This window comes from Pseudophryne corroboree, chromosome 8, assembly GCF_028390025.1.
Source record: "Pseudophryne corroboree isolate aPseCor3 chromosome 8, aPseCor3.hap2, whole genome shotgun sequence".
Lineage (NCBI taxonomy): Eukaryota > Metazoa > Chordata > Amphibia > Anura > Myobatrachidae > Pseudophryne > Pseudophryne corroboree.
Window position 1 is genome coordinate 78,429,894 of NC_086451.1, and position 144,179 is coordinate 78,574,072.

General features: G+C 46.6%; 1 protein-coding gene and 1 pseudogene across 2 annotated transcripts; both read right to left on the reverse strand.

The window, feature by feature from the left end:
* Window positions 1–2,215: 2,215 nt before the first annotated feature.
* Window positions 2,216–118,899, reverse strand: FUBP3 (far upstream element binding protein 3). Of its 2 annotated transcripts, XM_063936713.1 has the most exons (19): window positions 118,689–118,899; window positions 111,608–111,713; window positions 69,592–69,630; window positions 61,146–61,179; window positions 60,442–60,491; window positions 60,238–60,309; window positions 51,538–51,595; window positions 49,972–50,134; window positions 48,022–48,120; window positions 40,287–40,391; window positions 36,500–36,602; window positions 34,981–35,081; window positions 33,132–33,273; window positions 19,709–19,869; window positions 13,735–13,808; window positions 7,602–7,678; window positions 5,035–5,106; window positions 4,655–4,782; window positions 2,216–3,953 (listed from the first exon to the last, which is right to left on the reverse strand). In XM_063936713.1, the coding sequence occupies exons 1-19, from the start codon at window positions 118,776–118,778 to the stop codon at window positions 3,945–3,947; spliced, it is 1,683 nt and encodes a 560-aa protein (XP_063792783.1). In that variant the 5' UTR covers window positions 118,779–118,899; the 3' UTR covers window positions 2,216–3,944. The 2 variants fall into 2 exon arrangements, with proteins under 2 accessions (XP_063792783.1, XP_063792784.1); XM_063936714.1 differs by lacking the exon at window positions 69,592–69,630 and having other exon boundaries at window positions 118,689–118,897.
* A 22,049-nt stretch (window positions 118,900–140,948) lies between these two features.
* LOC134953702 (U2 spliceosomal RNA) lies at window positions 140,949–141,072 on the reverse strand (annotated as a pseudogene).
* Window positions 141,073–144,179: the final 3,107 nt, after the last annotated feature.

Below are 144,179 nucleotides of genomic sequence, written 5' to 3' on the forward strand. Positions count from 1 at the left end.
TCACCTCTTGCTTTTTCTCCCCAAACATATAAACCCTCTTGTCAGGGACAGGGTTTTCCTCTGATATATGCAACACATCCTTCATTGCTATAATCAAGTAGCGGATGGCTTTAGCCATTTTAGGCTGCAATTTTGCCTCATCGCCATCGACACTGGAGTCAGAATCCATGTAGATATCTGTGTCAACAATTTGTGATAGTGGGCGCTTTTGAGACCCTGCCGGCCTCTGAGCTGTAGGATCAGGCATGGGTTGAGACCCTGACTGTCCCAAGGCTTCAGCTTTATCCAACCTTTTATGCAAGGAGTTTACATCATCATTTAACACCTTCCACATATCCATCCAATCAGGTGTCGGCGCCGTCGGCGGAGACACCACATTCATCTGCACCTGTTCTGCCTCCACGTCAAACATGTCGACACAATCGTACCGACACACCGCACACACACAGGGGATGCTCTAATTGAGGACAGGACCCCCACAAGGCCTTTTGGGGAGACAGAGAGAGAGTATGCCAGCACACACCCCAGCGCTATATAACCCAGGGATTACACAGTAACTTAGTGTTTACCCAGTAGCTGCTGTATAACTGATTTATGTGCCTAAATTTATGTGCCCCCCCTCTCTTTTTACCCTCTTTCTACCTGGAGACTGCAGGGGAAAGCCTGGGGAGCTTCCTCTCAGCGGAGCTGTGGAGAGAAAATGGCGCTGGTGAGTGCCGAGGAAGAAGCCCCGCCCCCTCAGCGGCAGGCTTCTGTCCCGCTTTCTGTGTAAAAATAATGGCGGGGGCTCATACATATATACAGTGCCCAGCTGTATATATGTGACTTTTGCCAAAAGCATAATTGCTGTCCAGGGCGCCCCCCCCTGCGCCCTACAGTGAACGGAGTGTGTGGGTAGTGTGGGAGCAATGGCGCACAGCTGCAGTGCTGTGCGCTACCTCATGTGAAGACAGGAGTCTTCTGCCGCCGATTTCGATGTCTTCTTGCTTCTGCCGGCTTCTGTCTTCTGGCTCTGCGAGGGGGACGGCGGCGCGGCTCCGGGAACGGACGACCAAGGTTAAGATCCTGTGTTCGAACCCTCTGGAGCTAATGGTGTCCAGTAGCCTAAGAAGCGCAACCTAGCCGCAGTTGTTAGGTTTGCTTCTCTCCCCTCAGTCCCACGTAGCAGAGAGTCTGTTACCAGCAGAAGCTCTCTGAAAAAAAAAAAAAAACCTAACTAAAATACTTTCTTATAAGCAAGCACAGGAGAGCTCACTAAAAGCACCCAGCTCTGTCCGGGCACAGATTCTAACTGAGGTCTGGAGGAGGGGCATAGAGGGAGGAGCCAGTGCACACCATTAGTACTAATTCTTTCTTAGAGTGCCCAGTCTCCTGCGGAGCCCGTCTATTCCCCATGGTCCTTACGGAGTCCCCAGCATCCACTAGGACGTTAGAGAAAAAAGTCTTTACACTGTGCCATATATGGCTGCTTTAAAATGGCAGCCATTTACGGATATATGCAAAGCCAAGTAACCATTAACAGAGAGGCATCATTTTGGTGGTTCGTACAATCTAGGTAGGGGTAATGCTGGACTGCAGAGTTTGGCAGCTGGCAAAGGAGAGCCAAGTTAGCAGACAGCATTGAGCAGGAATTTATAAGCATCAGAACTAATGAGGAAGTAACAGAGGTCCCTCACTGGACAGGAGTTGTTGGTACCCAATCAGATGGTGAAGTCAACCAAAGCCTCTCATCTAAGTAGCCAATCAGCATAACTGACCAGTAACTAGGAGAGCAAGACAGGGGAGCACCCCATTAATGTAATTAGCATTTTCTTTTTTTTGTTTTAAGATAATTATTAAGAGTACAAATCCCAAATTTTGGTTAAGCTTTTTGCACACTAATTATATTGGTGTAATTTTGAAACCCATTGTTAGCAGTAAACCTTTATTGTTGGCCTTAGATTACCGTGACTGCACTTTAATTGCTAAAAAATAAAATAAAAAAAATCTTTTACCTGCACTCAATATTAAGACATTATTTCATTAGCTGGAAGTATGCAATATAAATAAATGTGCATGACATGAACACTAAGTGGTATGGGTCCATTTTTTAACCTTTGGTCACATGCCATTCACTATGTAGCAACCTGAAATATATAAGGGGGGAAAAAAAAAAAGAGGGGTGATCGCTCTCAGATTTTATGAATAACGCAAACACCAAGGAAACAGACGTTGGAACATTTTCATCCACAAGCAGCCTTGTGGCATTTTTATTATATAGAGTGTAAAATGCAATTGTCAGATAAGACATCTCTCTGTAACATACTGAATATCATCCAATTGTGATTTTATTTTAACAGTTAAACATTTTAGGAATAAAAGAAAAAAAGTTAAATTCACCCCCCTCTAAAAGAAAAAAACAAAAACAAAACGGAATGTTCCCAAGGATTAAATTGTAAATTCACACACACACAAATTAGCTTTAATTCCGTTTTCTTTAAAAAAAATTTTTAAAAAAAATTAAATGCGGAATAAAAAAAAAAAAAAAAAAAAGGGAGGAAAAAAATAAAAAGTAATCTGTACAAGAGGGAAAAAAGGACTACAAACATTCAAAATCATATCCCTTTTATTAAATCACAAGTTGATGTTGTTTTAGCACATACTGTGGTTAATACTAGTTTTTATTTATTTTCTATGATAAATTTGACAATTAGATAAGAAAATATTTAAAACAAAAACAAGCAGAAAAAAAAACAGACAAAAAAACCATCAAGAACAAACCCTGGAGTTAAAAAATAGTTATTACGATTCTTTTTTAAACTTTTTCATACTGTTAAATGTTCCACAGTGTTTGCATTAAAGATTCTAACAGCTGAATTTTCATATTAAAAAATAATAGTATTTATTTCTGACAGCACAAAAAGTAATTTCCTGTTATAGCTTGGAAGTCTGATATACAGAGGCAACTGAATAACTGATAAACATTGCTTTATAAAATGTGCCCCTGACCTGCCAGAGAGACTTGAATCACATTGCTCTGCGATGCATTACACTGCCCTCTGGAAGGACGGGGTGTTAACAATCATTTGTTTTTATATTAACCCTTCAAAACCCTAGGTATTATACAAAGCCTACAAAATATGTCCCTGCACCCCCCCCTCCCCCTTTTGTCCCCTAACACACTTGTCTCAAGAAATGGATTCAAATATTCGCTTTTCAGAATGAACAAATCATTTCCAAGTAACACAGATTGATAATTCTCTTTAAAAAAAACGCAATAAAATCAAATACAGTCATAATACCAGAAAATTAGACATAAAACATTTAATGAATTTACAGTTAAGAATATTTAAATACACATTTAAAAAATTTTTAGGAGCTGTGTACATTTTTTTTGTAAATTTTTGTTTTATCTTTGTGATAAGACCTCCAAGCTGCATTGTCCGATAGACAAAATGCTACAAAAAATAAAATATTGAGACAAATATGTTGCAATATCAGCACCAAGGGGGGGGGCAGGGGCTACACAGTGGAGGAATATACATATATATTTTTTTTCTTTTTTATTTGTATCCTTTTTCTTCAATATGTCTGATCGGTTCCAAAAAGAATTCATGTTAACACTTTTTTTTTTCAAGGGTAAGAAACAAAAGTAAAAAGGAAGGGGGGGGGGGGGGGCAGGAAAAAATAAAATAAAAGACAATAAAACATCCAAACCAAAAAAGAAAAGAAAAAAAAATACTCCCAGCACTGTTCTATCTTTAGTATATTATAGAAACCTGATTCTTAGCAAAGTTCAGTATGGATTTAACCCTATCACTAGTGTTTTACAAACAAAAAGAAAAAGTCTTCATCAAAACGTAGGCAAATCTAGAAACTGGTTACAAATTAGGTTCTTCTTCTGCAATGATTCCGAGGGAAAAACGAAAAATAAAATATATATTGCCATCAACGGGACAATTGTTCTACTGCTCCTGTAAGGTAAAGAGAATGAGTAAGTGAGAGAGGCAGAAGGGCAATTCAGCAGTGGTCACATTGTGCTTTTTCCAGTCATGCCTAGACAACATGTAATAGTTTAGTAACAGCCACCAAGGAGTACTAGAAAGCATTCTTATCCTGGTCACAATGGGCCGGATGTAATGACGCCCCGAGTTTGGCGGCCGTGCGGGATGACGGCCGAACTGGGACGTTTTTTAAAAGGGCAATTACATACAATGCAAAACCATAACTTGTACATGATTGCTCCTTTAAAAAAAATGTCCGAGTTCTGCTGGCACCCAACACGGCTGCCGAACTCTGGGCGTCATTACATCTGGACCACTATCCAGACATAGACAACATCCCCTTACCACCTCAAACAATATCCGATTAATTTTCTTTCATACAAAACTAGTTAAGTGAGATTTCCATTAAAGTCAGACTTGCTTTACCAATTACATTAAAATGGACATTCACACAAACTCTTAATTAAAATGACCGGGAAGGGAAGGACATGACCAACGATTTGCTGAAAAAGTGTCTGCTGCATGACAAACTGGACAAACCTGCTCAGGGTTGATAAAAATAAATACCAGCACAACGGTCCTGCTGGTGCTATATTTGCACCGTCCATGCGACAGTCATTGCTGGGATGTACAGACGCTAAACAGGATTAGAATACTTGGGTGCTACCTACCTGGCTGTGGGTTTGCGTCTGTCCCAATGACTGTCCATAATAAGCTGCTTGCTGTCTGTAATACTCTGCCCATGCCATCGTGTAGTCTGGTTGAGAGCTTGGCTGAGAGCTGGCGCTGGCAGCTTGATCTACAGTGACGAAGTGCAGAGAATGAGAGGGGAGGAGATGTATATCTCAACATATGTCTATCTATAGGACCTACCGAGAACTACTAAGATACTATGGACCAAACAGCATGTTGCTGGGGGTGGGTGGGGAGGTATGGAAAAAAACAAAACAAAAAAAAAACCCCAGTCATTGCTTCCACTATTATAGCTAGTCATACAAAATAGACCTCCATACAGAATGAGACTACTGCACAGCGCTAAACAAATACTCACTCTGCTTCTTGTAATACTCCTCCCATGCCTTGCTGTAATCTGGCTGAGCGTTTTGCTGCTGGCTCTGCTGACCTGGAAAAAAATAATAATAATACAACGACGGATAAGAGAAAAGATCCTCCACATTTTTGTTAAATATTGTACGATACCCTATAGCTCTAGCGATGTCTGTACCCCATATCTAGGCCTGTCCTTCACATACTGTACACTCAGCAGATAAAGTTAGCAGTACAAAGTCAAATCGCATACAACCTGCTTGTACAGTACAGATATAAATTACAGCTGTTCCCATTGCAGCTTTTCTTCCTCAGTCCAATTCACAATGCTGAAAACCATGCAATATCACTAATTAGCAGATAGTCATTATCTGCATCCTATGCCTATGATATAATGTACGAGTTCGAAGCCTTGGTCAATGCGGTGTGCATTATTTGGGTACGATTAATATGCGCGGCCCCATGGGCCGAACGTTGCATCCTCTGATCATATGTGCGGAACATATCTGTCGTAATTGTACGCGCATCGCGCCATGTTTTAATGCACATACAATGCATCGTTCGATCTGCGTTATTTTGAGTGGCACTTGCCCATTTGTTTTTTTTGAGAGGCATACGATCGATCATTATAGTACCTGTCATACGCACATTGTGTGTCCTAAAACATCCAATCGCGAGGCTGGGACTGCCAGAGAGTTTAAAGGAAATTATGACACGACTCGCACCTAATACTGGTCGCCCTGATGTATGGCCATTACATTGGCCACCCATTTCAATAAGCTCATTACCGGACTGGTAGGTAGGTGGGGATAGAATATGACGCCATGCCAGGGGCGATCTTTCTTTTTAAATGCTCTGTTAATTAATAAGGCAAGGAGCGTGCCTTAACAATGTGTTCAGTAATTAAATATACGTATCAAATAAATGCAATTAATTGTATTCGTTACGTATGGGAATCATTTTACAGGGGAGCAGAAGAAAGCATTCTGTAGACTGGTGAGGAGCAGAGCTGGACAGATAAGAGGAGGGTTCAGAGTTGACCACTGCCACAAGCCAGGCGCTGTCCCTTAATGAATGACTTCGGGTCACAAAGTGCCCACCTGCTAATTCTCACATAAAGGATCTCTATCAATGGCCTTTCTTTGGGAAGTCATTGAGGGATACGCCAATTAATGGACTGCAAACCGGCGTGTTTTACCTCATTGGACACTTTATGTCTGAGAAAGGGGGGTTGTTAGAGGCAATAAAACTCTGAATGTTTAGATCACTTATTAGGATGGGAAGGGGAGGAGTTCGGACTCGCTGGATTTGTTCACCAGTTGGGATGTGAATGGCTGCTTGCACACAAAACCATGGAACAATAGAGCTGGAAATGGGACTCTTTCAAACAACATAGTGGGAAAAGGATTACACCACGAAGAGCGCATTTCTCCCAGCCTGCTCCCTGTGTCCTTCTCAGCAGGAAACCACTTGCTGTATCAATACTGGATACTATATTCACACAAATGTATAAGTGATTGTTTGCTTGTGCGCAGTAATTCCAGGGGTTGGGCCAATATTTAACCTATCTGTTTCAGGACCTAGCAAGCAACACGGCTGCCTCTACTTTGTGTGAGAGACGGGTCCACTTCACACCATGCACGGCTGAAACGGATCACTGCACAGTGATATGCGCAGGAAGGGGTGGGGTGGGGGGGAACGACACTACCCGCTCTCCTCTAATTAACCCCACGTTTGCCAGCATTACAGAATCAAGTTGCTTAGCAGGGAAGGACTGTGCGCGCTCTTAAGTGCAGTAAGATTCTGTTGCAAGCCAGCATCATTTCCCAAGGAGTGAAAGGTAGGCATATTTCAGTCTGGTCTTGAGAATCGCAGCAACACCTAATTGTGATCTCTCCATTAGAGTGAGCACCACTGTGTAGGAGTAAGGACAGCAAGCATATATGATCATTTCACCTTGAAAATATGAATAGAGAAAAAATAAAAGGAAAAATAGACTAGCGAGGGGATGTATGACAACTAATGTACTAGATTAGGCTATTTCCTAGTGCTCTGGCGGACAGCCACCAGCATTCAGACAACCTACAAGACGAAACAAGCCTTGAGAAAGCCAGAACACTGCAGCAAGGCCAGTTGAGCGTCACAAGCGATAGTTGAATGTTAGTGCGATGGGACAGTGGAACCTCTGGTGCTCAAGCTGGTGCAAAACCAATTTGAGCACTTGTAGGTCTGCACCACTTGGCTACCTCTAGGCCAGGGATGGGGAACATTCATCCCACCATCTAAACTACACATCCCAGCATGCCCCGCAACAGCTTTAGCATGGCCAAATAGCAAAACTGTAGCAAGGCATGCTGGTAAGTGTAATTCAAAAACAGCTGGAGGGCCAAAGGTTCTCCACCCCTGCTCTAAGCTAAGGAATGCTGGGTGTTGCAGAGGAGGTGCTAGAAAGTCATAGGCTGCTGGGAATAACAGAACCTGGGTCTTACGAATCAGATAACTTAATTCAAATCAGATAATTTAATTCAAAGCAAGACCCCTAAGAGGATGTACGGGTTTGTCTCCACTTACCTGGAAGTTGCTGGCCAGGCTGCTGCCACGCCTGGTAAGTGCTACCCCAACCCTGTGTTACAAACGCCTGAGGACCACTGGAAAGGAGAAGAAAATAAGAATTTACTTACCGATAATTCTATTTCTCATAGTCCGTAGTGGATGCTGGGGACTCCGAAAGGACCATGGGGAATAGCGGCTCCGCAGGAGACTGGGCACAAAAGTAAAAAGCTTTAGGACTACCTGGTGTGCACTGGCTCCTCCCCCTATGACCCTCCTCCAAGCCTCAGTTAGGATACTGTGCCCGGACGAGCGTACACAATAAGGAAGGATTTTGAATCCCGGGTAAGACTCTTACCAGCCACACCAATCACACCGTACAACTTGTGATCTGAACCCAGTTAACAGCATGATAACAGAAGGAGCCTCTGAAAAGATGGCTCACAACAACAATAACCCGATTTTTGTAACAATAACTATGTACAAGTAATGCAGACAATCCGCACTTGGGATGGGCGCCCAGCATCCACTACGGACTATGAGAAATAGAATTATCGGTAAGTAAATTCTTATTTTCTCTAACGTCCTAGTGGATGCTGGGGACTCCGAAAGGACCATGGGGATTATACCAAAGCTCCCAAACGGGCGGGAGAGTGCGGATGACTCTGCAGCATCGAATGAGAGAACTCCAGGTCCTCCTCAGCCAGGGTATCAAATTTGTAGAATTTAGCAAACGTGTTTGCCCCTGACCAAGTAGCTGCTCGGCAAAGTTGTAAAGCCGAGACCCCTCGGGCAGCCGCCCAAGATGAGCCCACTTTCCTTGTGGAATGGGCTTTTACAGATTTTGGCTGTGGCAGGCCTGCCACAGAATGTGCAAGCTGAATTGTACTACAAATCCAACGAGCAATAGTCTGCTTAGAAGCAGGAGCACCCAACTTGTTGGGTGCATACAGGATAAACAGCGAGTCAGATTTTCTGACTCCAGCCGTCCTGGAAACATATATTTTCAGGGCCCTGACTACGTCCAGTAACTTGGAATCCTCCAAGTCCCTAGTAGCCGCAGGCACCACAATAGGCTGGTTTAAGTGAAATGCTGAAACCACCTTAGGGAAAAATTGAGGACGAGTCCTCAATTCTGACCTGTCCGTATGAAAAATTAGGTAAGGGCTTTTATAGGATAAAGCCGCCAATTCTGAAACACGCCTGGCTGAAGCCAGGGCTAACAGCATTACCACTTTCCATGTGAGATATTTTAAGTCCACAGTGGTGAGTGGTTCAAACCAATGTGATTTTAGGAACCCCAAAACTACATTGAGATCCCAAGGTGCCACTGGAGGCACAAAAGGAGGCTGTATATGCAGTACTCCCTTGACAAACGTCTGAACTTCAGGAACAGAAGCTAGTTCTTTGTGGAAGAATATTGACAGGGCCGAAATTTGAACCTTAATGGACCCTAATTTTAGGCCCATAGACAGTCCTGTTTGCAGGAAATGCAGGAATCGACCCAGTTGAAATTCCTCTGTAGGGGCCTTCCTGGCCTCGCACCACGCAACATATTTTCGCCAAATACGGTGATAATGTTGTACGGTCACATCCTTCCTGGCTTTGATCAGGGTAGGGATGACTTCATCCGGAATGCCTTTTTCCTTCAGGATCCGGCGTTCAACCGCCATGCCGTCAAACGCAGCCGCGGTAAGTCTTGGAACAGACATGGTCCCTGCTGGAGCAGGTCCTTTCTTAGAGGTAGAGGCCACGGGTCTTCCGTGAGCATCTCTTGAATTTCCGGGTACCAAGTCCTTCTTGGCCAATCCGGAGCCACGAGTATAGTCTTTACTCCTCTCCTTCTTATGATTCTCAGTACTTTTGGTATGAGAGGAAGAGGAGGGAACACATACACTGACTGGTACACCCACGGTGTTACCAGAGCGTCCACAGCTATTGCCTGAGGGTCCCTTGACCTGGCGCAATATCTGTCCAGTTTTTTGTTGAGGCGGGACGCCATCATGTCCACCTTTGGTTTTTCCCAACGGTTCACAATCATGTGGAAGACTTCTGGGTGAAGTCCCCACTCCCCCGGGTGAAGATCGTGTCTGCTGAGGAAGTCTGCTTCCCAGTTGTCCACTCCCGGAATGAACACTGCTGACAGTGCTATCACATAATTTTCCGCCAAGCGAAGAATCCTTGCCACTTCCGTCATTGCCCTCCTGCTTCTTGTGCCGCCCTGTCTGTTTACGTGGGCGACTGCCGTGATGTTGTCCGACTGGATCAACACCGGCTGACCCTGAAGCAGAGGTCTTGCCTGACTTAGGGCATTGTAAATGGCCCTGAGTTCCAGGATATTTATGTGAAGTGACGTTTCCATGCTTGACCACAAGCCCTGGAAATTTCTTCCCTGTTTGACTGCTCCCCAGCCCCTCAGGCTGGCATCCGTGGTCACCAGGACCCAATCCTGAATGCCGAATCTGCGGCCCTCTAGGAGATGAGCACTCTGTAACCACCACAGGAGAGATACCCTTGTCCTTGGAGACAGGGTTATCCGCTGATGCATTTGAAGATGCGATCTGGACCATTTGTCCAGCAGATCCCACTGAAAAGTTCTTGCGTGGAATCTGCCGAATGGAATCGCTTCGTAAGAAGCCACCATCTTTCCCAGGACCCTTGTGCATTGATGTACTGACACTTGGCCTGGTCTTAGGAGGTTCCTGACTAGGTCGGATAACTCCCTGGCTTTCTCTTCCGGGAGAAACACCTTTTTCTGTACTGTGTCCAGAATCATTCCTAGGAACAGCAGACGTGTCGTCGGAATCAGCTGCGATTTTGGAATATTTAGAATCCATCCGTGCTGTCGTAGTACTACTTGAGATAGTGCTACTCCGACCTCTAACTGTTCTCTGGACCTTGCCCTTATCAGGAGATCGTCCAAGTAAGGGATAATTAAGACGCCTTTTCTTCGAAGAAGAATCATCATTTCGGCCATTACCTTGGTAAAGACCCGGGGTGCCGTGGACAATCCAAACGGCAGCGTCTGAAACTGATAGTGACAGTTCTGTACCACAAACCTGAGGTACCCTTGGTGAGAAGGGCAAATTGGGACATGGGAGGTAAGCATCCTTGATGTCCAGAGACACCATATAGTCCCCTTCTTCCAGGTTCGCTATCACTGCTCTGAGTGACTCCATCTTGAACTTGAACCTTTTTATGTAAGTGTTCAAGGATTTCAGATTTAAAATGGGTCTCACCGAGCCGTCCGGCTTCGGTACCACAAACAGCGTGGAATAATACCCCTTTCCCTGTTGTAGGAAGGGTACCTTGATTATCACTTGCTGGGAATACAGCTTGTGAATGGCTTCCAATACCGCCTCCCTGTCGGGGGGAGACGCTGGTAAAGCAGACTTCAGGAACCGGCGAGGGGGAGACGTCTCGAATTCCAATTTGTACCCCTTAGATACTACCTGCAGGATCCAGGGGTCCACTTGCGAGTGAGCCCACTGCGCGCTGAAATTCTTGAGACGGGCCCCCACCGTCTTGCCTGAGTCCGCTTGTAAGGCCCCAGCGTCATGCTGAGGACTTGGCAGAAGCGGGGGAGGGCTTCTGTTCGTGGGAAGAGGCTGTCTGCTGCAGTCTTTTTCCCCTTCCTCTGCCCCGGGGCAGATATGAGTGGCCTTTTGCCCGCTTGCCCTTATGGGGACGAAAGGACTGAGCCTGAAAAGACGGTATCTTTTTCTGCTGTGAGGTGACTTGGGGTAAAAAGGTGGATTTCCCAGCCGTTGCCGTGGCCACCAGGTCCGATAGACCGACCCCAAATAACTCCTCCCCTTTATACGGCAATACTTCCATATGCCGTTTGGAATCCGCATCACCTGACCACTGTCGCGTCCATAACCCTCTTCTGGCAGAAATGGACATCGCACTTACTCTTGATGCCAGAGTGCAAATATCCCTCTGTGCATCACGCATATATAGAAATGCATCCTTTAAATGCTCTATAGTCAATAATATATTGTCCCTGTCCAGGGTATCAATATTTTCGGTCAGGGAATCCGACCAAGCCACCCCAGCACTGCACATCCAGGCTGAGGCGATTGCTGGTCGCAGTATAATACCAGTATGTGTGTATATACTTTTTAGGATATTTTCCAGCTTCCTATCAGCTGGTTCCTTGAGGGCGGCCGTATCAGGAGACGGTAACGCCACTTGTTTTGATAAGCGTGTGAGCGCCTTATCCACTCTAGGGGGTGTTTCCCAACGCGCCCTAACCTCTGGCGGGAAAGGGTATAATGCCAATAATTTTTTTAGAAATTAGCAGTTTTTTATCGGGGGAAACCCACGCTTCATCACACACCTCATTTAATTCATCTGATTCAGGAAAAACTACGGGTAGTTTTTTCACACCCCACATAATACCCTTTTTTGTGGTACTTGTAGTATCAGAAATGTTCAAAACCTCCTTCATTGCCGTGATCATGTAACGTGTGGCCCTACTGGAAAATACGTTTGTTTCCTCACCGTCGACACTGGAGTCAGTGTCCGTGTCAGTGTCTGTATCGACCTGAGGTAACGGGCGTTTTATAGCCCCTGACGGTGTTTGAGACGCATGTACAGGTATTAACTGATTTGCCGGCTGTCTCATGTCGTCAACAGTCTTTTGTAAAGTGCCGACACTATCACGTAATTCTTTCCATAAGACCATCCAGTCAGGTGTCGACTCCCTAGGGGGTGACATCACTAACACAGGCAATTGCTCCGCCTCCACACCATTTTCCTCCTCATACATGTCGACACAGCGTACCGACACACAGCACACACACACACAGGGAATGCTCTGATAGAGGACAGGACCCCACTAGCCCTTTGGGGAGACAGAGGGAGAGTTTGCCAGCACACACCAGAGCGCTATATATATATATATACAGGGATAACCTTATATAAGTGTTTTTCCCTAATATAGCTGCTGTATATATTAATATGCCAATTTAGTGCCCCCCCTCTCTTGTTTTACCCTGTTTCTGTAGTGCAGGACTGCAGGGGAGAGTCAGGGAGCCTTCCTCCAACGGAGCTGTGAGGAAAAAATGGTGCCAGTGTGCTGAGGAGACAGGCTCCGCCCCCTTCACGGCGGCCTTTCTCTCGCTTTTTAATGGAAGTGTGAAATGTGCTGAGAGCAATGGCGCACAGCTGCGGTGCTGTGCGCTACCTTATTGAAGACAGGACGTCTTCTGCCGCCGATTTTCCGGACCTCTTCACTCTTCTGGCTCTGTAAGGGGGCCGGCGGCGCGGCTCCGGGACCCATCCATGGCTGGGCCTGTGATCGTCCCTCTGGAGCTAATGTCCAGTAGCCTAAGAAGCCCAATCCACTCTGCACGCAGGTGAGTTCGCTTCTTCTCCCCTTAGTCCCTCGGTGCAGTGAGCCTGTTGCCAGCAGGTCTCACTGAAAATAAAAAACCTACTTTAAACTTTTACACTAAGCAGCTCAGGAGAGCCCCTTAGCCTGCACCCGTCTCGTTCGGGCACAAAAATCTAACTGAGGCTTGGAGGAGGGTCATAGGGGGAGGAGCCAGTGCACACCAGGTAGTCCTAAAGCTTTTTACTTTTGTGCCCAGTCTCCTGCGGAGCCGCTATTCCCCATGGTCCTTTCGGAGTCCCCAGCATCCACTAGGACGTTAGAGAAAAACAATGTTTATTATTTCAATAACTGATAATGCACCTGCGCTATGGATACCAGAGGCAGCTAGGTATGATGTGCCTATCAGCATTAACAATAATATGAAATACGTAAAGCACAAAAACACATTATGCTACTGTGTGACATTTACCAGCAATAAGCGCATTCTTAGCTGCTGCAGTGATTTTTTCATATATATTTTAGACTCCGACGTCACCAACTCAATGGAGCGGGGTGGTGCGCCATATTGTTTAACTTACTGAATCATTTTATGCTGGTCCTGATTAGGTGTCTAAGGTTCTTTTCAATTTGCACACATTAATGTGGGCAGCAATGTGCCATAATGGTTAGCTTACTGCTTCACTGCCCTCAGATCACAAGTGCAATTCCAGACTAAGGGTGTGGAGTTTGTATGTTCTTTACATATACAGACAACATGAAGTTATTCCACCAATTGTACACTCACATGCGCCAGAATGAAAGTCAGTCACTTACTTTTGATGAGGTGTCGCGTGCGCCTGGTTGAAAGGACTCTGGCCAAAGCTACTTGGAGCGCCTATCGCGGTGCCCTGCATGAGAACAGATGAAACACAAAGGTCAATAATCCCGGGTGATATCTGCAGCACTTTGCGCACAGTAATTAACATTTTGTAAGGGGGATGGGGAAAGAGTTGAGCAAGTAGCAGAAATTCTACACCACAATCTCTGATATCACACACCAACAGGTGGAATAAATAAGAATTTACTTACCGATAATTCTATTTCTCGGAGTCCGTAGTGGATGCTGGGGTTCCTGAAAGGACCATGGGGAATAGCGGCTCCGCAGGAGACAGGGCACAAAAGTAAAGCTTTCCGATCAGGTGGTGTGCACTGGCTCCTCCCCCTATGACCCTCCTCCAAGCCAGTTAGGTACTGTGCCCGGACGAGCGTACACAATAAGGGAGGAATTTTGAATCCCGGGTAAGACTCATACCAGCCACACCAATCACACCGTACAACTTGTGATCTAAACCCAGTTAACAGTATGATAACAGCGGAGCCTCTGAAAAGATGGCTCACAACAATAATAACCCGATTTTTGTAACTATGTACAAGTATTGCAGATAATCCGCACTTGGGATGGGCGCCCAGCATCCACTACGGACTCCGAGAAATAGAATTATCGGTAAGTAAATTCTTATTTTCTCTATCGTCCTAGTGGATGCTGGGGTTCCTGAAAGGACCATGGGGATTATACCAAAGCTCCCAAACGGGCGGGAGAGTGCGGATGACTCTGCAGCACCGAATGAGAGAACTCCAGGTCCTCCTTAGCCAGGGTATCAAATTTGTAGAATTTAGCAAACGTGTTTGCCCCTGACCAAGTAGCTGCTCGGCAAAGTTGTAAAGCCGAGACCCCTCGGGCAGCCGCCCAAGATGAGCCCACCTTCCTTGTGGAATGGGCATTTACATATTTTGGCTGTGGCAGGCCTGCCACAGAATGTGCAAGCTGAATTGTATTACACATCCAACTAGCAATAGTCTGCTTAGAAGCAAGAGCACCCAGTTTGTTGGGTGCATACAGGATAACAGCAAGTCAGTTTTCCTGACTCCAGCCGTCCTGGAACATATTTTCAGGGCCCTGACAACATCTAGCAACTTGGAGTCCTCCAAGTCCCTAGTAGGTGCAAGGCACCACAATAAGCTGGTTCAGGTGAAACACTGACACCACCTTAGGGAGAGAACTGGGGACGCGTCCGCAGCTCTGCCCTGTCCGAATGGACAAACAGATATGGGCTTTTTTGAGAAAAAGCCACCAATTTGACACTCGCCTGGTCCAGGCCAGGGCCAAGAGCATGGTCACTTTTTATGTGAGATGCTTCAAATCCACAGATTTGACTGGTTTTAAACCAATGTGATTTGAGGAATCCCAGAACTACGTTGAGATCCCACAGTGCCACTGGAGGCACAAAAGGGGGTTGTATATGCAATACTCCCTTGACAAACTTCTGGACTTCAGGAACTGAAGCCAATTCTTTCTGGAAGAAAATCGACAGGGCCGAAATTTGAACCTTAATGGACCCCAATTTGAGGCCCATAGACACTTCCTGTTTGCAGGAAACGACCGAGTTGAAATTTCTTTGTGGGGCCTTCCTGGCCTCACACCACGCAACATATTTTCGCCACATGTGGTGATAATGTTGTGCGGTCACCTCCTTTCTGGCTTTGACCAGGGTAGGAATGACCTCTTCCGGAATGCCTTTTTCCCTTAGGATCCGGCTTTCCACCGCCATGCCGACAAACGCAGCTGCGGTAAGTCTTGGAACAGACATGGTACTTGCTGAAGCAAGTCCCTTCTTAGCGGCAGAGGCCATAAGACCTCTGTAAGCATCTCTTGAAGTTCCGGGTACCAAGTCCTTCTTGGCCAATCCGGAGCCATGAGTATAGTTCTTACTCCTCTACGTCTTATAATTCTCAGCACCTTAGGTATGAGAAGCAGAGGAGGGAACACATACACCGACTGGTACACCCACGGTGTTACCAGAACGTCCACAGCTATTGCCTGAGGGTCTCTTGACCTGGCGCAATACCTGTCCCGTTTTTTGTTCAGACGGGACGCCATCATGTCCACCTTTGGTATTTCCCAACGGTTTACAATCATGTGGAAAAAACTTCCCGATGAAGTTTCCACTCTCCCGGGTGGAGGTCGTGCCTGCTGAGGAAGTCTGCTTCCCAGTTTCCATTCCCGGGATGAAACACTGCTGACAGTGCTATCACATGATTTTCCGCCCAGCGAAAAGTCCTTGCAGTTTTTGCCATTGCCCTCCTGCTTCTTGTGTCGCCCTGTCTGTTTACGTGGGCGACTGCCGTGATGTTTTTCCCACTGGATCAATACCGGCTGACCTTGAAGCAGAGGTCTTGCTAAGCTTAGAGCATTATAAATTTACCCTTAGCTCCAGTATATTTATGTGGAGAAAAGTCTCCAGACTTGATCACACTCCCTGGAAATTTTTTCCTTGTGTGACTGCTCCCCAGCCTCTCGGGCTGGGCTCCGTGGTCACCAGCATCCAATCCTGAATGCCGAATCTGCGGCCCTCTAGAAGATGAGCACTCTATAACCACCACAGGAGAGACACCCTTGTCCTTGGATATAGGGTTATCCGCTGATGCATCTGAAGATGCGATCCGGACCATTTGTCCAGCAGATCCCACTGAAAAGTTCTTGCGTGAAATCTGCCGAATGGAATTGCTTCGTAGGAAGCCACCATTTTTACCAGGACCCTTGTGCAATGATGCACTGTTTTTAGGAGGTTCCTGACTAGCTCGGATAACTCCCTGGCTTTCTCTTCCGGGAGAAACACCTTTTTCTGGACTGTGTCCAGAATCATCCCTAGGCACAGCAGACGTGTCGTCGGGATCAGCTGCGATTTTGGAATATTTAGAATCCACCCGTGCTGTTGTAGCAGTATCCTAGATAGTGCTACTCCGACCTCCAACTGTTCCCTGGACTATGCCCTTATCAGGAGATCGTCCAAGTAAGGGATAATTAAGACGCCTTTTCTTCGAAGAAGAATCATCATTTCGGCCATTACCTTGGTAAAGACCCGGGGTGCCGTGGACAATCCAAACGGCAGCGTCTGAAACTGATAGTGACAGTTCTGCACCACGAACCTGAGGTACCCTTAGTGAGAAGGGCAAATTTGGAACATAGAGGTAAGCATCCCTGATGTCCCGGGACACTATATAGTCCCCTTCTTCCTGGTTCGTTATCACTGCTCTGAGTGACTCCATCTTGATTTGAACCTTTGTAAGTGTTCAAAAATTTTTTTAGAATAAGTCTCACCTAGCCTTCTGGCTTCAGTACCACAATATAGTGTGGAATAATACCCCTTTTCTTGTAGTAGGAGGGGTAATTTAATTATCACCTGCTGGGAATACAGCTTGTGAATTTTTTCCCATACTGCCTCCTTGTCGGAGGGAGACCTTGGTAAAGCAGACTTTAGGAGCCTGCGAAGGGGAAACGTCTCGACATTCCAATCTGTACCCCTGGGATACTACTTGTAGGATCCAGGGGTCCTGTACGGTCTCAGCGCCATGCTGAGAACTTGTCAGAAGCGGTGGAACGCTTCTGTTCCTGGGAATGGGCTGCCTGCTGCAGTCTTCTTCCCTTTCCTCTATCCCTGGGCAGATATGATCTTATAGGGACGAAAGGACTGAGGCTGAAAAGACGGTGTCTTTTTCTGCAGAGATGTGACCTAGGGTAAAAACGGTGGATTTTCCAGCAGTTGCCGTGGCCACCAGGTCCGATGGACCGACCCCAAATAACTCCTCTTCTTTTATACGGCAATACACCTTTGTGCCGTTTGGAATCTGCATCACCTGACCACTGTCGTGTCCATAACATCTTCTGGCAGTTATGGACATCGCATTTACTCTTGATGCCAGAGTGCAAATATCCCTCTGTGCATCTCGCATATATAGAAATGCATCCTTTAAATGCTCTATAGTCAATAAAATACTGTCCCTGTCAAGGGTATCAATATTTTTAGTCAGGGAATCCGACCAAGCCACCCCAGCTCTGCACATCCAGGCTGAAGCGATCGCTGGTCGCAGTATAACACCAGTATGTGTGTATATACTTTTTATGATATTTTCCAGCCTCCTGTCAGCTGGTCCTTGAGGACGGCCCTATCTATAGACGGTACCGCCACTTGTTTTGATAAGCGTGTGAGCGCCTTATCCACCCTAAGGGGTGTTTCCCAACGCGCCCTAACTTCTGGCGGGAAAGGGTATACCGCCCATAATTTTCTATCGGGGGGAACCCACGCATCATCACACACTTTATTTAATTTATCTGATTCAGGAAAAACTATGGTAGTTTTTTCACATCCCACATAATACCCTCTTTTGTGGTACTTGTAGTATCAGAAATATGTAACACCTCCTTCATTGCCTTTAACGTGTGGCCCTAATAAGGAATACGTTTGTTTATTCACCGTCGACACTGGATTCAGTGTCCCTGTCTGTGTCTGTGTCGACCGACTAAAGTAAACGGGCGTTTTAAAAACCCCTGACGGTGTTTTTGAGACGTCTGGACCGGTACTATTGTTTGTCGGCCGTCTCATGTCGTCAACCGACCTTGCAGCGTGTTGACATTATCACGTAATTCCCTAAATAAGCCATCCATTCCGGTGTCGACTCCCTAGAGAGTGACATCACCATTACAGGCAATTGCTCCGCCTCCTCACCAACATCGTCCTCCTACATGTCGACACACACGTACCGACACACAGCACACACACAGGGAATGCTCTGATAGAGGACAGGACCCACTAGCCCTTTGGAGAGACAGAGGGAGAGTTTGCCAGCACACACCAAAAACGCTATAATTATATAGGGACAACCTTATATAAGTGTTTTCCCTTATAGCATCTTTTTTATATATTTCTAACGCCAAATTAGTGCCCCCCCCCCTCTCTGTTTTAACCCTGTTTCTGTAGTGCAGTGCAGGGGAGAGTCTGGGAGCCTTCCCTCCAGCCTTTCTGTGAGGGAAAATGGCGCTGTGTGCGGAGGAGATAGGCCCCGCCCCTTTTTCGGCGGCCTCGTCTCCCGCTCTTAACGGATTCTGGCAGGGGTTAAATATCTCCATATAGCCTCCGGAGGCTATATGTGAGGTATTTTTAGCCAAAATAGGTATTCATTTGCCTCCCAGGGCGCCCCCCTCCCAGCGCCCTGCACCCTCAGTGACTGCCGTGTGAAGTGTGCTGAGAGGAAAATGGCGCACAGCTGCAGTGCTGTGCGCTACCTTTAGAAGACTGAGGAGTCTTCTGCCGCCGATTCTGGACCTCTTCTTACTTCAGCATCTGCAAGGGGGCCGGCGGCAAGGCTCCGGTGACCATCCAGGCTGTACCTGTGATCGTCCCTCTGGAGCGGATGTCCAGTAGCCAAGAAGCCAATCCATCCTGCACGCAGGTGAGTTCACTTCTTCTCCCCTAAGTCCCTCGTTGCAGTGATCCTGTTGCCAGCAGGACTCACTGTAAAATAAAAAACCTAAGCTAAACTTTTCTAAGCAGCTCTTTAGGAGAGCCACCTAGATTGCACCCTTCTCGGCCGGGCACAAAAATCTAACTGGCTTGGAGGAGGGTCATAGGGGGAGGAGCCAGTGCACACCACCTGATCGGAAAGCTTTACTTTTGTGCCCTGTCTCCTGCGGAGCCGCTATTCCCCATGGTCCTTTCAGGAACCCCAGCATCCACTAGGACGATAGAGAAATGATGTTTTTAGAATTTAAAAACACAAAACGAGGGAAAATTGGGAATAATCCGTTAGTACAATATGTAATTGTTTCTTCCCAGGAACAAGTGACATAAGTCACGAATGGCCATTTCCACCATGAGCGAGCCTGCCTTTCTGCTGGTTCATTCGGATAACTGCACAGATAAGTATCCCTGTCCTTTACCACTTTTCCCTAGAGACTCCCTTACAAACGTACCCCAACTTTCTCATCAATGAGATGTCTGGCCAGCTCAATTTGTTGTGGGACACCTCGGATGGTGAATATCCGTAGACTTGGGTCTGTGTTGGGTGGCGGGTTCCTCTGGAGCTCCACGTGGGCCCCCGACTGCTGGTTTATGCTTTTGATATTTTCACCTCCTGGGAGGAAGAAAGGGTACCGTTAAAGATTTGCGTTGGCTTATACAACAGACATTACACATTTCTTCTGAACAGATCAATACCACACGTTTATTTCGCTAACTGCAAAAATCCATTATGTGTATTATGGGAAACCGCTTTAGTCACTCCCTACCTCCAGTTCACTGGCCAGTGAGAACCTCCCTTCTGCTCTCACAGGCAGGGCCCTCCACCCCCTTTGGCTCTCACCCTGCCCTGACCCAGCTTCCAGTGAGACTGTCCCTTCCAAAGGTGCAGGGTCATTGAGTGCTACCGTTTTAAACGGTCATTCACTTTTCACCTTTTTTTTTTATTTTTATACTTTGAATCTTTTTGTTTGTTTATGTTTTATTATAGTTTTTGCATGTATGGCGCTACAGACACTTGGCAGCACCACAGGCGTAATAAAAAAAATGTATATTAAAACATAGCCTCCACTGCACCCTTACGCTGCTATTAGTGGCAGGGAGAAAACCAAACCTTTGCATAAATAAGACCCACAAGAAACAGCAGGGGGCGCACTGTATGCAAACTGAATGAGAATCAGTCTATTAATAACTAGCTGTTTTCCACAAGAGAAATGACTTGTAGCTATTTCTATAGCACCTGCTGTATAATGAAATCGAAGTAAAAGCGCTTTTCTAGAAAACACTAACTTTCCCAGCAGCCTGAACACATCTAAAGACAAAATGGTATTTGATATTGTCACGATTAACCGAAGTGTAAGGATCATATCAGCTGAATAACCCGTAGTGAAAAAGTATTCTTCCAAAAATGGCAAACTACACCAGAGTGAAAGGGTTAATGATCTTCCGATAAATGGTAGAATGGCAACGTTTTAAAAACATCCTAAAAAAACAAAACTTGGGCAATTTTTTTTATTTTATTTTATTTAAAAGAATACTTAAAATATCAAATTAGATCAACACAGCAGCTTTATCACCTGACAATGGAATGGAGAAGGATTGTCGGCTGCTTAATCACCCTAGCCATGAGCTTAATATAGAAAAAAACAACAACAAAGATCACTGGTCAGCACATGCAAACAGGGAGCTATATTATATATATATATATATATATATATATATATATATATATATATATATATATAAATATATAAATAAGGGGGGGGGGGGGTTTACAAAAAAAAAATTAGGATGCTCCCACACAGCAACTGGTTTCGCCATGTCACTCACTACATTTAGGGAAAAACCACATTTACTAGTAGGCCTGAAACAGAGTTACTACTTTAATCAATGCAAGATCAAAGCAGAACTCACATAAAAACAGAAAGGCCAACAACATTACAAGTACACAAAAGGCAAACCAACCCCAGATGCAATTTTTCCCTATATAGAAAGACATTTTAACCCTGACTGCATATGCAAGGAGACCCTTGAGGTACAGCATCCCCGTTATTAGTTAATGACAGAGGATAAAAGCACCAGAGACCACTCTCCCAATCAATTAAAGGAGAACATAGCACAGCAGGGGCACCCATGTAATCACCTCTAACCTCCAATTTGTTGAGCCTTTCAGTACATGAGGCCTTATCAGCATTTGAGTGAAAGCTGGTTTAACAAGATTGGGTGATTGAGGATAGGGGAGCGTAATGTAAACTGTTTTATTTGGTTAAAATATTGAAGAACACCAACCCCCCCCCCAAAAAAAAAAACAACACACTGTTCAAATTTGTAAGTTCTGCAATTCTGGTCACAATGTTTCTGATAAATCTTAAACACCATAACTTTGTACAGTCGGCTGCAGTGGCATCACTAATAGATTTAAGGTGGGAGGATGGAGGGTTCAATTATTTTTTAGTGTGGCTCTAACTAATGGCATTCAATAGAGCAATTCAATTATTTCTCCAATGGGGTGCGAGTTCCTCTGGCGCCCATTATTTATGCTTGCACCCTTCTGAGGTGGTGAGCAGAAATTCCGGCTTTTGTACAACCAAACGGTATTTTCCCTGTCACGCCCAATAGTTGGGATTAGCTGCTTTACACATCTAAACCTGATGCATTTGTTAAGACGAGCGTGAAAACCTCAAAGGTTTGAATATATATTGCACCATCACTTTAGACGGGCGTTCATACGCGCCAAAACAATTTAATTCCCCCTAAGGGCCACACAGCCTACAATGCCCCCAGCAACTGCCTGAGTTATCCTGTTTCCAGTGGGGTGTGGTATGGAAGGTCGACAGTAACTAGGTAGACAGGGTGTCTAGGTCGACTGGGTCTTTAGGTCAACTGGGTCTTTAGGTCAACATGTTCTAGGTCGACATGAGTTTTTTATGTTATTTTGGTGTCGTTTTCTTCGTAGTGTGACCGGGAACCCCAATTAGTGCCCCGCTTCGCTCACCATGCTTCGGGCAAGGTGCCTTCGCTTGGCACAGATTACCGTTCCAATCGTAGTCCACGTGGATCGTTAAGTATGAAAAGGTTCAAAGAAAAAAAAAAGTGAAAAACTCATGTCGACCTTTTGACCTGTCGACCTAAAGACCCTGGCAACCTAGTTACTGTCGACCAATAGTGGTCGACCTAGACATTGTCGACCTAGTTTCCGGATCCCTTCCAGTGTCCCCTATTTGCAAATTCATCAGATTTCTATTTGTTTTGGGATAAAAAGACAGCAATGACTCCCTTTACAGCAGGGGTGGGGAACCTTTTTACTACCAAGGGCCATTTAGACATTTATAAAATCCTTCGGGGGCCATACAAAAATTATCAACTTTAAATTAGCCTGCCCCTAGTAGTTATGCCCCAGTAGATATGCCCCCAGTAGTGCACTGCCAGATACACATATGCTGCCACAGTGTCAGATACACATATGCCGCCACAGTGCCAGATACACATATGCCGCCACAGTGCCAGATACACATATGCCGCCAGTAGTGCACCGCCAGATACACATATGCCACCAGTGCCAGATACAGATATGCCACCACAGTGCCAGATACACATATGCCGCCACAGTGCCAGATACACATGCCGCCACAGTGCCAAATACAGATATGCCCCCATAGTGAGGGGTACACACATGTTCCCACAGTGCCAGATACAGATATGCCACCACAGTGCCAGGTACAGATATGCCACCACAGTGCCAGGTACAGATATGCCACCACAGTGCCAGATACAGATATGTCCCCACAGTGCCAGATACAGATATGTCCCCACAGTGCCAGATACAGATATGCCACCACAGTGCCAGATACAGATATGCCCAAATAGTGCCAGGTACACACATGTCCCCACAGTGCCAGATACAGATATGCCACCACAGTGCCAGATACAGATATGCCACCACAGTGCCAAATACAGATATGCCCCCATAGTGAGGGGTACACACATGTCCCCACAGTGCCAGATACAGATATGCCCCCACAGTGCCAGATACAGATATGCCCCCACAGTGCCAGATACAGATATGCCACCACAGTGCCAGATACAGATATGCCACCACAGTGCCAGATACAGATATGCCACCACAGTGCCAGATACAGATATGCCACCACAGTGCCAGGTACACACGTCCCCACAGTGCCAGATACAGATATGCCACCACAGTGCCAGATACAGATATGTCCCCACAGTGCCAGATACAGATATGCCACCACAGTGCCAGATACAGATATGCCACCACAGTGCCAGGTACACACATGTCCCCACAGTGCCCGATACAGATATGTCCCCACAGTGCCCGATACAGATATGCCCCCACAGTGCCCGATACAGATATGCCCCCACAGTGCCCGATACAGATATGCCCCCACAGTGCCCGATACAGATATGCCCCCACAGTGCCCGATACAGATATGTCCCCACAGTGCCAGATACAGATATGCCACCACAGTGCCAGATACAGATATGCCACCACAGTGCCAGATACAGATATGCCACCACAGTGCCAGGTACACACATGTCCCCACAGTGCCCGATACAGCTATGTCCCCACAGTGCCAGATACAGCTATGTCCCCACAGTGCCAGATACAGCTATGTCCCCACAGTGCCAGATACAGCTATGTCCCCACAGTGCCAGATACAGCTATGTCCCCACAGTGCCAGATACAGCTATGTCCCCACAGTGCCAGATACAGCTATGTCCCCACAGTGCCAGATACAGCTATGTCCCCACAGTGCCAGATACAGATATGCCACCACAGTGCCAGATACAGATATGCCACCACAGTGCCAGATACAGATATGCCCAAATAGTGCCAGGTACACACATGTCCCCACAGTGCCAGATACAGATATGTCCCCACAGTGCCAGATACAGATATGTCCCCACAGTGCCAGATACAGACATGTCCCCACAGTGCCAGATACAGATATGTCCCCACAGTGCCAGATACAGATATGTCCCCACAGTGCCAGATACAGATATGTCCCCACAGTGCCAGATACAGATATGTCCCCACAGTGCCAGGTACACACATGTCCCCACAGTGCCAGGTACACACATGTCCCCACAGTGCCAGGTACACACATGTCCCCACAGTGCCAGGTACACACATGTCCCCACAGTGCCAGATACACACATGTCCCCACAGTGCCAGATACAGATATGTCCCCACAGTGCCCGATACAGATATGTCCCCACAGTGCCCGATACAGATATGTCCCCACAGTGCCCGATACAGATATGTCCCCACAGTGCCCGATACAGATATGTCCCCACAGTGCCCGATACAGATATGTCCCCACAGTGCCAGATACAGATATGTCCCCACAGTGCCCGATACAGATATGTCCCCACAGTGCCAGATACAGATATGTCCCCACAGTGCCAGATACAGATATGTCCCCACAGTGCCAGATACAGATATGTCCCCACAGTGCCAGATACAGATATGTCCCCACAGTGCCAGATACATATATGTCCCCACAGTGCCAGATACATATATGTCCCCACAGTGCCAGATACATATATGTCCCCACAGTGCCAGATACAGATATGCCACCACAGTGCCAGATACAGATATGCCACCACAGTGCCAGGTACACACATGTCCCCACAGTGCCAGATACAGATATGTCCCCACAGTGCCAGATACAGATATGTCCCCACAGTGCCCGATACAGATATGCCCCCACAGTGCCCGATACAGATATGTCCCCACAGTGCCAGATACAGATATGCCACCACAGTGCCAGATACAGATATGTCCCCACAGTGCCAGGTACACACATGTCCCCACAGTGCCAGATACAGCTATGTCCCCACAGTGCCAGATACAGCTATGTCCCCACAGTGCCAGATACAGCTATGTCCCCACAGTGCCAGATACAGCTATGTCCCCACAGTGCCAGATACAGCTATGTCCCCACAGTGCCAGATACAGCTATGTCCCCACAGTGCCAGATACAGATATGCCACCACAGTGCCAGATACAGATATGCCACCACAGTGCCAGATACAGATATGCCCAAATAGTGCCAGGTACACACATGTCCCCACAGTGCCAGATACAGATATGTCAGTGCCAGATACAGACATGTCCCCACAGTGCCAGATACAGACATGTCCCCACAGTGCCAGATACAGACATGTCCCCACAGTGCCAGATACAGACATGTCCCCACAGTGCCAGATACAGACATGTCCCCACAGTGCCAGATACAGACATGTCCCCACAGTGCCAGATACAGATATGTCCCCACAGTGCCAGATACAGATATGTCCCCACAGTGCCAGATACAGATATGTCCCCACAGTGCCAGATACAGATATGTCCCCACAGTGCCAGATACAGATATGTCCCCACAGTGCCAGATACAGATATGTCCCCACAGTGCCAGATACAGATATGCCACCACAGTGCCAGGTACACACATGTCCCCACAGTGCCAGATACAGATATGTCCCCACAGTGCCAGATACAGATATGTCCCCACAGTGCCAGATACAGATATGTCCCCACAGTGCCCGATACAGATATGTCCCCACAGTGCCCGATACAGATATGTCCCCACAGTGCCCGATACAGATATGTCCCCACAGTGCCAGATACAGATATGTCCCCACAGTGCCAGATACAGATATGTCCCCACAGTGCCAGATACAGATATGTCCCCACAGTGCCAGGTACACACATGTCCCCACAGTGCCAGATACAGATATGTCCCCACAGTGCCAGGTACACACATGTCCCCACAGTGCCAGATACAGATATGTCCCCACAGTGCCAGATACAGCTATGTCCCCACAGTGCCAGATACAGCTATGTCCCCACAGTGCCAGATACAGATATGCCACCACAGTGCCAGATACACACGTCCCCACAGTGCCAGATACATATATGCCACCACAGTGCCAGGTACACACATGTCCCCACAGTGTCCGATACAGATATGTCCCCACAGTGCCCGATACAGATATGTCCCCACAGTGCCAGATACATATATGTCCCCACAGTGCCAGATACAGCTATGTCCCCACAGTGCCAGATACAGATATGCCACCACAGTGCCAGATACAGATATGCCACCACAGTGCCAGATACAGATATGCCCAAATAGTGCCAGGTACACACATGTCCCCACAGTGCCAGATACAGATATGTCCCCACAGTGCCAGATACAGATATGTCCCCACAGTGCCAGATACAGATATGCCACCACAGTGCCAGATACAGACATGTCCCCACAGTGCCCGATACAGATATGTCCCCACAGTGCCCGATACAGATATGTCCCCACAGTGCCCGATACAGATATGTCCCCACAGTGCCCGATACAGATATGTCCCCACAGTGCCCGATACAGATATGTCCCCACAGTGCCCGATACAGATATGTCCCCACAGTGCCCGATACAGATATGTCCCCACAGTGCCCGATACAGATATGTCCCCACAGTGCCCGATACAGATATGTCCCCACAGTGCCCGATACAGATATGTCCCCACAGTGCCCGATACAGATATGTCCCCACAGTGCCAGATACATATATGCCCCCACAGTGCCCGGTACACACATGTCCCCACAGTGCCCGGTACACACATGTCCCCACAGTGCCAGGTACACACATGTCCCCACAGTGCCAGGTACACACATGTCCCCACAGTGCCAGGTACACACATGTCCCCACAGTGCCAGGTACACACATGTCCCCACAGTGCCAGGTACACACATGCCCCCACAGTGCCAGGTACACACATGCCCCCACAGTGCCAGGTACACACATGCCCCCACAGTGCCAGGTACACACATGCCCCCACAGTGCCAGGTACACACATGCCACCACAGTGCCAGGTACACACATGCCCCCACAGTGCCAGGTACACACATGCCCCCACAGTGCCAGGTACACACATGCCCCCACAGTGCCCGGTACACACATGCCCCCACAGTGCCAGGTACACACATGCCCCCACAGTGCCCGATACAGATATGTCCCCACAGTGCCCGATACAGATATGTCCCCACAGTGCCCGATACAGATATGTCCCCACAGTGCCCGATACAGTATGCCCCCACAGTGCCAGATACAGTATGCCCCCACAGTGCCAGATACAGTATGCCCCCACAGTGCCAGATACAGTATGCCCCCACAGTGCCAGATACAGTATGCCCCCACAGTGCCAGATACAGTATGCCCCCCACAGTGCCAGATACAGATATGCCCCCATAGTGCTAGGCACACACATGTCCCCATAGTGCCAGGTACACACATGCCACCACAGTGCCAGGTACACACATGTCCCCACAGTGCCCGATACAGTATGCCCCCACAGTGCCAGATACAGTATGCCACCACAGTGCCAGATACAGATATGCCACCACAGTGCCAGATACAGATATGTCCCCACAGTGCCAGATACAGATATGCCCCCACAGTGCTAGGTACACACATGTCCCCACAGTGCCAGGTACACACATGCCACCACAGTGCCAGGTACACACATGCCACCACAGTGCCAGGTACACACATGCCACCACAGTGCCAGGTACACACATGCCACCACAGTGCCAGGTACACACATGTCCCCACAGTGCCCGATACAGATATGCCCCCACAGTGCCCGATACAGATATGCCCCCACAGTGCCCGATACAGTATGCCCCCACAGTGCCAGATACAGTATGCCCCCACAGTGCCAGATACAGTATGCCCCCACAGTGCCAGATACAGTATGCCCCCACAGTGCCAGATACAGTATGCCCCCACAGTGCCAGATACAGATATGCCCCCACAGTGCCAGATACAGATATGCCCCCGCCCTGCTCACCGCTGCTGCTGGCCTTCTCCTGCCCCTTTGTGCTGCTGTGTGTGACAGGGAAGGAGAGTGCAGCGTGCACCTCTCCTTGCCCCTTTGAGCTCAGTCCGGCCGCGGCGGCGTGTGTCATCTGTAGGGAGGAGAGCGTAGCTATGTCCACTGTCCAGCGGCGGCGTGTAGGATCTCAAACCAGCCGCCAGTTCGTAAGCCAATAAGAACTCACAGACCGGCAGCGCGGCTCCTGATTGGCTGCCGGTCCGCGAGCTCTGATTGGCTCACGAACTGGCGGCTGGTTTGAGATCCTACACGCCGCCGCTGGACAGTGGACATACTGTAGCTGCGCTCTCCTCCCTGCAGATGACACACGCCGCCACGGCCGGACTGAGCTCAAAGGGGCAGGAGAGGCGCACGCTGCGCTCTCCTCCCCTGTCACACACAGCAGCGGGTGGCCGGGCCGGATCAGTTGGCTTTGCGGGCCTTATACGGCCCGCGGGCCGGAGGTTCCCCACCCCTGCTTTACAGGCATGCTATAATTGTACGCCATCTGTACGTATTATGATAGCTCGGATAATACGTTGGCACTTAATAAATAAGTCCATATTGGACCCTTTATTCACTCATCTACTGCACCCAAATACCAAGGGAGGCAATACCTGCACAGGTAGCTACTCCACAACACTCTCATAACTAGAGTAGGAATGGGTGAGAGAATCCATCCAAAAAACATACTACTAATGCAATCTTCTCCCAACAAAGTCCTCTTGATCTATTATTACACCATTATTAGACACCAGGCACACACAATGTGCTGTGGAACGCAACAAATCCGTTTCATACAAAACTGAACTGAAACTTCATAGATATTAGATCATTTACTAACATTGGTTCTCTGTACTCCTGGCTGGATTTTTCCCTATTAGACCGCTCATGGTAGACTTTCCATACTTGTAAATACATTCTGTTGTTCCTATGTGGCCTGTTACCCCAATTCCATGATAGTCAGCAGTTGTCCCAATTTGTCCCTGCAGACTGCAGAGTCTTTGAGTCCCATTCCCCCTCCCCTTCTATTTACAGGGAGGTGAGAGGGGGACAATCAGGGGGCCCCCCAGCTGGGTGGCAAATTGTAAAGCAATTAATCATGGCAGTTAAAAGGCAGAGTGGACAGGCTGGGACTGCGAGAGGCCTGAATGCCGGTGACAGTGTTTATCATGGAAATGGGCCTGGGCCGGGGAAGGAGATGGAGGGCGTGTTTCCTGCTTGCTTCTATGCCGACATTTCACGGCAAGGACTTCCGCGCACACACACACAGAGCGCAGGCAGCTAAAGAAGTACAGTATACCTTCAAGGTGTCTAGTGGGAACGTGTACTGCTTTATCTAGCGTATACGTAGATTGAGCTTGGACGCACATGCAGCAAGAATGGGCCTGCGTGTCTTGGACGCCTGCATCACACACGCACGGCAAAAAGGCCAAACTCAAATGAGACTTGTGGGAATTGCGATTGGCTGCATTCGTATTACCAAGGGGAGGAAGACCTGCTGTTTTACATCTGAAAGGCTGGTAATTGGTAAATGAGAACCCAATCCATTGCCTAGGATGACTGATCAGTCAAGACGGCATCTCTGGCTAAAAAGCATGATAAAATGCAGATACAAGACTGGTAAGACAAAAAGGTGGCCAGCGTCATAAAACAAAACATTTAAAAACAAAAAAACAACACACGACAGGATTCTATTGACAAACCAGCGTTTGGCCGCGGCTTCGCTTATGTGGATGTCTGTTATTGCTCAGCAGAACTAATTTTACAAAGACAGTAGTGCCATCTAATATGGTGTTGTATATTTTATATTGTACGTATTGATCACAATTTCTTTCGGAGATTAACACAAAAAGATAATTGGGGCTACTAACTCGTGAGCAAGCCATGTAAAGCTTCCCATGGGAGAAGCAGCTGGTCCTGAGATCTATGCTTGAGTGTTTGCCCCTGCGACTTGTTGATCATCATAGCGAAGCAGACGCTTACAGGGAACTGCATGGGGATTGCACTGAAAAGGAAAATTGTTGGGGATAAGGGGTGTACATCTGCCTCAATTAGTTCCCATGCAGAGCAGTCACTTTTAAGTCGGGTTCAGTTGCATAACATGGGCAGAGCAAAGTTCCGCAGAAGCATGAGCGGGGACACCAACTTTCAGCACAATGCTGTGCACTGGAAGTCATCTTTTTTTCCTTTATCACTCCTCTCCCTGATGTCACATTGAGATAATATGCACCTCTGTTTCTTTCAAGGTCACTAATTATACAACAGTGAAAACGCAATCTAAATTCATTCAGTAGTTTTCGCGTGAGGTTTAACGAGCAGTCACACACATTTTCCCAAATTTCCCCCCCCGTCTCCATAGTTCATCAACAGTCCCTCGAAGTATATTTCTCAAAAATACCCTTACAGGTTTTATTATATGTTATCATATTATCATGTGATGAAGTCACCTGGCCGCGGTACACGGGCCTGCATATTTGTGCAAATTTGTGCTAAGAACTTCAATAATACTCCATGTTAATTGTGAGGGTTTATTTTATTTTTTACTATCAGTGTTCTTAGTGCTAAGAGTGTGCATCTGCATCTCTCTTCCTCCAGGTTTTCTTATATGTATATATTTACAAACAAAAACAGCTTTGTCCCAAATAATACTGTTCTCTTATAGCGTGCACTACATGCCATGACACTAAAAAAAAAACAAAAAAAAAAAAACCTAGATCAAACTTAATTTTGGAAATACTGTCTTTATGCCAAAAGCTTTTACTCGTATGGCCACAAGCCTGGTGCCTGGAACGGTTTCCAGTGCTGTATTAAGGAGCACCCCTACGATGAGCCATGCCCAGCTAGCCTGAACACTGTAATAACGGATATCCATGGAATAGCGCAAGTTTACGGCAGCCTGGGTAAACAAATTGCTTCTAAATATACTCCAGTGTCCAAGCTGCTAAACACTGTGTGATAACTGAATGACACATCCATGCTTCGCCAGGCAATAGAAGCAAAAGGTATACGGATGCTAGGGTGCTTGCAGAACACACAACAGAAAGCGCCAAATAAACTGAATCACTATGGTGTAATAACCCACAGCAAGGGCACATACAGTAGAGATGGGAAAAAAAAGCTTACAAGACACTTTTTGCATGATCTTACTGCAATTGCATGCTAAAATAGGATGCAATATGTTGATGAGAATTAAAATGCAGTGCAAGACATTTCATAAGAGAAAGAATAGACAAACTTAAAATGGAAATAGTTTTTGTTTAGACTGCATTTCCGTTCCACATTGCATTCTGAAGAACGAAGCTGCAGCTGTGAGGACCCTCTGGACATCCTGAAGGTTAGATAGAACATCCCAGGGTCTCCCAACATTTTAGTGACCTCTCAAACAATTAGAAATTGGCTATTAAACAAAAGGTTCTAACTCCTCCTACTGTACCTTTCAGGAGTCTGTTATAGCAGAATGGAAAGGAGCACATTAATGGGTGTGGCTTATCCAAGCCCAGGCGTATAATAGGAGGGGTTTCTTTATGTTCCTATTTTGCTTCTTGAAATGATGGCAGATATGGCTAAGAGGTGACCTTTAACCCCTTCGCTGCCAAGGGCTCTCTCAATCCGTTTGCGTTAAAAATAGTTTTGTATTGAGTTTTGAAGCGTGAACTGAAAGCAAATCGGTAATTTGTAGTTTTCAATGCAGTTTTAATTCAGTGTTTCTGCAAATGATCGCTTTCTCAAATTAAACGCTAACCACATGTAGGAATGCAGCCAAATGAGGCCTAGAATTTTTTTAATTTTTTTTTACCCCCCCCCCCCCCCCTTTTTTTTAGGGAGATGTGGACTATAGCACCCCCAAAAGCTGTACAGTTTTTTTGTTTTTTGTTTTTACATATGATAGCTGTTTAAGTCATTGTCTGGTGATCCCCAGACAATAACTACGAAGGTGGCACATGGTTTGAAAGAGGAGACTATCCTCTTTCAAACAATGGTGCCCCCAATGTGTAAGCAGGCTAATATGGGAGAGTTACGGTACAAAGTGTCCTTCCCCCACCTATGGAAAAAACATTTCTGAAGCATTGGGTGATGTGGTCTGGTGATCACCTGACAACAGATGCTAAAGGAGCTACATCTTCTGAAAGAGGACACTCAGCGCTTTCAAACAGGGTGCCCTCATATGCATAGGTGCAATTGTGGACGCAAGACGGTACCTAAGGCCCTCTTGCCCGTATACCGTAAACTTTGTTTAAATTCCCCTGTATGTCTAAGTAGTACTCATCCTCCACGGCTAAGGTACATCCAAAGGATAAGTCTGACTCTTTCTTAGCATCGAAGGAGTTAACAGATGTTTCTAATTGAATACATACATGTGACTGTGGGTAAAAAAGGGACAGATTAGATGGGCCAAGCGGTTCTTATCTGCCGTCAAATTCTATGTTTTTATGGCAGATGGTTGGGGGAGCAGACAGCGGCGTGCCGATGGTCAGGGGGGCCGACAGCAGCTTGATACCTGTGTACTAGGAGGAAAGCTCATGAGGTGCACTGTATCCTATGCTGCAGGGAAGCATTGATGACCCAGCTTCTAACTCTTACAGAGAGAGACATTAACCAGCGCTATTTAACACCCATGTGAAGAAAGTATCCCAGTGGTTTATTTCCACAGCCCTTGGATAGAACAGATCTCCTTATCCCTCTGCATATGATACAATTGGAACCAAGCAACTTTGCAATATTACAAACCCATCTCCCATTCACGTCACCTGTACAGCACTTTTCAACTTCTTCGAGATCTAGGTTCTGATCTATACAGTGCTGGATAGGCTTTCTTACTGATCTAATAAGCGCTCCATACAAAGGATTATTATACATCCAGCTGTGATGTCCTGTGTGTGACCAGAGCATGCAGTTGACTCCAATTTGGCAGGATCAAGGTTCCAAATATAATAAGCTTCATGTACAGCTATCCAGTATTTATCTGTTGTGACAGTCTACCTTTGCCGATAACCAGTCCGCATTTATCTGCTGGCACAGTGCATGTGATCTCTTGCATTCCTCCTGGAGTACCAATGTTCCAATCACCACGACTGCGCCCTCTGCCCCGGGTCAATGCAAGGCTTCCAAAACCATCCCTTTCCTGTAGAGGAGAGGAAGGAGATGCTAAATCATGCACATACACCTGAAGAAATCAAACAACCTGTAGCTGCGAAAGAAGGGAAAACTCCAGGGATAATCCACAAATCCCGTATAAACAGACAGACATAAAGAGGAGCATTCCCTTTACCGATGCTACCAATGAAAAACAATGAACAATACGTCCCTTATAGCAATGGTACTCTGCTTCTTCAAAAGTAATATGGTCCAACTCCAATTCCTCCACACCGTATCTTAATGGATATTCCTTAGTTCTCTCCCAATCAGTTTTAAAAAGAACTAGCAATGGTCAGTTCTTAAACAAGCATATAGGATACATCACCAGGTGTCCCAGGTAGGCTCCCTAAGTACTTCACTCTGGCTGGCACTGGTCCTCCCCACCAACGCATTTCAACCCCTACCGGGGTCTTTCTTTTTTTGAGGCCTTCTGGTGTTATATCCTTTATGCTCATTTAAAAACGGATCTTGCCAGTTCTTTATTTTAAAAATTAGGAGAGAACGAAGATATCTTTACGAGAGCCATCCATTAAGATAACGTGTGGAGGAATTGGAGATTTTTTAACGGACCTTTCTGTTTTGGACCATATTACTCTTGAAGAAGCGGATTGCCATTGCTATAAGGGATGTATTGTTCATTGTTTTTGCATTGGTTGCACCGGTAATGGGAATACTTACTTTCTTTACCACTTTAGTCACCAATGGGAGATTCAATTTGGAGTGACAATGTAGCAATTTTCATGATGTGCTGCCGAAACGGCGTTTGTGTGTGATGTTGGAATACCAGAGGTATGGGTAATGTGTGAACTGCACATAGTATGACATTCAGCAATGTAACATCACTCTGAACTGAATCGCTACAAAGACTAAGATGTCCTGAATGGTCACCCATTCTTGCTCTTCTGGCTTTTGACTGAACTAGCCATTCCTAGCAGCTGGTAGTACTCCTGTTAAGTTGATATGGAAAATTCAGAAGCCATTCCATATAAATCCCGTACCTCCTGACGGCATACTTAGTAGTAACATCTAAATCAACTAGCGGGTTGCAATAAAATTAAATTGATGAGCATATGTCATAACTTCCAAAACTTCAACCTAGTACCTCTAACCTTCAGTGAGGTTTCCATTCTTGGAGAGGCCCCATGGAAGGAATTGTGAATTGTTTATGTGATACCAGGACCATCCATGTACAATACTCTGACCAGAGAGGGTGACAAGTGGTGTAACTCTGATAGGGATGGACTAAAACCCTTCTGTCTGTCTTATTCTTGTGTGGTCACCTCTTGAAAATACAATGACATGGGCTGTTGTCCAGGACAAGAGGGTGGCTATAAAAGAGCACATAGGACGTGGTTGTACAGAAACTATGAGAAATCCACCCCTAGGTTGGCCGTGGCCAATGCAGAAGGACAGCAATACTACGCCTGGCACATACATTTCCCTGTACAAAACAAAATGAAACATTTTTGAGGAAAGTCCCTTTAAGCCAAGCCTACGATTAGGCGTAGTGTAATCTCAATATTTCCACAACAGGAAAGTATAAAACTAGTCACCCATTCCAGATACGGTAAACATTATAATCACGTTCTAGGATTACCATCTACAGTGAGCCATGATTTCTCCTAGAGAGGTGTGGATTAGCCCTCAGTGGGACATGCCTGCTTAAAGTCCACTGCGTTTCAGAATCTCTCACCTGTGCCGTCAGAATGAGCTCATTGATGATGTGTGCGGCATGCTGACACCGGTCAGGAAGGCCCATTATTTGCGCCACTCGCTCAGGGCTAATTCCATCATCTGCAGGAGGCAAACACAACGAAAGCAAACCATTTAGCCACATGTACGGGGGGAAACCAGCTGCCGTGCCGCTTCATGCAGAAACAGACTAGCATATGCAAGATTGACTTAAGTATGACACACCGCGGCTCTCTGCCTGGAGGATAAAGGATGTATAAAAACAAGGTATTCTCCCAAAGACCGACAGCCATCAAAACTAGCCATCAAAACTAAACAGGGCAGCAGAACAAGTCAGCAGCACTGGCGAGTACACAGTTTAACCCCTTCCACAATGGCGAGTAATTACCCCAGCCACCTAACGGGCACCAGAGGAGAAGAAAATTACATGAAGGTGACGCAGAGTTCTCCAAATAACAGAGTCTGGTTATTCTGCAGCCAGCATGAGCTCAGCCGTTCAGAGATTACTGGACCACCAGAGTGTCCACTTTGCCGTGCTAACATTTGGCATTGTGATTCCTTTTGTTAGCCGTGTAAAATGAATTCTCTGCTATAGGTGTGTCGATGGCAAAACTACTTCTTTTGCGCAGCAGAAATCCTGATGAGAACATAAAGACTGCTTCACCATGGAACACAACAATGTGAGTGATGCACTCTGAAGTGTTCAGTTACCTAAACCCCTGTGAAGATCGCTAGTGACTTTCCAATAAAGCAACCTAGACTTACACTGAAAATAAACCCAACCAAACCCCACACATTGCAAAATGTGGTATACAGCAGATATGGGCAAAGTCGTTTCTCAGGGACCACAAACAGTTAATTTTTTTTGGACCACCTGTGGGTCTTTCAAAATATATCCAGCAGCAATAGAAATAGCAGCGCACCACCTAGGAGATCTGGAAAACATGAACTGTTAGGGGTCCTAGGGGACCAGGTTTAGGAAGACCTGGTACAGCAGGTGAACCATCTAAGCCTTACTTGTCTGTAGTTTGCTTCCTTTATTCATGATTCCAAAGTTACTCCCCTCATGCTGCAATATTTCAGAGAAAGCTCATGGCACAACCCAAGTTACTAATACCCCTTTCACACCGCACAAATAACCCGGTATCGACCCGGCATATTGCCGGGTCAACATGGGTCAGCATGTGGCGTGAAAGCGCCATAGCAGAAATCCCGGGTTGCCTGACCAGGCAATTAAACCCGGGAATAAAGCAATGTTATAACCGGGTTGAATACCAGGTCAATGGCAGCGTAAACGGGCTCCCGGGTCGATGCGACACGGGACCCGTTCACTACAACAGGGATTATCAGTAGCTAGCAAAGAAAGAGACTAATGGCAGCATTAGTAAAGGGCGAGAATGTAGAAGTGATGTACGCCATAACAGTCACATGCATGAACAAGGGCCTCCGGTGTTATAACCAAATGAAGAGGAGGTTCTAGTTCCTAGAAGGTGGTTGCAGCTGAACTACACTGAACAAACCTGGTTTGAACTGAATTCTTACGCCGGCATCATTCTGAATTCTTTTGATCATCTCCCCGTTTCGTCCTATTACAATTCCCACTGCACACCTTGGTACAGATACCTAGACAGGAGGAAAGAGGGACATACATGAGGAACACTCACCAGCATGGCATTCGTCCGGAACACAATTATTTATCTGAATGAATGCTATGTCTTCCTGACTAATGCAAAAGTATGGAACTACGGCCAAAGGGTAGACCAGATTCCCTACTACCCTCACGCAGTAAGTGACGATGAGGTAGAGCTGCCCAGTAGAGAGCATGTGGCCGTTGTAACACCACCAATATGCTGCACTGGATCGCAAAGGAATACACCCAGGGGAAAAAAAGGAGGTGCACAAGTCTTCAGATAACTTGGGCAAATTTATAATGAAAGTATAAGCTTTCCAGTGTCTGGACAGGGCACTCAAGGTGTTGGGTGTCCAGGTACCTACCCCAGGTCTATACTGAAAAGTCACAGGTTTTAAGGATGTGCACCTGCAGAGTTTTGTAGACATGCAGTGCTAGATACAGTAGCTATGTAATATCGTATAAAATAAGCTGGGATCATAAACTGTAAAGGTATAACAGATCATATAGTGTGTGCAGATTTACCGTAATGTGGTCTAAAACACACCAAGCTGCTATAATACATGCTTTAACCAAGATTCTGTATAGTTTAGGTATTGGATTCTAGTGGTTATGTTACTTTACTGCTTGTACATGCATACATAGATATAGCACAGGCATTACATGCCTAGAAGTACTGTATATGGATAACTGAACATCACACCCTTTTGTGCTTGCTGAACACGTAGGGGTACATTTAGTAAAGCTTATAAAACAGAATTGGTGATATTGCCTAGAGCAACCAATCCGATGCGGTCTATCATTTCTCTATTGCCTTTTAGAAAATGGTCGCGTAGCTGCACCCTAACCACACCCCTAATCCAACTCTAACCCCTTACCCTAATAACCGCACCCTAGATAGGCAAAATGGTTCTTATCTGCGGTCAAATGCCATGGTTCCTAAACTGAGCTTTCACCAGCATACTGCTGTATAGACAGAATGATCAAGAACTACTAGTGACACCATGACTGCAGCCCAGTGTCAGGACCTCCGGAAAAGAGCCATAAAGCCGGTGACAGACTAACACTGGAAGCACGCGCCCCTAGAACGCAAAACATGCAGTAGCTCTCCCAGTTGTGGAAGTTGAAGACAGTCTATCTACTACACATGCCGGGAATTCCAGTTTGCCATATGCACAATGATTGAGTGGAGTGCTGCCATTACAAATTGCTACCATTGAGGAGTTTAAGGTCTCATATTAAAAGTAAAAAATGGAGGTGCATTTATCATTCATCTTTTCCACTAGTAAGAGACTGGAATAAAATACCTGCCCCCTTTAATGACTTGGAATGGGATGAATGGCTTCTGCATTCCAACAGTCCGGATATCCATTCCTGAATAATAGAATGGAAAGAGCTACTGCACTCAAAGTCTGTGGAAACTCAGGACAGCAATATCAGAGGAGGATTTCTGCTTCTTATGGATGACCCTAGAAAGCATCTGGGGGTTGTAGCTAGGGAGGCCAATCCCGGGATCGGCGGGATCCCGGGATTTAGGCCCAAAAACGTCCGGGATTCAATCCCGGGATTGGAAGGTCCAATCCCGGGGATTGAGGGATCAACGTTGAGCATCCTCAGGACGCTCAGACGCTGCCCGGCTCCCTCCTCCTGTCTCCCCCTGCGCAGCGTGACCTGTGACGTCATGCTGCGCTTTCAGTAGCCGCCGAGCCGGAAAGTACGGCGGTCTTCACCTGCCGCCTCCTCCCAGCTCACCCTGCACTCACCCGCTGCCTCCTCCCAGCTCCCCTAAACTCACCCGCCGGCTCCGCTGCACTCACCCGCCAGCTCCTTCTCACCCGCTATTTGGCTGTGCAGGTTTGTACGGGTTTTTTTATGTCTGCAGGGCGGGCGGGAGGGGCGGGGCGACCGCACACAGTCTAAAGCCAATCCCGGGTATCCCGGGATTGACCATTTTTCAATCCCGATACCCGGGATTGAAAAGATGGCCCGGGATTGGCTTCCCTAGTTGTAGCCCTCAAGGCTCAGTCTTCAGTAAGGAAGATTTGCTGGGCTGGGTAGAATTAGAATCTGGCCATCATGATTGCTACAGGGGTTTCTAGGACTGCCTGCTCCAACAGGACCTCACCAGTTGCTTTGGAGGCACGAGAGTCCCTCTAGCACTGGAAATTGCCCTGTTCTGTGGAAGGAAGGTAATTTTCCTCCCCATGGTATCCTTGACGATCTTTAAAAGCTCAGATGTAAGAAGAAAAGAAAAAAATAGAATTTTTTTTTTTTTTTAAAAAGCACAAAATACATCTTTTGGACTTTCTTCTTATATGCTTTGCTAAGTTTTTTTTATATAGCTCCTAAATATTACATATCACTTTATAGAAAAAAAATGATTTGCTACAGTCCATACCCCAGTAGAGACAACCATCTATATTCCATACTGCGCAAGCACAATTACACCTAGTAATGTGTCTTGGGTATGTTGGAGGAGTCTGAAGAACCCAAAGAAAAACAACCAGCCATGAGGCAAACATACAAACTCCACAGATAGTCAGAACCAAACACATGACACGACCATGGTGCGGCAGCATTGCCAAGCACAGTCCCAATGCTACACAATTCTCCTTCTTTGAGGAGCTTTCTTCAGATGATTTTTAGCCACAGAACCCTGCAAGCCACCAGTCAAGTGAACTGAGGGTCTTGGTGCTAGTCAGTTGAGTCCAAGATCTTGTGTGTAGCTCGCATGTTAGATATAAGAACCCAGGTGTATAAGACCACTTTGGTGTTTGCAATTCTGCAAATGTTCTGGGAGTTTATTCGCCTGATTGAAGCTTACACCTCAGCTACCCAAGCTGTACAATTATCAGACCTTGTGCTGGAAGGCTTTTAAGAAGGCACCTGAAACCACTTGTCCAAGAAAGTCCACAAAGCATACTACATACGGGAGATGTGGAGGAATAAGATAGCAGAAAGACCATTACTCTGAGTCACTCACATCTGTCTATTTGGCAGTTGTTCAGCTAACTGAGGAAGACTGCCTGTTTAAGCTATGGCCTCCTATAATGGTGGCCAATCCCAGGATCGGGAGAATTCTGGGATTTTGGCCAAAAAATGGCTGGCATTCAATCCCAGTATTGGGGCTTCCAATCCCTGGATTTCAGGATTAGGAAGACCCTTTGTGTTTTCTATGCCAGGAAGCGTTGAGCGTCCTAGGGAGGCTCAGACGCTGCCCGGCTTCCCCTGCTCACCTCCCCCTACCCCTGATGTGAAGTCAGAGGTCATGCTGCGCAGCCAGTCGCCGCCGCCCAGACCTCAGCACTGCACCTCACCTCCTCCCACCCATCTGGATGAGGGTAAATTATGTGGACTGGGCAGGGAGGGGGAGGACACTGAAAAGGAACCAATCCTGGGATTGATCATGTTTCAATTCCGATTCCCGGGATTGAATAAAAATGGCCCGGGATTGGCCACCCTACCTCCTATGTCACCTAGTAGGACCTCAATAGTCCCATTGGTACTGGTCTTCACAGCAATCACAGAAGGAGAAACACGCCCTATACATGCACACTACAATATCCCAAGTAACATTAGCAGCAGCCTTTATAGTAACCAACAAACAAACTTCCAGGTATGTGCCTGGAATGATCACAGGACTGAAGTAACACAAATGCAACTATAATTCTACTTACCTCTACACTGCCGCCCCCCATCCTGGAGCTGAAGTCACTGCGTACCCCTCTGAAATCTGCCTGGTCCTTTTCTCTTATGATCTCTAGGACCATATCTCTTGCTTGCTAAAACCCAATAAGGAAAGTCAAAATTAATGACACAAGCACCTGTAATCACACACAAAGGCTATACACATTAATAGGATGGATATTTAGGTCTGCAACGCCTCCACCTGCCTGTACTTGTGATGGAGCTATCCCGGTAGTCTATAGCCACTTTCCACACCCACCCACCCTCCTATTACACTATCTTCCCTTTCACTTTTAAATCTTTTTTGTTTCTTCTTTCCCATTAACTGATAGTTTTGAAGATTGGATGCTGTATTTTAACTTTTTACTGCTTTGTTCTATAATACTATGCATTATTTCTGACTTTTTTCCTCCAAAAACAAATTGTCTAAAGTTGGGTACACACTACGCAATATTGTAAACGATATCGCTCAATTTCACCCTTTTGAGCAATATAATTTGAAATATCGACCAGGGTGTACGCACTATATTGTTAACGAGGCATGCTCCCATGATTCGATAACGATATTGTTGTAGCCTGTGCATGCAGCTTAATTTTGACTATGTCGGGCAAAACGGCATGTTCAGGCCGGAAGGGTGGAAGGGGGTGACGTCAACTTATATCGTTAGGCATATCGTTTGATGTGCACGCACTATATCGGCTGTCCGGGAGGGTAGGGAAAACACTAGGCTATATCACTAATGGAGCATGTAGGTAAATGTATGAAGCAGTGATAACAGCGGAGAAGTGAACCAGTGGAGAAGTTGCCCATGGCGATCAGCATTGAAGTAACATTTAAAATTTGCATATTATACAATTGTACAGAGCAGCTGATTGGTTGCCATAGGCAACTTCTCCATAGGCTCACTTCTCCACTCTTATCAGTGCTTCATACATTTACCCCATAGCGCCTAGTGTGTACCTGGCTTTAATATATAAGTTGAATGCCCAAAATGTATTTAAACTTGGCAAGGGGTTGGGAATGCGTGACTGGCGGTCAGCATACCTCCGCCGGTTTCCTGGCAGTGGAATGTTGACGGTGGCGAGGGGAGGGATCGAGCGCAACAAGCCCCTTGCAGGCTCGGTGGCGACTCGCGGACATCCACGAGTAGGAATAGTCCCAAGTGGGCGAGATGTAGAGGGAAGTGTGAATGGCGGTCTTCTGACCGCTGGTCACATAAATACATTCCGTAGCAAGCTTTCAGGGACAGTACCTAAACAGAGATTTGTTTTAATAGATCATAAAACAACGAAAGCGTTCCTTGTGTCATTCATTTTTACCAGTTATTAGGTCTACAAGTTGTACCCAAATTTTAAATTTTTATTTATTTATTTTTTTATAGTAAAGTATTCCAGAAAAAAGTATTAATGGAGGGGGTATTGGAGAAAAAAAATCGGATTTTAAATTACCTACCGGTAAATCCTTTTTTCGTTGTCCGTAGAGGATACTGGGAATCCATTTAGTACCATGGGGTATAGACTGGTCCACTAGGAGCCATGGGCACTTTAAGAATTTGATAGTGTGCGCTGGCTTCTCCCTCTATGCCCCTCCTACCAGACTGTCTAGGAAACTGTGCCCGAGGAGACAGACATACTTTTAGAGAAGAATAGATAAGGAAAGTGGTGAGATTCCGAACCAGCACAAAGAACAATAGGAAAGCCATGCTAACCAAACTTGAAACACGAACAGCAACAGCTGAACAAACCACAATACTTAACCAAGTAACAGTGCAGGAAGAACGAAGCACTGGGCGGGCGCCCAGTATCCTCTACGGACTACGAGTAAAGGATTTACCAGTAGGTAAATAAAATCCTATTTTCTCTTATGTCCTAGAGGATACTGGGAATCCATTTAGTACCATGGGGAAGTACCAAGGCTCCCAAACCGGGTGGGAGAGTGCTGAGGTTCCTGCAGAACTGACTGACCAAACTGAAGGTCCTCAGAGGCCAAGTTATAGAATCTGTAAAACTTTGCAAACGTGTTTGAACCTGACCAAGTAGCTGCTCGGCATTGCTGTAATGCCGAGACCCCCCGGGCAGCCGCCCAAGAAGAACCCACAGACCTAGTAGAGTGGGCTTGTACAGATTTTGGAACCGGCAAGCCTGCCGTGGAATGAGCATGCTGGATTGTAAGCCTGATCCAGCATGCAATAGACTGCTTTGAAGTAGGACATCCAATTTTAATGGGATCATACAGAACGAACAGCGAGTTGGATTTCCTGTGACGAGCTGTTCTCTTTACATAAACGTTCAAAGCCCTCACAACATCCAAAGACTTTGAAGTAGCAGAGGTGTCCATCACAGCTGGAACCACAATAGGTTGGTTGATGTGAAAAGCAGACACCACCTAAGGAAGAAATTGCTGACGAGTTCCGAGTTCAGCTCTATCCTCATGGAAAATTAAATAGGGACTCTTGTGAAACAACGCCCCTAGCTCCGACATGTCTTGCTGAGGCCAAGGCCAACAGTGTGACGGTCTTCCACGCAAGGTACTTTACGTCAACCTCCTGTAACGGTTCAAACCAGTCTGATTAGAGGAACTGCAGCACCAAATTAAAATCCCAAGGTGCCATGGGAGGCACACTGGGAGGTTGGATGTGCATAACACCTTTCAAAAACGTCTGGACCTCAGGGAGAGACGCCAATTGTTTCTGAAAGTAAATAGACAAGGCTAAAATTTGGAGTTTAATGGAGCCTAGGCGTAAGCCCACATCCACTCCCGACCGGAGAAAAAGCAAGAGACGTCCCAGATGAAATTCCACCACAGAATATTGTCTGGTTTCACACCAAGAGACATATTTCTTCCATATACGGTGGTAATGTTTAGATGCTACCCCCTTCCTGGCTTGGATCATAGTCGGGATGACCTTGTCAGGAATCCCTCTTCTGTCTAGAATCAGCCGTTCAACTTCCATGCCGTTAAATGTAGCCGCGGTAAGTCTTGAAAGACGAACGGCCCTGTTACAGAAGATCCTCGCGAAGAGGCCACGGATCTTCGATCAGCATCTCGAGTAGATCCGCATACCAGGCCCTTCGAGTCTAGTCCAGAGCAATGAGGATTGCTTGAACCTTTTCCCTTATTATTCTCTTTAGAATTCTTGGGATCAGAGAAAGTGGAGGAAACACGTACACCAGCTGGTAGATCCACGGAGTTGTCAGAGGGTCTACCGCCACTGCTTGTGGGTCTCTCAACCTGGAACAAAACCGCTTGAGCTTCCAACGTGTCAACCACCGGAACACCTCCGGGTGGAGGGCCCACTCGAAGACCGCTGACAACGCCACCGTGTGTTTTTCCGCCCAGAAGAGAATTCTTGACACCTCTGACATTGCTGCTCTGCTTTTCGTTCCGCCCTGTCGGTTTATGTACGTTACCCCCATTATATTATCTGACTGTACTTGAGTGGCCCGATTAAGTAGAGAAGTAGAGATGAGGCCTGCAGAAGGGCGTTGTAGATTGCCCTGTGTTCCAAGATGTTTATTGGAAGGACGACTTCCCGACTTGACCATCTTCCCTGAAACTGCACCCCCTGGGTGACTGCTCCCCAACCTCGGAGACTTGCGTCTGTGGTTAGTAAAATCCAATTCTGAATCCCGAACCTTCGACGAGGTGAGAAGTCTGTAGCAACCACAGAAGGGAGACCCTGGCTCTCGGCGACAGACAGATCCTCCGGTGCATGTGAAGATGTGATCCAGACCATTTGTCCTACAGATCCAGCTGGAAGGACCTCGCATGAAATCTTCCGTACTGAAGCGCCTCGTACGAGGTCACCATTTTCCCCAGAAGGCGAATGCACAGATGCACAGAGATCCGGGTTGGCTTCAGGACAGCCCGAACCATCAACTGGATTTCCATAGCCTTCTCCAAGGGAAGGAACACTCTCCGAGACTCTGTGTCTAGTATCATTCCCAGGAAAGGAAGCTCCTACGTCGGTTCCAGGTGAAATTTTATAAGTTCAGAATCCACCCGTGATCCAGGAGTAGTCTGGTTGAGAGGCCAATGCTGACCAACAACCGCTCCCTGGATAGAGCCTTTATCAGAAGATCGTCCAGGTACGGAATTATGTTCACTCCCTGTTTGCGGAGTAGAAACATCATCTCTGCCATCACCTTGGTGAACCCTCTCTGTGCCGTCAAGAGACCAAATGGCAGGGTCTGGAACTGGTAGTAACAGTCCTCCAGTGCAAACCGTAGATAATTAATTTTAGATAAGCATATGTGCGTATCAATATCAATCTAGAAACCAGTGGTGTGAAGCTGTATTCTGTTTGTATATTATTTGTGCATGTCTACTTACCCACCTTGTATATCTCTACATCTCAGACAATATCTCCAACTAGTCGTAGTGAGATACTTAACTATTTGAATAATTCATTAAAAGTTACGCTTTAAAATTTACATATAGCATACGGTATTTACCGATTGTGAAGAGTGCGCCCACAAAAAGGTCTTCTTTTCTTTCTCTGTATAGGTTTGCAAACCGTAGATAAGCCTGATGAGGCGGCCAGATCGGAATGTGAAGGTACGCATCCTTGATATCCAGAGACACTAGGAATTCACCCTCCTCCAGACCGGAGATCACCGCTCTCAGAAACTCCATCTTGAATTTGAACACCCGTAAGTACGGGTTCAACGACTTCAGGTTCAAAATCGGTCTTACCGAACCGTCCGGTTTCGGTACTACAAACCGAACAAACCGTTCTGCAGATGAGGTGGAACTGGAACAATGACCTGAGTCTGTACCAGTTTTTGAATGGCGTCCTATAAGGTTATACTTGCTTCCTGTGAAACTGGTAAGCCTGATTTGAAGAATCTGTGAGGTGGGAGCTACTGAAACTCCAGTCTGTAGCACTGGGAAATAAGATCTATGACCCAAGGATCCTGGAATGATGTTATTCAGATGTGACTGAAAAATTTTAGTCGGGCTCCCACCTGCCAGTCTTCCAGGCATCGCGGTCCACCGTCATGCTGAAGGCTTTGAGGAAGCAGAGCTTGTGCTCTGTTCCTGAGAACCGGCAGCTGCTGGTTTTCGTGGTTTACCTGTAAAAGAACCTCTGGTCTTGCCCTTAAACTTGGCAGTCCGAAAGGACTGTAGAGTAGGTCCTGAGTAGGACTTCTTGGCTGAGGGAGCTGCAGAAGGAAGAAACGTGGACTTAACCGCAGTAGCTTTAGAGATCCATTTATCTAGTTCATCTCCAAATAAGGCCTCTCCTGTGAAGGGTAGGCCTTCCACGCCTTTCCTGGAGTCCGCGTCAGCAGTCCATTGGCATAGCCATAATCCTCTGCGTGCTGACACTGCCATAGCAGTGGTGCGTGCATTAAGCAAGCCTTTTTGCTTCCACCATAAAGTCCTGTATAAGTTGCAGGAGTAAAACAATCTCCCCTGAGGCAAGGTACCTAACCCCTCAATTAGGTTACCCAACCATTTGGCGATGGCCTTCGTAATCCACCCACATGCTATAGTGGGTCTCTGAGCCACACCAGCAGCTGTATACAAAGAATTGAGTGTATTCTCAATTGTACGATCAGCCGTGTCTTTTAGGGAGGCTGCACCCGGGACAGGTAATACAATTTTTCGTGATAGTGGATGCATCAGTATCCAGGCTATCGGTGGGGTTTCCAATTTTTTCCAATCCTCAGGAGGAAAAGAAAGAGGATATCAACCTTTTAGGTATTTGAAATTTCCTATCAGGATTAACCCACGGTTCTTCAAACAGTGTATTTAGTTCCTTTGACACACAAAAAGTGGCTGAGGATTTCATTTTCATATTAAAATAAGATTCCTCAGTCTCCTCTGTCACCTTATCAGGAATATGCAGAACTTCTCTAATAGCTTCTATGAGAGCCTCTATACCCCGCGACAGAGTAGCCTCCCCCATCTCTGAGTCCAACTCCCTTCCTCCATGTCTGACCCGTCATCAGAGTCAGACTGCAGGATATGGGCCAAAGGACATTTTTGCTGACAAATGGCAGGGGACTGAGACACTGGTTTGGGTACTGAGTCTCTGTTCATAAACTCAGTCATCGATTGTCTTAAGTATTGCGTCTCTTTCTCATTGCGGAACAATTTAGAAGAAATATTGGAAATCATTCCGCTAACAGAATCCAGCCAAGTTGGCTCTGCCCCGCTAGCCTGGGAGGGTACACTGCAGTGAACCCCCTGGAGAAGAGGAACACAGTGCCTTACATGAAACACACACTCTTTGTCTGACATACTGCAACAGTGACAGCACACACACAGGAACAGGTTAAATGCACAATTAACCCACAAAGAGCCCTTCCAGAGAGACACAGCTAGGGTGCTGTGTGCTGGCTCCATTACTTAGTGCTAATGCCAAGCTTAGCCGGGTCACAGACTAAGTACCTAGATTGGGAACTTAATACACTAGTAAGTGCTCCCCACCTGCAATGACACCCTGGTACCGCTGAGGTAATCTGGAATCTCTCCGGAGGAGCTGCGCGTCCCTGTTAGTCAGCGTCTGTGTCCACTGCAGGGGAAAAATGGCGCTGGTGAGCTGCGCCCCTTCAATGGCGCGCGGTCTTCCCTTTTTTATACTGACTGAGGTAATTTTAGTGCTTAAAATGGAGTCAGCCGCCTTTTTAAGTCTGCAATGTGAACACCCGTAGTGAATCTAGACTCCATTCTCTTCCTCAGAAGCGTTGCGTCCGCACTATGTACTGAGTCTGGAGACCCAGCCGCCCCACGTAGAAGCCGTGCGTCTCCGTACCCTCATGCCGCCATAATGGCCAGCGACCTGCTAACCAGGACACCGGCTTAGTACTCACCACTCTTCTATCTTCTGGCTCTGTTAGGGGTGGCGGGGTGCTGCGGAAATGTACGCTCACTGTGGTGGGGCATGCGTATAGTTCCCTCAGGATCTTAGTGTCCTGTCAGTGGGGAACGGGACCATTAACCCTTCAAGAGGTTGGGCCGCTCCCCCCCTAAGTCCCCTGAAGCAGGCAGGCTGGTGCCATCCAATCCTGCCTGAAAATAACAAACAGATAAAATAAATGCAGGACACTCTTCTGGAGCTTCCAGCGACGTGACCAGCTCCTCCGGGCAAATTTTCTAAACTGAGTTTGGTAGGCGGGGCATAGAGGGAGGAGCCAACGCACACTATCAAATTCTTAAAGTGCCCAAGGCTCCTAGTGGACCCATTTATACCCCATGGTGCTAAATGGATTCCCAGTATCCTCTAGGACGTAAGAGAAACTAAATAAATCACAGAAAAGACGACGACTTAAGAGCTTGTGTCACTATATCAAAATTATGCTTAAAGATAGACTGAAGCAAAGAAGCTTTGGGCTCACACATAGATGGAAGGCAAATCCGCATACGGAAACTCACACATGTAAATGCACCACTCAACAAGTTTATTTACATCTTTAGTACTAATTTCAGCACATTATGCTTCATAACAGCTAAAGCTCCTACCCAGAAGTATTAAGTGTTTACAGCACCAAACACAATTCAATATCCCACCAACCCCCTTTATCTTAGTGGGGGCTGCAAACCTAGCCTGAACGGCAAACATTCGCCAACATCTGCTGCACTTTCCTCAAAGTGGTTTTTACGGTGTACCTGAACAGAGTATATATGAAGTGCACTTTCCTGACTGAGGTTCAGTAATTCACAACAGACACCCGACCCGCACAGTGGCTACTAACGCTTTGCTATTTGTTCTATACCTGCACTTTGAATGGGTCTCCTGTGAGCCGAAGAGGCTTGTCTGCGCCAGTTGGCAATGGGCCGTCTTGAATCATGATCATTTTAACACCAGTTCTCTCCTGGCAAACAAACAGCAACTTTAGTTTTTTATTATTTGAGAAAATGATAAAAAAAGAAAAAGAAAGCGTGCATCAGTTTTTAAGTGAACGATTAGGCAAATCTTAACAGGAAGGTGCATATAAATGAGCCAATCAAGTCATCTGATAATCTATATTAACTAAATACAGATACCCTTCTGACTTTTCATCTAAGTACAGGACAGTTGTGTCCAAGTGGTAATCCTTTATGTGAACCTCTGTTGTGTACAGGAGCTTGAGCGAAAAGTCCAATCAGACACCCCAAATGTCTGATTTGTGGTTGAAGCTACTGATTGGTCTTCTCACTCAGCCTCCTTCCTCTCCACATCCAGTATCAAATTAAACACATGGTAAAATCATAACAGGCCTCCGGGGGGATTGGTGCTGGGATCCCGGCGCTCGGGATCCCGGCAGCAGAATGCGAGGGGGGACGGGGAAGGGGGGGCACAATGGAGCCTCTTGCGGGCTCGGTGGCTTGCTGCGCTCGCCACAAGTTCTATTCCCACTCTATGGGTGTCGTGAACACCCACGAGTGGGAATAGTCCCCGCAGGTTGACATTGTTTGTCGGTGTTTTGATTGCCCGGGATCCCGGCGTCAGCATGGTGACCACCGGGATCACGAGCGGCGGTCACATGACCGCATCCCCTCCGGGGAATGGGGGCATATTTTCCAGGTTGTATTTTAGCTTTAAGTGTCATTTTTAGGAGCAATTAGAATTACAAGTCTTCCCAAGTGACTTGTAGACTTTTGGGGACACATTTAGCGATCTTGTTTTTTGGACCCGGCATACTTTACTTAAAACCGGGCAGGAGTGAGCCATCAGCCGGGAAGCAACTGTTTTTGGATCCTGTTACTCATAGTTGTCAGTAACAGGCCTAAATGCTGAACTGCCGACGGTTGCAGTAATGTTCCAAACAAAATTCAACTGAACATAACTGTAGTGTTTGGTGGGCAAAAGTATCGTACAGCAAAATATCCTTCCAGCCTGCCGCACAAAGGCAGACATTACACCTTACACATGTACTACTTTTACTGATGGACTGAACGCTGCCAACGTTCCATCATATCACCAGTAAGTCAGAATTAGGCAGCACTAGGTGTATTTAATACAGGCGAGAGATGTGATCCATTACAGGAACTTGCCACCAGTTACTGAACCTACTAGCCAAAGACCATCCTTGCAGACTCCCCTGTATTCACGCTGAAGAAGCCGATGCGTCTCTTGCGCACTCTAGCTAAAAAATGAATCTACTAAACGCTTCACAGCAATAACATTGCTGTGATCAACAATTCCGTACACTCCCTGATGCACCATATGCTGCTGGCATTAATAATGAAAGCAGTGACATTTCCAGTACTTGTCAAATATGCATCTAGGAGTGAGTACTGCGGGCTTATTTTCCACATTGCTCATTAAGTAACTGCAACCAGCCATTAACATCAGTCACTGTCTCGCACAGAAATCTCTTTTAAAAGTGTAAAATGGCATTTTATATTTTTTTTTTCCAGATAAAACTAAAAGAAACTAAAATAGAATTTAAGAATTAAGGTTTATATATATTTTTTATTTTTTTTTAAAAAGGTACCAGAGTACCAGGAATTAAGTGCCAATTAGCAGCAGACTGCACTCTTCAAAATTAACATCCTACAAAGCATGTTCCACACTGGGCATAATTACACATTTATACCTGCTGCCGTGCAAAACTATTAGCAAAATGGTGTGGATGGAAAAGAACAAAATATATAGTAGTGGGGGGATAATGAGGATGATGATGGGGCCTAAGGAGGTTAACTCCTGCAGTGCCAGAGTAGCTCAGGGCAAGGACATTTACCTGCAGCTGTTTGATGGTCTCCCCTCCCTTGCCAATGACCAAGCCAACTTTGGACGCTGGAATGAGGATCTCCTGGACGGTGCTATTCCCATCCATGTCATTATGAAAACCAGGCCCATTCCGACAGCGATCCACGATTTGACCTAGGAGGCGCTTTGCTTGCCTGTAGGGATGAGGTCACAAAAAAGGAACACAAATTCCGTTAATCACGTTAACATTTAGCTTTAATAGGGACATCGTTTAGTCTCATTTTTTGTTATTGTTTTAGATACACATTTTGTATTAATGAATGTACCTCCAGGACACACTGAAACAATTTGTAATGTTGTACTCTTTCTTATTTCTTCCTCCATGTACAGATGTGCCCTTCACCAGGTACAGTGCGACTCAGCATGCTCCATACGTGGTATTTGCGTGAAGATGCGTCTTCGGTGCAAAGGGATGCAACAAGTCACTTCTTGAGACTGCGCTGATTCATTTGATATGCGACACTTGTATATCTGTGTGTGACTGAGTCTGAATCTGTATACACAGTGCTACGATGCAGCAGCCACTGATTTTTTTACCACGCCAGGTTCCGCTGTGCTTCGTGTACAGACCCAGACGTACGCATACATACAAGTGTCATATTAATCAGTGCCCAGGACCCAGTTGCTCACTCGCGCCAGGTGTTTCACGCCAAAGCCGTTATTGGAGGCTGGTGCCTTAATAAACTGTACCAAGGGCGGGAACAAACCCTTCAGCCATCTGATATTCCCATAGGTAAAGCATATCCAAAACGGCACTTTCCAGGAATCATAATGTAACAATGGGGAGTTTACACATCTTAGGTCACATACTATAGTTGTCCACTTCTACTTAAAGTTAAGAGACTAACTTTTATTATCAGCATCCCACTGGCCACGAAGGGGTGAAACAGACACTAGATCAATGAGACAACCTGTCCTATGACAGCCGTGGTGATTTCACTGCATACAGACAGCGACCGTGCGATCGGCATATTATATAAAAAAAGGAAAACCACAAAACAAAGCAGAAACTCTAGCGCTTGCTGTGTAATATGCAGTTGCCAATAACACTTATTCCAGTTCAGCGGTCACAGCAGCCTGGCACAAATGAGGGGGCTTTTGAAACGCCTTTAGAACTCCTGAGACTTGCTGGGGTGCAGTGAAACCAGTTATCTTTGCAGAGTCTGGGAGCAGGGGAGGCTGGCTGCCTAATGCAAGCTCTGAGCTAAGAGCTCGTGATGGGGTGTGAGAGGAGGGAAAAGAAAAAAAAAACCCTAAAAATAAAACACATACCGCATCACCTCGGCCTGCTGTGATACCTTTAAGGACTTTTGTGCTGGCTCGCCAAGCGCAAACAAAAAAGCACAGCAATTGTGGAAGGGAGATTGTAGAGATTGGGAATGTAAAAGGAGGGGAGGATAAGGAAAGAGATTATGCTTCACAACATGAGTTTGTATCAAGCCTCCACTAACACAAAGGGAGAGACTACTTGTACCGGTTACCGCTGCAGCTATTACGGAACCTGGGGGAGGGACAGTGCGTTACACTCAGCACTCACTCTATGCTTTCCGGTGCTCCCGTTAGAACGCAGGGTCTCTCGGGCATTCCACCACTATCTGTAAGACAATAAGAGCTTGTTAGAAGTGCTGCCCATCACCGTATATATTAAAAGCATTTATACTTTTTACAAACACTTTGTTCGGTCAACATCCGCTGGATAATGTAAATGTAAGGGCTTCCCATTATTAAAACGACAGTGCCTCTTGCTGTCAAAGAGGGAAATCCACCTCCAGGTGACTTGTACATTTCCTTTCCTGTAAGTTTAATCAAACATGTTTTTCTCAAGCAGCTCTCTGGTCTATTGAACAATACGATATACTTAAATAATTATCCACTTTTTGTTGCCACGAGAAAGAACACAAACCTGCTCTTGACACAAGAGTATCAAAAGGCACAGCAAAACCACGTAGGGACAAAAACACTCTTCGGCTGATATAAATACATTGCTGGGTGACAGAAGCGAATAGCAAAAAATAATGACCTCTGCTAAAGCGTTAAGAGTTATCGGATGGTGCAGAGGCTTTTTTTTAAATTAGTGCCGCACATGTGTAGGCTGAAGTATATTCCTGTGAGGATACAATCCTGTAACCTACCCCTCTACTGTCAGCCAGAGCCCAGATTAGGAGAGGGCAACTAATCAAATCTACAAAATTAAATGCACAGTAGCGCACAGGACCACTAATCCCACAACTGGCATTATCAGAACTGAACTAGGATAGTGAAAATACACTGGGGCTCAGAGTTCAATTGGATATTCTCCACCATTGCAGTAAAAGTACAACTACTCCATTAGACTGCTATAACCACGCTCCGTCCTTAGGAAGCCACCCTGATGCCATCTCATAGGGGTCAAAAAGCTAATTTCTCTTTCATCCGTGGGGCACGCTGTAGCAACAATGGGGTATAGCAAGCGCGAGAGCTCAATCTACATACTGAATTCAGCCAATAAGGCTTTACACCATACTGTACTATAATGATCACTGTAGTGAACTCCCAGTACACACTAGACTGGGCATAATTAAAAAAATATGAAACTTACATGTTCATAACCTGGGGTACGCTGTACCTTTCCCCCTTAAATAGAGTTTGTCAATGACATTTCTCTTGTACAATATACATTGATCTATCACTCGATTTGAAAAATACCATGGTACAACTAGTCACATATTGTATAGAGGAAAAGGTCTTTGGATGACAAATAGTTAGAAAGGTAATTACTTTGCTGGTATGTACTCAAACAGCAGACCCCATAGCCAAAATGCTAATGACCCTGTATTCTATGTGGAACAGTGATCGGAGACTGGAGGTTTGTTTACAACACCGCAGGGGTCAAACCTACAACCCAGATAAAGACACAAGGCCTACGAAGGTGTGAAACTTTCTTCCTGGCCTGCTGTAGAACATAGCTAAAGTTGTTGATACAAGCTTGGTCTACGAGCTTCAAACAGTTATAAAGATAAGAAAAACCGCCCTTGTTCAGGTGACCGAAGGACCCCTTAGCACAATCAATTCATTCTGGTTTTGGAAGGGTTTAAATAATCCAAAGGCGGGGGCTACGAGTAACTGCGAGTTGGGTTTAAGTATGGGAATCACTCAATGAAAAAGGGCTCACTCTAGTGAGGAAGATCAAGAAAGACGACAAGAGTTTTCCCTAGCTTCAGGAAGAGCTCTCACTTCCATACCATCATTCAACACTACAGGTAATCTGAACTTATATTTTCTCCCATTTATCTTTGTCTTTGGAAACTTATTACTTGTGCGATCTTTTACAACTATTACAACCTTGTAACCTTTTTGTAACTATAAGCTTTGAAGATATTCTTGAATTAAATACTTAAACTCTAGTTCTGGTTCTGCGTTTAAAAGACCCAAGGCCTCAAGTGGCCCAGGTTACCTATTTTTCTAGAATAAATAATGGAGTGTGCAGGTGAGAGCTGAAGCTTGCCCTGGGCGTTGGCTCAAAAAGTCACTTCAGCTGGTGGCAGTAACTGCGTTAAAAAACCACACGCTGAGGTAACCAGTAAATATCACGGGCAGCGATTCTCAGTTTGGCGTATCTAGAGAGTTGTCCCACAGGATCGTGACAGTCACTTCACCCAAAGAGTTATAAATTCGTTTAGGGCAGAGTTACAATATAATACAGAATATTGCTGACCAAGGGGCTGATTCTGAGTCACACAGATCACTCTTCACAGATGCAAATGTCAAGTTCCTCCATACAGCGCCTGCGCAGAAGCAGACTTTACGCATGTTCGTCCTATTCTGAGTTGGACACAACTTGGCTGGATCAATCTTTTAGTGACAGTGCGTTTCTGAGTGGGAATAGGGGGCTTGCAAAGGGATAGCACTGAAGCACCGAAACTTGTGGGAGCATTCAGGATGGGAATCAAATTCTCAGTGATTATGAATCCTGCATACGGGGAAAGGAAACCTATATCAGACGGATGGGGCTGGTGCAAGTGAGACACTAATGATAATGATGATTGTGGCGACCGGTACAAGAATTCACACGGACAAGCCCCCAGCATTAGCTGTACTCGCATTAACAAAGTAGTAAAAACAGGCTTCTCTAAAAAGGGGGGTGGGGGGTTAAAAGTTAGAAAAAATAAAATTTGCAGCTAGAAGTACAAAACTCACTGCAGGCGTTAACTACAGCCCTGAGACAGTACATTCTGCTCTGCACCCAGAACCCATATAACAGTGTGCTACCAGACAGGAAAGGTACACATCTCGTAGCTAAAGGGACAGCACACTGGTGTCTGTGTACAAGATGCACAAGCACACAAGCCCATAGTGCCAGACGCAAAACAACACTTTTGCACAGTCTCTGGGAGCCAAGTTGAAAGCTCCTAAGATTCCGGGCTGCACAATTAGCACCTACTCAGTTTCATCTTCCTGGTGCAGGTCTACAAGGCCCTGTCTAAACAAAGGGCATACATGTGGCAAGCACTTTGCGGTTTAATCAATACTTTCATATGCATTAAGTCCCGTAAGAAAGATATCTTACATCATTCACAACCTGTTGCTTAGTGACCAGTTTCTTAAAAATAGTATAAAAGTGTAAATCTTCTAAACAAAAACATGTTTCTACAACGCAAAATGCTTTTTGCAAGCCTAAGGGAATCTTAAACTAAGCAGCGGCTTTCACAAGCTGAAGCTTTATTGGAGGGTTTCACCTCAAAATTAAAAGCCGCAAGAATGTAAAAATAAGATTTTACTTACCGGTAAATCTATTTCTCGTAGTCCGTAGAGGATGCTGGGACTCCGTAAGGACCATGGGGAATAGACGGGCTTCGCAGGAGATAGGGCACTTTAAGAAAGCTTTGGACTCTGGGTGTGCACTGGCTCCTCCCTCTATGCCCCTCCTCCAGACCTCAGTTAGGGAAACTGTGCCCAGAGGAGATGGACAGTACGAGGAAGGATTTTTGTAAATCTAAGGGCGAGATCCATACCAGCCACACCAATCACACCGTATAACTTGTGATACACTACCCAGTCAACAGTATGAACAACAACATAGCCTCGGCTCAACCGATAAACTATAACATAACCCTTATGTAAGCAACAACTATATACAAGTCTTGCAGAAGAAGTCCGCACTTGGGACGGGCGCCCAGCATCCTCTACGGACTACGAGAAATAGATTTACCGGTAAGTAAAATCTTATTTTCTCTAACGTCCTTGAGGATGCTGGGACTCCGTAAGGACCATGGGGATTATACCAAAGCTCCCAAACGGGCGGGAGAGTGCGGATGACTCTGCAGCACCGATTGAGCAAACACAAGGTCCTCCTCAGCCAGTGTATCAAACTTATAGAACTTTGCAAAGGTGTTAAACCCCGACCAAGTAGCTGCTCGGCACAACTGTAATGCCGAGACCCCTCGGGCAGCCGCCCAAGAAGAGCCCACTTTCCTAGTGGAATGGGCCTTAACCGATTAAGGCAATGGCAAACCTGCCGTAGAATGCGCCTGCTGACTCGGAATCCTCCAAGTCCCGTGTAGCCACAGGCACGACATAGGTTGGTTCACATGAAAAGATGAGACCACTTTTGGCAGAAAGTGAGGACGAGTCCTCAACTCTGCCCTATCCACGTGAAAAACCAAGTATGGGCTTTTATGTGATAAAGCCACCAATTCTGAAACACGTCTTGCCGAAGCCAATGCCAACAACATGACCACTTTCCACGTGAGGTATTTCAACTCCAGAGTTTTGAGTGGTTCAAACCAAGGTGACTTGAGGAAACGTAACACCACGTTAAGATCCCAAGGCGCCACCGGAGGCACAAAGGGAGGCTGAATATGCAGCACACCCTTCACAAAAGTCTGTACTTCAGGAAGCGAGGCTAATTCTCTTTGAAAGAAAATGGATAAGGCCGAAATTTGGACCTTTATGGACCCTAATTTTAGGCCCAAAGTCACTCCTGTTTGAAGGAAGTGAAGTAGACGGCCCAAATGGAACTCCTCCGTAGGAGCCGCTCTGGCCTCACACCAAGAAACATATTTTCGCCATATACGGTGATAATGTTTTAACGTCACGTCTTTCCTAGCCTTGATCAGGGTAGGAATGACCTCCTCCGGAATCCCTTTTTCCGCTAGGATCCGGCGTTCAACCGCCATGCCGTCAAACGCAGCCGCGGTAAGTCTTGGAACAGACAGGGCCCCTGCCGCAGCAGGTCCTGCCTTAGAGGAAGAGGCCACGGATCTTCGGTGAGCAACTCTTGCAGCTCCGGATACCAAGTCCTCCGTAGCCAATCTGGAACAATGAGGATTGTTCTGACCCTGCTTATTCTTATTATTCTCAACACTTTGGGTATGAGAGGAAAAGGAGGAAACACATAGACCGATCTGAACACCCAAGGTGTCACCAGAGCGTCTACCGCTACCGTCTGAGGGTCCCTTGACCTGGCGCAATACCGCTTTAGCTTTTTGTTGAGACGGGATGCCATCATGTCTATTTGAGGCAGTCCCCACCGACCCGTGATCTGTGCGAAGACTTATTGATGAAGTCCCCACTCTCCCGGATGCAGGTCGTGCCTGCTGAGATAGTCCGCCTCCCAGTTGTCCACCCCCGGGATGAACACTGCTGATAGCGCGCTTACATGGCCTTCCGCCCAGCGTAGAATCCTGGTCGCTTCTGCCATGGCCACTCTGCTCATTGTTCCGCCGTGACATTGTCTGACTGAATCAGAACCGGTTTTTCCCGAAGCAATTCTTCCGCTTGACGCAGGGCGTTTATATGGCCCTCAACTCCAGGACCTTGATGTGGAGACAAGTCTCTAGATTTGACCAGAGACCTTGGAAATTTCTTCCCAGTGTGACTGCTCCCCAGCCTCGGAGGCTTGCGTCTGTGGTCACCAGGACCCAGTCCTGAATGCCGAACCTGCGACCCTCTAGTAGGTGAGCACTGTGCAGCCACCACAGGAGAGATACCCTGGTCCTGGGAGACAGGGTGATCCTTCGATGCATTTGTAAATGGGACCCGGACCACTTGTTCAAGAGGTCCCATTGAAAAGTCCTCGCATGGAACCTGCCAAAAGGGATGGCCTCGTATGAAGCCACCATCTTCCCCAGGACCCGCGTGCAATGATGCACTGAAACCTGTTTTGGTTTTAATAGGTCCTGACCAGGGCTATGGGCTCCTGAACCTTTTCGACCGGAAGAAAAACCTTTTTCTGGTCGGTGTCTAGAATCAGGCCCAAAAAAGTTAGACGCGTTGTAGGGACTAGCTGGGACTTCGGTATATTGAGAATCCAGCCGTGTAACTGCAACGTCTTCATGGACAGAGACACGCTGTCCAGCAACTTCTCCCGAGATCTCGCCTTTATGATGAGATCGTCCAAGTATGGGATAATTGTGACCCCCTGCCTGCGCAGGAGCACCATCATTTCCGCCATAACCTTGGTGAAAATTCTCGGGGCCGTGGAAAGCCCAAACGGCAACGTCTGAAATTGGTAGTGACAGTCCTGCACTGCAAATCTCAGGAACGCCTGATATGGGGGGAATACCGGAAACATGAAGGTAAGCATCCTTTATGTCCAGGGACACCATCCAATCCCCCCCCCTCCAGGCTGGCGATGACCGCCCTGAGTGATTCCATTTTGAACTTGAACCTCTTCAATTACAGGTTCAGGGATTTTAGGTTTAAAATGGGTCTGACCGAACCGTCCGGTTTCGGGACCACAAACATGGTTGAGTAATGTCCCTCTCCTCGCTGGAGATGAGGAACTGTGACAATCACCTGTTGAATATACAATTTTTGGATTGCTGCCAACACTAGCTCCCTCTCTGACGGGGAAGCCGGCAGAGCAGACTTGAAAAACCGGCGAGGAGGCAAGTCTTCGAATTCCAGCCTGTATCCTTAAGAAACAATCTCTAATGCCCAGGGATCCACCTGCGAGTGAACCCAGACGTGGCTGAAAAACCGAAGACGAGCCCCCACTAGATCTGCCTCCCCCAGGGAAGCCCCAGCGTCATGCGGTGGACTTTGCAGACCCAGGGGAGGACTTCTGCTCTTGGGAACTAGCTGTGTGCAGCTTCTTCCCCTGCCTTTCCCTCTGGCAACAAAGGACGATCCCCGTACCTTTTTGTTTTTATTGGAACGAAAGGATTGCATTTGATAATGAGGTGCCTTTTTTGTATGCTGCGGGGGGACATAAGGTAAGAAATTCGACTTACCAGCCGTAGCAGTAGAGACAAGGTCCGAGAGGCCATCTCCAAACAACTCCTCCCCTTTGTAAGGCAAGGACTCCATATGCCACTTTGAATCGGCGTCTCCCGTCCACTGTCGGGTCCACAAGAGCCGCCTAGCAGAAATAGACATAGCATTTATTCTGGAGCTTAATAAACAAATGTCTCTCATCTCTCATATACAAGGCAGCATCTCTGATATGCTCTATGGTCATTTGAATGGCATCCCTATCTAAGGTGTCAATCTCCGTAGATAAGAAATCTGCCCATGCCACAACCGCACTACAAACCCAGGCCGACGCCATAGCCGGTCTAACAATAGTATCTGAATGAGTGTAAATGTGCTTCATGGTAATTTCCTGCCTTCAAATGAGGACGGAAAGGTGACTTCAGGCTTTTTCCCTTTATACATGTGTACCCTCGTGTCAGGGACAGGGGGTTCCTCAGTAATATGCAAAACCTCTAATGGCAATAATCATGTACCGAATACCTTTTGCCACACTCGGCTGTAATTTTGCATCTTCATAGTCGACACTAGAGTCAGTATCCATGTCGGTATCTGTGTCATCGATCTGGGATATGGTGCGCTTCTGAGACCCCGAAGGGCCTGGCACCACAGGGACAGGAATGGACTGGCTACCAACCTGATCCCTAGCTTCAGCCTTGTCTAACATTTTATGCAATAGATTGACATTTGCATTCAAGACATTCAGCATATCCACCCATTCCGGTGTCGGTGTTGCCGACGGCGACATGACATTCAAGCACTCCCCCTCCACATTAAGCGAGCCTTCCTCGTTAAACATGTCGACACACGCGTACCGACACACTTCACACACACAGGGAACCTCTTTTCTGAAGACCGTATCCCCTTCAAGGCCCTTTGGAGAGACAGAGAGAGAGTATGCCAGCACACACCCCAGCGCAATGACCCTGGAGACCAACACAAAATGTTTTTCCCCCAGCCGCGCTGTATAATGTTATCCGCCAATTATGTGCCCCCCCACCCCCTCTCTTTTAAACACCCCTTCACCGTGTGTAAGCAGGGGAGAGTCCGGGGAGCTTCCCCTCAGCGGTGCTGTGGAGAGAATATGGCGCTGGTGAGTGCTGAGGGAGAAGCCCCGCCCCCTCGGCGGCGGGCTTCTGTCCCGCTCAAACTTACTAAAATATGGCGGGGGCTCTTTTATATACATGTACAGTGCCCACCTGTACATGTATATTGTCTTTTGCCATAATAGAGGTGTTATATTGCTGCCCAGGGCGCCCTGCACCCTTACAGTGACCGGAGTATGTGAGGTGTATGGGAGCAATGACGCACAGCTGCAGTGCTGTGCGTTACCTCAGTGAAGCTGAAGGCTTCTGCCGCCTGACGTCTTCTGACTTCGGTTCTTCTGGCTCTGTGAGGAGAACGGCGGCGCGGCTCTGGGGGTGGACGCCCAGTAAGAACCTGTGTTCACCCCCTCTGGAGCTAATGGTGTCCAGTAGCCGAGGAAGCAGAGCCTATCTTAGACAAGAAGGTCTGCCCCTCTCTCCTCAGACCCTCGATGCAGGGAGCCTGTTGCCAGCAGTGCTCCCTGTAAAAAAGTAGAAAAAAAATCCAAACAAAAATGCTTCTAGGCAGAGAACTCAGGAGAGCTCTCTGCAGTACACCCATCCTGCTCTGGGCACAGTGTAAAACTGAGGTCTGGAGGAGGGGCATAGAGGGAGGAGCCAGTGCACACCCAGAGTCCAAAGCTTTCTTAAAGTGCCCTATCTCCTGCGGAGCCCGTCTAATCCCCATGGTCCTTAGAGTCCCAGCATCCTCAAGGACGTTAGAGAAAAGTAGTAAGCCCCGCGGGATTTGCTCTTAATATTAGTGCAGGGCTTAAATGTAGAGGCCAAAGCTGCCACTTTTTTAATAACCACCATTGTCTAAGGGTCCTTAATAAAAAAACATCCGGCAGAATGGAGTAGAGGGAACATTATACACCATGACACAAGCAACAGAAGACTGCATGTGACAGACTATTTACCAGGAGCAATCTGAATCTTGCATCCGGATTCCGTTTGAATTCGTGAAATCTGTTCCCCTCCCCGTCCGATTACTAAAAGCAGAAAAAGAAAATTGCTGAAGCTGGTTGCAACATATGATACAACACCGCAGAGTGTGATACGAAATGTAGCACAAACCAGGTTATTAAAAAAAAAAAAAAAAAGGGGGGGCACAGCGGACTTACTGAATCCCACCATCTTGTCAGGCACTTTAAACTCTTCTGTCATCACAGTCCTGAAGAAAACACAAAAATGCACAGTTTATTAAAGGAAGATGAAAAGACTGATCTAACCCATTCGGAACAATTACTAGTTTCCAAAAAATATTAAATGGACATTAGTCATAATTTTTTATTAAATGTTATCCTTTTAGGGTGAATTACACAGTGAAGATACTGTGCAACTTCTGTCATTGGGAAGTCATAGTTAAATGAAGCTATGACCGTACAAAAAATAAAAAAATAATATATGTTTCCCTTCCAGAATACACTACATCTGGATTTGGTACCACTTTAATCTAGAACACCATTTATATAGATTAGAAATATAATATATGTAGACCAGTCCAACACGCATCAGAAGGGAAGTTATTTCCCATCATTTGTTTTGGTTTTTTAAGAGAAGTTTATTTTTTTAAAAACTGTTACATCATCACTTATGGCCTCTCACTCTTACAGGGCCTTGCTGGGTGAAATGAACCCTGATTCATAAATCAAAATGTTATTGACCGTTCCCCATTTCTCCAAGTGCTAAACATTAGCTGTGCAAAATCCTCCTATTTGCCCCCTACGTCTCAATCCGCTGCCTGTCTCATAGTGGAGTACAGATGGCAGATCAATAAACAATTAGATTCTGATCAATAAATAATAAAACTGAGCCTACAGCTTACCTTTGATGTACTAGGGCCCCTAGCTGGTTGCCAACTGTGGTAGAGAAGGGAAAGTAAAAGACAAAAACAAGAAAGAAAAAGAAAAAAGTTATTTTAGAAAAGACCACTTGATTTTGCTATAAAATAATTCACTGTCCATCAGGAAAGGGAGGAGAGGAGGTGCAGACATTTAGACTGTGTGTCTGACATGAATGTAATATGAAATATGTCACAGAAAAGGGGGGGGGGGGGGGGGAGGCATTATGGAATAGACATTCTATAAATTGCACGGACCAGCTGGGAGAGAGCTGTGACATTGATCGCATGCTCTCATGCGGGGGGAATCGGGAAAACATACTGGTAGCCCCCCTCCTGTCCCATACTGCTTGGGAATATAAAACACACACAAAAAAAAAATCTTTAAATCCTTCCCACTGGCCACCAAATTAAACATGATGTAAAGATTAGGCAGATTGGTGTACACATTAATAATGGCCAACAGAGGATCTCAAGACATATGTCTGGTCTCATAAACGCAGATCAATAGCCAAAATAACAGGAACAAATTTTGCTCTCTATACATAAACGCGTCCGCTGGGAGTTAGTTTGGTTGGAGGGCTCCTGATCATCCGGATGCCCTGTTTATAGCGTGGTCTACTCAGAAAGGGATTTGCTGGGCAGCCACTATCTGCACTAGTATACAACCCAACAGGTGGTGTAGTTAGGAGTAACATACAGAAGACTATCAGAACGCAGAGTGTTCATGCCACCAAGCAAACACCTGCCGATCTATAGTACACTGGGCTAGTGTCTGTACTGTGTGATAGAAAGGGAGGAAACTCACACTGCTTTCCGTGTCTTTGCCATGTTACAGATGCAATACACAAACTACAGGTCTGCAGCAATACCTGCTCAGATACATTGCAAGAGGTTGTAAAAGGTACTGTAGTAGGTGCCGTCGCATGGTAGCTGGTCTGTGTCATAGAACAGGGAGCCGTCAGTCAAGTGAGGGTCTAACACTGCACTCTCCCTATTGGCTGGTATGCAACACTCAGGAACATCTTTCTGCAGCAGAGGTGTCTGCACTGTGCCTTTTGGGGTTGTGTGCGCACTCCAGTGACTTAAGAGCAGTGAGCGCTGCAAGGCTTCCCCATTTTTATTATTATGGGGTCATTGCTGGCAGTGGTGAATGGGTCTGGATAGCCACATCCATAGGAAACAGAAGCTAAATGAAGGTTTCTTATACACCTGCCTGATACAGAAAGGAAATGCCATTTGCTGCACATAGCTGTTATATGGCTGGACAGCTGCTGGCTTTGCTTCATCGCAGCACTGGCGTTATGTTCGAATGCAACAAGGGTGTCTTCTGTAAAGTTAGTACATTCTACCCATATTTACAGTAGGTGTCCTGGTTTTCACCCAAAGTCCAAAAACATAGCGGTAACTCCACAGCACAGAAACTAATTTTATGTGTAGAGCACGGACTGTAAGCCAGACTCGGCGGAATGAACACTGCAGTACATAAAGTCATAACACTATGTAAAATGACTCCCAATTATCTACTGTTTGAGGGGGAGAGAGGCGACCATAAGTCATGACGAGATCCCATCACCCACACAGTGGACGCAGTCACTTTGTGATTCAATCAAGCTACCAATTATGGAACATTTCCAATAATCCTAGTAATCTTCTAAACCAAACTGTTTTATTAAAACTACATGAAAGACAAAATACAATGGGTATAGAAGAACAAATCTCTCTCAATAACTTGTGTCGGGGGGGGGAATGTATCAAAGCAGTGAAAAGAGTGGAGAAGTTGCCTAATCAGCTTCTGTCATTTTATAGAATGTACTTGATAAATGCTACCTCAAAACTCATTCACTTGCTCTAGGCAACGTCCACTTTTTACTGCTTGATATATCTCCCCCACATTTTTATCCAATATAGAGGGCATGTTCTGTTGCATTACTATGGGGTCGATTCTATTCGGCAACTAATGAATAGCGCCGGGAATAAGCTCCCGACGCTATTCAATTCAGCAACTAATTACCTGCAATTGTCGGGAATTCTTCTCTCATCCCCGGGGGATGAGAAGAGAAACCCGACAAAAGTGCTGCCTCGCGGCCGGCGCGAGGCTGATTCTCTCGGGAATCAGCCTCGCGCCGGGGAGTTAAGTCGGAGAATGCCCGTTCTCCCGACAATTCAACCTGTTTTGTCGGCGAGAACGGGCCATCGCCGACGTAACTAGTTGCTGAATTGAATAGCGTCGGGAGCTAATTCCCGGCGCTATTCATTAGTTGCCGAATAGAATCGACCCCAATATGACAATGTTGTATACAGACAACACAATCACCCATGACAGGAATACTTATCACACAATATATACATTGAATAGAGCGGTTAGAATAGATTTCTATAGGCTTGGTGACAAAAGTGGACTTAACGGCAATCCAGAAGCAAACATGTAATGATATGGTAATATGGAAAGTACTTCTAATTCTACGTCCCCAGCACCCAACCAATGGTGCCATTTTCCAAGCAGGAGATAAGAATTGGGTTTGCATGAACATGCACATAAGTACCAGCTATTGTTAACTTAGCCATACAGGTTCAGAAGTCTAAGTTACTGGCATGGGGTTAGAACCAGAGGAGAGTCCATGGCTTAAACGAACAACACGGTGATATTGGCCATTTGGCGCCATACTGCAACACGTGTGGTCCCGGAATAAGCTGGATGCGCCACAGTGCAAGGATCTAAATCAGTTGGATAATTAAGGGGTCATGTCAAGAAATACAGATGGAATGCACCAGCTCTTTGCTGCGTTTGGAGTATTTCCATGGAGTATTTTGGAGTATTTTAGTGTCGAACTCCCAATTCCGACCAAAGGTACAGCCTCATCTGAAAGGCCCTGATGCTCAGACTAGTCCTGTGCACAGATCGGATTACGGATACAGGTTGAGTATCCCTTATCCAAAATACTTGGGACCGTATTTTGGAATAATGGCATACCATAATGAGATATCATGGTAATGGGACCCAAGTCTAAGCACAGAATGCATTTATGTTACATATACATCTTATACACACAGCCTGAAGATCATTTAATACAATATGTTTAATAACTTTTTGTATTAAACAAAGTTTGTGTACATTGAGCCATCAGAAAACAAAGGTTTCACTATCTCACACTCGCTCAAAAAATCCGTATTTTGGAATATTTGGGTATGGGATACTCAACCTGTACTATCAAATTTGTGAATTACTGCTATGATAATTATGAAAGACTACATCTATGAAAGGAATTTCATTTAGAAACCAACTAAAATGCTAAGATTCGATAGGACAAGTCAAGATGCAAAAAAGTTTACCATATTCAAACTATATTAAAATGTCCTTTATATGGAAATGTAATTTCCTTAGGATAGATGATAAATTACCAACAAACAACTTTATAACCAAAATCATAAAGCACATAATACACTAAGGGGGAGAGGTAGCAAGCCTTTTAAAGAGTAAAGTGCAGAGATTGCCCGTAGCAACAAGCTTATCATTTATATACTGTAGAATGTACTTTATAAATGAGAGCTAGAAGCAACTTCTCCACTTTTTAGAAGGCTTAATACAGATCCAGCTAAACCGGATTTGGGGCCAGATGTAATTGCTTGTGAGACGGCAGGAGCTCCAAGACTCACATCGTCTTGCAAACCATTACAACCATTACATAGTTGGTAAGCCGAGCATGTTCAGATGGCTCATTACCTTCACTGAACACATGTGGACAATCCTATTGGAGCAGGAATGTTCTACTGGCACCTTTATAGATCATTTGTGTACTGCACAAGATTAGTAAGATCCCAAATAACAACAACTGTAGCTGCCTCACTGGAGACTGTAGGTGCATACGCGTTTTCTAGGTGTGTGGTAGAAGCCATAAAAATGACTCTACGTGCCCATAATACTTTGTATGTCCAATGCACTTCCTATGAGATGCAGTGTAAAAATGATCTCTTTACAGAGGTTAAGCCCGCACCCACACATCAATGTGCCCAATGGCAGCAGTTTTTGTGAATTTCAGAAAAGCAGCGATGCAGACAGTGGACCCAAGATGAGATGAAGTGTTGTGCAATTGTTTTGCGTTAGGGACTGGAGACCTTCTTCAAACATTTCCAAGCAATGCTATGGAAGTCTATCTGGGCATGGACTATTATACACTATGTAGATAAAAGTGATTGGACATCCCTGCGCTAGTGAAATGGTGTGCTTTCGCAGCAGACGTGTGTTTGTGATGCTATAAAAACAGGTAGTGGGGCACTAATTAGATCACTGGCTAACGAAACGGCTTGTCGGAAGGTGCTGAGAGTTTGATTAGTGGATCATCGTAGGCTGCTCGATCGAGGTATGAGTGTGAGATGCATTGTTAGGAAGGTTCCTAAATACACTGTCCTTTGTCATTAATGCGTGGAAGATGAGCGGCCACTGCAGGAATGCACCTCACCCCAGAAGACCCCCGAAACGGCAACCCAGGAACCGGTGAGTGCTAACTAGGGAACTGTGAAGGAACAGGGTTCATTCCATGCATACCATTGCACAAAAGTTCCAAATGACCACTAATGTGCCTGTTTCGGCAAGAACACTTCGTAGGGAGGCCCATGTACTTGGATATTATGGGCGAGCAGCTGATCATAGACCTCTAATCACAAAGAATGCATCCCAGTGATTAGGATGGCGTAAAGAGGAAAAACTGGACAGTGGAACAATGGCGGCGAGTGTTATGGAATGATGAATCCCATATTACACTTTTCAGATCAGATGGACGTGCTTGGGTTTGCAGATTGTCAGGAGAACGTCTGATGCCTACATACAATGCCTACAGTAAAGCATGGAGGTGGTGGCGTAATGCTGTGGGGCTGGTTTGGCATGGGTCTAGTTAATGTGACCATGCATTTTAACTCTGAGAACTACAGAGATGTTCTCGATTGCTCTGCGCTCCCTACATTGTGGCAGTTCTGTGGAAACGACAAATGTTTTTATTAGGACGACAATGACACCTGCCATGTTTCCGGGGCAACGCTGGACTGGTATACAGAAAATGTGGTAACCTGGATGAACTGACAGCTCAGAGTCCAGATCTTAAACCCATCGAAAACCTTTGGGGTGAATTGGAGCAACTGATGCATTCTAGGCCGACTCAACCTTCTTCAGTGTCACTGCACTTACGGCGGAATGGCAAAACATACCGCCTGCTGTTGTCCGGGAACTTGTGGATAGTTTGCCAAGGAGGCTGTCTGCAGTAATCACTGCACGAGAGTGACCTACAAAGCACAGGGGTCAATAAAATCTTGTTGATGTATTTGCTTTCAGTCTCCAATCACTTCTGTCCTCATAGTGCATATACACAAGTCTGAGTAAATACAAAAAGATGTCTCCTCAAAGCTTTGCATCAAATAAAAAAAAACAAAAAAACAAGACAAAAAGATAAACTTTCAACTTGCCACATTCTGCACATCTATTTACCAGTATAACCATGAAGGGGAAAGACCTCCTGCACCCCCCACCCCCAGCATGCCATGTGTTCCACAGAAGTAGGCTTTAAGTACACGGCTAATCAGAACTACTATAATATACTGCAATTTGACATGGAATAAAATTAAGGTACTTGAGGCAAAAGTTTGGCCAAAAATATGGGGCCATAAATGCATATCATCATGTAGTGCTAGCACCACCATAGCAGAGACACTGAAGTGGCTGGTGACTTAAACATATCTTTGAGAGTACATATAATGGAAACCTCTGCATTTCTACTTTCAAATAGGATATAAATGTAATTTATATACAGTACTTGTCAATTATAGTGTGCTGGGGGATCTTTTTTTTCTTGTCTAGATTACCCCCCACCCCCACAGGACTACAATTCATTTAAGCAACTTGACATTTTTGAGTATTACGGTTCTGAGCGGCTTGCATGGTCCCCATAGTGCCATTATGAGGTTCTTGGGGTGCCTCCAGGTGAGTTAGCTCTCAATTTAGAAATATATAAAAATGTATGTACTATCATAATGTAGCAACAGCAACAATGTATGACCCAAAGTGGGTACTATTAACACGTAGTGTAAGGACCACTATATCAGAGACACCATGACGTGGCTTAAACATATCTTTGCAAATATATGTAACGGAGATCTCTACATTACTCCTATCATATAGGATCTGAATCTCATTTATAGTGTGCTGGGGGAATTCTGTGGCGGGTTTATAAATTTAGCTATCAGTAATGGATTCTCTTAACAACCACATTGCATTAGCAGGGTAAACAGGCAGTTTCTGAGGAGCGTATCTGGTTACGGTGTGTCACACTACTGCAGAGGACTCAATGCCCACTCCCACTCTGAATAAAGTAGAAGTGAAGCAGTGGGTGAATCTCAGTTATTCTTATCCGACAAACGTCTCTGATGAAGGCTAAACAATGGTTTATAAAGCAACTTATGGCAAACATTTAACACCCACAATCATTTTCCTAAGACCATGTCATTTCAAATAAACACAAGTTAGTTTTCATAAAATGATTCAATTAAAGCCACACAAGCCCTACATTTGTCTATAGTTGTATTTACAGAACACAAACTACAATAATATCATGCTACAGTACTTTACCTACCAATTACTTGACTCGCATGCAGACCTTAACATGCAATAAAGAGCCATGGCTAACTACACTTTCCCATAATTCCTGTATCCCCGTCCCAAACGTTCCTGTCATTGTAATCCATGTGCTATAATCTTTGCAAGCATAACAGCTAGGGAAATGGGTCTTGCCAGCTCTGGGATGCAGCCATTTCCAGGCAGACGTATTGGGGTTGATTCAACTCTGCGCAATGTGCCATTCCAGAACACAGGTTGCGACCAACAACATTGCCAATTGTGCCTCGCGCCCCATAGAGGCACGTAGGAAAACTGGCTGTGTTGGGCTACTGTATTATATGGCAATGTGTGTATCCACACATCACACTGAGCTGAGTTAGACCCCACAATGACGGAGCAGGCACAAAACCTCTACATTTGCTTGCAGGCCAAACAGATACCTAATTATAGTATAACCCTTCCCCTGCATTATACACAATTGAAGAGAGACATATTGTGAGGTTAGAATGCAACTGAAAGACAGAAAGACATAGAAGGACATGTAGTACCGAAACATGGGACGTCATCTTGGCAAGACATGCAAAGGCTTGGAACAGAACAGAATAAAAGTTTATGCTTAAAACAGGACCCATTAACTTATAGTAGAAGCCTTATATAACTAGAGCTACTCATAACATTGGTGGGCTCATAACACTGCAGATAAAGGGTCCCCCCCCCCCCCCCCTCAAGATACATATTATAGCATCCAGAGTGGGAAAGCAACCCTTAGATGCTGCATGAGTGGGCAAGGGTATAAAAGCCTTACCCACTCCTGCAACATCTAAGTGTCCCGTGTGGGGCACCAGGCACGGCTGCAGAGGTTACCAGGCAAGAACACATTTGCCTACTATACCTTGCATATGAGGCTACAAGAGTCTGAAGCCAGGGCGAACAGACCAGTGTTTTCCAAAACGGGTTCTCAAGCGCAGCTCATGTTTTCAGGATGCCTTTAACCGTGCACAGGTGTCTTAGGGGTAAATTTACTAAAGCTTCTAAAATTGGTGGTGATCTTGCCCATAGCAACCAATCAGATGCTATCAACTGGTTGCTATTGGCAACATCCCCAATTCTGATTTAGAAGCTTTAGCAAATATACCCCCGAGTCTACACGGCTGGGTCAGCAATTATCCTTTCCGGTCTCCTTAGTCAGAAGTTCTGGTAACATTAGGTGTTGGGAGGGGGGTAAGCCCCAGATTATAGAAACATTTTCCATGTGCGTGTGTGTGTTTGTGGGGGGGAGGAAGACAGCCGTGCAGGGGCAAATAGGAGTTGAGGTGCAGGAACAGATTAGGTGAAAAGTAACAAACACTAGGCTACTGCATATTATATAGCTGCAGTCTAACAATGGTAAATGACGTACTTTATGTGAGAGACCCCTATAATGAATCAGACATGCAGTCAGTCCCTTAGCAGACCAGCGCTGATACTCCAGTGCACAGCAAGTGCAACTACAATATCACATAGGTGAGGTTCTGGGATCACAGGCACGTGGGAATGTTATTAGTAGCTCTTGAATATAAAACAACTTTAACAATAACAACTACAACCCATGTCGTACCTCCCGGAAATGTGCCTCGCCAAACATGTTTGCTAATGAGATATAGAAGATCTTCATCCGCCACATGCAAAAAACAAGAAGGTGTAAGTGCAAGGAGGGGGAGTGAAGAATAATCCGGTCATAAAAACGGGCTGGGGTCTGTTCCTTTGTAGCTCCAGACAGTGCTGCAACATGCAGAGAGTTCAGACAGCAGACAGACAACCTGCGCAGGCCAGGAGGGGGCTACTTACGATCATTCACAGGTGCCAGTTTTTTACAATCCGGCTGTTCTGTCACACAGAGAAGAGACGGAGGGGGAAGAAAAGAAGGAACACACAGGACTCTTATTGAAAGATAAATTAGTGAGGCATGCAAAAAGCACTACAGGTAATAAGAAAGTCAGGTTAGGGTGTTTATGGTGGAGATCACAAATGAAACCAGTAGAGCAAATATCCCTCTCTCATTGGTTGAAAGTAAAAACACTCCCCAGTGGTTTGAATTTCGCTGCGGCCTAAAAAAGCACCTAGGGGGTAATTCAAACCTGATCGCTGGGCGATTTTTGCAGCCCTGCGATCAGATAGTTGCCGCCTACAAGGGGAGTGTATTTTTCAGCTGTGCAAGTGTGCGATCACGTGTGTAGCAGAGCTGCAAAAACTGATTTTGTGCAGTCTCTGCGCAGCCCAGGACTTAATCAGCCCCTGCAAAAACATCAGCCTGTTCAGGACTGGATTTGACGTCAGACACCCTCCCTGCAAACGCCTGCGTTTTTTCCAAACACTCCTTGAAAACAGTCAGTTGACACCCACAAACGCCTTCTTCCTGTCAAAGCTCCTTGAGAACAGATCTGTCGCATAAACCCGCGATCCGCTTTGCAGCCATCCATCGCGACTGCGCATTGTGGTGCATACGCATGCGCAGTTTGGATCCGATCGCCCGCTGTGTGAAAACGCACAGCAGCAATCAGGTCTAAATTACCCCCCAAAACTGTACAGGGAACCAGCATTCATGAGAATGCAGCCTTTCAATGCAAGAGAAACCAGTGACATTAATAAAGCATGATGTCAATAACAAGTATTCAGAGCTATCTGTATGCTGCACTCTATTGGTTCACAACACAAAACCGCTGCCTGCACTGTGTGCAAATGAGGGATGCACTACAGCTCCCAGCTAGATAGGATGATTGCTTTGGTATAGAAGTAATGAGTAAAGTTTACAACAACAATATATTATATATACACAGACACAACGATTTGTTGCTTGAATAAGTATAACCAATTTAGTACATATAAAGACGTGTGTGTGTGTGTATGTGTGTATGTGTGTGTGTGTGTATATATATATATATATATATATATATATATATATATCAGCCGATATTAAGTATTGTCGCAGCACGTTAAGCCACTAAAATGAGCGGCACGGTGACCCTAACCATCCACAGGATCATTGTCAGGCATGTTGGGAAATGCTCTGTGCTTGCCGTCACTACATACGCAGTACTGGCTCGCAGTGACGCTGCCGCTCAATCAGAATGGCTGTCTCTAGTCCAATCTGGTCACATAAAAGGTCTCGATGAATGACGATCCTGTCACTCTCTGCTTTAGGTCCGGCTGCAAGATTACCCCATGCGTGCTCAGCTTTATTCTAAACCGCAACCTTTGCTGACATATAGTGGCTGTCATTAGGATCCTGCTTAAAAAGTAGAGTGGTGAGCAGCCATGTACATTTAATTTGCTTCAAATGACTTCTGTAACATGGCTGTGACACACAAACATAGCAGCGTATACATATGACCTGAGTCAGCGGCACAGACTTTCTCTGAGGTGACATGCGTGAGCGCTAACGAGTTTGTCTCGGTTCATCTCTAACAGCTAGAGAACAAGACCCACTGACTGTACCTGTACTGAGTGCAAAATGACCCAGGGCGAGGAGACCATGAGCAAGCAGCACCAGAAACACACACAGAATGGCGGCATCTCAGATATTCTCCAGCCATTCTGTAACCACAAAAGCAGCAGCTAGCACACTGCAGAGCAAGTTGAAGGTCCTTCAGCCTCGCCAAGGCCTCATTTGGAAGATAGTGAGATTTGCAGAGCAATCACTTTGCTTCTGATAAACGTCTTATTTATATTACAAGTACCAGCTGTTTGGTAGACACATGCACCCGCCGGGCTCAGGCCTCAGAGCTGCATGAGACTTTCCTGCTGCCACACGGCTGTGTAAACCCACAGCTCAAAAAAAATTAAAAAAATCTGCATAAAAATATAATAGGATCGAATGACAGAGCAGATGTTATTTATACACACTGCAAGCCGCAGGCAGGGGCCAAAAGGTGAGTAAACAGCAGCACAGGCACACAGTGTGACGGAAATGCTTCAAACTCATCCGAGGCAGGAAACCTGTAGCTACACACCAGCCTAGCTCATCGCTGGCTCTCCAGCTGTTTCACTACAGCCTATGGTTGGCAGGCCATACTTTGCCTTGTGGTTCAAGATTGCCCTATTATCGCTCATTTGCAAGGTGTCACGGAGCTCCAAGGTGTCGGGCAGGCACAGAGCTCCGGAGCGTTAGACAGCAGGGAAGAAAACAGCATACATAAAACAGGACGACACAGGTAGACAATAAAAAAAAAAAAAAACAAACAAAAAAAAAAAAAAAAAACAGAAAGAGCCCTGTTCACAAAGAGCTTACATTCTAATAGTATACGGACACAGCCGAAACAAAGAGGAGAGACTGTGGCTCAGCTAGGAACTTAGGGACAGTTGTGAGGGTACATTGTTGTGGGCTGTACAGTTTATAGTATAAACGACTTGTGTCTGCATGTTCTCTTTATTACATATCATTAAAAAGAACTGTCCTGTTTAGTGATGTTTGGGAAAAGGAGGAGTACATACTAAGACATCTGGACCGGGAGAAGGTACAAACATGTAACTCTGCCCAAACACAAAAATATTCCACAATAAACTGCTGTGTTTTGTCCCTCACCACAATAGCAGCTTGTAGAATTAGCCCCATCCAGCTGTTCCAAGTTACATCCCATAATCCTTTGAGAACCACTGACCATAGTTACAGCTAGCAAGCTTACTTAGTGTCTCTGCGCACACCAGCAAATGCACATAAACTACCAAATGCATGCAAGTGCCTAGTTGTCTGTGCACAGCCATTTTGTTGGCTTTCAAGTTCCTAGGAACACCACCGAGGCAAGTGACGCAAAGTGCTTGGAGCACGGACATTAAACTCTGGCTGTATGTGATTTCATTATTACTCACCAAACCACTATGTAGGGAAATGGAGAACAGGACATCTCTCGGCATTGGCTTTATCTGCACTTATGCCTAAAATCAGGAATGATATCCTTTAAAGCAAAAACTGTTGGGGGGCGGGCCACACACAAAGTAGTTTGGGCCCTGTCACACGAAGGGTATTGGTCGTTGGGTTGACTCAACTTAGGTCGACAGTCGTTGGGTCGACATGCATTAGGCCGAACATGGAAGGTCGACATGTACTAGGTCGACATGGGTTTTTGGACTTTTTTTCATGTTGTTTTCTTCATAAAAGTGAGGGGGAACCCCAATTAGTGCACAGTGTCCTCTCACTTGGCTTACGTCAAGGTGCCTCGCTGCGCTCGGCACAGGTTACCGTTCCCAATTGTAGTCCACATGGATCGTCAAGTATGAAAAAGTCCAAACAATGAAAAAGAAAAAAAAATTGGTGAAAAACTCTGGTCGACCTAGTACATGTCAACCTATTGACCATGTCGACCTATTGACCATGTCGACCTTGAGTGGTCGACCTAACGACCGTATCCTCACACGAACAGGTCATTTGGGGGCAATGAATTCATACACCACACTCCTGCAGCAAGTAATTCCATATTTTGCCATGCATACCTTCTAGATATTTGTCTAATCTCTCAAGGCAAACATCACGACTTGCCATGGTTTTATTAGCAGAAGAGTCCCACCCATACAAGTAGATTACCTGGTCTATCTCCATGTTGGAAGAAATCCATTCATAATTTAATAAAAAGCGAAAAAACAATCAATTCGTTGAATTTAAAAAAATAAAATAAAAAATAAAAAAGTATAAAATATTAGTAAATACTGACAATTAAAATTAAAGAAGGCATATGCGACAATTAAACAGCTCCAATTTTTTTTTAAAGAAATAGCTCATACCTAACTGAAAGTTACTGCAACGTATGTGGGAAGCATCAATGGCACAATAATGTAGGATTTACTGCATGATAACACAGGCTAACAGCAACAGAAAATAAGATTTTAAACCTACCGGTAAATCTTTTTCTCCTAGTCCGTAGAGGATGCTGGGGACTCCGTAAGGACCATGGGGTATAGACGGACTCTGCAGGAGACATGGGCACTCTAAAGACTTTAGATGGGTGTGCACTGGCTCCTCCCTCTATGCCCCTCCTCCAGACCTCAGTTAGAGAAACTGTGCCCAGAGGAGACGGATAGTACGAGGAAAGGATTTTTGTTAATCTAAGGGCAAGATTCATACCAGCCCACACCATCCACACCGTATAACCTGGAATATACGCAACCAGTTAACAGTATGAACAAAACAGCATCAGCCAAGACTGACCTTAACTGTAACATAACCCTTATGTAAGCAACAACTATATACAAGCCTTGCAGAAATATTTCCGCACTGGGACGGGCGCCCAGCATCCGCTACGGACTAGGAGAAAAAGATTTACCGGTAGGTTTAAAATCTTATTTTCTCTTACGTCCTAGAGGATGCTGGGGACTCCGTAAGGACCATGGGGATTATACCAAAGCTCCAGACCGGGCGGGAGAGTGCGGATGACTCTGCAGCACCGATTGAGCAAACAGGAGGTCCTCATCAGCCAGGGTATCAAACTTGTAGAATTTAGCAAAAGTGTTTGAACCCGACCAAGTAGCCGCTCGGCAAAGTTGCAATGCCGAGACACCTCGGGCGGCCGCCCAAGAAGAGCCCACCTTCCTAGTGGAATGGGCCTTTACCGAATTTGGTACCGTCAATCCAGCCGTAGAATGAGCCTGCTGAATCGTGTTACAGATCCAGCGATCAATAGTCTGCTTAGAAGCAGGAGCGCCAACTTTGTTGGCCGCATACAGGACAAACAGTGCCTCTGTTTTCCGAACTCGAGCCGTCCTGGCTACATAAATTTTCAAGGCCCTGACTACATCAAGGGACTTGGAATCCTCCAAGTCCCCCGTAGCCACAGGCACCACAATACGTTGGTTCATATGAAATGACGAAACCACCTTAGGCAAAAATTGAGGAAGAGTTCTCAACTCTGCTCGAACCACATGGAAAATCAGAGAGGGGCTCTTGTGAGACAAAGCCGCCAATTCGGACACCCGCCTTGCAGATGCCAAGGCCAGCAACATGACCACTTTCCAAGTGAGAAATTGGTATGCCGCGAAGAAGATTCACCGCTTGTCGTAGGCCCTCAATTCCAGTACGTTGATGTGTAGACAAGCCTCCTGGCTTGACCATAGTCCCTGAAAATTTCTTCCTTGTGTGACTGCTCCCCACCCTCGGAGGCTCGCTTCTGTGGTCACCAGAACCCAGTCTTGAATGCCGAACCTGCGACCCTCGAGAAGGTGAGTACTCTGCAGCCACCACAGGAGGGACACCCTGGCCCTGGGGGACAGGCTTATTTTCTGATGTATTTGTAGATGGGACCCCGACCACTTGTCCAGAAGGTCCCACTGAAACGTCCTCGCATGGAACCTGCCGAATGCGATGGCCTCGTAGGTCGCCACAATTTTTCCCAGTACACGAGTGCATTGATGGACTGACACTCTTTTTGGTTTTAGCAGGTCCCTGACCATGTTCTGGAGTTCCTGGGCTTTTTCCCTTGGGAGAAAAACCCTCTTCTGTTCCGTGTCCAGAATCATGCCTAAGAAAGATAGCCGAGTCGTTGGAATCAACTGTGACTTTGGTAGATTTAGAATCTAGCCATGCTGCTGCAGCACTCTCAGGGAGAGCGACACGCTTTTCAGCAACTGATCTCTCGATCTCGCTTTTATCAGGAGATCGTCCAAGTACGGGATAATTGTGACTCCCTTCCTGCGCAGGAGCACCATCATTTCCGCCATTACCTTGGTGAAAATCCTCGGGGCCGTGGAAAGCCCAAACGGCAACGTCTGAAACTGGTAATGACAGTCCTGTACGCCTGATGAGGGGGATATATGGGGACATGAAGGTATGCATCCTTTATGTCTAGAGACACCATAAAATCCCCCCCTTCCAGGCTGGAGATAACTGCCCGGAGCGATTCCATCTTGAATTTGAACTTTTTCAAGTACAGGTTTAGGGATTTTAGATTCAGAATGGGTCTGACCGAGCCATTCGGTTTCGGGACCACAAACAGAGTTAAATAGTACCCCTTCCCCGACTAGGGGAACTTTGATAACCACTTGCTGTTAACACAGTTTTTAAATTGCAGCTAAAACTAATTTCCCTCTCTGGGGGAGAAGCTGGTAAAGCCGATTTGAAAAATCGGCGAGGAGGCACCTCTTCGAATTCCAGCTTGTAGCCTTGGGATACAATTTCCATCGCCCAAGGATCCACGTCTCACAGAACCCAGACGTGGCTGAAGAGTCGAAGACGTGCCCCCATCGGCGCGGACTCCGGCAGCAGAGCCCCAGCGTCATGCGGTGGATTTAGTAGAAGCCGGGGAGGACTTCTGCTCCTGGGAACTAGCCGTAGCAGGCATTCTTTTCCCTCTACACCTTTACCTCTGGCGAGGAAGGAAGAGCCCCGACCTATTCTGGACTTATGCGACCGAAAGGACTGCATCTGATATTGTGGTGTTTTCTTTTGCTGTGGGGGAACATAAGGTAAAAAAGTAGATTTACCCGCGGTAGCTGTGGAAACCAGGTCCGCGAGACCCTCACCCTTGTAAGGCAAAACTTCCATATGTCTCTTTGAGTCGGCATCACCCGTCCATTGGCAGGTCCACAGGGCTCGCCTAGAAGAAATTGCCATGGCGTTGGCTCTTGAACCTAACAGCCCGTCGTCTCTCGCAGTGTCTCTCATATATAAGGCTGCGTCTTTAATGTGACCCAAGGTCAATAAAATGCTATCCCTATCTAGGGTATCAATGTCAGATGACAAGTTATCTGCCCATGCTGCTACTGCGCAGCATACCCAAGCCGACGCTATTGCCAGTCTGAGCAAGGCATCCGTATGTGCATAAATTGATTTTAAGGTAGTTTCCTGTCTGCGATCAGCAGGATCCTTGAGGGCTGCCGTGTCTGGAGACGGCAGCGCCACCTTTTTGGACAAGCGCGTCAAAGCCTTGTCCACCCTGGGCGAGGATTCCCACCGTAACCTGTCCTGTGCGGGGAAAGGATACGCCATAAGAATTCTCTTGGGAATCTGCAGTTTCTTGTCTGGAGTTTTCCAAGCCTTACCAAATAACGCGTTCAGCTCATGAGATGGGGGAAAGGTTACCTTAGGCTTCTTTTCCTTAAACATGCATACCCTCGTGTCAGGTACAGAGGGGTCATCTGTGATATGCAAAACATCTTTTATTGCAATAATCATATAATGAATACTTTTGGACACCCTTGGGTGTAATCTTGCATCATCGTAGTCGACACTGGAGTCAGAATCCGTGTCGGTATCAGTGTCTGCTACTTGGGACAGGGGACGTTTCTGAGACCCTGGAGGGTCCTGTGATACAGCCAAAGCCATGGATTGACTCCCTGTTTTTTCTCTGGACTCCGCTTTGTCCATTCTCTTATGTAATAAAGACACATTTGCATTTAAAACATTCCACATATCCAACCAATCAGTATATATATATATATATATAAAAAAAAAAAAAAAGAGAAAGAAAGAGAGAGAGAGAGAGAGAGAGAGAGAGAGAGAGAGAGAGAGAGAGAGAGAGAGAGAGAGAGAGAGAGAGAGAGAGAGAGAGAGAGAGAGAGAGAGAGAGAGTCCCCCAATAAGGCCTTTTGGAGAAACAGAGAGAGAGTATGCCTGCACACACCCAGCGCCACCGGACACTGCAATAATATCCCAGCCAGTACAGCGCTTTTATATACATATACTCACTGCGCCAAATAAATGTGCCCCCCCCCCCCCCCCCTCTTTTTTGCCTTCTGTACATGTGTTCAGCAGGGGAGAGTCCGGGGAGCCAGCTTCCCTGCAGCGTGCTGTGGAGAAAATGGCGCTGGTTAGTGCTGAGGGATCAAGCTCCGCCCCCTCAACGGCGGGCTTCGGTCCCGCTCAAATCCTTATACTGGCGGGTTTTTTGCAATATACAGCCTCCGCAGTATATATCTATGCCAGTTCCCTAGAGGTTTCATAATTGCTGCCCAGGGCGCCCCCCCCCCCTGCGCCCTGCACCCATACAGTGCCACCAGTGTGTGTGTAAATGCGGGAGCAATGGCATGCAGCGTTACCTCATTGAAGATCTGAAGTCTTCAGCCGCCTTTGAAGTCTTCTTTCTTCTCATACTCACCCGGCTTCTATCTTCCGGCTCTGTGAGGACGACGGCGGCGCGGCTCCGGGACGAATGGCGAGGGTGAGACCTGCGTTCCGACCCACTGGAGCTAATGATGTCCAGTAGCCTAAGAAGCAGAGCCTATCATTTAAGTAGGTCTGCTTCTCTCTCCTCAGTCCCACGATGCAGGGAGCCTGTTGCCAGCAGTGCTCCCTGAAAATAAAAAACCTAACAAAAGACTTTCAGAGAAACTCAGTAGAGCTCCCCTGCAGTGCACCCAGTCTCCTCTGGGCACAGGATCCAACTGAGGTCTGGAGGAGGGGCATAGAGGGAGGAGCCAGTGCACACCCATCTAAAGTCTTTAGAGTGCCCATGTCTCCTGCGGAGCCCGTCTATATCCCATGGTCCTTACGGAGTCCCCAGCATCCTCTAGGACGTAAGAGAAATTTATTTATCAATTATTTATATAGCGCACACATATTCCGCATCGCTTTCCAGAGAATATTTTTTGGCCATTCAGATGAGTCCCTGCCCCAGTGGAGCTTACCATCTATTTTCCCTACCACAGGTACACGCACACATTAACGCTAGGGTTAATTTTGTTGGGATCCAATTAACCTACGAGTATATTTTTGGATTGCGGAAGGAAACCAGAGTACCCGGAGGAAACCCACGCAAGTACGGAGAGAATAAGGAGATTTATAGTAAGACTTAACATGGTTTAATCTCTTTCTGCGAGGTACACTGGATTCCACAGGGAAAAACATTGGGGTGTAGAGCTGGATCTTGATCCAAGGCACCAACAGGCTAAAGCTTTGACTGTTCCCAGGATGCACTGCACCACCTCCTCTATATCCCCACCTCTAGGCGCTGGAGTTCAGTTTTGTTAACCAGTCCAATGCAGTAGCAGGTAAAAGAGGCGATAGTAGTTAGCCACATAGAACCACATTCTTACGACAGGAGAAGGTACCAGCGGCTAATGCCATACAAAAACAAGGAAGCTAAGTGCATCAGGGTGGGCACCCTGTGGAATCCAGTGTACCTCGCAGAAAGACTTAACCATGGTAAGTCTTACCATAAATCTCCTTTTCTGCAGCGGTGTACACTGGTATTCCACGGAGAACAACATCGGGGATGTCCTAAAGCAGTTCCTCATGGGAGGGGACGCACTGTAGCGGGTACAAGAACCCGGCGTCTAAAGGAAGCATCCTGCAAGGCGGAAGTATCAAAGGCATAGAACCTAATGAACGTGTTCACTGAGGACAATGTAGCCGCCTTGCACAATTGTTCTAGGGACGCGCCACGGCAGGCCGTCTAAGAAGGTCCAACAGACCGAGTAGAATGGGCTTTAATAGCAGCAGGAGCTGGAAGACCAGCCTGTGCATAAGCTTGTGCAATCACCATTCTAATCCATCTGGCCAAGGTCTGCTTATTCGCAGGCCAGCCACGCTTGTGAAAACCAAAAAGTACAAAGAGAGAATCGGATCTCCTAAGAGAGGCTGTTCTCTTCACATAGATACGGAGAGCCTGAACCACATCCAAAGACCGCTCTTTGGGGGACAACCCAGGAAAGATAAAGGCCGGAACCACAATCTCTTGGTTAAGGTGAAAAGACGACACCACCTTAGGAAGATAACCAGGGCGAGTTCCAAGAACCGCACGGTCGCGGTGAAAAATCAGAAAGGGTGAGAGACAGGATAAGGCACCCAAGTCTGAAACCAGTCTAGCAGGGGCAATAGCCAGCAAACGTAAGCCATTTAAGGTCCACAGACTCAAGAGGTTCAAATGGAGACTCTTGTAGGGCATTCAGAACGGACAAATTCCAAGGAGCCACAGGAAGGACATAGGGAGGCTGAATCCATAAAACACCCTGAGTGAAAGTATGAACGTCAGGCAGAGACGCAATTTTTCTCTGAAACCACACCGACCAGGCTGAAATATGAAATTTGAGGGAGGCCAGACGAAGGCCTAAGTCCAGGCCCTGTTGCAGAAAAGCCAAAAGTTTGGCAGTACTGAACTTGTATTCCTCATAATTCTTAGCCACACACCAGGTGAAGTAAGAATTCCAGACCCTATAATAAATCCAAGCCGAAGCTGGTTTACGGGCTTTCAACATAGTTTGATATACTCCCTCAGAAAATCCTTTGGCCCTCAGGAGTGAAGCTTCAAGAGCCACGCCGTCAATGCCAGTCAGGCCAAATCCTGGTAGACACAAGGGCACTGAACGAGGAGGTCTGGGCGTTGCGGAAGTAGAAGAGGACGCTCTATCGAGAGACCCTGCAGGTCGGAGAACCAATGCAGTCTGGGCCACGCTGGAGTGATTAGAAGTAGTATTCCTCCTTCTTGCTTGAACTTCCTTATTACCCTGGGCAGGGGTGACACCGGAGGGAACACGTACGGCAGCCGAAAGTTCCATGGAATTGCCAGTGCGTCCACGAACGCTGCTTGAGGATTCCTTCTCCTTGCTCCGAAGACCGGAACCTTGTGATTGTGTCGAGACGCCATCAGGTCTACATCTGGTAGGCCCCACTTGTCCACTATGAGTTGAAAGACTTCTGGATGAATGCTCCACTCTCTGGCATTTACGTCCTGACAACTGAGGAAGTCCGCTTCCCAGTTGAGGACCCCCGGAATGAACAATGCTGATATGGCTGGCAGATAGCGTTCCGCCCATTGAAGAATCTTTGACACTTACAACATTGCTATGCGGCTTTGAGTGCCACCTTGATGATTTATGTACGCCACCGTGGTGGCATTGTCCGACTGTACTTGAACAGGCCTGTTCTGTACCAGAGGCAGGGCAAGATTCAGAGCACTGAACACTGCCCGCAACTCCAGAATATTTATCGGGAGGAGAGATTCCTCCCTGGTCCACCGACCCTGAAGAGAGTGTTGCTCCAACACCACGCCCCAACCCCGCAGACTGGCATCTGTCGTTAGGAGGACACAGGTGGAGATCCAGAATGAACGACACCTGCTCAATTATTGGTCCTGTAGCCACCAGCTCAGTGACAGACGCACCTCCGGAGTCCAGGAGAACATGTGTGATCGGACTCGGTGAGGCAGGCCGTCCCACTTGGAAAGGATTAACCTCTGCAGAGGGCAGGAATGATGTTGAGCGTACTCCACCATGTCGAAAGCAGACACCATGAGGCCTAGCACTTTCATCGCCGAGTGTATCGACACTCTTGGGCGAGAGAGGAAGCATCTTATACTGTCCTGGAGTTTCAGGACCTTCTCTGGAGATAAGAACAAACGTTGATTGTGTGTGTCCAGGAATGCCCCCAGGTGACCATGTTCTGAGCAGGGACCAGCGAGGATTTCTTCCAATTGATGAGCCATCCGTGAGCTTGTAGGAATTGGACTGTCCGTTCTAGATGACGGATGAGAACCTCTGGGGAGTTCACCAGGATCAACAAGTCGTCCAGATACGGCAGGATCCTGATGCCTTAACGACAGAGAACGGCCGTCATGACAGCCATAACCTTGGAGAAGATCTGAGGAGCTGTGGTCAGTACAAAAGCCAAGGCTTGGAATTGCAAACCGCAGATACCGCTGATGCGACATGGCAATAGGTATGTGTAGGTAAGCATACTATATGTCCAGGGATACCACATAGTCCCTAGGTTCCAAAGCCAGAACAATAGAGCAAAGAGTTTCCATACGAAATTTGGATACCTTCACAAATTTGTTCAAAGAGCTGTCTCTTTGACGAGCTGGCAACGGCACTACCACTCCTGTGTGAAGGAGGGATTGTACTACCAAATTTAGAGTTTTTGCTTTTAACGGATCTGAAGGGATAATTGTCGAGCACAACTGGTGAGGGGGACGTGTCTTGAAAGAGATGGCGTATCCGTGAGTGACGACTTCCCTCATCCAGGCGTCTCAAGTGGTCTGTAACCATACCTGGGCGAACCGCAGAAGTCGGCCTTCCAACCTGGAGTCCCCCACCAGGGGGAGGCCGCCCCGTCATGCAGCAGGCTTGTCTGGTTTGGAAGCAGGCTGACGGGCAGCCCAAGAACGTTTAGGTTTGGGCTTAGAGGTTTTGGAAGTGCGAGTCTGTTTCGGGTACGCCTGACCCTTTGCTTTACTTGGAGGTCGAAAGGAACGAAAGGAGGTACTTTTAGCCGTCGGAGCCGAAGGATTAGTACTTGGCAGACATGCAGTCTTAGCAGACGCTAAGTCAGCAACAATCTTGTTCAAAACTTCCCAAAACAGTACGTCTCCCTAAAAAGGGATCACCTCCAAGGTCTTTTTAGAGTCCAGGTCCACAGACCAGGACAGCAACGACAGAATACGGCGAGCCAGAATGGACGTAGTAGACGCTTTGGCCGCCAGAACACCGGCATCAGAGGCCGCCTCCTGAATGTTATGAGAGGCTGTGGTAATATATGAAAGACACGGTCTGGCATTATCAGACAGCTTGAACCCAGACTTCAATACCTTTTGCAGGCCAAGAAGCTGCTATAGTGGGTCTATGTACGGCACCTGCAAGAGTGTAAATAGACTTCAAGCATCCCTCCGCGCGCTTATCCGTCGGTTCCTTCAGAGAGGTGACGGTAGGGACAGGCAGAGTAGAAGACACCACAAGACAAGCTACATGTGAGTCCACCGGTGGTGGTGTTTCCCAGTTCTTACTTAACTCTGCAGAGAGGGGATAACGAGCTAGTATCTTTTTAGACAGGGAGAATTTCTTTCCTGGAGACTCCCAGGATTCCTGACGTATGTCAACTAAATGGTCAGAATGTGGCAAAACTTATTTAGTAACCTTCGGACGTTGGAAGTTATCAGGTTTCTTAGACGTATCTGGAGGGTCAGTTTAGTTGTCAATCTGAAGAATCAGTTTGATAACCTTCAATAGGTCAGGAACATCAACCTGTGTTGTAGATTCCTCATCAGAAGCATCTGCATCAGTGTCTGATGGATCAGTATATACCCCACCTTCATTGGATGAAGTGTCCGAAACATGAGTGTATTGTGAGGAAGAAATGGTCATATAAGCAGGCCCTTTGGTCCTAGGAGGGCGAGGGTTAGGCTTTTGGTTAACCAAAGAATGATTTAACTGCTGTAACCGAGTCGACAGAGCATCCGCCCATGGCGGATTTACCACAGGGACAATATGTGACTGAAATGGCACAGGAAATCCCACAGGGGAACGCAAGTCTCGTTATTAGCGTAGTCAGTAAATTAGAAAAAGCAGCCCAAGGTGGGTCTTGGTGTGCCACCGGTGCTGCAGACTGACTGATGGGTACAGAACCCCCCCCGGTACCTGGAATAGTTTCCTCAGATAAATCTACGGTGTCAGCACTGCATGATGCAGGATCAGCCACGGATCTCCCGCCCTGAGTAACAGACACTATTTAGACATTTAACCTTAGGGTGTAACAGTACAATATAGCCAGACACAGTGCCTGACAAAAACCCACTATGGAGTGTGATTGCAAATGCAGAACACAGACAGAGGATTTAAATGGTATATGGTGACTGAAATACACAGACAAAAAATAAGATTTTAAACCTACCGGTAAATCTTTTTCTCCTAGTCCGTAGAGGATGCTGGGACTCCGTAAGGACCATGGGGAATAGACGGACTCCGCAGGAGACATGGGCACTAAAAAGAACTTTAGATATGGGTGTGCACTGACTCCTCCCTCTATGCCCCTCCACCAGACCTCAGTTAGAGAAACTGTACCCAGAGGAGACGGACAGTACGAGGAAAGGATTTTTGTTAATCCAAGTGCAAGATTCATACCAGCCCACACCATCCACACCGTACAACCATGGAATATACGAACCAGTTAACAGTATGAAACAAAACAGCATCAGCCAGAGACTGATCAAAACTGTAACATAACCCTTAAGTAAGCAAAAACTATATACAAGTCTTGCAGATGTAGTCCGCACTGGGTCGGGCGCCCAGCATCCTCTACGGACTAGGAGAAAAAGATTTACCGGTAGGTTTAAAATCTTATTTTCTCTTACGTCCTAGAGGATGCTGGGTACTCTGTAAGGACCATGGGGATTATACCAAAGCTCCAAAACGGGCGGGAGACTGCGGATGACTCTGCAGCACAGATTGAGCAAACAGGGAGGTCCTCATCAGCCAGGGTATCAAACTTGTAGAACTTCGCAAAGGTGTTTGAACCCGACCAAGTAGCCGCTCGGCACAGCTGTAATGCCGAGACACCTCGGGCAGCCGCCCAAGAAGAGCCCACCTTCCTAGTGGAATGGGCCTTTACAGAATTCGGTAACGGCAATCCAGCTGTAGAATGAGCCTGCTGAATCATGTTACAGACCCAGCGAGCAATAGTCTGCTTCGAAGCAGGATCGCCAACCTTGTCGGCCGCATACAGGACAACAGTGCCTCTGTTTTCCTAACCCGAGCCGTGCTGGCCACATAAATTTTCAATGCCCTGACCACATCCAGGGACTCGGAATCCTCCACGTCCCGCGTAGCCACTGGCACCACAATAGGTTGGTTCATATGAAAAGAAGAAACCACCTTGGGCAAAAATTGAGGACGAGTCCGCAATTCTGCTCTATCCACATGGAATATCAGATAGGGGCTCTTGTGAGATAAAGCCGCCAACTCCGACACTCGCCTTGCCGATGCCAAGGCCAACAACATGACCACTTTCCAAGTGAGATAATTTAATTCCACAGTTTTAAGTGGTTCAAACCAGTGAGACTTAAGGAACCGAACACCACGTTAAGGTCCCAGGGTGCCACTGGGGGCACAAAAGGAGGCTGGATATGCAGCACTCGCTTCACAAAAGTCTGGACTTCTGGGAGAGAAGCCAATTCCTTCTGAAAGAAAATGGATATGGCCGAAATCTGAACCTTAATGGAACCTAATTTTAGGCCCAAATTCACTCCCGTCTGTAGGAAGTGAAGGAAATGGCCCAAATGGAATTCTTCCGGAGGAGCATTCCTGGACTCACACCACGATATATACTTTCGCCATATACGGTGATAATGTTTCGCTGTCACGTCGTTCCTAGCCTTTATCAGAGTAGGAATGACCTCATCTGGAGTGCCCTTTTCCGCTAGGATCCGGCGTTCAACCGCCATGCCATCAAACGCAGCAGCGGTAAGTCTTGGAACAGACAGGGCCCCTGTTGTAACAGGTCGTCTCTGAGAGGAAGAGGCCATGGATCTTCTGTGAGCACCTCCTGCAGAACCGGATACCAGGCCCTTCGCGGCCAATCTGGAACAATGAGAATTTTCTGTACTCCTTTTCGTCTTATGATTCTCAATATATTTGAGATGAGCGGAAGAAGAGGAAACACATAGACCGACTGGAACACCCACGGTGTCACCAGGGCGTCCACCGCCAATGCCTGAGGGTCCCTTGACCTGGCGCAATACTTCGGTAGTTTCTTGTTGAGGCGTAACGCCATCATGTCTATCTGAGGCAGTCCCCACCGACTTGCAATCTCTGCGAAGACTTCCTGATGAAGTCCCCACTCTCCTGGATGTAGATCGTGTCTGCTGAGGAAGTCTGCTTCCCAGTTGTCCAGTCCCGGAATGAAGACTGCCGTCATGGCAGTAACATGATTTTCCACCCAGCGAAGAATCCTGGTGGCTTCTGCCATTGCCACCCTCTTTGTTCCGCCTTGGCGGTTTACATGCGCCACTGCGGTGATGTTGTCTGACTGGATCAGAACTGGTAGGTCGCGAAGCAAATTTTCGGCTTGTCGAAGGGCGTTGTATATGGCCCTCAACTCCAGTATGTTGATGTGAAGATAAGCCTCCTGGCTTGACAAGAGACCCTGGAAGTTTCTTCCCTTTGTGACTGCTCTCCAGCCTCGGAGGCTCGCGTCCGTGGTTACCAGAACCCAGTCCTGAAAGCCGAACCTGCGACCCTCCAGAAGGTGAGTACTCTGCAGCCACCACAGGAGAGATACCCTGGCCCTGGGGGACAGGGTGATCATCTGATGAATCTGTAGATGAGACCCGGACCACTTGTCCAGAAGGTCCCATTGAAAAGTTCTCGCATGGAACCTGCCGAATGGAATGGCCTCGTAAATCGCCACCATCTTTCCCAGAACTCGAGTGCAGTGATGCACAGACACCCTCTTTGGCTTCAATAGGTCCTTGACCAAAGACATGAGTTCTTGGGCCTTTTCCGTCGGAAGATAAACCCTTTTCTGGTCCGTATCCAGAATCATGCCTAAGAAAGGCAACCGAGTCGTTGGAATCAACTGTGACTTTGGGAAATTGAGAACACAGCCGTGCTGTTGCAACACCCTCAGGGAGAGTGACACGCTGTTCAGTAACTGTTCTCTCGATCTCGCTTTTATCAGGAGATCGTCCAAGTACGGGATAATTGTGACACCCTGCTTGCGCAGGAGCACCATCATTTCCGCCATTACCTTGGTGAAAATCCTCGGGGCCGTGGAAAGCCCAAACGGCAACGTCTGAAATTGGTAATGACAATCCTGTACAGTAAACCTCAGGAACGCCTGATGAGGCGGATATATGGGGACATGAAGGTATGCATCCTTTATGTCCAGGGACACCATATAATCCCCCCTTTCCAGGCTGGCGATGACCACTCTGAGCGACTCAATCTTGAACTTGAACCGTTTTAAGTATAGGTTTAAGGATTTTAAATTCAAAATGGGCCTGACCGAACCGTCCGGTTTCGGGACTACAAACAGGGTTGAGTAATACCCCATCCCCTGCTGCAGCAGGGGGACTTTGACCACCACTTGTTGAAGACACAATTTTTGAATCGCATTTAACACTATCTCCCTCTCTATGAGAGAAGCCGGTAGGGCCGATTTGAAAAACCGGCGAGGAGGCACCTCTTCGAATTCTAGCTTGTAACCCTGGGAAACAATTTCTATTGCCCAGGGATCCACCTGTGAGTGAACCCAAACGTGGCTGAAAAGTCGAAGACGTGCCCCCACTGGGGCAGACTCCCTCAGCGGAGCCCCAGCGTCATGCGGTGGATTTTGTAGAGGCCGGGGAGGACTTCTGCTCCTGGGAACTAGCTGTGGTTGGCAGCTTTTTCCCCTTACCTCTGGCAAGAAAGGAAGATCCTCGCACTCTCTTGGGTTTATGCGACCGAAAGGACTGCATCTGATAATGTGGTGCTTTCTTAGGCTGTGAGGAAACATAAGGCAAAAAAGTTGATTTACCTGCCGTAGCAACAAGGCCAGTGAGACCTTCCCCAAACAATTCCTCACCCTTGTAAGGTAAAACCTCCATATGCCTCTTTGAGTCGGCATCGCCCGTCCATTGTCGGTTCCATAGGGCTCGTCTAGCCGAAATCGCCATAGCGTTGGCTCTGAAACCCAGTAGGCCAATGTCTCTCTGAGCATCTCTCATATATAGGACAGCATCTTTAATATGACCCAGGGTTAATAAAATGTTTTCCTTATCCAGCGTATCTATATCAGCAGATAAGGTATCTGTCCACGCTACTACCGCGCTACAAACCCAAGCCGACGCTATCGCCGGTCTGAGTAAGGTACCAGTATGTGTGTAAATAGACTTCAAGGTAGTCTCCTGCCTGCGATCCGCAGGATCCTTGAGGGTTGCCGTATCTTGAGATGGCATCGCTACCTTTTTGGATAAGCGTGTCAATGCTTTATCCACCCTCGGGGAGGATTCCCACCGTATCCTGTCCTTAGTCGGGAAAGGATACGCCATAAGAATCCTTTTGGGAATCTGCAGTTTTTTGTCTGGAGATCCCCAAGCCTTTTCAAATAATACGTTCAGTTCATGAGATGTGGGAAAGGTTACCTCAGGTTTTTTCTCCTTATACATGCGCACCTTTGTGTCAGGGACCGAGGGTTCATCCGCGATATGCAACACCTCTTTTATAGCAATAATCATATAAATGAATACTTTTAGCCAATTTTGTCTGCAACTTTGCATCATCGTAGTCGACACTGGAGTCAGAATCTGTGTCAGTATCAGTGTCTACTATTTGGGATAGTGGGCGCTTTTGAGACCCAGAAGGTCCCTGCGACATAGTGAAATGCAGGGTTTGACTCCCTGTACACTCCCTGGACTCAGCTTTGTCCAACCTTTTGTGCAATAAATTCACATTTGCGTTTAAAACATTCCACATATCCAACCAGTCAGGTGTCGGCGTTACCGACGGAGACACCACACATTTGCTCCACCTCCTCCCTAGAAGAGCCTTCCGCTTCAGACATGCCGACACACGCGTACCAACACACCACACACTCAGGGAATTCTCTTATCTGGGGACAGTTCCCCCACAAGGCCCTTTGGAGAGACAGAGAGAGAGTATGCCAGCACACACCCAGCGCCAATGACCCAGGGAAAAAAATTACCCAGATAGCGCTTTTAATACATAGAGATAAAATTATGCGCCAAATTATGTGCCCCCCCTTCTTTCAAACCCTCTGTCACCGTGTTCAGCAGGGGAGAGTCCGGGGAGCCAGCTTCTCAGCGTGTGCTGTGGAGAAAAATGGCGCTGGTGAGTGCTGAGGATCAAGCTCCGCCCCCTCAGCAGCGGGCTTCGGTCCCGCTTGATTTCTTTCAAAAACTGGCGGAGGATCTCTTATATTTAGTGCAGAGCCCATATATGTCCTGATTTGACAGACCAGAGGTTTAATTGCTGCCAGGGCGCCCCCCCCTGCGTCCTGCACCCTTACAGTTCCTGCCGTGTGTGTGTTGTGACCTCAGTGAAGATCTAAAGTCTTCTGCCACCTCTGAAGTCTTCTTTCTTCTCATACTCACCCGGCTTCTATCTTCCGGCTCTGTGAGGAGGACGGCGGCGCGGCTTCGGGACGAACAGCTAGGAGAGACCTGCGTTCCGACTCCCTCTGGAGCTAATGGTGTCCAGTAGCCTAAAAAGCAGAGCCTAGCAGTTAAGTAGGTCTGCTTCTCACTCCTCAGTCCCTCGATGCAGGGAGCCTGTTGCCAGCAGGCTCCCTGAAAATAAAAAACCTAACAAAATTTCTTTCAGGAAACTCAGGAGAGCTCCCTGTAATGCACCCAGTCTTCTCTGGGCACAGTATCAAACTGAGGTCTGGAGGAGGGGCATAGAGGGAGGAGCCAGTACACACCCATATCTAAATAGTGCCCATGTCTCCTGCGGAGCCTGTCTATTCCCCATGGTCCTTACGGAGTCCCCAGCATCCTCCAGGACATAAGAGAAATACAAAATAGTATATCCTGTGGAACACTAATATATATATATATATATATATATATATATATATATATTTTTTATATATAACCCTGACACACTTACCCCCTACAGAGTACAGAATATAGGGATTTTTGTTTACTTACCGTAAAATCTCTTTCTCTGATTCCATCTGGGGGACGCTGCGCAGTTACTTGTGGGTTAGAGGTGTGTGGTTGTGGAGTTTGGCACAGAACTATTAAGAACTGACCCCTCCCCCCTCTAACCCCTCCCATCTCCTTCCTGCCCAGCCAGCCCCTCAGTTAACGTTTAGCCAAGCCAAAGGAGATAGACCGAAAAAAATTTACTGGTTAAACCAGACAACCATATGGGAGGGATCGCAGCGTCCCCCAGATGGAATCAGAGAAAGAGATTTTACGGTAAGTAAACAAAAATCCCTATTTCTCTTTCATCCATCTGGGGGACGCTGCGCAGTTACTTGTGGGATTTCCCAAAGCAAGCTAATGAGAGGAGGGAGAAGTAGACGGCATAGCCGTCTGTAAAATTTGACGCCCAACAGAGGCAGTTTCCAAATTGAAAATATGAAAAAAACGGTAAACCCTTTTTGAACCGTATGCACAGGCGACCAAGTCGCCGCCCTACATAGCTGCTCAATAGATGCATTCCCGCGAGCAGCCCAAGAAGCTCCAACTCGAATGAGCTGGAATCGATTCAGAAATTGAAATATCAGAAAACTGTTTTTATGGCGAAATCACCCAACGAGCCAATGTGTTCTTGGAAGCCGGCCAATCTCGTTTGGGCGCATCAATTAAAAACTAACAATGCAGCCGTACGACAGACAGGATTTGGACAAGATAAATAAATCCGTAAGGCCCTGAGCATATCTAAGAGAGCCAAATGGGAATCCTCCCCGGAAGGAGAAGGAGTAAACGCTGGACCTAATTTAGATGAAACGCTGACACAACTTTCGTAAGGAAGGAAGGTTTTTGTTCGCAGAATCACCCGGCTATCATGAAACCTCAACAAGGGTGGTCTGCAAGAAAGAGCTGTCCATGCAGACACTCGCCCTGCGGAGGCAATTGTCAATAGGAAGACAACTTTTGAACGTTAGATACCGCAATTTTACAGATTCCAAATAGCTCAAATGGAGAATACTGAAGAGCCGTAAAGACTAAGTTACAGTCCCAATGGGGAACCAGAGGAACAAAAGGTGGCTGAATCCGAAGAACTCCCTGAAGGAACGTCTGAACTTCTGGAAAGATAGCCAGTCTCTTTTGAAAGAAAGAACCGATAAGTCAGAAACTTGACCCTTCAGTGAAGAAGTCTCAGACCCTTATTGAGACCCTCCTGAAGGAAGTATAAACCGATGAGGAATACGAAACAAATCCGGTGTTAAACCACGCTTTTGACACCAATCAATGTAAATACGCTATACTCGGTGGTATACTCTAGAAGTCACCGGTTTTTTTTTTGGTTTTTCTTTTTTTAGCCTGAGACATCGTTTACACAACAAGACGAGAAAAAAAAACCCCTTTTCCCTTAAAAGGTTGGGTTCAAGAACCAAATCGTCAAAGCCAGCCGACCCAATCTGGGCGGTGACCTGGTCCTTGAATCAGAAGATCCGGACACAGAGGGAGTCGGAATGGTTCCTTGACGACCATATTGTGACGCAGAATGTACCACTGTCAGCGTGGCCAAGCTGAGGCTACCCAAATGATTGGGAGACCTTCTTACTGAATGCGTTTAAGCAGACGTGGAATCAGTGGAAATGGTGGAAACACATATCCCAGTTGAAAGTGCCACGGTGCTGTCAGTGCATCGATTAGAATTGCTTGAGGGTCCTGAGTACGCGACCCGTAGAGAGGAAGATTATTATTGAGACGAGACGCCATCAGATCTACATCGGGCAACCCCCACCGGGCTACTAGAGTCAGAAACACCTCCTGGTGAAACTCCCACTCTCCCGGATGCATCGTGTGACGGCTTAAGAAATCCGCTTCCCAGTTCTCGATTTCTGGAATATGAATCGCGAATATGGCCAGGAACCAATGTTCCGCCCATGTGAGAGTCTGAGCGACTTCTTTCATTGCGGATCAGCTTCGAGTACCTACTTCCTTGTTTATGTAAGCAACTGCTGAGGCGCTGTCAGACTGAATCCGCACTGGATGACCTTGAACCATGGTTTGAATCCGAAGTAGTGCATACCGGATTGTCCGTAACTCCAAGATGCTGATCTGCAACTTTAACTCTTGACTGGTCCAGAGTCCCTGAAAGTGATGAGTCTGAAACACCGCCCCCCAACCTCTGAGGCCGGTGTTTGTGGTGACCATCACCCAAGACCAAATTGTGAACGGAACTACTTTGGTCAAATTGTATCTGTGAAACCCCCAGCGAAGCGACTGAGAGTCTGTACAGACACGCGGACCAACAGTAATTCAAGATGAGGCCCTGTCCGAGTCCAACAGTTGAGAATCTGAGTCTGAAAAGGGTCGAGTCTGAAACGTGGCATATGGAACTGCCTTGAAGGTTGCCACCATCTTGTCTCACTTGCATGCAACGGAGAACCGAAACCACCGGTAAATGTAGCCGTGTTCGAATTCTGGACTGTATGTCCTGAATCTTGTCCTGAGGAAGAACCACTTTTCTGGTTGTTGGTGTCGAATAAAAGTCCCAGAAACATCATCTTCCGGGAAGGAAGCAAAGATGACTTCAGACAATAAATTATTCATCCGAATGACCGCAGAGACTCCATAGCGAGACGCAAGTTCTGATGAAGAATCCACCCTGCCTTGATCAACAGATTACCCAAATACAGAATAATGTTGATTCCCTGCCTGAAACTGAAAATGTCAAGGCCGACCGCGAATCTCAGAAGAGATTGATGACCCGTCCAAATAGAAACAAGCAGATAGGCGTCTTACGTCCAATTAGGCCAAATATCCCCGTTTCCTTGGCGACAATAACCGAGAGGATGGATTCCATTTTGAACTTTTGGGTTGAAATGAACCCTCCAGTTTGTCCACGAGTAAAATCCCGACCTCTCTGCCGAGCGGGACCTAGAAGAATTACTTCATTTCGTAAGCAAAATGGCTGTTGCATGATGAAGAGCTCGACGTCCGAAGGAACCATTTGAAAGAGGTGTGATGAACACCCGATATGGGACTGGGTCCTCGTTTCGATAGGAACCACCCTTCTTTGAACTGTAGTAACCGAGTCTCAACCGTCACTGACTCCTCCGAGGATCGTGAACCGTCATGCAGTAGGTTTGTTGGCAGGTTTACGTCTACCTCTGAATGCCTCCCTTCGTGGGTATCCCCTGTATATGAAAGTACCGGAACCTTGTAGAATTCGGTTTCGGAGGAGCAACTGGAAGAAAGGGGTTCCTTCTGTAGAATGTGAGATAATCTTCTTTGATTCCGACCTAAAGAGTACTAACCTTCAAATGGTACCGCCGACCAGGTCTGTTTGGGGTCAAAATCGGCCTTCCAAACCCGAGACCAAAGAGACCGTCTTGTTGTCACGGTCAAGGCAGAAATACGGAATTGTAGTGCAGCAGTATCAACCAAGGCCTCACCCACATAAGTAAGAACCTTCTGAAATCTGTTCTGTTAATTGAATGGCTTCCGATGGATCGTCAGACTACCTTCCAGAGATGACCTGTGCTAGTCAGTCATCCGCGGCCTTGAGGACCCAAGCGCCAGCTAAAAGTGGTTGAAGAGAAACACCTGATAAAGAAAACAGATTTAGGCATTGCTTCCATCTGATCTTTCAACGTCACAGACTGTACAGAAGGAATAACCGTAGTTCCTGCTAAATTTGAAATGGGAACGTCTACCTTTTGGCCTGTTTCCCAAAATCTGATATCCTCTCTGTAAAAGGATATAGAAATTTTTTATGCCGTAGGGGATTGGAAACGAGAATCCGGCTTAAGTCAGGCTCCTTTAAAATATCCCTGTTATTAAGGTGACGGATGGAGTCTATCAGCTGAGCTAGTAGAAAAGTCATCTTCCCAGACCGAAATCTCGCCCCACTCTGGGTCTACTTCCCCTTTTTATAAAAACTACACCTGAACATTGTTCTAGGTGCATGAAGACAGCACATGCGCTGTGTCAATCAGAACCCCCCAGAAAGTTATAGCGGCAACGGCTATGGCCGTTTTGTAGCAGAAGAACTGCCGGCAGAGTTTACAAACTTGTTTTGGGATTGAATTAAATTAGCAAGACATCTGCCCATATTTTAAGCCCACACCAGATGTCTCTGATCCAAGCAGACATAGACTGATCCGCGGAAACTCCCTGTTGGATCACCACAGATGCACCAGAGCATGAAGCACAGAGGGTATCAGCATCCGCTTTACCCTTAGCTAGCCTTGACTCACATTGAAAGCAGAAAAATAACCACCGAGGATGTCTTTCCTCTTTGTAGATCCTTCTGACGTATTGACATAGTTAAACTTTATTTTATTTATTTATTTTCTTTAAACAAGTGCACTACAAACGAACTATAAGCTCAGTAGAGTAATTTGTGCAAAAATTAAATCTGTTAACTCTCATTACAAGTGTAGAGTAACACTATGCCCCCAAAGTATACTTGCTGTTAGGTGTGTGCTGCACAGCGCCCCTTGTACTGTCTCCGTAGAAGATGGCGCCCGGTGCTTTGCAGACGCTGGCCTGGGAGGGCGCGCAAGGCAGTGCAGGGCGGGAATCCGTCCTTTTGAAGTAAGCGCCGCGTCCCCCTGCTATAGCCGGAAGCCTGCGTCTCCTGCTCACTGCTACATCCAGCGGCTCCCCAGCGGCTCTGATCGGGCAGTGGCACCCGCACACCGCTATATACAGCGGCTCTGATCGGGCAGTGGCACCCGCACACCGCTATATACAGCGGCTGTGTTCGGGTAGCGGCTTTGTTCGGGCAGCTGCTCCCGCGCACCGCTACATACAGCGGCTCTGTGCGGGCAGCCTCTAGCGATCCCCCGGAGAGTGACTCACCACTCTCTTCCCCTTTCCTTCAGTTAAATGTAACATTGCCCAGACTTTGTGAACCAGCAGTTACAGCCAGTGACAGTCTACTTATAGCTAGGGAAGGAGCACTGGCCCTCTAGTCTATAGAATGTCTGGTCAAAACACAGTGGAATATGGTACTGCACTCCAACGCTCACCTCCGGAGAGAGAGCGGAGGGGGGGGGGGGGGGGGGGGGGGGAAGAGGCACACAAGTATAAATACAAATATTCTATATTATATATTCTATATTATATAGGGAAGGATAGACCAATACTGTCAGAGACAGATTGTGTCTATCCTGTACCTCCTAACTGCCGACTTCTTAGGAACAGGAATCCAGCCTCAGTGGCCGAAGTGTGGTGGCTTTCAGCGGCAGAACAGAGTGGGAATCTCTAGCTAACCCCACTCTAGTAGCACCTGCCACCTGTATACAGGGACTAGGCACTCCAAGTGATAAAATAATAAAATACCTAACTAAAATCTTCATGAGAGAAAAATCTGTGTCTGTACTCCACAGGCACAAAACTAAAACTGAGGGGCTGGCTGGGCAGGAAGGAGATGGGAGGGGTTAGAGGGGGGAGGGGTCAGTTCTTAATAGTTCTGTGCCAAACTCCACAACCACACACCTCTAACCCACAAGTAACTGTGCAGCGTCCCCCAGATGGATGAAAGAGAAAATAAGAATTTACTTACCGATAATTCTATTTCTCGGAGTCCGTAGTGGATGCTGGGGTTCCTGAAAGGACCATGGGGAATAGCGGCTCCGCAGGAGACAGGGCACAAAAGTAAAGCTTTCCGATCAGGTGGTGTGCACTGGCTCCTCCCCCTATGACCCTCCTCCAAGCCAGTTAGGTACTGTGCCCGGACGAGCGTACACAATAAGGGAGGAATTTTGAATCCCGGGTAAGACTCATACCAGCCACACCAATCACACCGTACAACTTGTGATCTAAACCCAGTTAACAGTATGATAACAGCGGAGCCTCTGAAAAGATGGCTCACAACAATAATAACCCGATTTTTGTAACTATGTACAAGTATTGCAGATAATCCGCACTTGGGATGGGCGCCCAGCATCCACTACGGACTCCGAGAAATAGAATTATCGGTAAGTAAATTCTTATTTTCTCTATCGTCCTAGTGGATGCTGGGGTTCCTGAAAGGACCATGGGGATTATACCAAAGCTCCCAAACGGGCGGGAGAGTGCGGATGACTCTGCAGCACCGAATGAGAGAACTCCAGGTCCTCCTTAGCCAGGGTATCAAATTTGTAGAATTTAGCAAACGTGTTTGCCCCTGACCAAGTAGCTGCTCGGCAAAGTTGTAAAGCCGAGACCCCTCGGGCAGCCGCCCAAGATGAGCCCACCTTCCTTGTGGAATGGGCATTTACATATTTTGGCTGTGGCAGGCCTGCCACAGAATGTGCAAGCTGAATTGTACTACACATCCAACTAGCAATAGTCTGCTTAGAAGCAAGAGCACCCAGTTTGTTGGGTGCATACAGGATAACAGCAAGTCAGTTTTCCTGACTCCAGCCGTCCTGGAACATATTTTCAGGGCCCTGACAACATCTAGCAACTTGGAGTCCTCCAAGTCCCTAGTAGGTGCAAGGCACCACAATAAGCTGGTTCAGGTGAAACACTGACACCACCTTAGGGAGAGAACTGGGGACGAGTCCGCAGCTCTGCCCTGTCCGAATGGACAAACAGATATGGGCTTTTTTGAGAAAAAAACCACCAATTTGACACTCGCCTGGTCCAGGCCAGGGCCAAGAGCATGGTCACTTTTCATGTGAGATGCTTCAAATCCACAGATTTGACTGGTTTTAAACCAATGTGATTTGAGGAATCCCAGAACTACGTTGAGATCCCACAGTGCCACTGGAGGCACAAAAGGGGGTTGTATATGCAATACTCCCTTGACAAACTTCTGGACTTCAGGAACTGAAGCCAATTCTTTCTGGAAGAAAATCGACAGGGCCGAAATTTGAACCTTAATGGACCCCAATTTGAGGCCCATAGACACTCCTGTTTGCAGGAAATGCAGGAAACGACAGAGTTGAAATTTCTTTGTGGGGCCTTCCTGGCCTCACACCACGCAACATATTTTCGCCACATGTGGTGATAATGTTGTGCGGTTACCTCCTTTCTGGCTTTGACCAGGGTAGGAATGACCTCTTCCGGAATGCCTTTTTCCCTTAGGATCCGGCTTTCCACCGCCATGCCGACAAACACAGCTGCGGTAAGTCTTGGAACAGACATGTTACTTGCTGAAGCAAGTCCCTTCTTAGCGGCAGAGGCCATAAGACCTCTGTAAGCATCTCTTGAAGTTCCGGGTACCAAGTCCTTCTTGGCCAATCCGGAGCCATGAGTATAGTTCTTACTCCTCTACGTCTTATAATTCTCAGCACCTTAGGTATGAGAAGCAGAGGAGGGAACACATACACCGACTGGTACACCCACGGTGTTACCAGAACGTCCACAGCTATTGCCTGAGGGTCTCTTGACCTGGCGCAATACCTGTCCCGTTTTTTGTTCAGACGGGACGCCATCATGTCCACCTTTGGTATTTCCCAACGGTTTACAATCATGTGGAAAAAACTTCCCGATGAAGTTTCCACTCTCCCGGGTGGAGGTCGTGCCTGCTGAGGAAGTCTGCTTCCCAGTTTCCATTCCCGGGATGAAACACTGCTGACAGTGCTATCACATGATTTTCCGCCCAGCGAAAAGTCCTTGCAGTTTTTGCCATTGCCCTCCTGCTTCTTGTGTCGCCCTGTCTGTTTACGTGGGCGACTGCCGTGATGTTTTTCCCACTGGATCAATACCGGCTGACCTTGAAGCAGAGGTCTTGCTAAGCTTAGAGCATTATAAATTTACCCTTAGCTCCAGTATATTTATGTGGAGAAAAGTCTCCAGACTTGATCACACTCCCTGGAAATTTTTTCCTTGTGTGACTGCTCCCCAGCCTCTCGGGCTGGGCTCCGTGGTCACCAGCATCCAATCCCGAATGCCGAATCTGCGGCCCTCTAGAAGATGAGCACTCTATAACCACCACAGGAGAGACACCCTTGTCCTTGGATATAGGGTTATCCGCTGATGCATCTGAAGATGCGATCCGGACCATTTGTCCAGCAGATCCCACTGAAAAGTTCTTGCGTGAAATCTGCCGAATGGAATTGCTTCGTAGGAAGCCACCATTTTTACCAGGACCCTTGTGCAATGATGCACTGTTTTTAGGAGGTTCCTGACTAGCTCGGATAACTCCCTGGCTTTCTCTTCCGGGAGAAACACCTTTTTCTGGACTGTGTCCAGAATCATCCCTAGGCACAGCAGACGTGTCGTCGGGATCAGCTGCGATTTTGGAATATTTAGAATCCACCCGTGCTGTTGTAGCAGTATCCGAGATAGTGCTACTCCGACCTCCAACTGTTCCCTGGACTATGCCCTTATCAGGAGATCGTCCAAGTAAGGGATAATTAAGACGCCTTTTCTTCGAAGAAGAATCATCATTTCGGCCATTACCTTGGTAAAGACCCGGGGTGCCATGGACAATCCAAACGGCAGCGTCTGAAACCGATAGTGACAGTTCTGCACCACGAACCTGAGGTACCCTTAGTGAGAAGGGCAAATTTGGGACATAGAGGTAAGCATCCCTGATGTCCCGGGACACTATATAGTCCCCTTCTTCCTGGTTCGTTATCACTGCTCTGAGTGACTCCATCTTAATTTGAACCTTTGTAAGTGTTCAAAAAATTTTTTAGAATAAGTCTCACCTAGCCTTCTGGCTTCAGTACCACAATATAGTGTGGAATAATACCCCTTTTCTTGTAGTAGGAGGGGTAATTTAATTATCACCTGCTGGGAATACAGCTTGTGAATTTTTTTCCATACTGCCTCCTTGTCGGAGGGAGACCTTGGTAAAGCAGACTTCAGGAGCCTGCGAAGGGGAAACGTCTCGACATTCCAATCTGTACCCCTGGGATACTACTTGTAGGATCCAGGGGTCCTGTACGGTCTCAGCGCCATGCTGAGAACTTGTCAGAAGCGGTGGAACGCTTCTGTTCCTGGGAATGGGCTGCCTGCTGCAGTCTTCTTCCCTTTCCTCTATCCCTGGGCAGATATGATCTTATAGGGACGAAAGGACTGAGGCTGAAAAGACGGTGTCTTTTTCTGCAGAGATGTGACTTAGGGTAAAAACGGCGGATTTTCCAGCAGTTGCCGTGGCCACCAGGTCCGATGGACCGACCCCAAATAACTCCTCTTCCTTTATACGGCAATACACCTTTGTGCCGTTTGGAATCTGCATCACCTGACCACTGTCGTGTCCATAACATCTTCTGGCAGATATGGACATCGCATTTACTCTTGATGCCAGAGTGCAAATATCCCTCTGTGCATCTCGCATATATAGAAATGCATCCTTTAAATGCTGTCCCTGTCAAGGGTATCAATATTTTTAGTCAGGGAATCCGACCAAGCCACCCCAGCTCTGCACATCCAGGCTGAGGCGATCGCTGGTCGCAGTATAACACCAGTATGTGTGTATATACTTTTTATGATATTTTCCAGCCTCCTGTCAGCTGGTCCTTGAGGACGGCCCTATCTATAGACGGTACCGCCACTTGTTTTGATAAGCGTGTGAGCGCCTTATCCACCCTAAGGGGTGTTTCCCAACGCGCCCTAACTTCTGGCGGGAAAGGGTATACCGCCCATAATTTTCTATCGGGGGGAACCCACGCATCATCACACACTTTATTTAATTTATCTGATTCAGGAAAAACTACGGTAGTTTTTCACATCCCACATAATACCCTCTTTTGTGGTACTTGTAGTATCAGAAATATGTAACACCTCCTTCATTGCCTTTAACGTGTGGCCCTAATAAGGAATACGTTTGTTTATTCACCGTCGACACTGGATTCAGTGTCCCTGTGTCAGGTCCGGGTGTTTTTGTGAATCCGTTAACCTGGAACCAACCACAGGGGTAGGTGCTGGGGTATGAAGAAAACAGGGAGGACGAAGGAAGTTCCGTTTCATATATTTATTAAAGTAACAATTCAGTAAGGAGTTAAATGACTAGTTGTTAATCATCATTATACTGAAGTATTGCAGGAATGACAGAAATAATATGCAAGAGAAAACTCAGAAATAAATAAAAGAAATGTTCATGGAAACATATGCAAAAACAAGCTGAAGAATAAATGTTGAATTGTCCAAATATAAACAGGCTTTGATGCTGAACTGCAGATTGTGTTTAACTGGTTAATGCAGACATGGAGAATTAACTGTAAGAATTTGCAATGGAGTTTTAAGAGTTAACTGAGAGACTGTGAAGAATTATCCTTGTAATGACAACATAGAAAAAGTACTGAATTGGGTTACTTGCGGGTTCCGGAGATCACTGTGAAACTGTAGTAGATGGCGAGGTGATGAATGGGTTAAATGCAGAGTTGAACAAACGAACAGCTGAGGGAATTGGAATCCTCCAGACTTTGTATGATAGGCAGACAGACAAGGTAACCTCATGCAGGACACTGGGAATCCAAGTGTTTCCAATAGGTGTGCAATTGACCGATAGCACAATGGAGAGCCGGTAGATCTTTGGCAGTGAAGGCTGCAAAACGGACCTCTGGGAACGGAGGCGATATCTGGACCACGGGAATCACACAGGAATGCACGGAGAGAGTTCAGAGCTAGAGCACAGCTTTGATACAACAAAGCACTGGCCCAGAGTGACATAATCCCAGCCTACTTAAAGGCAGCACAAGCACGGGATTGGCTTACACCTGCCCACAGGTGTTTTCACAAGTGCTCAGTATTAGCTATTTGGTCTCCAACATGGCCACCTCCTATACAGCAGACACACCGCAGTGCCTTAGGCCATTTGGTCCCCGCACTCACAGTTCCCAGACTCTGCATTACCTGTGCCATTGATCACGCCGTGTCCCCACACGGGCGCACAGCACCGCGAGCAACCGCACTGGCAACGGATGAACCCCAGAACCCGCAAAGGTGAGAGACCGGTTCGTGACAGTACCCCCTCTTCTACGGGTGGTCTCCGAACACCTTTGAACCTTGTCAGGATTTTTGGAGAAGTATTTCTGTACCAGTCTTGGAGCATGAACATCTTCAGAGAAAACCCAGGATCTCTCCTCCGGGCCGTAACCCTTCCAGTCGACCAGAAACTGTAAACGTCCATATCGGGAACGTGAGTCCACAATCTCTTTAACTTCAAATTCCTCATTCTGCAAAGAGTGAACTTTAGGAGATTTGGACTGGGTAGTACGGAACTTATTGAGAATCAAAGGCTTCAGTAAAGATGTATGAAAGGCGTTAGGAATTCTCAAAGACGGTGGCAGCTTGACTTTGTATGACACAGGGTTGAGTACCTTTACAATGGGAAATGGACCAATAAACCTGGGAGCAAATTTCTTAGAAGGAACTTTGAACTTGAGATTGCGCGTAGAAATCCAAACTTGGTCTCCCACTTTGTAATTCGGTACAGCTTTACGTTTTTTATCTGCAAAAGATTTATAACGAGCGGAAGTTTTGACCAAGGACTTACGTACACAACTCCAGATGCTAGATAGACGTTGAAGCTCTTGATCTGCCGCTGGGACCTCTAGGGCTGGCAATGGATGAAACTCTGGCACACGAGGATGAAAGCCGAAGTTAATATAAAAGGGCGTAGATTCTGAAGATGAATGGAAGAGATTATTATGAGCAAATTCTGCCAATGGAAGGTAGTCAACCCAGTCATCCTGTGAGGACGATATATATAGCCGGAGAAATGTTTCAAGGTCTTGGTTGACTCTCTCAGTTTGTCCATCTGTCTGAGGATGATATGCAGAAGAAAAGTTCAACTTGACATTTAAAGATGAACAAAGCGACCTCCAAAACTTGGCCACAAACTGTGTTCCCCGATCAGAAACAATTTCTCGAGGAAGGCCATGCAACTTGAAGATTTCAGAGATGAACAATCTGGCTAGTAAAGGGGCTGATGGTAACCCAGTTAATGGAATGAAATGTGCCATTTTCGAAAATCGATCCACTATCACCCAAATGGTATTTCGCCCTTTTGATGGAGGTAGATCGGTCACGAAATCCATTGAGATATGAGTCCATGGTTGTTTGGGTATGGATAGTGGATGTAACAAACCTGGTGGAGAACTTCTTGGACTCTTATGTTGGGCACATTTAGGACATGCTGCTATAAACTCTTGGACATCGGCTTTGAGACGTGGCCACCAATAAGACTGTTGAATAAACTTGAGAGTCTTTAGAACCCCAGGATGACCCATGAAGGAAGAGGAGTGAGCCCAGGTAAGCAGCCGTTTTCGAAGACTTGTGGCGACAAAGGTCTTGCCAGGCGGAGGAACTGGAGAGGTTCGAGTCATTAAAAAGGACCTAGGATTCACAATGGCTTGATTCGTGGTAGCATCATTTAATTCAGAAGAAGCAAAGGACCGGGAAAGGGCATCTGCCTTTTTGTTCTGAGACCCTGGACGATAGGTGAGTTTGAAATCAAATCGTGAGAAGAAAAGCGCCCATCGGGCTTGTCGTGGATTTAAACACTGAGCTGACTGCAGATACAGAAGATTCTTATGATCAGTATAAACTGTAATGCGATGTTGAGCTCCTTCTAGAAGGTATCTCCACTCCTCAAATGCCAACTTGATGGCAAGTAACTCTTGCTCACCGATTGCATAATTACGTTCTGCCGGGAGGAACTTACGGGAGAAATATCCGCAGGGATGGACCTTTTTATCTTCAAAGACTTGTGACAACACAGCTCCTACTGCTTCTGTAGATGCATCTACCTCTAGTAGAAAGGGACGATTCAGATCAGGCTGTCGAAGAATGGGGGCTGACACAAAGGCTTGCTTTAAATCAGAGAAGGCTTTGATTGCTTCTGAAGACCAGTTCGTAGGATTTGCTCCCTTACGAGTTAGGGCTGTGATGGGAGCAGCTAACGTAGAATAATTCTTAATGAATCTCCTATAGAAATTAGCAAAGCCGAGAAATCGCTGAATCCCCTTGAGAGTTGTAGGAGTGGACCAATCTCGGATAGCTTGTACCTTACCGGGATCCATACATAGCTCTGATCCAGAAATGATGTAACCAAGGAACGGTATGGAAGATACTTCAAAAGTGCACTTCTCTAACTTACAATAAAGTTGATTTTTCCTCAGACGTGTCAGTACCTCTTTAACTTGGTGACGGTGAGACTTTATATCCCTAGAGAATATTAGGATATCATCCAGGTACACTACTAGACACTTGTAGAGAAGATCACGAAAAAGTTCATTCACATAGCTTTGAAAAACTGCAGGTGCATTACAAAGACCGAAAGGCATTACAAGGTATTCGTAATGCCCATCCCGGGTATTAAAAGCAGTCTTCCACTCGTCCCCTTCTCGGATGCGGATTAAATTGTAGGCCCCTCGGAGATCCAGTTTTGTAAACACAGTAGCTCCTTTTACCCGGTCAAATAATTCTGGAATTAAGGGTAATGGATACTTGTTTTTCACAGTGATCTCATTGAGTCCACGGTAATCTATGCATGGTCGTAACCCACCGTCCTTCTTCTTAACAAAAAAGAATCCGGCTCCTGCAGGTGAAGAAGATGGTCTGATAAATCCTTTGGTTAGATTTTCTTGTATATAATCAGACATAGCTTGCGTCTCTGGGATGGATAGCGGATAAATTCGTCCCCTAGGAGGTGTTTTACCCGGAACCAGGACAATTGGGCAGTCCCATTCGCGATGAGGAGGTAGAGAGTCTGCTGCTTGTTTACTGAAAACATCCGCAAAGGATTGATACACCGGAGGTAGGTCGGGAAGGCTGATTGACCGGAGAGGTACAATTGAGGCTAAACAGTTCTTGGTACAAGATTTACCCCATGAAAGGACTTCCATGGTTTGCCAATTAAGTTGAGGGTTATGTTTCTGCAGCCAAGGTAAACCAAGTATCACATCTTGAGAGGCTTTGGGAATCACGTAGAAGGAGAGGTATTCGGAATGGAGCACACCAACTTTCATCTTGAGACATACGGTTCGATGAGTAATTATACCATCTGGAATTCGACTTCCATCCACTGCTGTAACGGCAACTGCTGCTTCCAGAGGCATGGTTTGAACTTTAGACCGCATGACAAAGGCTGAGGAGATGAAGTTCTCGGCTGCCCCAGAATCTAGGAGAGCTGAAACTTTCACTGTAGAACTTGGCACTTCTAATTGAATAGACAAGGTCGGCTCTTTCCCAGAACGTGATTCTAGAGTAACTCCTAGCTTAACCTCTCTTGAATAAGCTAGGAGCGAGAGTTTCCCGGTCGGAGTTTGCAGAATTTAACTAAGTGTTCAGAGGACCCACAGTACATGCAGAGGTTACCCTGTCGACGACGAAGTCGTTCCTCTTCTGTGAGGCGAGAGCGCCCAATCTGCATTGGTTCGTTTGTCGTTACCGGAGACTGTGATGAAGAATCTTGTCGAGGCCTAGGATGATAACGTGGACTGGATCGCTCTGCCCTGGATTTCTCTAAACATCGCTCCCTGTAGCGTAGGTCAAGTTTGTTACAGAGAGAAATCAATTCATCCAGTTTAGTTGGCACATCCCGGATAGTTAAATCGTCCTTGATTCTCTCAGAAAGTCCATTCCAAAACGCGGCGATCAGGGCCTCCTCATTCCAGTTTAACTCTGAAGACAACGTGCGAAACTGAACAATATATTGATTGACAGGATGTAAACCTTGACGTAGACGGAGAATCTCCAAAGATGCTGAGGTGGTCCTGCCGGGTTCGTCAAAGATTCTCCGGAAAGAAGATACAAACTCTTTGTAATTAGAGAGGATAGGATCACCTCTCTCCCATAATGGTGATGCCCACTCCAGAGCCTGACCGGAGAGGATGGCAATAATATATGCGACCTTAGAACGAGCTGATGGGAAACTGGCGGACATCAGTTCGAACTGGATCTCGCATTGATTCAGGAATCCCCTGCAAAGTTTTGGAGTTCCGTCAAACTTACTCGGAGAGGGTAACTGCAAGCGGGACGTAGGCAGCATCACAGGAGAAGCTGTAGTGGTAACTGGGACAACCGGAGTTGGAATCTGGACTTGAGACGTTTTAATTGCTGTATGAAGAGTCTCTAAACGGTCTGCCATAGTTTGCATAAACTGCACTATTTGTGTCTGTATAGACTCCTGGTTTTCCAGACGGGAAAGGATATTTGACGTAGCACCGCCTCCTGCGAATTGGTCACTTGACGGATCCATGTGGCCCAGTGCTTACTGTCAGGTCCGGGTGTTTTTGTGAATCCGTTAACCTGGAACCAACCACAGGGGTAGGTGCTGGGGTATGAAGAAAACAGGGAGGACGAAGGAAGTTCCGTTTCATATATTTATTAAAGTAACAATTCAGTAAGGAGTTAAATGACTAGTTGTTAATCATCATTATACTGAAGTATTGCAGGAATGACAGAAATAATATGCAAGAGAAAACTCAGAAATAAATAAAAGAAATGTTCATGGAAACATATGCAAAAACAAGCTGAAGAATAAATGTTGAATTGTCCAAATATAAACAGGCTTTGATGCTGAACTGCAGATTGTGTTTAACTGGTTAATGCAGACATGGAGAATTAACTGTAAGAATTTGCAATGGAGTTTTAAGAGTTAACTGAGAGACTGTGAAGAATTATCCTTGTAATGACAACATAGAAAAAGTACTGAATTGGGTTACTTGCGGGTTCCGGAGATCACTGTGAAACTGTAGTAGATGGCGAGGTGATGAATGGGTTAAATGCAGAGTTGAACAAACGAACAGCTGAGGGAATTGGAATCCTCCAGACTTTGTATGATAGGCAGACAGACAAGGTAACCTCATGCAGGACACTGGGAATCCAAGTGTTTCCAATAGCTGTGCAATTGACTGATAGCACAATGGAGAGCCGGTAGATCTTTGGCAGTGAAGGCTGCAAAACGGACCTCTGGGAACGGAGGCGATATCTGGACCACGGGAATCACACAGGAATGCACGGAGAGAGTTCAGAGCTAGAGCACAGCTTTGATACAACAAAGCACTGGCCCAGAGTGACATAATCCCAGCCTACTTAAAGGCAGCACAAGCACGGGATTGGCTTACACCTGCCCACAGGTGTTTTCACAAGTGCTCAGTATTAGCTATTTGGTCTCCAACATGGCCACCTCCTATACAGCAGACACACCGCAGTGCCTTAGGCCATTTGGTCCACGCACTCACAGTTCCCAGACTCTGCATTACCTGTGCCATTGATCACGCCGTGTCCCCACACGGGCGCACAGCACCGCGAGCAACCGCACTGGCAACGGATGAACCCCAGAACCCGCAAAGGTGAGAGACCGGTTCGTGACACCCTGTCTGTGTCTGTGTCGACCGACTAAAGTAAACGGGCGTTTTAAAACCCCTGACGGTGTTTTTGAGACGTCTGGACCGGTACTAATTGTTTGTCGGCCGTCTCATGTCGTCAACCGACCTTGCAGCGTGTTGACATTATCACGTAATTCCCTAAATAAGCCATCCATTCCGGTGTCGACTCCCTAGAGAGTGACATCACCATTACAGGCAATTGCTCCGCCTCCTCACCAACATCGTCCTCATACATGTCGACACACACGTACCGACACACAGCACACACACAGGGAATGCTCTGATAGAGGACAGGACCCACTAGCCCTTTGGAGAGACAGAGGGAGAGTTTACCAGCACACACCAAAAACGCTATAATTATATAGGGACAACCTTATATAAGTGTTTTCCCTTATAGCATCTTTTTTATATATTTCTAACGCCAAATTAGTGCCCCCCCTCTCTGTTTTAACCCTGTTTCTGTAGTGCAGTGCAGGGGAGAGCCTGGGAGCCTTCCCTCCAGCCTTTCTGTGAGGGAAAATGGCGCTGTGTGCTGAGGAGATAGGCCCCGCCCCTTTTTCGGCGGCCTCGTCTCCCGCTCTTAACGGATTCTGGCAGGGGTTAAATATCTCCATATAGCCTCCGGAGGCTATATGTGAGGTATTTTTAGCCAAAATAGGTATTCATTTGCCTCCCAGGGCGCCCCCCTCCCAGCGCCCTGCACCCTCAGTGACTGCCGTGTGAAGTGTGCTGAGAGGAAAATGGCGCACAGCTGCAGTGCTGTGCGCTACCTTTAGAAGACTGAGGAGTCTTCTGCCGCCGATTCTGGACCTCTTCTTACTTCAGCATCTGCAAGGGGGCCAGCGGCAAGGCTCCGGTGACCATCCAGGCTGTACCTGTGATCGTCCCTCTGGAGCTGATGTCCAGTAGCCAAGAAGCCAATCCATCCTGCACGCAGGTGAGTTCACTTCTTCTCCCCTAAGTCCCTCGTTGCAGTGATCCTGTTGCCAGCAGGACTCACTGTAAAATAAAAAACCTAAGCTAAACTTTTCTAAGCAGCTCTTTAGGAGAGCCACCTAGATTGCACCCTTCTCGGCCGGGCACAAAAATCTAACTGGCTTGGAGGAGGGTCATAGGGGGAGGAGCCAGTGCACACCACCTGATCGGAAAGCTTTACTTTTGTGCCCTGTCTCCTGCGGAGCCGCTATTCCCCATGGTCCTTTCAGGAACCCCAGCATCCACTAGGACGATAGAGAAATAGGGATAGCAATGTGTGTGAGATACACGGAATAGGAACCAGCTATATGCAGCTATAGGCACACAGTCACATGTACAATGCAGAAATTATTACAAACAATAAAACGGCACTGGACTAGTAATACTACATAAAACTATGTCTGTATACAGATATAACAATGCATAGTATACACTGGATGTATATCACAGAATACTTGTACTAAATATTCCTCTAGTTATGCACTTGTTCTTAACCAACACGTAGAATACTTAAGTGTCCTGTAAACGCACAGCGCTGATGAGGCAGGCGGCTTTACAGAGGAGACCGTGTCCAGCAGTCCCAGAATCAGCGCAGCTCTGTGTAATGGCGCCCAAACGCTGACAGGGAGTGAGGGAGGTGCAGCTCCAGGGCAGGAACATCTGCTGTAGATGGCGCCTGGGGCTGGGGGAGGGGCTATAGGTCAGCGCCTTATCCCCTCTGCTAGACTTCACCACAGAGTACTATGGAGCCTGTAATAAATGGATTTTGGTAAATCCAACCTGTGCTCCTTGCCCTGGTGGATATAGTGTGGTTCCTGCACGGCCACAGTGTCCACGCCAGCGGCGCAGTCCATCTCCGGAGACCGTGTACCGGATCGCGATTTCAGCTGGTCCCGCCGGGGGGACCCTCTTACCTCCTCCCTATCATGCGGCCACGCGATACCGGAGAGCAGCGGCGGTGTGTGTGCCTGAGAAAACCGAAGCACCTCCGATGTAAGTACCCGGCAACCAGGGCGCGGGAGTATACAGCACCACTGGGGGAGGTGAGGGAGCCGCAGCACTGCAGGCACCAACTTACAAACTGAGCTCCAGTGCATGGAGGCGGAGATATAGAGGAGGCGGCGCAGTGCATCCTGGGAACAGTCAAAGCTTTTAGCCTGTTGGTGCATCGGATCAAGATTCAACTCTACACCCCAATGTTATTCCCTGTGGAATACCAGTGTACCCCGCTGCAGAAATACAAACTCCACACAGATAGGGCCATGGAGGGGATCAAACCCATGACCTCAGTGCTGTGAGGCAGTAATGTGAACCATTACACCATCCGTACTGCCCAATAGTCAGTCAAGATTGACTTGCCTGCACAGTCTATCCACCCTTGCGATACCGACCCCACGGGAGTGTGCATCGGAATCAAATCTGTATCGCAAGCTGCGTAACACCTTGAAATGTGCACTAACTATCCTTAAGATTTTGACTATATAGTCTAAACCTTACAGAGTTATCTCACTGTGTGTACACACCTTAACTCTGACTATAACCACATAGCATCAAAAGGAGTCTTGAATACTGGCAAAATGCAGCACTTACATCAAGGTCAAAAACACGTGGCGGAGTCACAAAATGAATACATGAGACATGCAGTGAATAAAACACAAGGTTTTTTTGTTTGTTTGTTTTTAAGCTTTTTAGGTGTAGACTGTAACATGCAAAAGAAAAAAAAAAGCTCTGGTCTTTAAACAAAACCAGATGCCTTTGTGAAAAAAACAATGTACTCCACAAGAGACAGTGCAGTAATATGTTAGCAGATCAGTCACTGTACATTCTACTTTCATTATGCCCAACTCACTCAATCTACACTTGCCAAGTACTGGACTAGGCGCTGCAGAGCCTGTTGCACCGTTACAGAGACGTTATGTGACGATGCAGCTGCAGTAAGGCCAGAAATGACCTTTGAGCGAGTACACATCCACAGCTCCAGACTGCGTATACACCTGTCCCTTATTCTTCACAAAAGTGGCAGTCACAGTAACTAACCAAGACTCCTTTCCTGAAGCAGGGATCGCTGTGGCTTGTAATTGGCTTACCCTGAATGGTGTGGAATCAGTTACAGGAGCGGATGGGTATTAAACCCGATGGTTAAATAATCTAAGTGCCCAGAGGAGGATTGTCTGCAAAAGCAAAAAGATCTGACAAACTTTTAACTCAATATAGATCTTATTACTTGTTCTAGCTCAACACTATTATACTACTAAGCTGCAGAGAGGAATTTTAGTATGAGGGATGAACATTTGTTCAGTAGTTATATTTCACACCTGCCGCTTTTAGTGGGTACATACCAAAGTTGTACCTCTGAAAAGCACCACAGGATTCACCACTTACAGCCAGTCATGACCAGACCATTTTTATTTATTTGTACTACTGTTTGTAGTTTTAATAAATGATCATTATTGAGGGAATTTTTTCCTTTTTACTTACAGCAAAATTACTTAAGTTTAAATCCGTGCACTTTATTGGAGGTCTGGCATCCTGAGCCATAATACAGTTATATGTAAAACATGCGCGTGTCTGCACCTCATACTTATTTGTAGCTTTCCTTATAAACCCATGCTCCAGCACTGTGGCAGAGGTGACCAGGGTCATGTAACCTGGGTCATCCATGTCATTTCTTTGATACAGGAAATACCAGGGATCAGTCACTTCCTGCAGTCTCTGCTCTCACTTTCCCCATGTGAGTAATTAACAGACTTGCAGGATGACCTCCGATCGCTGTGTACAGGTAAGACTGTGCCTGCTGGCTAAATGAAGAAAGGGCAGGTACCATACGTTGTGGGATTGCATCATTAAATTCTAGAGCAGTGGTTCCCAAACTCGATCCTCAAGGCACCTTAACAATCCAGGTTTTAAGGATATCCATGCTTAGACACAGATGACTTATGGCCTAATTCAGACCTGATCGCAGCGAACAACATTTGTTAGCTAATGGGCAAAACCATGTGCACCGCAGGTGTGGCAGATATAACATGTGCAGAGAGAGTTATATTTGGGTGGGTTATATTGTCTCTGTGCAGGGTAAATACTGGCTGCTTTATTTTTACACTGCAATTTAGATTTCAGTTTGAACACACCCCACCCAAATCTAAAGGGGGGTACACACGGAGAGATCTGTGCTTAAAATCTAAGCAATCTTGCTAGATTGCTTATATTTTAAGCACGGATCTGCCGTGTGTATGCCCTCCAGCGACAGCGATGCGCGGCCCCCAATCGCCGGTGCTAGATTGAGCCTGCATGCAGGCTCAATCTAGCGGGTCGCTCACTTCACCGTTGTGTGAAGTGAGCGGCCCCCCGTCGGCTTTACCCCTCGCTCAGCACATCGCGCTGTGCTGAGCGGGGTGAGAGATGTGTGCTGAGCGGTCTGTGTTAAGATCGCTCAGCACACATCTGTCCCGTGAGTACCCCCCCTAACTCTCTGTACACGTTATATCTGCCTCCGCCTCCCCCCCCCCCCCCCCATGCGCTGCACATGGTTTTGCCCATAAACTAATACATTTGCTGCTGCGATCAGGTCTGAATTAGGCCCTTAATTAGTACTTCGATCAGTTTGATTATACCATCTGTGCACAAGTATCCTTAAAGCCTGGTCTGTAAAGGCATATACACGGTGCGATATGAACTATATAGCCCATATCGGTAGAAAACACAGTACATATCGCACTGTGTGTAAACAACTTGCAATGCCGATGTGCCCTCTCTCTTGGTATCGCAAGAAAAAAAAAAATAGACTGTGCAGGCAGCTCAAGTTTGACTAGAAAGTGTACAATATACAATAAGCTATTTGCAGCATAGCCAAAATCGCACCGTGTGCATAGTCAGTATCGGTGGTTCTGGTTTCCGGGGACTTCAAGGGAAATAGAGTCAAAATCAGCCATAGCCAGAATCGCACTGTGTGTATGTGCCTTTAGGGTGCCTTGAGGACAGAGGGGCAGATGTATTAACCTGGAGAAGGCATAAGGAAGTGATAAATGCAAGGTGATAAACACACCAGCCAATCAGCTCCTGTCAATTTACATATTGGAGCTGATTGGCTGGTGTGTTTATCACCTTGCACTTATCACTTCCTTATGCCTTCTCCAGGTTAATACATCTGCCCCAGTGTTTGAAAAACCCGGGACTAGAGCGTTGGATAGGCATCGATGTGAAATCTACACCAATGGCACCAAATCAGTTAAGGCCATTTTCGAAAAACTCCATTTGTGCATCCACAACAATTTTCTAAAATACACAGGAAAATTATCAAACCATAATTATAGAATCCCTAAAAAAACAGTACACTTTCTACATCCCTCCGGAAAATAAGCAATATGCTGCAAGTGGCAGAAACATGACATGATGAAACCTAGTTGCATAAAATTATTTAGAGTACATCAGAAAATTATATATATAGCTTACCCTCACTTTTAGATAGGACATAGCAAAGGAAAATACAGAGGTTAAAAAAAACAATTCTAGAATATGGGTACGGAAAACTTAGTTAAAATGCCGGCTGTCTGATACCGACGCCGAAATCCCGTCAGACGACAATGCCGGTAGCCGGAATCCCGGCGCACCAGGGCAATTCCCACTCGTGAATGTCCACGTATACCCATATAGTGTACACTCTAGGATCCGGGCAGGGCGCCGGACTGTGAGGGGCACAAGTGTGTGCGCTCCAAAAAGGGGCATGGTCATGCAAAATAGGGGGTGGTCATGCAAAATAGGGGGCGTGGTCAGTACATGAAATAAAAGTGGGTGGTTCAGCCCACAGACGGGGGCGTGGGCAGCATCACTGTTGGGGGCGTGCCCAGCACCTACAGAGGTGTTGGGCTTCCCCCAAGTTCTCTCACAGCGTGAATGGATGCCGCGCATACATGCTGGGAGGGCAGAAAGCGGCCGGCTGTTCTAGCAGGGTGCCACAGAAAGGGCAGGGTGGATTTTGCCCTTAAAAAAAAACTTTTAAAAAAAATTTAAAAAAATAATCGGGTAGGGCACGGGCGCCCTGCTAAAACAGCCTAGCGTGAACACTACCACAGAGTGGGAATAGATCCTGTGGCGAGCACAGCGAGCCCGCAAGGGGACTCTTAGCGTTTGCCCCGCTGTCGGCATTCTGGTGGGTGGGATGCCGCTGTCGGGATATTGACACACGGCATCCCGTCTGTCGGGATATCGTATGTGATCCGAAAACAATAGCGGTAGAAAAGACATTTTAAACAAAGGCGCATCTATCAAAGAATAAAGAACAGCAGACAGATTTACCTCCATCATCAAGCGGTCTTTTCTGGACTCCATAGCCATACACTGTAGGGTCCACGAGAGATCCGGAATTATTCAAGTGTGGGATTCCATCAATCTTAGCAGCTATCTGTAAAAGATCAAAGGAAGAATTGCATTGGCCCAACAGTTGCCAAATTGAAGCAATCTGGAAACAGAGTAAAGATATGTGCCTCTGGTTTACGTCAAGTCCCTAATAGAATGGCCTTTTTACTGACCCCGTCAAAACGAACATGCTTGTAAAGAAGATCCAAAAGGCGGATTTTACGCCATTGTCCCAGCACCGCTCCATTGCAACCACTACATAGAGCTTACTGTATTTCAGGATGCAGCTCACTGACTACTGCCAGAGTAACAGCTGCTAATATCATTACTGTGGTGATGGCAGAGGGGATCTTATTCTGACTGACAAGTTGCAGTGGTCATTCCAGCTGGAATCACAGCACCACAAGAACCCGGACAGAGCTAACAAAGTGTGGTGATCGGAAGTACAGGTAGACGAAAGTCAATGTGACACCAGGGGATCTAAGCAACACTAGTCCGCTCTCCAAGTTAATCTTATTGGGTGACCTTCAAGCCAGATACTAGGTACTCTGTCAGATCATTCCAACAGGGAACAGACAACCACGGCAGCAAGAATACACAACTAGATATGAGCTGTGTACTGTGAAACGTATAAAAGCACATCATTTTGGCACAGCATTTATGATGCAGGTATTGTTCAAGTATACATGTGTAGAAAACACCTCTACATGTATTATACAGCGATATCACACCCCAGGGAAAAATAAATAAAGATGGAGGAATAAAAAAAAAAAAACACATATGCATATTTTAGGGGCTGTGCATTGAAAGTATCAATTTTTTTTTTTTATTTTTTTTTTTTTAACTGTCTGAAAACTATCTGGCAGCATTAAGGAATCTAGTTATCAACTGTTCCCTACTTACGGTGATAAGGCTTCTTTATTTATTTATTACAGCGATATAAAACCCTCTATCACCACACTATATCAAAAACAATGCTGCAGCAGCTGAATAATAGTCAGTTCCCCTGACGATAAATAGGCCTAGACTGGTAAGGGTTCACACACTGCCTCGCCAGGGCTGTCTCTGCATGTGCGGTCCAGCTAGCTCATTGCAGCTGTATTAAGCCTGGAGAAGTGATAAAGCAGTGATAAGTGCAAGGTGATAATGTACCAGCCAATCAGCTCCAATATGTAAATTGACAGTTAGGAGCTGATTGTCTGGTGCATTATCACCTTGCGCTTATCACTGCTTTATCACTTCTCCAGGCTTAATACATCTGCCCCTATGAGTGGCAACAGAGAATTTTGCCTTTTCATAAATCGGCTTCTAATACCCCTTTCACACCGCCAATGCCAGATCCCACTTGGGAATTGGAAACGGGTCCTTCCCGGGTGTGATCCAGCATTGCCCACTGCCTGGCTTCCCCGACACGGCAATATGCCGGGCGGGTTGCCATAGCAGCGGGGGGCGGAGCCAGCAGCGGGGGCGTAGGTGGAGGCGACGCTGGGCTCTCCCTGCTGTTGTAAACGGGTCAAGAGTTGCATCGTACCGGGAGCCCGTTTACGCTTCCATTGACGCGGTATTCAACCCGGGTATAACACTGCTTTATTCCCGGGTTGAATTGCCGGGTCAGGCGACCCAGGATTTTGGCTATGCCCCTTTCACACTGCACGCTGACCCGTGTCAACCTAGCAATATGCCTGGTCGATACCGGGTTATTTGTGCTGTGTGAAAGGGGTATAAGGCAGTGTCAATGAGAGTGTATACAACATGCAGACCGGGTAATCCTTCGATGGGTATGTTTATTCCTTCCAGGCAGCCTAAGCAGAGCACTTTCCTCCTGGGTTCAGGATCACTGCTCCCAACGTTGGGAATCATTGTAAAATTAGGTACACACTACCCCATTCTTTTGACTGGGATGACAATCAGGCAGATTACTTGGCTTGAGGAAGGTCCCAATATCTGTTCTACACACTTTTGTTGTTTATGAAAATTTTGACTGACCGGATAATCATAGGTGTGTTTGTGGGCACGATTTACCCGATTTATAGGCGAAACGATTGGTCATATACACTATACAAAAAATCAGACCGATCATCCAATTATTGGCAAATTTGCCTAATAATGGTATAATGTGTATCTATCTGAAGTAATCTATGTTAATAGATATCAGTAATGATGCCTATTCATTTAATGACACGTGTCGTGAGCATAAGCGAAGTAAAACTCACATATACCAACGACACCTATTTATACAATACTCCAGGCTAACCTTAAAAGTGCCATCTTTCATGTATTTCATCTAGACTACAGTTGTAGGACTGCAGAAAGACATACTGTGAATAATGAATGACACAAGCAAAACAAAATGACATTCTGCAGAAAAATGTGGAGGACTTTTGCAACTATGAACTAAATCAATCACAGTATTAAAGTGATATTTAGAAGACTGTGCGCTAAGGTGTAAAGTGTCAGCAGTACCTGCTCCTGACTTCATTATATGATAAGAAGAACACTATGGAGAGAGAGAGAGAGAGAGAGAGAGAGAGAGAGAGAGGGGGGGGGGGTCAAGGAATTTGGAGCAATAAGAACAATACAAAGGGTGCACTAAACCCGTACATACGATAGTCTGTGCTTTATAGTAAGCACACCTCCTATTGGGCTGCAGTTAAATGCACAACAGGGGTAATGTACAGGTGAATTAGGGGTGCAGCTGCTGGTGTGCAAACACCCCAGCGTCATTCGTGCTTCGCTTCTAGCTGAATTCATCCCTGCGTGTTTAAGAGGCTTATCTTTCCTCTGATGCAATGCAACAATTAAAGTTAAGAGTCTAATCAATATTTTTTTGCCTTCCCTGATTATACAGGGGGTGGGGGGGTGGGGAACAACAACTCTCAAACATACTACACGTCTATGCCAGCAACTCTGAACCTGGTACAATATCACAAAACAGCCCTCGTTCTGCTATACATTTAAAGACAGGCCTGGCCAACCTGTGGCTCTCCAGCTGTTGTGCAACTACATATCCCAGCATGCCCTGCCACAGTTTTAGCATTCCTTAAAAGCAAAACTGTGGCAGGGCATGCTGGGATGTGTAGTTGCACAACAGCTGGAGAGCCACAGGTTGGCCAGGCCTAAATTAAGACAGCAGCTGATGCACGGAACGGTAAGGTGAATTAATAGGAGATGGCTTCAGCACAAACATGGCGACTACCTAAAGGCCTGCCATCCACTAGCAAGTTTTATATCAATGAGTTGGATCCCTTTTTCATGCAATCTGGCCGGCAGCTTCCCCGAAGCCCTGCGATTGCGATTTGCTACTTGAATTTATTTTTTACATGGGAATTATCTCATGCGATCTAACGTTATTAAACCTATTTATGTGCGATTGAAATAAATATGATTAAGCCGTGTGACGTTAAACAATCAAAAAGTATGAGGCTACTACTTTAGTTATTTATCAATGGTGTTTGATCAAATCATCGAGTGTGCCATCCAGGCCCAGCGACAGGGGGACGGGACAAAGGTGACAACTGCACCGGACCCTGAGGATCAGGCAGTGGTCGAAGTGGATCAAGAGAAAACATTGCTGAATGACTATGACCTGCTGAGTCAAGAAGGCAGACAGTTTGTTAAGGTATCTAGAGTCTGTTCCTGTCTTGTGGGGTCTTCCTCTAGGTTCTGTTACCGGGTTGGGGGTGTTTTTCGCAGTGCCTGCTGTCTCACTTCTCCAGCAGCAGAGTAGGCTGCTGCTTGAAAGAAATGTCAGGGAGATCTTCCACTAGTGTATCCACTTCTGCCACATCCTCTGTGCTACTTTGTCTTCCCCATGGTCCCCGCTCCGATGACTCCTTTCCAGGAGGTCAGTTCCAGGTACGACTGGGTGTTGAAAGGGGTCCTTTCCGCGTCATCAGCACCTGCTCTTCAGGGTTTCGTCTCCTAGCGTCTTTCCTGGGGCTGTGACTAGGATCCGTCCACTATCTGTTAATGCTGCTATGCTCCTCAGTCCCTCATCCTGGTAAGGGATAGTCTTTCAGCACCCAGAGTCCCCATCGGTTCCTCTGCCTCCTCTAAGCAGATAAGAGCCCTTCAGCAGTTCTCTCCTCCCCGGGTCTCAACAACCTCTATCCCACTACCACAGCTGTTCTTATATACCACTTTGCTGATTCTGGTCCATGCAAGCAGGGAGTCTAATGTGGGGGTGAGAGGTGCAGAGGCCGAGTGATGGAAGCAGGGGGTGAGAAATGCAGGAGGTGAGAGGGAAGCAGACACTAAGGGGTGTATTCAATAACTGTCGGAAGCTTACGTCTTGTCTTGTGGTGGGGCGCAAGAATTCTATCGACTGCCTTGGTGCTGCCAGGCATCACCATGATGCCCAACTGGCTCATATTGGCCATATACGGTAGTGCCAACATAGCAAATTTTCCCACGCACATCTATGTGCTGCGAGGGAATATCTGCTATAACGGCAGGTGCCATGTGCCGTTCTGGAGCGCAGACTGCGGTGAATTGAATTCCTCTCAATGATTAATACTACTGCATCAAAAACTTACTGAAGTTTGACAGTACAGCTTGAAAAGTCCAGCCAGCTGATAATGATCAGGTACACACCATAGTGCCAAGGGGCGGCAATAAGAATAACTGGGCATTCATCATGACCAGAACATGGAAAGCATGGCAAACTGTATTTTGAGTGGGCCACATCTGCTGGTTCAGGGATCAGATTAAACAAAGAGCACCCTACAATGTAACAAGTACTGTATATGATCGATGGGAGGTCTTCATTTTTGTATGGGTTTTGTAAAGGATTATGGAAAGGAAAGTTAAACACCAGATCTAATATTTTTATTTTTTTTTGGTTTTGGTTAAGATTATATTTCGGGGCACGGAAAATAGAAACAAAATGCTTTAGTATGCCATAGGAACTAGGGGATCATGCTCGGTGATGTTGTAGGTTCTAGTTTAACCTAAGAATTTGCAATATAATAGCCTTTTTTTTTCTAAAAGGTAAACGTGAATGTATTGTAAGCAACCGGTACAATGGGAATTATTGCTGTGCACATAAACTGAGAATCTGGTGTTATTCTGCAATTCAGAAACATTGTTACGTTTCATTGCCTACTGTTTACGGTAAAAAAAAAAATGGCTAGCCAAGATGACGCAATGGAAGGTGTCAACAGTAATGGTAGATACTGGAAATGAGATTTAAGATTTTCAAATGAATGTGCCTATCAGAAAACATCTGTGCCTCAGTTGGTACATAAGGAATTCACGAATATTTATTATTTTCTTTTTTTTAAGAGAATCCATTATAGCTTTGTACAACAGAACAGGTACGACCTCCACTGTCAATTGTATCAGTTTGTAAGTTTAGATTGGTTTCCCTGGGTTTAAACACTAGACTTCCCTAGAATGCACTATCCCATCGAAGACAACATGTGCAGAATCAATTAGGAGCAAAGTGCATTTATCAGTCCATTATGGTAGTCCAATTCTGAGTGCACATCCATAGGTGGGGGGCGGAGGGAGGGAAGAGACGGAATTCAATTCCATGCAATGTGCCGTTCCAGAACAGCACATCGCATCTCTCAACAAAGCATATTTCTACTGGGTACGAGGGAAAACTTGTAATGCGCACAGTCGGCCATCTTGGCTATGTCCATAGGAACAACACCAGGAACTGAATCCCCCACCACCCACTCTGACATCACTGAAACAGAAAGAGTAAAGCAAGCCAGCAGCAAATGTGCAATGCCCCATACACACAGGGCGGCATGTCCTGTGTGCTAAGCGATCTAGGTTAGCACAGATCACTCGGCACACATCGCTATACACACAGGGATGTGTGCTGAGCGATCTGTGCTAACCAGTGTTCTTTATGCACACGCTAGGCGATCTAACTAGATCTTGCATGCATGTGCAAAAGATCTGAGCGGGCGGTGGCGACGCGCAGGACCGCACATCGCCATTGCTATGGGGTGTACACACAGAGCGATCTGTGCTTAATTTGTAAGCGATCTGGACAGATTGCATAGAAAATAGGCAAAATTTGCCCCGTGTGTATGGGGCATAAGAATGCAGACTGCCATAATATACCCCCACTATTTCCCTATTCGGGGATAGACCTGTGTGTGAGCAGGCTGCACTACTGACCAAACAGATGGCCATTACTCATGCAGAGGCAGCCGAAAGCTGAACAGACATTCACATGGACACATTTCTTTATTTCTTAATGAGCTACAATATTAGAATAACCAGTATGAAAACCAAAAAAGATTTCTATATAAATAAAATGTAAAGAGTGGAACATATTAATGACGGAGAAACATTCCCACCAGGACCTTATCTGTGCAGGGTTTGTATGTATTTCCCATGTATTGAGGAGTTTTGCTCCCACAATACAAAAATGTACTGGTAGCTCAAGCGGATCATGACAAAAATAATTAACCGATGTGTGTCCATGTGATCGAGAATACAGATTGCAAGCTCCCCCAGGGCAGGGACTGGAAGATTCCCTGTAATACGTGTGTCAAATACATAGCTGTTAATCAGTGTGATATACCAGAGAAAGAAAAGGGTAAGTGCAGAGGTGAGTGTTTAAAATCATGGTAGGGCTAGTAAACAGCTGCTGCAGAAGAACTGTAAGTCCCAGCATGCCATGGCAGTCTCTAACTTGGAGGCATGCTGGGCCATGTAGTTCCCCACCACCCTTGTGGCTAGGGTTGGAACGCAGGGGGGCAAACAGATAGCACGGGGTAAGAGGTGTGAGGGGCCAGGGGAGGGGTAAGAGAGGGGTAGATGGGGAGTGTGTGAGCTCTGCGGGTCAGCCACTAGCCATGATGTGGGGGATGGGGCCCAGGATGAGGCCTCAGGCCTGGCTCTCCCCATAGCAGAGTGGGGATGGGACGAGGGTGTACGGAGGCCACAGGTCGGCTCTCCTCAGCACACAGCTTGGCCTCCCTGCGGTGATCCCCCCACCCCCCGCCCTCCCAGGCCGGGATGCGGCCTGCTCCCCTCCCGGACACGGGCCTGGCCTCACCTGCCGGACCCGGTGGTGCAGCGCGTCCGCGAAGCCCTCAGACTTCATCCCCACGGGGACCGCGCCCTGTCCCTGCACCAGCTCCGCCATGGCACCCACAGGAGGAGGCCGCCGCTTCCCCGACCTCACTCACTGCGCCCGGGGACCCAGAAACGGAAGCTCGGAGCGACGACAGCGCGGACTGCTTCCGCCGGAACACGGGCCGGCAGCAGGCGTGATAGGGCGATCTCACGATGACGTCACCGGGCCTCAGAGCGAGGCTGCTGCTCTGCCGGAAGTAGCCGGTGGAAACATGTGAGTGAGGAGCGTCAATGTATACCCCAGCTCTGCTGCTGCTCCGTGTGAGGAGAGGGGGGACTTATCCTCCGCTGTGCGGCGGCCTCCTCTCTCCTAGTGCCCGGCGTCAGTGCTGCACAGTCCGGCCTGTCCCCCCGGCATAGTCATCCAGTGCTGTCCTGCAGCCAACATATTGCCTGCGCACGACACTCACAGGGGTCCACATGCTGCCCTGCCACGTGTACCACCAGTGCGCCCTACGCCTGCTTATATAGCACCACTGCCTTCTCTATATATAACAAATACACATACAATTTAATACGTGTGTATGTGTGTGTATCTCTCTCTTTATACATAAACATTTCAGAGACAATTTTGTTAGTTAGATGTGGGGGATTATTCCCTAAATATGGAGAATACCACTAATTCCATCTAGGGACATATTTTGCATAAAAATGCAGCTATAGCACATTACTGAGTTGCACGCAAATGCAGTTACATCTTGCGATTTTTATCGCATCAAAAGTACGCGACTAGCCATTTTTTTTTGTCACTGATGGCTGAACTGATGCTACTGGGTGGTAACATAAGCGTCGCTCTTGTGGGTGTTTAGCCAGAGCTGCAGCCTATTCTGAGCTGTGCACATACAGTGCATCCGGAAAGTATTCACAGCGCTTCACTTTTTCCACATTTTGTTATGTTACATCCTTATTCCAGATTGGAATAAATTCATTTTTTTCCCTCAAAACTCTACACACAATACCCAATAATGACTGTGAAAAAAGTTTAGTTTTTTTTTGCAAAGTTACTAAAAATAAAAAACTAAGAAATCACGTACATAAATATTCACAGCCTTTGCTCAGTACTTTGGTGATGCAACTTTGGCAGCAATTACAGCCTTTGATTATGATGCCACAAGCTTGGCACACCCATCTTTGGCCAGTTTCGCCCATTCCTCTTTGCAGCACCTCTCAAACACCATCAGGTTGGATGGGAAGCGTTGGTGCACAGCCATTTTCAGATCTCTCGAGAGATGTTCAATCTGATTCAAGTCTGGGCTCTGGCTTAGCCACTAAAGGAAATTCACAGAGTTGTCCTGAAGCCACGTCTTTGATATGTTGCCTGTGTGCTTAGGGTTGTCCTGCTGAATGATGAACTGCCTCCCCAGTCTAAGGTCAAGAGCGCTCTGGAGCAGGTTTTCATCCAGGATGTTGTTAGGGTCTCCTGCCCTGTGCTGCCACGTCGTCATGGCAACCGGGAGACAAGTGCTAGTGGAGTAACCTGAGCGCAGCTGATACTCCGGTTCGGGTCTTTTGCTGTGCAGTGGTTATAGGCTCTGTGCACGGCAGGGGATCCGGTGCTGGTTTTTGTGCTCACAGTCTGTGAGGTCTGAGTGGGGCGTGGACAGCACCTGCTTTATAAGGCCTCTTTTCAGAGTAAGCAGATGCTGCTGAATCTTTGTGGTTAGTCAGTTCATGAAAGTTAGCCAGTACTGTGTAGCTTTGTATTTGTTTGTTGCTTACTGCAAATAGGCCTGGGGATTTGGTATTACACTCTGCCAATCCAGACCTAGCAGTAAGACTGGAGTCAGTCGTTTAGCTTGCTGGGGTTCTGTTACTACTCTGTGAACTTAGCAAGTTTGCGGCTGTATTCTAAGACTTGCCTGTCTAATCCTGTCTCACTGTGCTAGGTGTCAGGGGTCAGTTTAGTGGCAGTAAGCTAAAACCTGTGCACTGCAAGTGAGAAATAGGATTGTGGAGACTCTCCTTGTGTCTATCATTCCATCCCTGACCAAGGAGTTTACTGCCACACCCGTTGGTAACCCTTTAGGGTTTTGCTGTTGCCCTTAGCAACAGCATTTCGGGTTCTCTACGTATTAAAACACAACATCTTGCTTTTTCTATCTGAGCAGTTCTAATACAAGGGAGATACCCAGTTGCTTAGCCTCTGGGCTTCTCTGTTCACTTTGTGTGTATTTTGTTACCCTATCACCTTCTGTGTACGTTATGTCATATTCCCCAGTTTGTCTGTGAGTCCATTTGTTTTGCATAACAGTTCAAACACCAGTACATTCCTGCAGACACTGGAGTGCATAACAGTTCTGACACCAGTACTTTCCTGCAGGCACTGGTGTGCATAACATATTCAGCAGCCCAATACTCCTGTTGAAATTTTGTGGGAATATGGCCATACCCCTCAAAATACGTTGCAACATGTGGTCGATCAGGTGCAGGTCCTGACTCGACAATTTAATGATTTGTCCATTAAAATGCACACCTCCCAGGCTGCTGGCGGAGCTCCCGCAGCAGCAGCACCTGCAGGGGTTAAGGAGCCGAAAGTAAATCTCCCGGATCGTTTTTCTGGAGATCGCTCGCAGTTCTTTTGTTTCAAGGAGAGCTGCAAGCTATACTTCCGGCTTAGGCCTCAGTCTTCTGGGTCGGAGATTCAGCGGGTGGGCATAGTGATTTCCTTGCTACAAGGAGACCCACAGGTCTGGGCATATGGGTTGCAGCCTGACTGTCCGTCGCTTAAAAGTGTTGATGCTTTTTTTACGGCACTGGGCATGTTGTATGATGACCCTGACAAGACGGCCTCAGCCGAGGCTCAGATTTCGATCCTTAAGCAAGGGCGAAGGCCAGTTGAGGTTTACTGTACGGAGTTTCGGAGGTTGGCCCATGATACCCAGTGGAATGACCCAGCCCTGAGACACCAGTACCGAAGAGGTCTTTCTAACCAGATAAAGGACCAACTGGTACAATATCCCTTGCCTGATAGCTTGGATCAGCTCATGCAGTTATCCATCCGGGTGGATAGACGGCTGAGAGAGCGTAGGCTTGAAAGGGAGACTGAGATTTCCTTCCTTCCCAAGGGAACCTCAGACTCTGAGGAATTTTCTGAGGAGCCTGTGCAGATTGGGGCTACCCGCCTCTCCTCGCGTGAGAAGACGCGGAGGAGACAGCAGGGGTTGTGTTTGTACTGTGGGAATAAAGGTCATGTGGTAGTATCATGCCCAGAAAAGCCGGAAAACTTCAGGGCCTGAGGGTGATGGGAAATATCCTGTCAGGCCAGAAGTCAGAATTTCCCAAGAAGACTTTTATCATTCCGGTGACCTTGAAGATCCTCGGTCAAACTGTCAAGACTGAGGCCTTTGTGGACAGTGGGGCCGACGGGGTTTTTATGGACCGCCAATTCGCCCTGAAACACTCTGTTCCCTTAGTACCCTTGGCATCGGAAATTGAGATTTGTGGGTTAAACGGGGAACCATTATCCCAAGGTAAAATTACCTCTTGCACTAGCCAGATTTCTTTGTTTATTGGAGCCACACACTCTGAAAAATTGTCCTTTTATGTGACTGTCTGTACTTTTGCCCCATTGGTGTTGGGGTTACCCTGGTTAAGAGCCCACAATCCTCAATTTGACTGGGTCTCTGGGGAGATTCTTAGTTGGGGTACTGATTGTTTCAGGAGTTGCTTGAGCCTTCCAGTCAGGCTCTCGCAGCTAAGTTTGCCAGGATTGCCAGGGTGTTATGCAGATTTTGCGGACGTGTTCTCCAAAAAAGTTGCAGAGGTACTACCTCCCCATCGCCCCTATGACTGTGCCATTGATTTGTTGCCAAATGCTAAGCTTCCCAAGAGCAGGTTGTACTCCCTGTCACGTCCTGAGACTCAGGCTATGGCAGAGTACATTCAGGAGAACTTGGCTAAGGGATTTATCAGACCTTCACAGTCTCCAGTTGGGTCGGGGTTCTTCTTCGTGGGTAAAAAGGACGGTTCGTTGCGACCCTGCATCGACTTCAGGGAATTGAACCGTATCACGATTAAAAACTCATACCCACTGCCTCTCATTTCGGTCTTGTTTGACCAGCTTCGTACTGCCACCATTTTTTCTAAGATTGACCTACGCGGTGCGTACAATCTAATCCGAATAAGAGAGGGGGATGAATGGAAGACTGCCTTTAATACCCACTCAGGGCATTATGAATATTTGGTGATGCCTTTTGGGCTCTGTAATGCCCCGGCAGTCTTCCAGGATTTCATGAATGATGTGCTCAGGGAATATTTGGATAGATTCTTAGTTGTATACTTAGATGACATCCTAATCTTCTCCCATTCCCTGGAGGAACATCGGAAGCATGTACGCTTAGTCCTCCAGAAACTCAGAGACCACCGGCTTGGGGCGAAGCTGGAGAAGTGCGAATTTGAAGTTCAGCAAATCGCATTTCTAGGATATATTATCTCCCCAGAAGGTTTCCAAATGGAGGGTTCCAAGGTACAGGCAGTCCTGGATTGGGTGCAGCCCACTAGTTTGAAGGCGCTTCAGCGTTTCCTGGGCTTTGCGAATTTTTATAGACGATTTATCGCTGGATTTTCGTCTATAGTGGCGCCCTTGGTGGCACTCACTAAGAAAGGGGCGGATGTTGCTCACTGGTCTTGTGAGGCTAAAGCGGCTTTTGCCCGTCTCAAAAGGGCATTTGTTTCGGCCAAGGTGCTGCGACACCCAGATCCAGAGCGTCCTTTTGTGGTGGAGGTGGATGCCTCTGAGATGGGTATTGGGGCAGTGCTTTCTCAGATGGGAGTGTCTGATAATCGCCTTCATCCCTGTGCTTACTTTTCCCGTAAATTTTCGCCTGCCGAGATGAATTATGACGTGGGTAACCGGGAATTGTTGGCTATTAAGGATGCACTCGAGGAGTAGAGACACTGGCTTGAGGGGGCTAAGTTTGTGGTCTCAATTCTCACTGACCATAAGAATCTGGCATATTTAGAGTCAGCGAAGCGTCTCAATGCCAGGCAGGCACGATGGGCTTTGTTTTTTGCTCGCTTTAATTTTTTGATAACATATCGCCCTGGGTCAAAAAACATCAAGGCTGATGCGCTCTCGCAGAGTTTTGCTCCAATCCAGGAGACCACCGAGGAGCCGTTGCCCATTGTTTCCCCATCATGTATTAAAGTGGGCATTACCCAGGACCTCTTATCATTAGTCCTTAGAGCACAGGAGCAGGCTCCTCCAGACCTTCCGGTAGGTCTTTTGTTTGTACCTCCTAGGTTAAGACAGCGAGTGTTCCTGGAATTCCATGCCAAGAAGTCGGCAGGTCACCCGGGTATTGCCAGAACTCGGGAGTTGCTATCTAGGGCGGTGTGGTGGCCCTCGGTGGCTAAGGATGTGGATCAGTGGGTTCGGGCATGTGACATCTGTGCCCGAAATAAGACTCCTAGAGGGGTTCCTGTTGGCCCATTACATCCACTCTCTATCCCATCTAAGCCATGGACCCACATTTCAATGGATTTTGTGGTGGACTTGCCCAAATCCTCGGGGATGACAGCCATCTGGGTTGTCGTTGACAGGTTTTCGAAGATGGCACACTTCGTTCCACTGGTTGGGCTGCCATCAGCCAGACGCCTGTCTGAATTATTTATGCTGCATGTTGTGCGTCTCCACGGGTTGCCACTTGATGTGGTCTCTGACCGCGGATCCCAGTTTGTGGCCAAATTCTGGAGGGCATTTTGTTCCGATCTCCAGATTTCTGTCAGCTTGTCGTCAGGCTACCATCCGCAGTCTAATGGGCAGACTGAAAGGGTGAACCAGTCCTTGGAGCAGTTCCTCAGGTGTTATGTCTCCAAGTGTCAGACTGACTGGGTTGCTCATCTGTCCATGGCGGAGTTTGCCTATAACAACGCGGCTCACTCTGCTACAGGGATCTCTCCCTTCCTTTGTGTGTATGGGCATCATCTTAAGGCCAATTCTTTTGACCCCCTGGACTCCACGCCTGGTGGTTCCTCTGTGGTTTCGGTCCTTAGAGGTATTTGGCGGAAAGTGAAGAAAGCCCTTGTGTCTGTGTCATTAGTGACCAAAAGGGTTTTTGATAAGCGGAAAAGACCCTGCAGCTTCAAATTAGGAGACTTCGTCTGGTTGTCTACCAAGAATTTGAAGTTGAGACAGCCATCTCATAAGTTAGGGCCCCGGTTCATCGGCCCTTATAAGATCACAAGAGTTATCAATCCGGTGGCATTTCAGTTAGATCTGCCCCGTTCTTTGGGTATCAATAAAACATTTCATTGTTCCCTTTTAAAACGGGCAATTAGTAATCCTTCTTCCAGTGGAAGACCTTCCCCTCTTCTGATACGTGGCCAGAGGGAGTTTGTTGTTGAAAGGATTCTTGACTCCAAGATGGTTCGGGGTCGGCTGTCATTTTTGGTGCACTGGAAGGGGTATGGCCCGGAGGAGCGGTCGTGGGTGCGCAGTTGTGATCTTCATGCCCCCAGACTGATACGCTCTTTCTTCTCGCAGTTCCCCGATAAACCCGGTGGTAGGGGTTCTTTGACCCCTCGTCAGAGGGGGGGTACTGTTAGGGTCTCCTGCCCTGTGCTGCCACGTCGTCATGGCAACCGGGAGACAAGTGCTAGTGGAGTAACCTGAGCGCAGCTGATACTCCGGTTCGGGTCTTTTGCTGTGCAGTGGTTATAGGCTCTGTGCACGGCAGGGGATCCGGTGCTGGTTTTTGTGCTCACAGTCTGTGAGGTCTGAGTGGGGCGTGGACAGCACCTGCTTTATAAGGCCTCTTTTCAGAGTAAGCAGATGCTGCTGAATCTTTGTGGTTAGTCAGTTCATGAAAGTTAGCCAGTACTGTGTAGCTTTGTATTTGTTTGTTGCTTACTGCAAATAGGCCTGGGGATTTGGTATTACACTCTGCCAATCCAGACCTAGCAGTAAGACTGGAGTCAGTCGTTTAGCTTGCTGGGGTTCTGTTACTACTCTGTGAACTTAGCAAGTTTGCGGCTGTATTCTAAGACTTGCCTGTCTAATCCTGTCTCACTGTGCTAGGTGTCAGGGGTCAGTTTAGTGGCAGTAAGCTAAAACCTGTGCACTGCAAGTGAGAAATAGGATTGTGGAGACTCTCCTTGTGTCTATCATTCCATCCCTGACCAAGGAGTTTACTGCCACACCCGTTGGTAACCCTTTAGGGTTTTGCTGTTGCCCTTAGCAACAGCATTTCGGGTTCTCTACGTATTAAAACACAACATCTTGCTTTTTCTATCTGAGCAGTTCTAATACAAGGGAGATACCCAGTTGCTTAGCCTCTGGGCTTCTCTGTTCACTTTGTGTGTATTTTGTTACCCTATCACCTTCTGTGTACGTTATGTCATATTCCCCAGTTTGTCTGTGAGTCCATTTGTTTTGCATAACAGTTCAAACACCAGTACATTCCTGCAGACACTGGAGTGCATAACAGTTCTGACACCAGTACTTTCCTGCAGGCACTGGTGTGCATAACAGATGTCTCTGTATATTGCTGCATTCATCTTTCCCTCTATCCTGACTAGTCTCCCAGTTCCTGCCAGTGAAAAATATTACCACCACCATGCTGCCACCATCATGCTTCACTGTAGGGACTGTATTGGCCTGGTGATGAGCAGTGCCTGGTTTCCTCCAAACATGACGCCTGGCATTCACGCAAAAAAAAAAAATCAAACTTTGTCTCATCAGACCAGAGAATTTTGTTTCTCATGGTCTGAGAGTCTTTCAGGTGCATATTGGCAAACTACAGGCGGGCTGCCATGTGTTTTTTTACTAAGGAATGGCTTCTGTCTGGCCACTGTACCATACAGGACTGATTGGTGGATTGCTGCAGAGATGGTTGTCCTTCTGGAAGGTTCTCTCCACAGACGAATGCTGTAGCTCTTACACAGTGACCATCCGGTTCTTGGTAAATGCCTAACTAGGGCCCTTCTCCCCCAATCGCTCAGTTTAGACGAACGGCCAGCTCTAGGAAGAGTCCTGGTGGTTCCGAACTTCTTCCATTTACAGATGATGGAGGCCACTGTGCTCATTTGGACCTTCAAAGCAGCCGATATTTTTCTGTACCCTTCCCCAGATTTGTGCCTCGAGACAATCTTGTTTCTGCGGTCTACAGACAATTCTTTGACTTCATGCTTGGTTTGTGCTCAGACATGCACTGTCAAGTGTCAGACCTCATTTAGACAGATGTGTGCCTTTCCAAATCATGTCCAGTCAACTGAATTTACCACAGGTGGACTCCAATTAAGCTGTAGTAACATCTCAAGGATGATCAGTGGAAACAGAATGCACCTGAACTCCAGTTTGAGCTTCATAGCAAAGGCTGTGAATACTTATGTACATGTTATTTCTTTTTTAATACATTGCAAAAATCTCAAAAAAACTTTTTTACATTGTCATTATGGGGTATTGTGTGTATAATTTTGAGGGGAAAAAATGAATTTATTCCATTTTGGAATAAGGCTGTAACATAAAAAGTGAAGCGTTGTGAATACTTTCCGGATGCACTGTACAGAGTGCACGCCATTTTCAGTCGTCTTCTGCACCACGCATCTGTGTTTCCGTTGGGGTGTGTATATGTGTGTGTGTGTGTGTGTGTACGGAGGGCAGGATGCCAACATCCCGATCCCCACAGTCTAACCATAATAGTTGGCAATTGGGCAAAACCATGTTGCACTGCAAGTGGGGCAGATGTACCGTGTAGAGAGAGTTCGATTTGGGTGGGTTATATTGTTTCTGTGCAGGGTAAGTACTGGCTGCTTAATTTTACCACTGCAATTTAGATTTCAGTTTGAACACACCCCACCCAAATCTAACTCTGCACATGTTATATCTGCCCCACCGGCAGTGCACGTGGTTTTGCCCATTAGAGAAAAAAAATACGTCTGAATTAGGCCTATTGTAAGTAGTGATTTTATATACAATTTTTACAACATATAATTTAGGTTTAGTTGTGCTTTAAGCAAAATTAATATCCTAAATGACTTGATAGTCAATTTTATTACACTTGTTTGTTAGAATAATCATTGTATTTAAGTAGCACCCTTTCTCCAACAGGACTTAACAGACATCAAAAACAATGCACATAATACAGAAGATTTAAGTAATACAGCAATAAACAAACCACACAGACATAAAAAGAAGCGTGCACAGTAAGTATAGTGTAGGATTAGTGAAGGCAATTTGGGTAATAACTTTCACGGGTTGTGTACTCCACCCTCACAAGGTACCAGGTGAGGCAGCCATCTTGCGCGCACTGTGTAGTATTACCCTGGGTGATTTAGTCTACCCCTAGAAGAGATAACACAAAATGGGGTGATTGTTAATTATATAGGTGCATTTGTAATCCGCCAGTGCTGCATTAACCAGGGAACTATACAAGAAGGCAATTTTCTGTATGTGCCATTAAGCAGCTTTCCTCAGGGGGTGGGTGGGAGTTTGCAGATGGGCCCAGCACAAATATTGCCCATCCTGGGCAGAGATAAACCTGCAAGCACGCAAATCCGGAAGGGACTTCCTTATGTGAGCTGGCTAGAGATGGCATTGGATAAAAGGTGGTACTTATACTTTATTTCTCTGACGTCCTAGTGGATGCTGGGACTTCCGTAAGGACCATGGGGAATAGCGGCTCCGCAGGAGACTGGGCACAAAAGTAAAAGCTTTAGACTAGCTGGTGTGCACTGGCTCCTCCCCCTATGACCCTCCTCCAAGCCTCAGTTAGATTTTTGTGCCCGAACGAGAAGGGTGCATGCTAGGTGGCTCTCCTGAGCTGCTTAGAAGTAAAAGTTTAAATAGGTTTTTTATTTTCAGTGAGTCCTGCTGGCAACAGGCTCACTGCATCGTGGGACTAAGGGGAGAAGAAGCGAACTCACCTGCGTGCAGAGTGGATTGGGCTTCTTGGCTACTGGACATTAGTTTCAGAGGGACGATCACAGGTTCAGCCTGGATGGGTCCCGGAGCCGCGCCGCCGACCCCCTTACAGAGCCAGAAGAGCGAAGAGGTCCGGAGAAAGCGGCGGCAGAAGACGTTCCTGTCTTCAGATAAGGTAGCGCACAGCACTGCAGCTGTGCGCCATTGCTCTCAGCACACTTCACACTCCGGTCACTGAGGGTGCAGGGCGCTGGGGGGGAGCGCCCTGAGACGCAATAGAACAATATAAAAACCTTATATGGCTAAAGAAATGCATCACATATAGCTCCTGGGCTATATGGATGCATTTAACCCCTGCCAGTTTTCCTGAAAAAAGCGGGAGAAAAGGCCGCCGTGAAGGGGGCGGAGCCTTTCTCCTCAGCACACAAGCGCCATTTTCTTTCACAGCTCCGCTGGAAGGACGGCTCCCTGACTCTCCCCTGCAGTCCTGCTACAAGAATCAGGGTAAAACAAGAGAGGGGGGGCACTATTGGCAGCTAATATAAAACAGCAGCTATAAAGGGAGTAACACTTACATAAGGTTATCCCTGTATATATATAGAGCTCTGGTGTGTGCTGGCAAACTCTCCCTCTGTCTCCCCAAAGGGCTCGTGGGGTCCTGTCCTCTTTCAGAGCATTCCCTGTGTGTGTGCTGGGTGTCGGTACGATTGTGTCGACATGTATGAGGAGGAAAATGATGTGGAAGCAGAGCAATTGCCTGTGTTAGTGATGTCACCCCCTAGGGAGTCGACACCTGACTGGATGGTCGTATTTAAAGAATTACGTGACAGTGTCAGCACTTTGCAAAAAACTGTTGACGACATGAGACAGCCGGCAAATCAATTAGTGCCTGTACAGGCGTCTCAGACACCGTCGGGGGCGCTAAAACGCCCGTTACCTCAGATGGTCGACACAGACACGGATACTGAATCCAGTGTCGATGGTGAGGAGACAAACGTAATGTCCAGTAGGGCCACACGTTACATGATCACGGCAATGAAGGAGGCATTGAATATTTCTGACACTACAAGTACCACAAAAAAGGGTATTATGTGGGGTGTGAAAAAACTACCAGTAGTTTTTCCAGAATCAGATGAATTAAATGAGGTGTGTGATAAAGCGTGGTTTTCCCCCGATAAAAAACTGCTGATTTCTAATAAATTATTGGCACTATACCCTTTCCCGCCAGAGGTTAGGGCACATTGGGAAACACCTCCTAGGGTAGATAAGGCGCTCACACGCTTATCAAAACAAGTGGCGTTACCGTCTCCCGATACGGCCGCCCTTATGGAACCAGCTGATAGAAGGCTGGAAAATATCCTAAAAGGTATATACACACATACTGGTGTTATACTGCGACCAGCAATCGCCTCAGCCTGGATGTGCAGTGCTGGAGTGGCTTGGTCGGATTCCCTGACTGAAAATATTGATACCCTGGATAGGGACAGTATATTATTAACTATAGAGCATTTAAAGGATGCATTACTATATATGCGAGATGCACAGAGGGATATTTGCACCCTGGCATCTAGAGTGAGTGCGATGTCCATTTCTGCCAGAAGAGCGTTATGGACGCGACAGTGGTCAGGTGATGCGGATTCCAAACGACATATGGAAGTATTGCCGTATAAAGGGGAGGAGTTATTTGGGGTCGGTCTATCGGACCTGGTAGCCACAGCAACGGCTGGAAAATCCACCTTTTTACCCCAGGTCACCTCTCAGCAGAAAAAGACACCGTCTTTTCAAACTCAGTCCTTTCGTTCCCATAAGGGCAAGCGGGCAAAAGGCCACTCATTTCTGCCCCGGGGCAGAGGAAGGGGAAAAAGACTGCACCAGGCAGCCTCTTCCCAGGAGCAGAAGCCCTCCCCCGCTTCTGCCAAGTCTTCAGCATGACGCTGGGGCTCTACAAGCGGACTCAGGCACGGTGGGGGGCCGTCTCAAGAATTTCAGCGCGCAGTGGGCTCACTCGCAAGTGGACCCCTGGATCCTGCAGGTAGTATCACAGGGGTACAAATTGGAATTCGAGACGTCTCCCCCTCGCCGGTTCCTGAAGTCTGCTCTACCAACGTCTCCCTCCGACAGGGAGGCGGTAGTGGAAGCTATTCACAAGCTGTATTCCCAGCAGGTGATAATCAAGGTACCCCTCCTACAACAGGGAAAGGGGTATTATTCCACGCTGTTTGTGGTACCGAAGCCGGACGGCTCGGTGAGACCAATTTTAAATCTAAAATCCTTGAACACTTACATAAAAAGGTTCAAATTCAAGATGGAGTCACTCAGAGCAGTGATAGCGAACCTGGAAGAAGGGGACTATATGGTATCTCTAGACATCAAAGATGCTTATCTCCATGTCCCAATCTACCCTTCTCATCAAGGGTACCTCAGGTTTGTGGTACAAAACTGTCATTATCAGTTTCAGACGCTGCCGTTTGGATTGTCCACGGCACCACGGGTCTTTACCAAGGTAATGGCCGAAATGATGATTCTTCTTCGAAGAAAAGGCGTCTTAATTATCCCTTACTTGGACGATCTCCTGATAAGGGCAAGGTCCAGGGAACAGTTAGAGGTCGGAGTAGCACTATCTCAGGTAGTGCTACGTCGGCACGGGTGGATCCTAAATATCCCAAAATCACAGCTGATTCCAACAACACGTCTACTGTTCCTGGGGATGATTCTGGACACAGTCCAGAAAAAGGTGTTTCTCCCGGAGGAGAAGGCCAGGGAGTTATCCGAGCTAGTCAGGAAACTCCTAAAACCAGGCCAAGTATCAGTGCATCAATGCACGAGAGTCCTGGGAAAAATGGTGGCTTCTTACGAAGCGATTCCATTCGGAAGATTCCATGCAAGAACTTTTCAGTGGGATCTGCTGGACAAATGGTCCGGATCGCATCTTCAGATGCATCAGCGGATAACCCTATCTCCGAGGACAAGGGTGTCTCTTCTGTGGTGGTTACAGAGTGCTCATCTTCTAGAGGGCTGCAGATTCGGCATTCAGGATTGGATGCTGGTGACCACCGATGCCAGCCTGAGAGGCTGGGGAGCAGTCACACAGGGAAGAAATTTCCAGGGCTTGTGGTCAAGCATGGAAACGTCTCTTCACATAAATATCCTGGAACTAAGGGCCATTTACAATGCCCTAAGTCAAGCAAGGCCTCTGCTTCAGGGTCAGTCGGTATTGATCCAATCGGACAACATCACGGCAGTCGCCCACGTCAACAGACAGGGCGGCACAAGAAGCAGGAGGGCAATGGCAGAAGCTGCAAGGATTCTTCGCTGGGCGGAAAATCATGTGGTGGCACTGTCAGCAGTGTTCATTCCGGGAGTGGACAACTGGGAAGCAGACTTCCTCAGCAGACACGACCTCCACCCGGGGGAGTGGGGACTTCACCCAGAAGTCTTTCAAGTGATTGTAAACCGTTGGGAAAAACCAAAGGTGGACATGATGGCGTCCCGTCTCAACAAAAAACTGGACAGATATTGCGCCAGGTCAAGGGACCCTCAGGCAATAGCGGTGGACGCTCTGGTAACACCGTGGGTGTACCAGTCGGTGTATGTGTTCCCTCCTCTGCCTCTCATTCCAAAAGTACTGAGAATCATAAGAAGGAGAGGAGTGAAGACTATACTCGTGGCTCCGGATTGGCCAAGAAGAACTTGGTACCCGGAACTGCAAGAGATGCTCACGGAGGACCCGTGGCCTCTACCTCTAAGAAAGGACCTGCTCCAGCAGGGACCTTGTCTGTTCCAAGACTTACCGCGGCTGCGTTTGACGGCATGGCGGTTGAACGCCGGATCCTGATGGAAAAAGGCATTCCAGATGAAGTCATCCCTACCCTGATCAAAGCCAGGAAGGATGTAACCGCGAAACATTACCACCGCATTTGGCGAAAATATGTTGCCTGGTGTGAGGCTAAGAAGGCCCCCACAGAGGAATTTCAACTGGGTCGTTTCCTGCATTTCCTGCAAGCAGGACTGTCTATGGGCCTAAAATTAGGATCCATTAAGGTTCAAATTTCGGCCCTGTCGATCTTCTTCCAGAAAGAACTGGCTTCATTGCCTGAAGTTCAGACGTTTGTCAAGGGGGTACTGCATATACAGCCTCCTTTTGTGCCACCAGTGGCACCTTGGGATCTCAATGTAGTTTTAGGGTTCCTAAAATCACATTGGTTTGAACCACTCACCACTGTGGAATTAAAATATCTCACATGGAAGGTGGTCATGCTGTTAGCTCTGGCGTCAGCCAGGCGTGTCTCAGAATTGGCGGCTTTGTCATATAAAAGCCCTTACCTAATTTTTCATTCAGACAGGGCAGAATTGAGGACTCGTCCTCAATTTCTCCCTAAGGTGGTTTCAGCGTTTCACATGAACCAACCTATTGTGGTGCCTGCGGCTACTAGGGACTTGGAGGACTCCAAGTTGTTGGACGTAGTCAGGGCCCTGAAAATATATGTTTCCAGGACGGCTGGAGTCAGAAAATCTGACTCGCTGTTTATCCTGTATGCACCCAACAAGCTGGGTGCTCCTGCTTCTAAGCAGACGATTGCTCGTTGGATTTGTAGTACAATTCAGCTTGCACATTCTGTGGCAGGACTGCCACAGCCAAAATCTGTTAAAGCCCATTCCACAAGGAAAGTGGGCTCATCTTGGGCGGCTGCCCGAGGGGTCTCGGCTTTACAACTTTGCCGAGCAGCTACTTGGTCGGGGGCAAACACGTTTGCAAAATTTTACAAACTCGATACCCTGACTGAGGAGGACCTGGAGTTCTCTCATTCGGTGCTGCAGAGTCATCCGCACTCTCCCGCCCGTTTGGGAGCTTTGGTATAATCCCCATGGTCCTTACGGAAGTCCCAGCATCCACTAGGACGTCAGAGAAAATAAGAATTTACTTACCGATAATTCTAATTCTCATAGTCCGTAGTGGATGCTGGGCGCCCATCCCAAGTGCGGATTGTCTGCAATACTTGTATATAGTTATTGTTACAAAAAAATCGGGTGGTTTATTGTTGTGAGCCATCTTTTCAGAGGCTCCTACGTTTATCATACTGTTAACTGGGTTCAGATCACAGGTTGTACAGTGTGATTGGTGTGGCTGGTATGAGTCTTACCCGGGATTCAAAATCCTTCCTTATTATGTACGCTCGTCCGGGCACAGTATCCTAACTGAGGCTTGGAGGAGGGTCATAGGGGGAGGAGCCAGTGCACACCAGCTAGTCTAAAGCTTTTACTTTTGTGCCCAGTCTCCTGCGGAGCCGCTATTCCCCATGGTCCTTACGGAAGTCCCAGCATCCACTACGGACTATGAGAAATAGAATTATCGGTAAGTAAATTCTTATTTTTCTATAGTTCAATTAGATCGGGTATGGTACCGAGGGATTGGCGTATAGCTGAGGTAGTGCCATTATTTAAAAATGAATCTAAAAATCATCCTGGGAACTATAGACCAGTTAGTATAACCTCTATAGTGGGTAAAATATTGGAAGGTATTTTGAGGGATAGCAAAGAGGATTATCTGCGGAATATTAAGTCTATTAGCAAGAGTCAGCATGGGTTTGTGAGGGATAGATCATGTCAGACTAACTTAATTAGCTTCTATGAGGAAGTAAGCGTTAATCTTGACCAGGGAAAAACACTGGATGTGGTCTATTTAGATTTTGCAAAAGCCTGCGATACAGTTCCTCACAAGAAACTGATCATCAAATTAAGGGAACTTGGCCTAGGAAATACTATTTGTACATTGATAGGTAATTGGCTGGATAACAGGGTACAAAGAGTCGTGGTCAATGGGATGTTCACCAGCTGGGCACCAGTAGTCAACGGTATACCACAAGGGTCCGTACTTGGCCCGCTACTGTTCAGTATATTTATCAATGATCTAGGAATAGGCCTTGGAAGCACAGTGTCAATCTTTGCAGATGATACTAAACTGTGTAAGGTAATTAATTCAGAAATAGATGTGGCGTCTCTACAGAATGAATTATTTAAACTTGAAACCTGGGCGTCTAAATGGGGAATGAGGTTCAATATTGAAAAATGCAAAGTTATGCATTTTGGGATTAAAAACAAACTTGCATCCTACACACTTAATGGGGTAACTAGTGGTATAGTGGTAACTATAGCTTATATAGCTAATTATAATTAATTAATTATAATTATATAGCTAATAGCTTATATAGCTAACTATAGCTTATAGTGGTAACTAGTGGAAAAAGATTTGGGGTTGCTCATAGATAATAGGATTAATAATTGTACACAATGTCAAAATGCAGCAAAGAAGGCAAGTAAAGTCCTTGCGTGCATAAAATGGGGTATTGAGATAGGGGACGAGGATGTCATCCTGCCGCTGTACAAATCATTAATACGTCCACACCTGGAATATTGTGTTCAGTTTTGTGCACCATATTATAAAAAAGATATCGAGGAACTCGAAAGAGTTCAAAGGCGAGCTACTCAACTAATTAAAGGGTTAGAGACACGAGTACAAGGAAAGGCTGACTAGGTTAAATATGTATACACTAGAAAAGAGGCGACTATGAGGAGATCTTCAAATTTTTAAGATTAATATCTTCAAATATGTAAAGGGTCATTACAAGGAGTTAGCAGGGGATTTGCTTATTAATAGAACTCTGTATAGGACACGTGGGCACTCACTGAGGCTTGAGTAGAGAACATTCTGTACAAAACGTAGGAAAGGGTTCTTCACCGTAAGAGCAGTAAGGATTTGGAACTCCCTGTCGGAGAAGGTAATAATGACAGACTCTGTAAATGCATTTAAAAACGGATTGAACAGATTTCTAGCTGAAAAAAGTATCCAAGCCTATAGCATTTAATATGTTGACATTAAGTATCTGGGAGTGGTACGAAATATAGTTGTCAATTGGTACGAAACCATTACTTCAGCTGGTGCATTATAATGTGCACAGCTTAATACAGAATACAGGTTGAACCCGATGGGCATTTTGCCTCTTTTCAACCTCATTAACTATGTCACTATGTTGTATAATTAACACGTAGCCTCATTTTAGATAATAGCCACTGATCAGGCACATATTTTTAAAATAATTGGATACATTTCCTTATGTTATTTTACCTGTATCGAGTAAAGGGGCTTGGCATATGCTGGGTCACCTCAGTCCTTGCCCTCACCCTCTCTGCTGCTGTGTCGTGGTCCCCTACACACACACACACACACACACACACCATCTGACTTCCTTCTGCTCCTATACTTACCCCATCCTGTTTTCACCATTTGTCCCTCCTCTTAGGCTAAGTCTGTCCTGTCTCCCTAGCAGTAGGAGCCGTTGGGGCTATACAGGTATAGTAAGGATGATGTGCAATCACAACACATTTAGATCTTATATTAAAAGGCATTGTATTCAGATACTGAAATAAGTTTTATATATCGTAGTTTATTGGACCCGGCATATGCCAGGTCATATCAATCTTCCATCCCACCGTCTACTCTCTCCAGTCTCGCCCCCACTGTTGTGATCACTGCCCCATCCACCCCCACCAATTAATTTGTTAGTGACACTGCTCCCATTTTGTGTGCTGAACCAAAATTCACTTGAATTCAGTTTATCAGTCCACTAGTAACCAGTGACTAAATATTATTATGCACAAGATGGTTGCCTCCATTGTGATACCAATGGTTCATACTGAATTGCTAAACTGCATGTATATTGGTTCAACTTACAAAATGGTGCCTCCATTTTGTTTTGGTGTTGGCTGTACTTTGTAGGTGTTGGCTTTCCTCCCTGGTAGGATGAAAGAGTCACCCTACCAGGAAACCCCTTGATGAAAGTCAGGGTTGTGTTGAGGTGACAATGCAGCCATTTTAAAGTGGGGATTAAAAATATATAAAGGTGCTTTAGGGCCCAGCATGGAGGAGCACCAGAAACAATCTTGAACATGCAAGTTGATTTTACTGCGCTAGTTCCACTGATCTTATGTACTCATGATAGTGTGTTTGCATGACTACTGAAGCTAGTTGCTCTTTCATAAATAATTATGTTTAGAACTCTTAATGACAGTAGCAATTAGAATGCCTACCTTGCATTTTGTGCATACTGCCAAAGCATTAGTGTGCTTGATATGTAGATATCATCCAGGGCATGTCTTCAGTACAGAAGATGATGGGTGGGTGGCATATCGTCCGGTCACCGGTGGCCATTTTCTTGTCATCATAATTACCGGTCTTATCCAGTGCAGGAAACACATCTTTCTCCTTTGCACTAATTTTCATTATACAGGTTGAGTATTCCATATCCAAATATACCAATATCCGGGTTTTTTGAGTGAGATAGTGAAACCTTTGTTTTCTGATCGCTCAACATACACAAACTTTGTTTAATACACAAAGTTATTAAAAATATTGGCTAAAATGACCTTCAGGCTGTGTGTATAAGGTGTATATGAAACATAAATTAATTCTGTGCTTATACTTAGGTCCCATCGCCGTGATATCTCATTATGGTATGCAATTATTCCAAAATACGGAAAAATCCGATATCCAAAATACTTCTGGTCCAAAGCATTTTAGATAAGGGATACTCAACATGTATAATGATTATGTGCCATGTACCAGCCCCACTGTCCAAACATGTAACGTAATGATTTCACAACGAGCGGGCAGGCCCCTTAGGTTTAGGAGTCTGGATAGCTTTCCACCAGCACTAGGTACAGTAGGCAGAAGATAAGCATTCCAAGGATGCTCTGGGCGCGTTTTTGTCAGCTTGCCATTAGGACTAGGCAGAAACTGAGTTCCCAGAATGCACCAGACATTGGCTTTCCAGGCTGCTGGAAGCCATTCCATGCACCCGGCATGCCAAAATCAGGTGCAACAGTGCTGCCCCCTAGGCCCTTCTCCCTGGGTGGCGGTGCAGTGCGCACACACACCCCTAATTACGGTCCTGATGCCGAATGTCAACAAACAATGCAGTCATTTAATAAGGGTATGTATAAATCTAGATAATGTTTTAAGGCGTGTGTCAGTTTCCTGATTGTAGCCCAGCTGTCGCTTCTGTGTAGAGATGTCTTACATTTTAGTATCTGCTAGATATGACTTGTACGATGCACATTAACACGTCTCCGCGCTGTAACTCAACTGATCGTGCACGCCACGGTTACTGGGAAAAATGACTGCTCCGATTAGTAAATTCTTAATACGGCAGCAATTACATTCCTGGTAGAGGGAGACGCTGGCAGAGCATTGCTAGAGATTGAACGTGGAAGGATGCCATGAAACTCTGCCAAGACCTCATCTAGAAGCTGATTCATAGAAGGGGCGGAGGAGACGCCATCTATAAACAAGGACTGGCTGTGAACACAGCAGCACAGAACTACTGCTTCAAGTCATCCTCTGCAATACCTGTCCATGAAGCAGAAGGCGATAAATGGAATCATACATCCTCAAATATAGCATCTCGTATCTACATTGTCTGTGTGTATAAGGAGCTTATCAAAACACAATTATTGTGATTGTGTGGGAGTTATTTTCATGCTTTGTGTCAGTAATGCTGCTCATTAATGCAAGTATCGAATCAGTCAAACATGTAGCAGTAACTCAGTGCATAACTGCTTGCTGGCATGGTCATGAGGTTCAGTTGTTGCTCAAATAAAACACCAGAAGAATGATCTAATCAGAAATGTGATCTAAGGGACTTTGACTGGGGAATGATTGTTGGTGCTTGATGGGGGTGGTTTGAGTATCGCAGAAACTGGCTTTACTGGGGCCAAAGAGGAGTTCTTCCCAGTACTGAAAAGATGTGCCTATAAAGTGGCCACTGAGTTTATTTATGTGATAAAAACTGACATATGCCCAACTCAGTGGTAGATTCGCAGGTGACCAGTTTTCCATCCAGGTTCTGCTCTCTGTAATAAGCCACAGGCAACATTGCTATGAAGTGGACATTCCTTATAAAGCAGGAGGTGTTTGCAGGGGGAAATAACTGTTTCCAGCATCCGCACTTCCAGCTGGATCCGTAGAGGGAGAAGCAGAGTGACTTTATAAACCACGTTCCAGTAGAGGGACAGACTGATGTCAGGGAAAATTGCATGCAAGCCTTATCCTTTAGCGGACAGGCTGGAGGTGAGGTGTTGTTAAGTTAGATACACTCTGCCAGAGATTATCTAAACAACAGCAGCAGATAGGCATGGTCCTGAAAACAAAAATAGACCTCTTGGCTCTTGTATTTTATTTAAAAATCCACAAATGAGAAATTATTTGTACTCATTGCTATTATAAATGTTCCAGTCCTAAGGGTACATACTCCCAGGCGGTGGTAGAGCTGTTCAACGTGTGGAATGGAAACATGTTGTGAGTGGACCTCAAAACAAGTTGTGTGCCGCAACCATTTTGGGGGCATGTCTGAGCTATGCGACTGCCAATTAGTAAGAGGTTGTATAGGTTCCAGCTGCTTACTTGTGACACATCCTGAGAAGCCATAGATAGCTTTGTTCAGAGGACCGATGGTGAGTATTGACCTGCAAGCGGCGTATCAGAGACACCGTCACTGGGCGTCTCTGTACAAATAGCTGTGTCATTAGCATATTTTTGCAGATCCACTGCGTGTGATGACCTCCACATCTAAATAAGGCCCTATATCATTATGAAGTCCTCACTCTCCATGCTCACGTTACTGACTTTAAATATTGGACGGAGTTGGGCCTTAGATTGAGGCATTATATATCTGAGCAGTGTCTGAAATAATACTATGGGGCCATATATACAAATATATTTGTGGCTATTTCCTCGAAAACACCCATTTTCGTGGGCTTATAATATAATAATATTTAGTATCGCCCAAATGCATGTAGGAGGGACCGTATCTCTGATACCTGCTGTGATCCCTCCATTCCTGCAATCAGCCACATCCCATAGGTTTCTATGGGCGATGCTGGCAGATTCATCAATTTCTGGAATGCACACATTCTGGAGATTGACCCCCGCAGGTACTGCCATCTGAAGATGGTGGTAGCCCGCTGCAGCCTATGGGCTACACATCACAAACCCTCCCCGGCAGAGGGCTCCCCATAAATGGGCGCTGTGTATGTGTGGTCAGCGGTACAGCGCAGTAGTCACGCTTCCACACTGAGCACATTGCAGCGACAGGTTCCTTTCGGAGACCGTGTCCCTGCCGGCGTTCATTGATAAATTGGCCTGGTACAATTGCATATTGCAGTGCGATCCTGGGCGCTAATATCGCACCCAGATTGCATTGACTATGCAATTAATGATAAATGGGCCCCTATGAGTACTGACAATGTAGTCTGTATGGGCAGTGTGACCTGGGTGACTAGAACTGCAAATCTAGAACTTTCTGTGGAATTCCATTTGCACCTTCTAGGTGGTTCTTGACCAGATCTCTCTTTGAAATATTTATTTTTTACCAGTTATTTATATAGCGCACACATATTCTGCAGCACTTTACAGAGAATATTTGGCCATTCACATCAGTCCCTGCCCCAGTGGAGCTTACAATCTATATATTCCCTACCACATGTACACACACACACTTTTTTTTTTTTTCCTTTCTTTTTTTTAAGCCCGAGGTGCGTGGCTTCATCACCCAGTGTCTGTGACCAAACGTGTCCGTGACCTACTGAGGGGAAAAAGGGACACTGGGTCCCCCTTTGCCGAAGCGCAGAGGGACCCTCGTATATCCCCAAGGTTAGCCGAAGCTTCTCCCTAGGGACCGATAACAGCCTCTAGCCCTCCCCAAAAGGAGAGGGCCTCGGCAACTTAGAAGAGAGGGTGGCCCATAAGGGTCTCACCTAAACCCCAAACAAAAAACCGTGACGTGACAAACTCTACAAAAATAAGTGCTTGTATTGTTCTCAGAAGATCCAAACACGTGCGTGTAATAAATAAATAAATAAGCCCCAGCCAAAAGGCCGGGGGGGGGATAAAAAATTGTCCTTGCCCTAGCCAAAAGGCCAGGGCAAAGGAAGTGGGTGCAGACAGGAAGGGTTGAAGTGCTAAAGTGCCTTAGTGCAAAGGTGGCTCGAAACCCCAGTGCATTTCCGGCACCCCTGTCCCTTCCAGTTCCAGGGGCACAAAACACCTCAAGCTTCTAGCTGCTCCCAACCTTTCAACCAGACCCATCTTCATACCCACTCTGTGCCAGGGTCAACCCCCAGTACGAGAGAAGATACTAGACCGGGCCTTTCTCCACTCCACGCAAGGGGCCTTCTTTCATCCCCTTAGAAGGACGGTGGATACTAAGCCCAGTTTTTCTCCCCTCTCGACCAGAGGCATTGCCAGACCCCGGCATGGTACTCCACAAGGTGTTTCTCCATTCCACATCTAGGAACCTCTCACGCTCCTAGTTTAAGAACAGGTACTCCACCCTGTGTTTCCCTCGAGCAGGTACTACACTTGATCTTAGCCAAAAGGCCGAGAAGCGATGTACACACACACATGTTTACGCTGGGGTTCATTTTATTAGGAGCCAATTAACCTACCAGTATATTTTTGTATTGTGGGAGGAAACCAGAGTACCCAGAGGAAACCCACGCAAGTGCGGGGAGAATATACAGAATTTTCCACTAAGTATTAGCAGAAGTACAATGAGTAAGAGAATGTATCAAACCTTGATCCCATCTGCAGTTAAACAAGCAAAAGCAGGAGGAGAATGGGGAAGAGGAGGTAAGGAGATGGGTAATGTTATTAAAGGCTGGGTATGAAAGATGGGTAAGGAGGTACAATTAGAGGAAGCCTACTGAGTCTCAAGAGTAGATCTCATAAGAGATCCAAGATCAGTTCAGTCAGTTTTGTTCCTGGTTTGACGTCACAAACACACCCAACGTTTGACCAGACACTCCCCCGTTTCTTCAGACACTCCCGCGTTTTTCCCAGAAACGCCAGCGTTTTTTCGCACACTCCCATAAAACGGCCAGTTTCCGCCCAGAAACACCCACTTCCTGTCAATCACAGTACGATCACCAGAACGATTAAAAATCCTTGTTATGCCGTGAGTAAAATACCTAACTTTTGAGTAAAATAACTAACTGCATGCGCTCTGCGAACCTTGCGCATGCGCAGTAAGCGACTAATCGCAATATAGCGAAACTCGGCAACGAGCGAACAACTCGGAATGAGGGCCCATGTGTACTGCAGGGGAGGCAGATATAACGTGCAGAGAGAGTTAGATTTGGGTGGGTTATTTTGTTTCTGTGCAGAGTAAATACTAAATGCTTTATTTTTACACTGCAAGTTAGATTTCAGTTTGAACACATCCCACCCAAATCTAACTCTCTCTGCACATGTTACATCTGCCACACCTGCAGTGCACATGGGTGGTCATTCCGAGTTGATCGCTCGCTAGCAGTTTTTAGCAGCCGTGCAAACGCATTGTCTCCGCCCACTGGGGAGTGTATTTTCGCTTTGCAGAAGTGCGAACGCCTGTGCAGCAGAGCGCCTGCAAAAACATTTTGTGCAAAACAAGACCAGCCCTGAACTTACTCTTCGTGTGCGTTGATTCTAACGTTGGAGGGTTGGCTTTTGACGTCCAGCGTTCGCCCAGCCACGCCTGCATTTTCCCTGGCACGCCTGCGTTTTTCTAAGCACTCCCTGAAAACGGTCAGTTGACACCCAGAAACGCCCCTTTCCTGTCAATCTTCTTGCGGCCGCCAGTGCGACTGAAAACGTCACTAGAACCTGTGCAAAACCACAAAGGATTTTGTACCTGTATGTCGCGCGTGCGCATTGCGGTGCATACGCATGCGCAGAAATGCCGATTTTTTTTGCTTCATCGATGCGCTGCGAACAACAGCAGCTAGCGATCAACTCGGAACGACCACCGTGGTTTTGACCATTGGAGAAAAATTTTGCTCCTGCAATCAGGTCTGAGTTAGGCCCCAGATCCACACTAAGGGTCTGATTCAGAGATGGATGGAAATTCAGTGCTACTTGTAAGCAGCTTTGAATTTCTGTCCATTTTTAAGGAGGAACATGCAGGAGACGTCTCAGCACAAGAGATGCCTCCTTCTATGTAGCTGCGATCCCTGCACTAAGACCGACGTCGCAAGCTGAGATCCAACATCGCAACCAGCTTCAGATTATACAATTGACCAATGGAAGACGGGAGGCCAGGAAGTCTGTGTGGTGACACACAGACCCCTGGCTCTCTCCTCTTAGAAAACGGGGGCAACACCCCTGTTTCCAGGAACGCAGGCCTGCCCTCGTCCCCTCCCAACCCCCTCAACGCCACTGCCTGTCAATCAGGCAGCAGCAGAGGGGAACTACGGGTGACATCGCAAGGCCCATTCTGCGCATGCGCAGAACGGACCTTGCACAGCCGCAGCTTCTTGATAATAGGGAATCTGAGTGCTGAATCAATCCTGCTCTGACTCTAAATTCACACATAAGTCCGTATACACACAAAATTCACACAAAAAACTTTATCCACACTAAGGGCCTAATTCAAGGTTGATTGCAAAATCTTCCTCTAATGGGCAAAACCATGTGCATTGCAGGTGGGGCAGATGTAACATGTGCAGAGAGCGTTAGATTTGGGTGGGGTGTGTTCAAACTGAAGTGTAAAAAAAAAATAAAGCAGCCAGTATTTACCCTGCACAGAAACAATATAACCCACCCAAATCTAACTCTCTCTGCACATGTTACATCTGCCCCACCTGCAGTGCAAATGGTTTTGCCCATTAGAGTAGGATTTTGCTTTTGCAATCAACCTTGAATTAGGCCCTAAATTCATACAAAAAGTTGCATATGCACAAAATTCACACAAAGTGCATACACACTAAATTAATTAAAAAAAAACAGTATTCACTATAAATTCACACAAACTGCATACACACTAAATTAATTAAAAAAAACAGTATTCACTATAAATTCACACAAAAATCCGGATCCACATTACAGGGCCTGGTTTTGAGTCACACGCAGCGTCGATCCCACATGCAGCTCAGTGACGCAGTACAGAATCAGATGCACAGTGTGTAGAATTCAGTGGGCGTACCTGGAACGTAACAGTGGGGTGGCTAAGCAGACGCGGGCAGGTCACTGTAAGCTCCCACATCCATAGACGCACAGCCCCTCACACAGGAGGACATACTGAGATCGAGAAACTGCACTTGCATTAAGGCTGGTCTGTGCAATTTTCCATGGTGCCTCTAAAGAGGCACCAAGGTGGAACTGCACCACCCAAATATGCTGCAGGTGGGTGTCTCAGTATTAATGAAATCGGCGGCGGCATTAACATAGTGACGCGGCTATAGCAAAATAAATCAAGGTAGAAATCAAGCTACACAAAGGCCCAAGACCTATGGCACTGACATGCCAAGAAAAGATTGCTAGGAACTTATTTTTTCCAGTGATCAGTGGCAGAGCTGGGGATTAATCCAGACAGTGCTATCCTAGCTCAGTTTTATTTAATTGAGATAACACAAGAGGGGATGCGGTCATGTGATCCCAGAGGTCACCATGCCAACGTCGGAATCCCAAACGATCACAATGCCGCCCGACGGATTACCAATGCATAGGGTCTATTCCCACTC

Coding starts and splice junctions, on each gene's coding strand:
- FUBP3 (XM_063936713.1), bottom strand. CDS start 118,778: ATGGCGGAGCTGGTGCAGGGACAGGGCGCGGTCCCCGTGGGGATGAAG. Junction 69,631..111,607: donor AAGACCGCTTGATGATGGAG/GTAAATCTGTCT, acceptor TCTGTGTGACAG/AACAGCCGGATTGTAAAAAA. Junction 50,135..51,537: donor GGAGCACCGGAAAGCATAGA/GTGAGTGCTGAG, acceptor TCATCCCTACAG/GCAAGCAAAGCGCCTCCTAG.